The sequence below is a fragment of the Hipposideros armiger genome, unplaced genomic scaffold (genome assembly GCF_001890085.2).
Source record: "Hipposideros armiger isolate ML-2016 unplaced genomic scaffold, ASM189008v1 scaffold_134, whole genome shotgun sequence".
Taxonomy (NCBI): Eukaryota; Metazoa; Chordata; class Mammalia; order Chiroptera; family Hipposideridae; genus Hipposideros; species Hipposideros armiger.
Window position 1 is genome coordinate 1,286,298 of NW_017731484.1, and position 105,240 is coordinate 1,391,537.

At 38.7% G+C, this 105,240-nt stretch overlaps 3 protein-coding genes and 1 pseudogene across 10 annotated transcripts; 3 read left to right on the forward strand and 1 right to left on the reverse strand.

Moving 5' to 3' along the window:
- Positions 1–8,068: 8,068 nt before the first annotated feature.
- Positions 8,069–17,663, reverse strand: LOC109386458 (translationally-controlled tumor protein pseudogene; annotated as a pseudogene).
- A 6,617-nt stretch (positions 17,664–24,280) lies between these two features.
- Positions 24,281–64,272, forward strand: ZC3H11A (zinc finger CCCH-type containing 11A). Of its 8 annotated transcripts, XM_019649698.1 has the most exons (20): positions 24,281–24,511; positions 25,018–25,221; positions 30,364–30,417; positions 31,776–31,835; positions 38,307–38,504; positions 39,611–39,730; positions 47,392–47,515; positions 48,205–48,408; positions 48,534–48,650; positions 48,920–49,000; positions 49,828–49,938; positions 50,957–51,019; positions 52,371–52,463; positions 53,132–53,200; positions 58,565–59,068; positions 59,409–59,488; positions 60,416–60,743; positions 61,248–61,414; positions 61,798–61,865; positions 62,273–64,272. In XM_019649698.1, exons 5-20 carry the CDS (start codon positions 38,451–38,453, stop codon positions 62,529–62,531), a joined length of 2,442 nt encoding a protein of 813 aa, XP_019505243.1. In that variant the 5' UTR covers positions 24,281–24,511; positions 25,018–25,221; positions 30,364–30,417; positions 31,776–31,835; positions 38,307–38,450; the 3' UTR covers positions 62,532–64,272. The 8 variants fall into 8 exon arrangements, with proteins under 8 accessions (XP_019505243.1, XP_019505236.1, XP_019505242.1 ...); XM_019649697.1 differs by lacking the exon at positions 25,018–25,221 and having other exon boundaries at positions 24,424–24,511; XM_019649695.1 differs by lacking the exon at positions 25,018–25,221 and having other exon boundaries at positions 24,438–24,530.
- Positions 25,215–29,823, forward strand: ZBED6 (zinc finger BED-type containing 6). The gene has a single exon (XM_019649690.1). It carries the CDS (start codon positions 26,265–26,267, stop codon positions 29,211–29,213), a length of 2,949 nt encoding a protein of 982 aa, XP_019505235.1. The 5' UTR covers positions 25,215–26,264; the 3' UTR covers positions 29,214–29,823.
- A 6,539-nt stretch (positions 64,273–70,811) lies between the features above and the next one.
- Positions 70,812–76,305, forward strand: SNRPE (small nuclear ribonucleoprotein polypeptide E). The gene is made up of 5 exons (XM_019649596.1): positions 70,812–70,948; positions 71,455–71,481; positions 72,743–72,805; positions 73,635–73,713; positions 76,089–76,305. Exons 1-5 carry the CDS (start codon positions 70,895–70,897, stop codon positions 76,142–76,144), a joined length of 279 nt encoding a protein of 92 aa, XP_019505141.1. The 5' UTR covers positions 70,812–70,894; the 3' UTR covers positions 76,145–76,305.
- Positions 76,306–105,240: the final 28,935 nt, after the last annotated feature.

Below are 105,240 nucleotides of genomic sequence, written 5' to 3' on the forward strand. Positions count from 1 at the left end.
CTTAGCTGTAGAGGGCAGTGTCACTGGCCCTCATATGTGGGATCCGAACCGGGGCCCTCTGGCATCCCAAGCCAGTTCTTAACGATTGCGCCACTCGGTCGGCCCCATATTGTGTAACATTTTGTCAATTTTTTGTCATCAATGCCATTAGATTCTAATTTATCTATGCTTAAATCTAATTGATACCACTTATTATGTTTTGAGTATTTTTTGCTAAAATTCAATATAATGGTAAATTTATTACCATATAACAAAAATTTAAAATAAAAATAACGTCATTTATGTACAAAGCAGCTCAAAATGTTATTAAATGCATAAAACAGTCAAAATATCAAATTTTTGTGGATTTTTTAAACATTTTGAAAAAAAAACTTGAAATCAATCAACAGTGAAAGGGTTAAATCACCCAGTCTGTGGTGTTTTGTTTTGTTTTTTAAGATTTTATTGGGGAATTGGGGAAGGAGTACAGTTTTGGGGAATTGGGGAAGGGGAACAGCCAAGTTGTTGTCCTTCAATCTTAGTTGTGGAGGGGGCAGCTAGCCCAGCTCCAAGTCTAGTCGCCATTTAGCCGTTCGAGGGCAGCTCGCAGCGTCTCAGCTCAAGGTGCCGTGTTCAGTATTAGTTGCTCTTAGTTGCAGGTGGGTGTAGCCCACCATCCCATGGGGGAGTTGAACCGGAAACCTTGTTGCTAAGAGCGAAAGCTCTAACCACTGAGCAATCGACCGCCCATCAGCAGCTCAGGGCAGCTCAGTTCAAGGTGCCCGTATTCAATCTTAGTTGCGGGTGGGCGTAGCCCACCATCCCATGCGGGAGTCAAACTGGCAACCTTGTTGTTAGGAGCATGTTCTCTCACCAGCTGAGCCATCCTGCCACCTGTTGGCAGCTCAGCAGCAGCTCAGCTCGGGCACAGCTCACTGGCCCGTGTAGGAATAGAACCAGCAACCCTGTTGGTCACAGCTCGCGCTCTTAGCCAACTGAGCCACTTGGCCGGCCCCTCTGTGGTGTTTTTATTATAGCAGCCTGAAGGGAATAAAATAGTAGGATAAAGGGAAGTTATTCCAGGAGCTAGTTCTCCCATGTCTCATGACTGTATTGTGGGTAGATTTCTTCAGGGCTCTCAGATTCACTCCACAAGTGGCCAGCATTTAAATTCCTACCACACAGAGGGCACCATGTCAGTCTGGTGCTGACAGCCAGGGAAGCAACAACAAACACATAGAGAGGATGGCAATCTCACCCAGTCAAGTAAGGAGGGATTGTATCAGATGTGAGAACAAAAATTTAGCCAGAATTAATCTTAAGTACTGGCATGAGAGAATTCTCATAACCAAGAAGGGATGAAAAATTATGGCATCAAAATAAGTTAAGCAAGCTACCACCAGTAGGAAAGGGAGGTTCAACCGACCACAGTTAGGATTCAGGTCCTGGAAAAAAATAAAGCCAACTCATATTTATACCCCAGTAAGCCAGTTTCACTTATATACATTCTCGCAAATTAAGAATGATTAATAAATCATAGATTGTCTCATGTTAGATAGCAAACCTTTCTGTTTATTTCTTGTTCTGAGAATTTTTACAAATTAATGGATAAAAAACTTCCTATAAAATTATAATTTATTCTTTACAGTTTTATTTTCTCGTAATAGTTGCCAGAAATTTTTGAGTTAAACCGAATGCCCAATTGCTGTAATTATCTGATCTCATATGCCTGATAATGCTAAACACAGGAAATGTTTTCAAGATCAGGATGAGTGCGGGAGACCAGCTCCCCCAAGTCCAGGGGTTCCCTCAGGTGGAGGCGGAGTCCACGCGGAGACACAGGAGCGCTTTTTCAAGAATTAATGTCTCACTTTATTTTTACAGCATGTCCTTTTTATACTGGGCAGGTAACTATTTACATCATTGAGCTGTTTTTCCCAAAGTTGTTTTTCCAAGTTTAACCCTTTATCCATTAGGAAATTGTTTTCTACATAGTTTCAATGTTCCTTCCTTCCCAGGGTCTATTTTCCTTAGAAGTTTGTTTTTCTCAGAATTTTACTTCCTCACGATGTTTCTATTACAGGGTACGGGCGGATCAGTTCTTCACTAATGACTAACTTATCCTAACTATGTTTGAATTTCTTCCCATAATGGCCAGAGCTGAGTTCCTGCCTTGGCACTTAAAGGATGTTTACTACTTAGCAATTGTTTCAAACACTACTGGCTAAACAGGATCTTAAGAATTATAAGGTGCATAACTTGTCTATCACTAAGAACTATCACTAAGAACTAACAGTAAAACAGAATTATCGTAATATGTCTAAAACTCACTTAATTTGGTTAAAGTAAATAAAACAATCAATATAAGAAGGGGTGTCAGATCTTTATCCTACTGGGGGCATCCAAAGGGGAATTTAAATTTTCCAAAACATAAAGCAGTATCTTTCTCAGCCAGAGCTTCAGGATTTGTCACAATAGCAGTGCGATAGGCCATGTCAGACACTGAGGTGCAGCCGGCTCCCAACAGATGAGAAAATAGATATAATAATAATCCATTATAATTCCTTAATTAGATAAATCTAGTGAATTAATTATTCAAACTTAACATTATATTGATTGTGACCTCATTCAGAATACTGTTTAATATGAAATACTGAGTTTTTCTAAGTCTCCTTCTCCCTCCCTGTCACTCACACTCTGACAGCAACCACAAGACAAGATTTCACGGCCCTTCCGGCATGTCTCCTCCCTAAGTACTGCCTTAGTATCATGGAGCTTTATTATCACTTCTGGTTCCCTGTGGGCTGAGGGCCTGTTTTGACTTGCAAATACTTCTAGAAACTCTAGTCTTAAACCAGTCAATAAGCTGGTGTCACAGAAAGAAGGCACAAACCACCAAGGAAACCTGTCATATCTTTTCTTTCTTCTGTTACTTCCTTAGATTAGTTAACCACCTGCTGAAAATGACATAGCAAGAAAGGGGAAAAAAGGGTCACCTATAGTTTCCATTCCTTTTAGCCTTCCCTTACTCTCAATAAGTGGAAAGTGGAGAGTGTTGGCAGAATGTGCATGTATCAAGAAGTGGAGGTAACAATTCTGATCAACAAGTGTGACATATGGGACATTCCCACACCACCAAGCAATTCTCCAACACCAGCTACGTGTCCTACAATTCAAATTAATTCTGACGCTATCTACCCAGAGATAACATCAGATTCCACAGGTTACGGGCTCAGTCCCACAAGACTGCCCTCCACTTCAGAAGCCAAACGAAGGTCCACATTGTCACTTGTGCTCCTGACTGACTGGCTATAAATCAGAGATCCTCAGGACCCCCTCCATGGGTTTGATTAATTTGCTGGAGCAGCTCACAGGACTTAGGAAACCCATTTATTCACTAGATTACCAATTTATTGCAAAGGCTATTAAAGGATATGAAATAACAGCCAGATAAAGAGATACATTAGGGCCACCGGTTAGCTCAGTTGGTGAGAGCGTGGTGCTGATTAACACCAAGGTTACTGGTTCGACGGCCACTGTGGGCTGCACCCTCCTTCAAAGAGTCAACTATGCCAACACAGCATGAAAGCAAAGTGTAACTGGTGACCATGGCTGTTCCCCAATAAAGTTTTTTAAAAAAAATTAAAAAGAGAGAGAGAGAGCTTCACTGGGCGAGGTCCCAAACAAAGGAGATTCTATCCTCGTGGTGAAAGTACTCTGGTTTACCAAACTCGGGAGCTCTCTTTAAACCCTGTCTTTTTGCGCTTTATGGAGACTTCATTACATAAGCACGATTGATTAAATCATTGGCTATTGACAACACATTAAACCTCCAGCTCCTCTTCCCTCCTTGGGGGTGGGCAGGGGCAGGACTCTGAAATTTGCAACCCTCTAATCACGTGGTTGGCTCTCTTGGCCCTTATCCTTAGGTATGATCCAAACGTCACCATTAACATAGCAAAAGGTATCTTTGTCACTCTCATCACTTAGGAAATTCCAAGGGTTTATAAGCTCTATATCAGAAACGGGACAAAGAGCAAAAATATATTCACATTTGTTATTATAAATCATAATCACAGGAGTAAAAACTGATGAGTTATTTTGTGCAGTGTTTCCACTGTTCTGGTAAGAATGAAATACAATTAATTATTGTTATTCATGGTTATTATAATCTAGGAAGTCACTGTAAACATTGAATTAGTGAATATTTAACCTCACTGCTCCTGAGGGAAATACAGAGCTAGGTTCCTGCAAGCTTCTGGTCACATTTCATCAACCTTGTTCTATGTGTGTTTCTGTTCAAAGACACATATTTAACACATATTGTTGATTCATTAACATTGGAATTCACAGCCAACTGCACTATATAACTCATGCCTAAATGAGGCTTATTTAGCATACATCACACATCACAGCCTTCCTGACCTTCAAAAACTAGATTGCACTTCAGCACTACACTTGGAGGTCGTTTGAAACAGTGAAATCACCAACAAAAAGCACGAAAGTGTAGAAAATGTGGCACTAAATAGACCATAGAAAAGACACTTGTTCATAGTTTGAGAGCTGAGATAAGAAAGCAGAATTTTGCCTTGTTCAACCTCAGGTGGGAAGATGAGTGTTGGTTGATAGAAATTTTTCCCACTCTGTACATTTGCATGACCATGAATGACCAACAGTACCAAGTGTATTGATTTTGATGTTACAAATAAATTTTAGCAAGTAGGCAAATTTGCAAACACAGAATCTATAAATAACAAGAATCAATGTATGCATGTACCAGCTACAAAATAAAAATTGTATAATTTTGGTGATTCCACATGAGCTAAATGCATTAATATTTAATTAATATTTGCATTACATCTGGCATTGCATGATATAAAGACGAAGGGCAAACTTCATGTTAACAATTTAAAATTCTAACTTTTTTTTACTTAGAATGACTACATTTTTTTAGATTTACTTAGAATGAGGTTAAATAGAAAGTAAGAAACACCACGATAAGTCAAGAGAGACTAGAAGAAAGGAAAAAGCTTTATATTTTAGCACTTCTGACAGCACTTTTTCCTATTTTTTGAACAAGGGGCCCCACATTTTCATTTTTCACTGGGTCCCACAAATTATGTAGCTGACCCTGATTCCTCAGGCCTTCCGTCCTGCCCTTGGGTTTATATGCTTACCTGAATCTCCTCACAGGAATATGGGACATTCCACCTCCCCTTTCCAACTACAGAAAACACATCCCTTCTCACAAGAACTCTGGCTCCCTCAGTCTTCACCCTTTCCTGGCACACTATGCCCAAGTCTAAGTTTTGCAGTCTTGAGTATCAGCCGGCCAGACAGTAAGTGGCCATCCCCACCTGTGCTAATAGACTCCTGTAGGGAAAGACAAGCCCTAGTTCAAAGGTCAGATGGACAAGGCTTCTTCCATCCATGCTTCCATCTTGCTATTCTTTCAGTGCAAGATATGGACCTCTGGCTGGCCCCTTCAATTAGTCGATCTAGTAAAGTAATGAAATCTAAGACCCTGGAAGTTTCAAAAAGAGATAAGAAAAGTTTTATAATCCCAGAGTGGTAAAGGTCTTTCTAAACATGACTCCAAACCTAGGAAGCTAAAAAAACAATGATTGATAAAATTTGACTACTATTTTAGTTTTATGTTGCCACAAAATTGGTGGATTCAAACAACATAAACTTATTATCTTACAGTTCTAGAAGACAGCAATCTGAAATAGGTCTCACAGGACTGAAACCAGGTGTCAGCAGGGCTGTAATTACTTCAGGCAGTTCCAGGAAAATCTTTTTCTTTGCCTTTTCCATCTTCTAAAGGCTGCTTACATCCCATGGTTCATGGCCCGTCCTCCGTCTTCAAGGCACACACTTTAACCTCTGTTATCACACGTCCTTTTCTGACTCTCACTCTCATGAATTCTTCTTATAAAGACCCTTGTGATTACATTAGGCCTGCCCAGATAATCCAGGATAATCCTCCATCTCAAAACCTTTAATTTAATCACATTGCAAAGTCCTTTTTACCAGATAAGGTAACATATTCACAAGTTCCAGAGATTAAGACATGAACATATTGAGGGGCAGTATTTTGTCTACCACAACTACATAACAGGTTAATATCTGCGATTATAGCTGAATCTAATAATATATCAAGCCCTGTTATAAGATGTAGAGACGTAAAAAGATATGTGCACAAATAGGGTTTCAAAAGGAGAAATGAGAGACTAGGAAGAAGGCTGTTAGGCCTGACACATTTGCTGGTTTCCTGACAAACTGATTTAAACTATGTACCAGAAATGGTGTTAATTTAAGGGAGGTGCTTTCTTTCCTGGAAGTCACAGCAAGCATCAAAACAGAAGGCAGCCATAGAGAGCCACCAATGCCCTGGGAGATACCAGGCAGACACATCTAGGGAGGTCTCCAGTTGGCTACATTTACAAGATCCCTCGGTAACTTGCTTTCAGATGCTGAGAATCTCTGACAAAACTCAGGTTTTGGCTCAGGTGTCCTGGGGAACCCTAACTTTCTAGAAGAGGAGAGAACCCATACTTGACAATGCCAGATAAAGCATAATTGTCCAGGTGTGTTCTAATTTTGCAGAATCTCACATGGAAAGAATATGTGCTCAGTTGCTGCTGAGTGGAATGCTCTGAAAATGTCAGGTCAAGTTGGTTGAAGTCTTGACCACTAGAGACTGTTTCATGATGTGACCGCTGCTGGACCCTCAAGCTAGATCCAGACCAGAACAGAGAGATTGCTTCACATAAACGCCCTCAGAGACTATCTGATTGACCTCTCCCCTAACGCCCCTATGCTGGTTCCTGGAATAGGCTGTTGCACTGCCCTGGGAAAGCATGTAAGGCATTTTCCCTTTGTCTGTGGCAGGTTACAAGTACCCCTATCCATCCTGCCCTGTTCTGTATAATTCTTTAGTGCCTGCCACACAGCACCAAGGATATCCACGTCATCTTGCAGCCGCCCGAGGCACACCTTGAATGTAAGGTCCCTTCATAAACTCTTGATGTGATGCTGGAGTTGTCAGCCCTTTCTTTGGTTTCTCAGCCCCTAGGAAATTTTCCCAACAGTTGATAGTGTCGTTCAGGTCATGTATATCCTTACTGATTTTCCTTCTACTTGTTCTATCAGCTACTCAGAGAAAAGCACTGAAATCTTCAAACGTAATTGTGGATTTGCCTCTGTATCCTTTCAGTTCTACCCATTTTGTCTTCACGTATTTTGAAGCTTTATTGTTAGTTGCATGCACATTTAGGATTATAACGTCTTCTTGGTGAATTGGCTCTTTTGTCATTATTTAATATCTCTCTTTATCACTGGTAATATTCCTTGTTCTGAAGCCTGATTTATCTGACATTAATATAGCCGACACCCCTTCCTTCCTTCCTTCTCTCTTCTTTCCTTCCTTCCTTCCTTCCATCTTTCCTTCTTTCCCTTCATTTTAAAAAAAACGTTTTATTTTGAAACAATTTTAGGCTTACAGAAAAATTGCAACAATAATACAGAGATTTCCCACATACACTTCACAAAATATCCCCTAATGTTAACATCTTGCATAATTATGAAATAATGATGAAAACAAATCAACATTGGTAAAATAGTATTAACTAATCTATAGACTTTATTTGGATTTTACCAGCTTTTCACTAACGTCCTTTCTCTGTCCCAGCGTCCAATCCAGGATCCCACATAACAATTGTTGTGTGTCTTCTTAGTCTCCTCCAGTCTGTGGCAGTTCTTCATTCTGGCCTTGTCTTTCATGACTTTGACACTTTTGAATAGCACTAGTCAGTGTTTTTTTAAATTTAAATGAATTTTATTTTTAGACAACCTACATGACATGATTTTCTTAAAAACAATGCCTCTGCTCCAAATAAATCAAGGTCAAAAATAAATGAAGAGCTCAAGATAAATCAATTCCGTTTGTCCTAGACCTGGTGTGTGGATAAAAAACAGCAGCCAGTTATGATGATGACAGGTGATAGATCCAAATTGCCAAATTTACTAAAATTTTTCCATTTCTTTGCTATCCTTAAAGAAAATCATATGTAGGGTCACACCATCCTCAGTTCAGCAGAGCAACTGTGCCATCTGGATTCATGTTTTCACCAATAAAGAACTGGTAGTTTTTGAAATTAGCAAGAATGTGCTTGATTTGTTCTGCAGCTCTGTCATAAAAGGTTTTACTCTTTCTGGTCTCTGTTCTTCAAGTTTCCCTTTAACTGATTTCATGTAATCTTTGATGTACTTCTTGTAGGCTTCTTTTGTGAAGCTGGTTTCCTGCAAATGATGGTTCATGACAGCATTAACCCCAGTGGCTACTGTGCTTTTGGTACCTTCTCCCTTGGGGCCTTCAGCAGAGGCATTTGCACCAATTAGCGAGTCATCAGTGTTACCCTCTGTTCTACTGACCAATCCTCCCCTCCACCTCCAGGCACAGTGCATCTGTGATGTCTTGGGTTGTTTAGATGTCAGAGAACATCTCATCATGATTGATGAGGTCTGGGTGGATGACAGCAGATGGCAGATGGAAGGAGACCACTTGACGCTGGCCTACCAGGAGCTGGGAGCTCGGAGCAGTGAGAACAGCGCTGGGGGAGTGTAGGGAGCCGGAGGCTTGCAGCAAGGGTTAAGCCTGAGAGCTGGAGGTTTATAGTAAGGGTTAAGCCTGAAAGTTGGCAGGCTGACAGGCTCTCAGGCCCGGGTGAGCAGCGTGGGAAGGTTGGCCGCTGAAGAGAAACAGCCAACGGCCTTGAAAGCTACAGAGTGGAATGCCATCCTATTAACAGTTTCTGCTTGTTATGTTTTGCTTTAACCCTAAAAAGATTGCTTCCCTACACCTTATGGAAAGCCCGGGAGAGGTGTTCCCTGGGAGGAGGGGACTATTTCCTCAAGTTCCCAAAACCCCCTTACCTAAGGAAAGTTACTTTTGCTATAAAAGCTGTGTGTAAACAATAAACGGGGCCGCTCTCTGCTATCAGCATTAGGTGGACCTCCTGTCCCCAGCTTTCATCTCTAGTCTCTTTCTTTTCCAGTCTCCCACCCACTCCTCTCAGGTACCCTCTCGGTAGACTCCTGGCGGACGAGTGCTCATTTGATGTGCGGGTCACATAAGGGGAGGGAGGAAGCAAGACTAGTCAGTTATTCTGTAAAGTTTTCCTCAATTGATTTTTGTCTGATGTTTTCTCATGATTAGATTGAAGTTATGCATTTTTGGCATGTAAACTGCATAATGTTCCCTTCTCAGTGCATTATATATATTAGCAGGTACATAATACCAATATGTGTTATTACTAGTGATGTTTAACTTGATCACTTGGTGTCTGTAAGTTTTCTCTACTGTATGGTGACTATTTCCCCCCTTTTGTAATAAATAAATATCTGAGGGAAGATACTCTGAGACCATTCAAATACCCAGTTTCTTCTCAAATTTTATCCTCATTTTTAGCATCTATTGGTGAATCTTGCTTGCAACAATTATTACAGTGGTGGCACAATAATGATTTTCTATTTCTTTCATTACCTCTTCATTTATTAGCTGTAATTTATCTGTAAGGAAAAGCTGTCCTCTCTCCCCTACCAGCTTTCTTTTTGATTAGTGTTTGCATCGTATATCCTTTCCATCAACTTACTTTTAACCTATCTATGTCTTGTATTTAAAGTGGGTTTCTTGTATATAGCCTATGTTGTGGTATTTTTTAAAAATTCCCTATTGAAGTGAAATTCAAGTAATATAAAATTAACCTTTTTAAAGTGAACAATTAAGTAGTATTATCATAATTACAATGTGGTGCAACCATACATAGTCTATTTAAATCCAATCTGACAATCTCTGCTTTTTAATTGGTATATGTAGGTCATTTACATGTAATATAATTATTAATATGAGTGTATTTAGAGTTATCATATTATCATTTATTTTCTGCTTTTCCTTTCTGTTTTTTGTTTTGTTTTGTTTTTGTGCTACCTTTCCTGTTTTTATTATTTAATTTTTAAAATATTTGTATTAAAAATATAGCTAACATACAACATTATATCAGTTTCAGGTGTACATCACAGTTATTCAACTTCTATATACCTAAAGAAGTGATCACCATAAGTCCAGCAACCATCTGACACCACACCACCCTATCACAATATTATTGACTGTATTCCCCAAGCTGTACGTTACATCTCCATGACTTATTTGTTTTATTTTATTTATTTTTTTAAAGATTTTTATTGGGGAATTGGGGGAAGGGGAACAGACAAGTTGCTGTCCTTTTGTTCTTCAGTCTAGTTGTGGGGGACGTTGCTTCACTGGCCCAAGTTGGCACCATCATTACGCTCTTCCCAGGCAAAGCCGATCAGTCACCGGTTTCTGGACGGCTGGGCTTGGCGGCTTGAGGGCTGCTCACGCTGGCTGCTGGCTACACACGGTAGCCCATGGCAACCAACTGCAGCAGGGGCTGCAGCCTATGCTATAGCTGGTGACTCACGGCAGCCCAGCTCCAGGTTGAGCTGTTGTTCAGCATCTTAGCTGTAGAGGGCAGTGTCACTGGCCCTCATATGTGGGATCCGAACCGGGGCCCTCTGGCGTCCCAAGCCAGCTCTTAACCAATGTGCCACTCGGCCGGCCCTCCTTATTTGTTTTATACCTAGAAATTTGAACCTCTTATTCCCCTTCTCTTTTTCCCCGTTTTTAATTTTTCAATTACAGCTAACATTCATTATTATTTTATATTAATTTCAGATGTACAGCATAGTGGTTAGACATTGGTATAATTTAAGAAGTGATTCTCCCTGACTAGTCTAGTACTCACCTGGCACTATACATAGCTATTACCATATTATGGACTATATTCCTTATGCTTTACTTTACATCCCATGACTCTTTTGTAACTACCAATTTGTACTTCTTAATCTTTTCACCTTTTTCACTCACCCTCTTAACCCTCCTCCCATCTGGCAACCATCAAAATGTTCTCTGTATTTATGAGCGTATTTATGTCTGTTTTATTTGTTTGTTTGTTTGTTTTGTTCTTTTAGATTCCACATATAAGTGAAATCACATTGCATCTGTCTTTCTCTGTCTGACATACTTCACTCAGCATAATACCCTCCAGGTCTGTCCATGCTGCTGCACAGGGCAAGAACCCATTCCCTTCCATGGCCAAGCAATATTCCATTGAATATATGTACCCACTCCTCTTTATCCATTCATCCATCAGCGGACACCCAGGCTGCCTCCACATCTTGGCTGTTGTAAATAATGCTGCAATGAACATATGGATGCACACATCCCCTTGAAGTAGTGTTTTGGATCTTCAGATAAATACCCAGAAGTTGGATTACTAGGTTCTTCTTTGTCTCTTGTTATAGCCTTTGTTTTAAAGTTTATTTTTTCTGGTACGAGTATGGTTACCCCAGCTAATTTTTTTTTCATTTCCTGAAATAACTTTTCCATCCCTTTTATTTGAATATTTTTTATTATTCCATTTTAACTTAACTATTTTTTGGCTATATCTCTTTGGATTATAATTATAAGGGTTACTTTAGGAAATACAGAATATATAACTAACTTTTAACAGGTTCCTCAGAGTTAATCTTTTACTGCCTCAAGTAATATGTAGAGCTTTTAACCGTATATGCCTGTTTACCCTTCCTTTATATTATAGCTGTCATATGTATTATGTATACATTTGAAAACTTCAACAATTATGTAATTTTTGCTTTCACTTTGTTGTACATATTTAAAGGAACTTAAGAGAGAAAAAATAGACCTTTATATTTACCTAGCTATTTACCACTTTTGTTGCTATTCCTTTATTCTTAAAATTTCAAGTTTCCCTTCACCCTGAAGAATTTCCTTTAGCAATTCTCTTAAAACAGTTCTGTTCATAACAAATTCTCTTAGTTTTCTTTGATTTGAAATGCCTTTATTTAGCCTTCATTCCTGAAGAATACTTCTGCTGGATATAGAATTCTGGGTTGACAAATTTTTCTTTTAGCACTTTAAAGATTTTGTTTCACTGTTTTCTGGCCTCCATGGTTTCCGTTGAGATATCTCCTGTCATTTAAATCATTTTCACTTATGTGTCCCCTATATTTCATTTTTCTCCAGCTGCTTTCATGAATTTTTATTCATCTTTTGTTTTCAGCAGTTTAGTTATTATGATGTGTCTTCATGTAGTTTTCTTTGAGTTTATCCTGTTTGGGATTCACCAAGCTTCTTAAATCTATAAATTTATGTCTTTCATTCAATTTGGGAAGCTTTTAGCTATTATTTCTTCTAACATTTGTCTGCATCAATCTGTCTCTCCTATTCTTCAGAACTCCACTGGCATAAATGTTAAAATTTTTTATATGATTCCTCAGGTCCTTGAGATTCTGTTCATTTTTTTTCCAGTTGTTTTTCTTTTTGTTCTTCAGATTAAATACATTCTACTAATCTATTTTCATGTTCATTGGGTCTTTCTTTTTCATCTCTATTTTGCTGTTAGCCCATCAAATTAATTTTTAATTTCATATATTTTATTTTTTAGTTCTAAAATTTTTCTATTTGGCTCTTTTTTTATAATTTCTATTTCTTTGCCAAGAATTTCTATTTTTCCATTCATTTCAAGTATGTTTACCATTAGCTCATGATCCATAGTTACCATAGCAGCTTTAAAGTCTGATAATTCTAACATCTGGGTGATCTTGAGGTTGGCATTGGTTAATAGTCCCTTGAGAACTGGTTACGCTTTCTTGCTTGTGTGTTGTTAATTTCCCTTTTGTATATTGAGATATAATTGATATACATATAATATTGGGTCATCAGAAAAGTCATGATGCATTTTTGCAACAAAAAACATAGAAAAATACGTCATGACTTTTCCAACGACCCAATATTATATTAGTTTCAAGCGTACAACATAATGATTTGATTCTTTTCCTGTTCTTTTTGTTTCTTTTTTTTTTAAGATTTTTTTATTGGGGAATTGGGGAAGGGGAACAGTGTGTTTTTCCAGGACTCATCAGCTCCAAGTCAAGTTGTTGTCCTTCAATCTTAGTTATGGAGGGTGCAGCTCAGCTCCAAGTCCAGTCTCCATTTTCAATATAGTTGCGAGGGACATAGCCTACCATCCCATGTGGGAGTCGAACCGGCAACCTTGTTGTTCAGAGCATGTGCTCTAAACAATTGAGCCACCTGGCCCCCTCCTGTTCTTTTTATGTCAAGTAATTTTAGATTGTATCCTGGACAAATTTAATATTATATTATACAAGCTCTAGGTCCAATTAAAATTCTCTGAAGATTTTGTTTTCTTCATTATAGCGGCAATCAACCCAGTTGGGGTCAGACTGCTAGTTCTGCTTTACCTTCTGTGGGCAGTAGCTTCCCTTGTAGATCTGTCCTCAAAGTGTTTGCTGTGCTGGGTTTGGGTCTGTCCCATGAATACACAGTTTAAGCATAAGCCCATGATGTGTATAGACTCATGCACAGAATTAGGTGAACCCCTTCTTCAGTTTTCTTCTCCTCATGAGTCTTTTCACACTCTCTGGCCTCAGGGTCACCTTTTCTGGTTCCTCTGGCCAGACAGATAGGATTTCAGTTGGAATTTTAGTTGCTTACACTGCCACCAAATTGCAGCTCCACAACTAGGGCCCATCTTCAGACAAAAGCTGACAGAGGGGGGGGAAAGTGAAGGTTACACACACACACTTCAGTCCCCTTTTCCTGGTTCTTCTTTCCAGAAAGATGGAGTTTCTACAATAGGTTTCGCCTCTTGTTCCCTCACCATACAGTTTTACAACGGGTACCTACCCTCAGGTCAAAGCTATGAGAGCAAAGTCGGGGAAAAATAACAAGAAACTCACCTCTATGTGGCTCACTTCTTTAAATTTTGACTTCTCTCTACAATTCATCTTGTTTGGTTTACTTTCAAGATCCTCATGTAGTTGTTTTTTATGTTGTATCCAGATTTTTTGGTTGTAAACCATAGGAGACAGAGGCTGTAGTGGGCCTATTCCATTTTGGACAGAACCAGAAGCCTCACTTTTATTATTTTTAATGTTTAAATTATTTTATTAAAAAGAAGAATGTTTTCATTTATTCATCTTGATGCAGAGTCCATTTTGGAATCTCTTATATCTTCTGTCAGATATAATTTCTCCCAGGATTAAAGCAGGTAGGTAAGATTCCTTGATATGCAATGGTTAAGATGTCACATAGAAGGGTTGAGATCTATTTGTCACCAGAGGATCACGGGAATGCCCAAGAGAGGACTCAACCCAGCGCAGCAGTGACAGGGTTCTTGTTTCCATGCAGGAAAGAATTCAAGAGCAAGACATGCAGGAAAGCAAATGTGATTTATTGAAAATGAAAGTACACACTTGACAGGAAAGTGCAGCCAAACTCAGAGAAGAGTCTTGCAGAGAAGAGTCGGACCGAGGAAGTCCTGACCATGGGTATTAATGCCTCCTGGGGGCAGGTTTTGGTAATGTCCCTTTGTAGTAACCACAATGTAAATATGATTTTAATGACATTATAATTAACTAAAGGTCAGGCCCTGGTCATAGAGCTCAGCCTAACTGGGAGAAACTGGTTCTTGTTTTTCTCCAGCTACAGGTGCTAGATACATTCACTTTGTTACTGGTGTAACCAGTGAAGTACCACATGTTATAAGTCCTGACAAGTACATGAACTCATCCTAGAAAAAGTGCTACATACCTTATTGCTGAATATCACTACGGTCACCTTCAAAGTACTCCCCTTGGGAAGCTATGCGCGGACACCAGCGGCTAGTCCACACTTGAAAGCAATTTTGAAACTCTTTTTCTGGAATGACCATCAGAGCTGTCGTCATATTACCCTTGATGTCCTGAATGTCATCAAAACGTCTTCCTTTCAATATTTTATCTTCGGGTAAAGAAAGAAGTAATTGGGGCCAGGTCAGGTGAGTAGGGAGAGTGTTCCAGTACAGTTATTTGTTTACTGGCTAAAAACTCCCTCACAGACAGTACAGTGTGAGCTGGTCTTTTGTCATGATGCAAGAGCCATGAATTGTTAGCGAAAAGTTAGGTTGTCTAACTTCACGCAGCCTTTTCAGCACTCCCAAATAGTAAACTTGGTTGACTGTTTGTCCATTTGGTACAAATTCATAATGAATACTCCTTTTGATATCAAAAAAGGTTAGCAACATCGTTGCAACAAGTTCACGGTTTCCTAGACTACATATCCTGCCTCATACTGCTCTGACAAGCTATGGTTCAACTTCAGTTAGTTCTGGTCACGCTGTTAGCCAAAGGTCAACAGAAACACATTCAGCTGGCCACCTCACTGGGATTTGGGCCAGTGTTGATTTTTTTTAATGCTATTATCAGTGAGATTAGTCCCTTAATTAATTAGAGAATTTAAAATTTGTTTCCCTGTTTTTTGTATCTTAATGCCCATTAGGATGCATTGTTTGTGTGCCCGGGGATACCACACAGTTCTTAAAACAACAAAAAAATTAACTAATTTTTTTTTTTTTTAAGATTTTACTGGGGAATCAGAGGAGGGAAACAGTGTTGGGGAATTGGGGAAGGGGAACAGCCAAGTTGTTGGCCTTCCATCTTAGTTGTGGAGGGCGCAGCAAGCTCAGCTCCAAGTCCAGTAGTGCCGTTCAGCTCAAGGTGCTGTGGAATCTTTAATTGATTCCCAGAAGCCCATGTAAGGAAGACAGCCTGTTTTATGCCTTTGCACAGTTACTTTTAGCCTATGTTCAGGTCTGGGTTCTTTACCTACTCAGATGCAAGAAAGGAAGGCAGATGATGGAGGAAGAGAAGACTCGCCATATATCAGTCAATCAATCAAATTCAATCAGTAGACACCACCAGCACTGGATAAGTCATCCGATGTTCACTCTTCAGTGTGACACTTCGGCAATACATACGTGGATGGATCAGAGTGCTTAGATAGACAGTTCCTGATATATCCCTCCTGCAGCCTTGGGGTGTGGCTTAGCAGTCTCAAGCCCCCTCTATACTTTATTTCACACTTCCTCAAGCACTGTGGTAGACACTTTCATAATATTATCTTGTTTCATGGGCAAAGACTTCAGATGCCAATTTGGGGACCCTAGATGACACTGGGCCACTTCACAGTTGAAAAACCTGCTTGGTCTAAAATGAAAATTGATAGCCAGCATGTGTAGTGGTTTTGGGACAATTTTTGTTTGTTTGTTTGTTTGTTTTACCATTCTTATCACTAAAGATCCTTGAATCGCTTAATTGTGGGAAAAGGCTCCACCTCTAGCTCAAGGTTCTCCAGGAAACCTCTGCCTTTGGCAGAGTGGATATTCTCAACAGCCTTCCTAGCATTCTGATATGTTTGTTATATAAGGGAGGACCTAAAATGCAAAGTCCAGTAAAGAGTATTTCTACATCAAGTCCTGCTATAGACCGAACATCTACATCCCCTTAAAACTCATATGTTAAAAAAACAAAACATGAAAAACAGAAACAATAAAACATGTTAAAACTTAACCCCCGGGGCCAGCCGAGTGGTGCATTGGTTAAGAGTTGGCTTGGGATGCTAGTTCTGAGCAGCAGGGCTCCAATTCGGATCCCAACATGAGGGCCAGTGACACTGCGCCCTCTACAGCTAAGATGGTGAACAACAGCTCGACCTGGAGCACGGCTGCTGTGAGTAGCCGGCGACGGCTGGCGGTAGGCTGCAGTGGGGCTGGCCGGCAGCTGGCGTGCGCTTTCGTGAGCTGCCGTGAGCCACCCTGACTGGCTGTCTAATGGCCGGTGAGCAACTGCCTCACCTGGGAAGAGCGCAATGATCACAACACCAACATTGGCCAATAAAGCGACGTCCTCCACAACTAGACTGAAGAACAAAAGGACAGAAACTTGCCTGTTTCCCCTTCCCAGATTCCCCAACGCTGTTCCCCTCCCCCAATTCCCCAATAAAATCTTAAAAAAAAAAAAGAATGTACTGAAAAAGGACAAGAGCATAAGGAAGCAGGGGAACCAGTCAGGAGGCTTGAGCAACCATCCAGGAGAGACATGATGGTGGCTCAGACTGGGGTTGAGGCTGTGGATGTGGAGAGAAGTGGATATGTTTGAGATATATTTTGGAAGTAGCACTGACAAGCTTTAAAGGATGTCAGAGTCAACTCCAGGTTTGGGGCCTAAGCAAGTAGATAATGAGCAGATGGTGTGTCATTCACTGAGATGGGGAAGACTGACAAAAAATAGGTTTGGGAGTGGGGACTTATGAACTCTGCTTTTGATATACAGTAAAACCTTGGTTTGCGAGCATAATTTGTTCCAGAAACATGCTTGTAATCCAAAGCACTTGTATATCAAAGAGAATTTCCCCATAAAAAATAATGGAAACTCAGGTGATTTGTTCCACAACCCAATAATATTCATATAAAAATTATTACAATACTGTAATATAATACAAAATAATAAAGAAAATACAAAATATAAATCTTCATGGCTGGTGTGAGGGAGACAAGAGAGAGAAGGGTTGTTGTGTAGGACGGCTTTCACGATCACTGACAGAATCACTGCTCTCTATTGGCTCAATGGAATCTTTTTCTTTTCGCAGCTTTGACTAGGAACCTATCCGATGAGATTTGGTTTTGCCTCATTTTGAGGATTTCACGGAAATCTGACATTGCATTGTCGTTAAACAGATTCATCGCTCGCACTGCTGCAGCCTTATTCAGGTGGTGCTTTTCTACAAAATTTTGCATTGTTTCCCACATTTTACACATCTCCCTAATCTCATTTGAAGTGAGGAATTCCTCCGCCTTTATCTCCTCCTCCTCTGCAGATAACATCTCCTCCATAACCTCTTGCTGTTGCTCATGTTGCAGATCCATCAGTTTGTCGGTCGGTGGTCAGCTCCTGGCCATGTTCCTCCACCAGCTCTTGATTGTCGTTCTCATTCACCTTCAGTCCCATGGTCTTCCCCAAGGACACAGTTTCATCGACTGGAGGCTCCTGTTCATGAGCAAGCACCTCTAAGTCATGTCCAAGAATGCAATCAGGCCACAGTTTTCTCCAAGCAGAATTCAGGGCTCTCTTGGTGACCCCAATCCCAGGCTTTACCGATGATCTTGAGGCCATCCACGATGTGAAAATGGCTTTCCCAAAACTCTCGGAGGGTAAGGTTTGTTCCTTTGGTCACCTTGAAGCATCACTGAAATAGTGCTTTGGTGTAAAGCTTTTTTTTTTTTTTTTTTTTATTTTTAGCTGAGCCATCCTGCCACCTGTTGGCAGCTCAGCAGCAGCTCAGCTTGGGCCATGAATGGAACCGGGGACCCTGTTGCTCAGAGCTCACACTCTTGAGCGAGCTCTTAACCAACTGAGCCACTCGGCTGGCCACTTGGTGTAAAGCTTTTTAAAGTTCAAAATGACCTGCTGATCCATGGGCTGGAGGACTGGAGTGGCGTTGGGAGGAAGGAACTTGACCTTAATGAACTCGAATGTCTCCAGTAAGTCGTCCTCAAAGCCTGGAGGATGAGCAGGAGCGTTATCCATAACCAGCAAGGCTTTGAGTGACAGATTCTTTTCTTTTCTTTTTAAAATTTATTTATTTATTTATTTAGGATTTATTTTTTTTTGTGTGAAATAAGCATATTTTTAAATTAGTTTCAGCTGTACAACACAGTGCAATAGTTATACTTTTTACCCCTCAAAGTGAAAACCCCCCTCCCCCAATCTGCCACCCCACTCCCCGCCCCCAAATCATACATATCTATTACAATTCCCTTGACTCCACTCCCACACTATACTCCACGTCCCGTGATTACATATATATTCAATTATAGTTGACATACAATATTATACAACATCAGCTTGAGGTGTACAGTGCAGTGATCAAGCCTCTACCCCATCCATGAAGTGGTCTCCCTAACAAGATATTGGACCATCTGACAACCTACAAAATAATTTCAACGTTATTAATTATATTCCCTGCAGATTCTTTTCTAAAAGTATTTCTTCACTGCAGGACCGAAGACCTCATTGATCCACTCAACGAACAAGATACAAGTGACCCAAGCCTTGCTGTTGGACCTCCATATAATGGTTAACTGGCTCTTCTGTACCTTGCATTTCTTGAAGGCTCATAGATTCTCGGAATGATACACAAGCAGGGGCTTAACTTTGAAATCCTTGCTTGCAATAGCACAAAACAAGAGGGTGAGACAGTCTTTCATGGGCTTGTGACTGGGCATTGCATTCTCTTCTTCTGTAATGTAGGTCCTCTTTGGCATCTTTTTCCAAAAAAGCCCTGTCTCATTGCCGTTAAAAACTTGCTCCGACAGGTACTCTCGGAAACCATGAGCTTCTGGAACTCGGTAGCGAACACCTCAGCTGCCTTAGCGTCCGAACTCGCAGCCTCTCCATGCCTCACAACACTAGGGATGCCATTTCTCCTCTTCAAGTTATCAAACCATCCCCTGCTTGCCTTGAAGACATCTTTGTTTGCTGTTGACGTCCTGGCAGTTTACTTACAAGGTCGGTGTACAAGGCCTTTGTCTTCTCACAGATAAAGTTCTTGGTCATAATATCACCTACTAGTTGCTTCTTGTTTATCCAAACCAGAAGCAACTTTTCTACATCTTCAAAAACACGTGGCCATTGCTTTGATATTCTCGTGACTCCTTTTGCTGCATCTAGCCCCCTTATTTTTCAATTTGGTTCAATTCCTGGCCTGAGCTGAGCTGCCACTGAGCTGCCAACAGGTGGCAGGATGGCTCAGCTAAAAAAGAAAAAAAGAAAAAAGATGTGGTAACACTGGGTCTATATTCCCTCCTGGAAAGCATGGGCTGGAGTTGAGTGGTAACAGCTGGCCCTTTAGCTAGGGCATGCACTCAAGTTTTATTCTTACCTCTGGCTCACCATACTCATATACACATGTGCCTGGCTCATGTAAGCATTTGAGTTTGTAAACCCAGGTCTAAACCATGACTGGACTCTTGGTGTACGCTACCTGGTAGTTATTTATCTTTATATTTATCATGTTTTTCAGGAAAGTTCCACATGGGCATTTCCACATATTATGCCTGTTTGGGATTCCCCACAATGCCTAGCACAACCACCTAATAGGAGAATACTTAAAGTAAGGTAAATGATGATGTTGATAATGAGAACCTAGTCTGTCTTTTCTTAACTAACTCATCACCCAACAACACTACAGTTACCCCATTCCAAAATGAAATGCCAAGAAAAAATATTCTATCAGAGGAAATTCAACAGCCTAAGAAAGCATTGGGAGTAAAAAGGGGAAAGCAGTAACTAGAAGGTTACTTCAGTGATACCAGACCTGGTCTTGCAGCTAGAGCAAGAAGTTTGCAATTTATCCACTGCATTTAGTAGGCGTTTCTGACACCTATCCAGAGCTTCTTGCTGGAACACTCTCTTGGTCGCTATTTCCTCACTCATGCCAGATAGCTGAGAGCCAAAGGCTGGAAGAAAAAGAGGAAGGATGATGGATAGTTGTGATGGATATTTGGTTGGAGAAGGGGCTAGCTACTCATGTGGTAGTTACCTTTCCACAATATTCTTTAACGTGGGGCAGTACAAACAGGGGCTACTCCCAATCTGTGGAGCCCACAGAGTTAGAGCTTCAGGGTGAGAGGTCAGGATTTGAATCCAGATCATATGATTGCACAGTCAACACACCCTACCACTACACGAAGAGAGGAGGATTTACCATTAGGCTAATAAAGCTTAATCTTCAGGGCACCTTCACAAGCCTTTTTCAAGGTTTTGGACAGGGCCTTAGTAATGTGTTCATGTGTTCATTATAAAATTTCCAAAGTAGGATATTTTAATGGCAAATGCTTAAGAGCCATGTTTTGTTTGTTTGTTTGTTTGTTTTGGAGGGGCATTTTTTCCCCCCTTTTTTTTCACTCAGACTCTCTCTCTACTACCTTCCCCTTGTTGGGCATTTTTGGGATCTGGCTAAGAGGAAGTTGAGTTGGATATAATTATTTTGGGTTATATTTATGTGGTTTACAGTCACCTTCATTAGAGTTAAGTTGTTGCTAGACACAAAGGTATAGAAATGGCTTTCAAGAATACCCTGATTACCTACTGGGTAGACTCATCTGGCATTATGACCCAAAGTTGTAAGACCGGAGGTCCTATATCTTGATATAAGTGGCATGTAGATTGTGGAGCAGAAACAAGGGTTGAAATGTTTGGAGCCAGAAGCCAGTCTGTGAAAAATGCTTCCAATCATCACACCTGTAAAATTTTAAGTGGAGGATTCAGTTATCACTAACACCTGGTATGGTAGCCAGCCTAGACCTCAATGATCTCTGCCTCCTGTTATTCATGCCCTTGTTTAGTCCCCTCTCACATTATGTCAGGGGTGATCAGTAGAATTTGAAAGAATTGATGGTGTATGCCACTTCCAAGGCTTGGTCATAAAAAGCATTGCTTTTACAGCTTCTGTTCCGGACTCTCTCTCCTTCTTTCTCTCCCCCTCTGGAGGAAGCCAGCTACCTATATCCTGAGCAGCAACATGGAGAGGCCCACCTGGGGGAGAAACTGGGGTCTGTTAACAGCTATAAGAGGAAGCTTGGAAACAGATCCCCTAGTCCCAGTCTAGCCTTCAGATAACTTGCAGACCTGGCCAACAACTTGATTACAACCTCATAAGACACCCTGAGCCAGAACCACCCAGCTAAACTGCTCCTGAATTCCTGACCTGCAGAAACTATGACATAAAAAATGTTTGTTTTAAGATTTTGGGATAATTCATTATATAGCAATAGATACCTAATACATCTAGTAAAAATGGCAGTTCTCTTCTGGTCAAGAATATATTAAACAATTCAGTAGTTCTTATATATGTAAGAAACTTGATAGAAGTTTTCCTAAATTTGACAACAATCCTATCATTTTCATGACATTACCAATAAGTTGTGAAGTTGAAAGAAACTTTTCTAAACTATCATTGATAAAATTATTTCTATTAAAGATGCCAGAGGAGTGATTTATTTTTTATTCTTTTTATAGAAAATATTACAAAATTGTTGTCATAAGACGAGGCAAGGAGTATGCAGCTAAAGATATAGAAAATGTATTATAGAGGATTATGGATTTATTAGTATGACTTCTTTGGTAATGTATGTGGTACAAGTTTTGTTTTTTTTTAATGTGTTCTTTGTTGTGATTTCCTGTCTTAGTTTAACTAGATATTCACTTTTGAATCAACTTTGTCTCAGTAATTTTGCATTCTTTTTCTAGTGAGCTCTATAAAACCTTTGCTCTCACATTAGATATTGTGAAATCTTTTGTAAATTATTTACTGAAGAGGTCTAGAGATTGTTTGAAATTCATTTAGATTTAAGGTGGGGTTTGAGAAGGAGGAATCTGGCATTGTGCCCTTGGTCTAGATACCTTTAACCCCTTATAAACATACAAGGGGCAAGCCCACATCCACCCCTGAGATTTATGTTTGTATATATTGGGAGGAGGATCCCATATGGACTCTCCCCTGGCCTTCACAGGATCTCTGGACTAGTTCTCCCTCTTTTTAATAGCTCCAGGCTTTGATCTCCTGCTCTCTTCAATGTCCCTATTACTCTATTAGTTTTCTTTTCCCCTCGGGGAAACTTAATGGAAACTGAAACATGATGATTTCCATACAAAAGAAACTGGTGAAACTTACTGCAAAACAGCCTTATTGTGGTATGGGTTAAAAAGAATATGGTAGGCTTCTAAGCAGGGATGACCATTAAAAGAAATTAAAAATACATTGTAAAGTGTGGGTGTGGGTGGAGGGGGGAAAAATTACAAAGCAATATGCACAGTTTTAGCCCATTCTTATCTTAAAAATACTGCATTTCATTCATTCAAAGATGGACATTGTTTCCGAATTTACCATCTCTGATCAATGGCCTGTCAGAGTTTAACTGGTGTTATTTTTTCTTTCAGAAGTCTGTAAAATAAGATGTATCTTACAATGATACCTCAGATTTGATGAAATGTGATATAACGTAGCATACCAGTCAGACCAGGACTGCAGCTTGGGAAGCCCTAGGCTGGAAAACCCTTCAGCTGTTTGGAAAGCCCTATGTTAATATGAAAAAAAATCGAGGTGTTGCGGCACAGACAGAAATTGGTTACCAGGAGCCTGCTTGTTAGGTCTGGTTGACATGGCAATCATAGAATATTGTCATGTAAGGAAGGGACTGGGTCTAGGAATTTATGTTGTGACTTCTCACATTGAAAGAAGATACAAGTCCAAGTGTGAGGAAGCTTAGTATCCAGTCGCGGACCGGCTGACCGCCACCACGCTGGTTGCTGGCAGAACAAGCCCAACAGGAAATAAAAGGTGCCCGCAGTCCAATCTGCTTCCCCATCAAGTGTATCCTTTCTTAGTAGCAGAACGGTGTGTATCCTTTAGAGTTCAGTAAAATCCATCCTGTAACCCAGGGTGGATTTTAGGCTCCTAATTTATCAGTGTAATGTATTTAAGTACTACGTATTTATATTTGCATACAAAAAATTAGAAAGAATATATGCGAAATTAAGAGATTATTTCTCAGGAATGAGATAAAATACAGGTTAATGTTAATAATTATGTGGGGAGGCCACTGCTAATGTTCTTGTCTCATGCCCCAACCCTCACGAACGTTTTAGTGAGCATGAATTGTTTTTCCAATACAAATTTTTTTTTTTTGGAAGAACTATAACTTCCCTTAAAGCCCAACTTCACTTTTTCAAATAAAAATACATGCACAAATCCTTCAAATTGCATGGGAAATGTAGTTTATTTCTAAATCAGATGTCTACACGGCTGGGAAGATTTACTCATCAAGCAAACACTTTTGGTGAGAATAAACTGAAGTGTCTACTGTTTGGTAGACACAGTTCTTGCAGCTTTCTCACTTATTACCTCGTTTATTAAAAAACAAAAAAACAAAAAAACCCCCCAAACCTTTAAAAAAAAAAAAAAAAAGATGGGAACACGAAGGGATAACTATGTGAGGACAGCAATGAGGACATCTGTAAGTCAAGAAGAGAGGCCTCAGAAGAAACCAAACCTGACAACACCTTGACCTTGGACTTCCAGCCTCCAGAATTTTGAGAAAATAAATTTCTATCATTTAAGCTCCCCACCTCTCCCACCCCCGCTCCCCAGCCCCGCAAAAAAGAAAACAAAAGAAAATCGAGGATGGTTTCAAGTGATCAGCGACTTTCTAAAACTAGTGCCCCCCCCCCCTCGGAAAGGCCGGCCCCGGTGGCCTAGCACCTCCCCTCTCACGTGACCCTGTGAACGGGGCGCCATCTTAAGCATCGCCTCATAGAGGAAACCACATCCCCCAGAATCCTCATGCTTGCGTCGTGCTGGCACTTTTACCGCCCCAGCCTTAGAGCTGAGCCTGTAGCCGGGCGCCATCTTTGACGCTGGCAGTATTGGATTTCTGCTGGTGTTGCTGCTGTGAAGACGGCGTACGGCAGCGACTGAGAAAGAAGAAAGACGTGGCAGCCAGCGGGAGTCGGGGATAGTGTCGTCGGTTCGGTAAAGTTTCTGTTTTCTGGTAACTAGAACCGTTTTTTGATTCCCGGGTGGCCTGGAGCCGGGGAGGTGGGGGATAGGGCGAGGGGAGTGGCCGCGGCCTCCCCTCGCCCCCCGGGTCGCGGCCTAGCCCGGGAAGTCAGAGCGGGTCTTTCGGCCCCGCGGTAACGACACCCCTCTCCCCCGCCGCAGCCCTCGCCGGGGCGGGCCGGAGCCCCAGTTTCCCGCGCACTGTTGCCATCCACCCTACCCCACCCCCAGCGCACCTCTCCCGACTCCCACGGCGCCTGCTCCCTTCCCAGCCAACCTTGCTCCCCTCCCCCCACATCCGGCGTTGGCGAAACTAGAGTCCGGAGCAGCCCCAGAAAGCGGAATTGTGCGCCGACTCCTGAAGTCGGAACTGACACTAGACTGCCTTCTTCGGGGCCACAAGTTTCCTTAGTTTAGCCGGACCCCCACTGCCGAAATTAACCTGAGTGCCGAATTTACCTACTCTCATTCCTCTCCAGGGTCCCACTACTTTGGAGGTTTTCTCAAACTCCACATACAGAAAGCCACCGATCTTATTCCGGTATCCTACGCCCCTTCCTACCTTAATTACAGTCCCATCCCCGGCCCTCAGCATCGGAGTCAAGAGCGACAGGGACACTTCCGTTCTCCTTGTAGGATTGATGAAACCGTAATGAAGAGCACCCCCTAAACGCCCATAATCGGTGCGGATTCCTATGGGGAAGGCCCATATTGTTGACATCTTCCAGGCTTTGGTTCTGGACCTTGAGAAGGAGGCTGTGGAACTAGTGATAGCGATGCTTTTTAGGATAAATGTATGTAGGTATTGGGGGGAAGCGGGGGATCAACCGAGAAGGAATGAAAGTGGTTTAAAGCTCATGTTTTAGTTTTTGCTGCGTATATAGAGTCCAACCTATGAGTTATTCATTTACAGACCGTAAAGCTTCTCCAGTCTAAAAAAATGACTGAAAGCTAGCTAAACTTGGATTAATTCTCAATACAAACAATAGATTGAAAATGCATATTGTGACCTTGTTTTTTAATTTTACTCTCAAAGCACTTTTTTTTTTATTAGCCACCCACATTTTAAAAAATTGTATTACTTTTAGTTAGAACTGAAAGGGGTCAGCTACCATTTGTTAATGACCAGTATGTGGAGTCTGATTTAGCTTTACAGAATTTACTTTTTGGATTGTATTGGCAAATCACAGTCCTAAGTGATCAATGTTAAATGATGCACTATGTTTTTGTTTAAATTAAATTTCCTGAAAATAATTAATTTCAGAATTAAGGGAAATTGATGTTGCTATCGTGAGGCATCATAAAAATACATGTGTTAAAAGCTGAAAGCATTTCAAGCAGATTCAGTTCTTGATGAAGCAGAAAGAACACGGGCCTGGGATTTGGAAAACCTGGCTTCTAGCTGCTACAGACCAACTCTGTGACTCTGGGAAACTGGGCCTCAGTTCTTTTTTCTATAACATGAGGAAATTGGACAATTTGAATTCAGAACACAGAAAGTTGGAAGGGAACTTAAAGCCCTCTGAGAAAGAGTTTGGGAATGTTATCCATTGCTATTACTTTTCCTCCAAAAGTAACCTGGTTTGGGAGTCATTGGCCCAAAGGGAATTTGACTCCCCATAGAAACTGGAGAAAAGATAATGCAAGTAAAGAGGAACAGCTGCATTTCGCTTGAATAATAAACCCACTAACAAATTCCGGTACAAATTTTGGAGATCTAAAGAGAATGAGTGTATGTGCCCTAAGTGTACCAGTTTCATCACTCTCGTCTGGCAGAAGATGCAGTACTTTTAGTGGTGCTGGGATTCTGGGATGTGTTCCTAATAATTCTAATACAGATAAAGAAGATGTGGTAGAGAGAAAAATGGTGGCAGAAGGAATGGATAAAGAGGCAAAATTGCCTGCCAAAAAGAAAAGAAAGAAGGGTTTGCGAATTAAGGGGAAGAGACGAAGAAAGAAACTGATCCTTGTGAAAAAGTTTAGTAAGGATTTGGGATCTGGGAGGCCTGTTGCAGATGCCCCCGCGTTGTTAGCTTCCAGTGCTCCTGAGCAGGATGAAGAACATCTTTTTGAGAGCAATATAGAAAAACAGATCTACCTACCTAGTACCAGAGCCAAGACCTCCATTGTGTGGCATTTCTTTCATGTTGACCCCCAGTACACCTGGCGGGCTATTTGTAACCTCTGTGAAAAAAGTGTTAGCAGGGGTAAACCAGGCAGCCATCTTGGGACATCTACTCTTCAGCGACATCTGCAGGCAAGGCATTCACCTCACTGGACCAGGGCCAACAAATTTGGAGTCGCTAGTGGGGAGGAGGATTTTACTTTGGATGTACCTTTATCTCCCTCTTCTGCTGGAAGCAGTGGAAGCTTTGAGTATATTTCTACTGATCCATTAGATGATAGTAGAATGGGTAAGAAACGTGATAAATCGGTATCTGATGCCCTGAGAGCGGAAAGGGGGAGGTTTCTCATCAAAAGTAACATTGTCAAGCATGCCTTAATTCCTGGAACAAGAGCCAAGACATCTGCAGTTTGGAATTTTTTTTATACTGATCCTCAGCACATCTCAAGAGCTGTGTGTAACATATGTAAAAGAAGTGTGAGCCGAGGTAGGCCAGGTTCTCACTTAGGAACTTCAACACTTCAGCGACACCTGCAGGCCACACATCCCATCCATTGGGCTGTTGCCAACAAAGACAGTGGTGCAGTTGGAAATGGATTAGATGAGGCCGAGACTGAAAGAGATGATCTCTTGAGCGATGCTTTGCATGGAGAGAAGTCTACAGGCAGCCAAGATTTAACAGCTGAGGACCTTAGTGACTCTGATTCAGATGAACCTCCTGTTTTAGAGGTTGAAAATAGGAAATCTGAGAGTCCTGTTTCTGTTGCAGAGCAAGATACTCTGATGCATGCTCAAGAGAAAGAAACGACATATTGTGAAAATTCAGTCTCAAGTCAAATAAGTCAGGCAATTATTCAAGTGATTGTGGAGGATATGCATCCTTACAACTACTTCTCAACCCCAGCCTTTCAGAGGTTCATGCAGATTGTAGCCCCTGACTATAGGTTACCATCTGAGTCTTACTTCTTCACTAAGGCTGTACCTCAATTATATGATTGGGTCAGAGAAAAAATTTTCTTAACTTTGGAGAACGTTCAAAGCCAAAAGATCCACCTGACTGTGGACATATGGACCCATGACCCATCCACTGACTATTTTATTGTGACTGTACACTGGGTCTCCTTGGAAACTGAACCTTCTTCCTCCAATAATGGCAGGATCCCCAATTTTAGAAAATGGGCGGTGCTTTGTGTAACAGGTTTGGCCAAAGACTGTTTGGTAACCAACATTTTACAAGAATTAAATGACCAGATTGGTCTGTGGCTTTCTCCTAATTTCCTCATCCCTAGCTTCATTGTTTCTGACAACTCCTCTAGTGTGGTACATGCAATCAAAGATGGTGGTTTTACCCATGTGCCATGCTTCCTGCATTGTTTAAATATTGTCATTCAGGATTTTTTCTGTGAGCACAAAAGCATTGAGAATATGTTAGTGGCTGCTAGGAAAACCTGTCATCATTTTAGTCATTCAGTCAAGGCCCGTCAGATACTGCAAGAGTTCCAAAATGATCGACAACTTCCATGGAAGAATTTGAAGCAAGATGAAACTGGCCATTGGATTTCTACCTTTTATATGTTAAAATGGCTCTTGGAGCATTGCTACTCAGTTCATCATAGTCTTGGTAGAGCCAGTGGAGTTGTACTCACCTCCCTTCAGTGGACTCTAATGACTTATGTTTGTGATATTCTTAAACCATTTGAGGAAGCCACCCAGAAAGTGAGTGTGAAGGCCACAGGATTGAATCAGGTGCTACCCTTAATCCATCATCTACTTCTTTCCCTACAGAAACTCAGAGAAGATTTTCAAGTCAGAGGTATTACACAGGCGCTCAATTTGGTGGACAGTTTATCTCTGAAACTTGAAACTGACACCCTACTAAGTGCCATGCTTAAATCTAAGCCCTGTATCTTGGCTGCTTTGTTAGATCCTTGCTTTAAAAACAATTTGGAAGACTTTTTCCCTCAAGGTGCTGATTTAGAAACTTATAAGCAGATCCTTGCAGAAGAAGTTTGTAATTATATGGAATCTTCACCAGAGGTCTGCCATATTGCAACTTCAGAAGCTCCTGGTCCCTCAGCTATAGTAGAAGCTGATTCGTTTACCTCATCTGTAAGAGAAGGCACCTCCAATTCAGGGTCTATTGATAGCTCAGCTGCAGATAATGTTGCCATTGGAGGCAGAAGCTTCATGTTTCCTTCTGCTGTAGCAGTAGTGGATGAATACTTCAAAGAGAAGTATTCAGAGATCTCAGGAGGTGATGACCCTTTGATTTACTGGCAGAGGAAGGTGAGCATATGGCCAGCTTTGACCCAAGTTGCCATTCAGTATCTGAGCTGCCCCATGTGTAGTTGGCAATCTGAATGTATCTTTACTGCAAATAGCCACTTTCATCCAAAGCAGATCATGAGCCTGGACTTTGACAATATAGAACAGCTGATGTTTCTGAAAATGAACTTGAAAAATGTTAACTATGATTATTCTACATTGGTTCTGAGCTGGGATCCTGAGAATGCAGTTGTTCAAAACAATGAAAAAGAAATATTATCTTAATTTCTTTTTCCTTTCTCCATTTAAAATGGACAACTTATTGCTATGTTACTGTATCCTAACTGCTACAGTTGTTGCATATATTATTCTTTATACATGAATCTGGGGAAACCTGAAAACACAAAAAAGATTAAAAATTCCTCAGAGGCAATATAATGTTGAAAAGTAAAGAGTAACTTGAATGATTTCATAGTAGTAACAATGTCACTGTCACTTGAAATTCTGTTTATACCAGTTGAGAGAAAAGATATTTTTTAATTAAAAAAAATATAGTGCAGCATTGAAAGGTCTTAGGCTATTTCTGACTGGTAGACTGAACTAGCAATTGGTTTTAACTAAAAATTTCTCCAAACATGGATATTTTGATTGCTCTGAAACCAGTGATAGAAAAAAACACACTAAGCTGGTGTTTCTCCCCCAACTCCCACTTTTGTATTTCTTTAAAAGCTCTGATTCATACTTACAGCGTGGCAAAAACAAAACTTGCAAAATTGTTTTATATTTGGACATTTCTAATTGCCTCCTCATACTGGTCAGCTTTATAATTTCAGTTTACTTAGTGTTATAGAGTTAACCCTTTATTTAGGGTTGGATCTATAGAAAAGGGGAACATTAAAAAACAATTAGGAAAAGATTACTTTTAATTGACTTTTTTTAACCTTATAAAATAGTATTTAGAAAAGATTATGTAGGTACTTTAGCCTAATTATGGGTAAATGACATAATAAAAGTTTGCAAAATTCAAAAAGATTGAGTGGTAATTGAAATGAAAGCCCCATCCATGAGCATACTTTGACAAACTTAGTATCCATTTTCCAAAGAATGTTTTTCTATATTAAGTATTCTTAAATGCCTTTTAAAAATATACCGAATGAATGATTCATAATATTGTATTCTTAACTAGGAGATTGTTTTGGACTCTATTCGTAACTGAAAACAAGCAATCAATATTTTCATGTGTTAGGAATCATTTCCTCACTAGTAAAATTAGAGAATTGACCTCAGTGATCTTTAAAATCCCTTTCCACTCTGAAAGTATGTTTCTGTGATTGAGTGGGAGGCCAGAAATTGATGACTTTTAGTAAAAGTCTATTAAAAGTTTCAGACTGAATAACTAATGTAAGATCCCAATTTTTCCTTTTTTTCATTTTAGATTTGGGGATATTCCCTGCCCAAAAATTTCCTGGAAAATTGACTAGTATTAAGTGTGAGTAAAAGGTGTCCACTTTTTTTTAAGTTTTGATTTTAGTTTTGTCTTGGATAGTATTTGGCAAGATTTAGCCTAGAAATAATGTAGTATTTCTTAAATAAGAATCAAAATTGCTTTGTTACTGGGCTGGTTTCAAAATTTAGAATTCATTTCTATGTATCAAAATCGTTTTTGGGTTTTTTTTTGGTTTTTTGGGTTTTTTTTTTTTCCTTTTTGTTTTTGAAATTCTTAAATGGTAAATGTACCATTGTGGAATGAAATTTCAGCTTCAAAAGTTTACCCTTTTACTAACTGGAGTAAATGGATAATTACCACAACTTTAGCTGTAGTCATCACTAGTAAAGAATTTGAAACTAGGCTGCAGAAGCAAGCCTTTGCAGGGCCAATATTGAATTTCATGCCAGTTGACACTGGTGCTACTATAAAACAAAAAATCTTCCTTTAGATAGAAACTTTCAGTATTTTGACAGTGCCAGTTCAGTATGGCTATAATGCTGCTCTGCCTTCTACAGCTTGCTGCACCACTCTGTAGTTACTCTGTAACTATGCATTTCTATCTTTTTTGGTTAAACACTCCCTGAAGATGATAAAGATGATATACATAACATCCATATTATACATATTGATAATATGTGTTAGGACTTCCCTTCATCTTTATTTTGTGGGTTGGGCAAAATTTTGTGTAACATATTAATATACTTCATGATACTTTGGTATAAGTTCACTACTTTTATAATGAACCCAAATCTAAAGGCTTTTGTAGTGTGTTTTAAAAGGGGAAACTTACCCAAATGTTTTATTTCTACACATTTGTGTATGTGTGCGTGTGTGTATAAGCCAGTTAGTATAAATGTATATTATATACATAAAACACTTATATTTTTACATACAAGTATGCTTTTATTATACAGATAATAAAGATGGGGGAAGGTTTCTGTTTTTTTCTTAATAGGTGAAGAAATCTTGAAGACCAGAAATTGGATCTTATTGAATTTTGATGTTCTTTTTAATTTTTAATTTTTTATTTTTTTCTTTTTAAATTCTATTGTTCGGCTATGGAAGATGGATTTTTAAAAAAATAATTCTTTGACTCCCAAGTTCATCTTTAAATGAACTCTTTTTTTCTTTGTTTTTTTGTTTTTGTTTTTGTTTTTGAGGAGATAACTAGCCCTAGCTGTCTCCAGTCTGACAAAGGTTATTCGAATGGACTTAATCTCCCAGTAGTTGGGAGATGTTTTAAAAACACGTCCTGTGTTTGAATTGTGGCTGAGAGGTTTCCTTGGCAATGTGAGGAGGAAAATTCTTTCTGCCTCATTATTATTAATTCATGGATTGAGTGTTGGTTCGACCTACAGGCGTGATAGATTGGAACTCAGTGAAGACACAGACGTCCCAGTTGAGAGCAACCAGCTAATGTAAGTGTGGAAATGGGCTTTTCCTCATTAAGGGAGTGAACATCTTTGTAATTTAAGACATTTTTTCCTGTAATTGTTTACAAGCATTTGGTTTTGGGATGGAGACATCCCTCCTTTTTTTTGAAAATACATGCACATTATAAAAAAGGTAAAAATGTAGCCAAGGTGAAATCTCCCTGTAATTCCACCTCCTCTGAGAGAAGCACTATTCATAGTTTATCACCCATAGTTCCATGTCCATACACATAGCCCTGCCTCATCTTTTTTTAATCATTATGCAGTGTGCCTTCACATGGCAGTGCCATAATTTAACATCCCTCATTGATAGACATTTGGGTTTTGCCATTAAAAATAGCCCCACATCCAATAACAACCCTATACACACATCTATGTGCATCTATGTATACATCTATGTGCACTGTTCCTTAGAACCAGTTCTCAGATGTGAATTTGTAGAATTGTTAGAATTCATTCTAAAGAGGTTGTACCAATTTACTGAATAATCAATGAGGTCTTTTTGATTTGTAAAAGTTCTTGACACTTTTATTAAAGATACTAATCTTTGGCCATGTTACTGATAGATCTTTTGCTATATAAATGTTTTTCATTTTATGGAGTCAAATCTACCAATTTTATTAACTGGTATCATGCTAGGAAAGGTTTTTTTACTCCGATCTTATAAAAAAAATACCATACATATTTTCCGAGTGCTTGTATAGTTATATTTTTTATATTAAAAATGTAATCTAGGGATTGTATTGTATGACATTGCCTCTCTTCCTCACATAAGCATAGTAGACATTGTGAAATACTGCTTGTTCTTTTGCTGAGTGTAGTTATGAATTCACAATCTTAGTATAGCGCTTTAATTAGTGAGCTAAAACCGATTTGTAGTCCTTGCTTTTATTCCCCTGGAATGTTTTTGTATGGAGTAGAATTTTTTTTTTCAAATGGGTGGTCAGTTTTTTTGTTAATTTCAAATGCCACTTCTTCATGAATCACATTTATTCATAGACTTGCTTGAATTCTTGATCTTGTCCTCATTTGTTGCCAATATTATATTTAAATGTTATATTTCACATCTATAATATCAGGTAGTGTAAGGCCCTTATTCTTTTTTAAATTTACTTTGTTTTTCTCAGTTACATATTCTAGATGATTTTGCAGTCTGTCAAGTTCCAATAATAAACTCATTGGGATTTTGACTTGAGTTGCATGATTGTATACATTATTTGGGAGAAAAGTAAACTTCTTTAAGCCATTACTCTCCATTATCCTGATCTTCTGTATGTAGTTTTGTAGTTTTTTTGGTTTTCTTTTTAATTTAATGTGAGTCTTGTATACCTCTTCATTTTCTTCCTATATATTTTATAGCTTTATCGTGAATGGGACTCTGTTATTTACTGAATGGTTGTTGCTGGCATCTAGAAAGTTTACTGATTTTATAATCTTAAACATTTTTTAGTTGCTTGTTAGAGTTTCTAGTTTGCAAGCATATAACCTGCAGATACTAAAATTTTTGCCTCATCCTGTCGCCATTATTCATTTTTTTCCTAATTTATGCTAGAGTCTTGCAACAGTGTTGAATGATAGTGCAGACAGTGTTCTTTTTTTCTTTTCCTTGAATGAGCATACCGCTAGTGTTTGATCATGTTGCATGTGCTGGTGGTTAAGTGCATTTATTCTAAGAGGATTACTTATAACTTACTAAGTTTTTATCAGGAGTAGATGTTAGATTTTAGCTTTTTTTTTTTTTTAAGCTATTTTAATTTTTTAAAAAAATATCACTTTAAGTGCTTTTTTCTTTCTTACCATTTTTTTCTTTTTGAAATCTTAAGATACCACTGTTTTTCTTTTTACCCCCCTTTACTCTATTAATGTAATGAATTTCCTAATGTTAAGCCATTCTTAGCCCCGGAATAAACCTTTTTTTTTTTTTTTGATCATGTGATGTTACTCTTTTAATATACTGTGGTTCAATTTGCTTTAAGATTTATCAGCTGTATCATAAATCAGATATCCAAAGCAGTTTTAAATATTTTTAAAAATCAGTGAAATAGTGCCTGTGACATGGTTTTATTCTTTTTGTTTTATTGAGTTTTTTTCTAAATTCTCTCTTAGATTAAAATAGGTCCTTAAGTTAATTTGTTCAAGAATATATGGAGTACATAGATCATATACTTTTTTTTTAAAAGATTTTTTATTGGGGAATTGGGGGGATGGGAACAGTGCTGGGGAATTGGGGGAAGGGGAACAGACAAGTTGCTGTTGTTCAGCATTTTAGCTGTAGAGGGCAGTGTCACTGGCCCTCATATGTGGGATCCGAACCGGGGCCCTCTGGTATCCCAAGCCAGTTCTTAACCATCGCGCCACTCGGCCGACCCGATCATATACTTTTTGAGACTTACATGTCAAAAAACTTGTTCCGAGTCCTGAAATCTTGAAATATAGTTTGAAAGGCTAAATCTAAAGTCATAATCTCTCCCTTAAATTCTGGATGCTTAGCAGTTTGTCTTTTGACATTTTTTTTTTTTAGCTGAGCCATCCTGCCACCTGTTGGCAGCTGAGCTCAGGCCGGGACTCGAACTGCTGTTGCTCAGAGCTTGCACTCTTGAGCGAGCTCTTAACCAACTGAGCCACTTTACCAGCCCTGTCTTTTGACATTTAGAGATTCTGATAAGAAGTCAAATGTTAAGTCTGATTATTTTCCCCATTGTCATCAGTCTGCTTTTTTCCTAGAAGTCTGTATGATTCTGTTTTTACCATTGGAACTCAAAATTTTTACCGTACCTTTGGTATAGAGATGTCTTTAAAGAAAATTCCTGCCTGGCATTCGATGAGCGCCTTTTCTAAAAGTTTCAAGTTCATCCAGTTTAGGGGAATTTTCTTGTATTGTTTTTTTGTTTTTGTTTTAATTTTATTATAGTCATTATTATATCATTTAATATTATATCATTGGCTGTACCTTATTTTATTTTTTTTAAAGATTTTTATTGGGGAATTGGGGGATGGGAACAGTGCTGGGGAATTGGGGAAAGGGGAACAGACAAGTTGTTGTCCTTTTGTTCTTCAGTCTAGTTGTGGAGGACGTCGCTTCACTGGCCCAAGTTGGCACCATCATTGCGCTCTTCCCGTGCAAGGCAGATGAGTTGCCAGCTTCTGGATGGCCACTAATGGCGGCTGCTTGGCCGCTCACGCTGGCTGCTGGCTACACACAGTAGCCCATGGCAACCCACTGCCACAGGGGCTGCAGCCTACGCTGTCGCCAGCGACTCACAGCAGCCCAGCTCCAGGTTGAGCTGTTGTTCAGCATCTTAGCTGTGGAGGGCAGTGTCACTGGCCCTCATATGTGGGATCCAAACTGGGGCCCTCTGGCTTAACCATCGCGCCACTCGGCCGGCCCATTGTATTGTTAATCTCTACCAATTCCTTTTGTTCCTTTTAGAATTTCCATTGTATAGAAATTGAATCTTCTGGAATTATTTTTATGTTAATATACCTTTTGTCTCATATTGACATCTCTTTGCATTTTGGGAGATGTCCCCAGAATGATACTTTATAATTCATTTATTGTGGGGTTTTTTTTAATCAATGTTTATCCTTCTAGATTTCAAAAGAGATTTCAAAACTTTTTGAATGTCAAAATCTTTGAAAGAGGCTAGAAATTTGAGTTTTCTTATTTTTTAAGTTTTCTCTTGTTCCCACTCTTGCCTTCATAGTGATGTGTTCATTTGTGTCAAACTATATTTTTTAAAACTTGCTGAGAGCTTGAGGATTTTAAAAGAATTTCTTTTTTCCTACATTAATAGAGGGGTAGGGTGGGAGAGGACCAGTTAGTCATCTTGGCCTCCCACTTTCAGACAGCTCTTTTCTGTTGAAAAGTAATCAGGTTTTTCTTGGCATCTTTGATACTTATGTATTTTTCCTTTTAAAACTTAAGAAATATATCAGTATGCATCTTGGTTTGGGATTTTATTTGTGGTAGTAGTGATTACTGTCAATTTTTATTCTCTAGATTTTGTTTTGCCATTTTCTTGCAAAGCAATTATATTCCTTCTTTACCCCTACTGAAAGTTGTTTAAATGTGTAAAACAGATATATGAAGGAACTGTTAAAACATTAGAAAGGGAGTGCCCATACACTCAGGATTCAATCTCTCTGTGCCTTGCTTATCTCTGAGGGAGTTTTGCAGAGCCTAGTTTGTAAAAATTGCAAAAAAAGAATAAAAACCCAAATGTGCTTTCGTGCTGTTTTGTTGCTATTTTGTAAGTGCCATTTTGTTTGATTAGTGTGTTGGGAAGAGGGTCTTTCTTAAACCGGCAGCAGTTTCATGTATCTTCTTTGGAATGTTGATTTCAGGAATGAAATTGACCTCTAAGCCTTTTCTTTTTGCTTTCTAAAAAGTTTTTCTGTTGTAAAACTTTTTCTTTTTCATCTAATACTTTTCCTTTTTACATATGTGTCACTCTACTATCTCTTAGAGACTTGATACCTTTTGGTGTACCCAAGAATGTAAAATGCACTCCCTGGAGTTTGGGGCCAGGGGAATCCTGCTAATAGATCATTGAGGTGCTATTAAAGGTTCAACCCATGTCCCATTCTGTAGTGGATCAGTGTTGGTCAGACTAGTAAGGGCAGACTTAATTTTTTTATTATGTGTATGTTGTATTATATTTAAAAATTTAATGTTATTCTGAGCATTAAACAAAATAATAAATAGCTACCTATAATTCTACCACCCTGGCAGTAACTACTGTGTATGTTCTTCCAGATTTCTTCTCTGTTATTTCGCATCCTCACCAGCATTTGCTGGTGTCAGCTTTGAATTTTAGCTATTCTAAAAGGAATTTTTGATCCCCAGTAACATGCAATGTTGACAAGCATATGATCTCTTAATATGCTTATGTGTCATCTATCTGTATATCTCCCTTGCTGAGGTGTCTGTTTAGATCTTTTGCCCATTTTTTTATTGTTAAAAATTAACAATTACTGTTGAGTTTTAAGTGTTCTTTGTATATTTTGGATACCAGTCCTTTATCAGTTACCTGTTTCCAGAAACCTTGTTGCTAAGAGTGCACGCTCTTAACTACTGAGCTATCCAGCTGCCCGTTGGCAGCTCAGGGCAGCTCAGCTCAAGGTGTCGTGTTCAATCTTAGTTGTGGGTGGGCATAGCCCACCATCTCATGTGGGAGTCAAACCAGCAACCTTGTTAGGAGCACGTGCTCTCACCAGCTGAGCTATCCTGCCACCGGTTGGCAGCTCAGCTCCGGCTCAGCTCCGGCTCAGCTCACTGGCCCATGTGGGAATCGAACTGGCGACCCTGTTGCTCAGAGTTCACACTCTTAACCAACTGAGCCACCCAACCGGCCCTCTTTTCATCGTTTTAATGGCGCTTTTGCAGAGTGGAAGTTTCTGATTTTTATGAAGTCCAACTTAGTGTTTTCTTTCATGGGTTGTGCATTTGGCGTATCTAAAAAGTTATTGCCAAGCCCAAGGTTACCTGGGTTTTTTCCTGTGTTATCTTCTAAGAGTTTTATATTTTTGCACCTGATATTTAGGTCTATGATCCATTTTAATTTTTGTAACAGGTGTAAGGTCTGTGTCTAGTTATATTTTTTTCATGCAGATGTCCAGTGGTTCCAGCATTGTTTATTGAAAAGACTATCCTTTCTCCATTGAAATTGCTGTGTAGTCCAAAATCAGCTTGTAACTACAGTCGGCCCTCTGCATACATGGTGTCCCAGCCTAGGAATTTACCCTTGAACAATGCGAATTTGAACTGTGAGGGTCAATTGAAAATATCCACCTATAAGTGGACCTGCACAGTTCATCCTACATTGTTCAAGGGCCAAATATATTTATGGGAAGAACTCCAAGGACCTCTTTTGCTCATTTGTAAACGGAGTGCCACTCTTTGGCCATCTTCATTATATAAGCTAGCTCTACAGATATTTTCAGGGGTAATTGTTTCACCAGTTATTCTAGAGGTTTCATCCACCTACTTATAATTATATCCACCTACTTATAATTATATATTTTTGAAATAACAAAAATGCTTGTAAAAATACTGAAACTTTTGTGAGATAAAAAAATTACCAAGTCAGAAATGTAGATTTAGCAAGTATTTTGTGTAAAATAATATGTCCCATTATAATCTGAAATATAGATCATTTGTTGAGTCAGCAATGCTTATTTAATTTTATGCTGAAGTAATGTAAAAAGCACCACAGAGACTACAAAAGATTGAAGGGCATGGCTATTCTTAACAAAAATTTTACAGTGTAGATGAGAATGTACAGTATCACATAAGAGTAAACTATGAACCTGTTCACAAGGTTTTGTGTAGACAAGTACATACTAATACTGTTAAAATTTGGTTTTAACAATGTGATTCATTTTTCTGGTGATTTGGAGGAGGAAATTGGAAGAAATTTACCTGAAATGTTTTAATTCATTATCTCCTCATTTTAGGATTACATTTTAAAGACGATTTCTGTGATTGAGTTGTCTTTTGGAAGATTAACCGGTTTCAAGAGGACTTGAAGCTGGTCCTCGCCTTGTGGAAGCAGTGGCTTGTTTTCAAGAAGCCACTTTTGATCTAAGGACCTACCCAGCATGCCTAATCAAGGAGAAGACTGCTATTTTTTTTTCTATTCCACATGCACCAAAGTAAGAATTGGAATCTCTAAATCAGTTCTTTCTATGATTGCCCTAATAAAATTGGATAAGATTTTCCCAACATATTAGGTTTTATGTTTTGGTTTTCTGAACTATTTATTATCTGTAGTCAGTTTTTTTAGTAAAGGATAGCATTCCTAGGATAATTCATTCTTCTTTTTTTTTTTCCCTCTTCATTTTATGTTCTTCATGTTCAACAAAAGTGAAACGGTCCATAGCATTTAGTCATCATTCAGTGGTCTCTTACCTGTAATTAATCTGTTCAGGGTGATTTTAGAATTAGGAGCACTTTGGCCTGTGGCTTCCAACTTTGCTTTTATTTGTATTAAATGAATGGGTGGGTTGTGTTCTACCTCTAGAAACTGTCATGGATTGAATTTGACTTCTTCAGATTTCCTGCTGAATACTTAAAGCCATCTTCTAAATACACTTTTGTAGTTATTTTGCTTTTTCTTTGTCAAAACTTTCTAGTTTTCTGCTTGATTCTACTGTAGCTCCATTTAGATTTATCTGCTGTTTTCTGTTGTTCCTTTATGACTAATTCTATAAGTGTACATGATAACAAAAACTTTTCTTAAATCATCTTGGTGCTATGTTTAAAATTACTAGTTTTGAGCAAAGCTTTGATCTTATATAGCATTTTACACAACAGTAGCATTTTGTTTCAGACAGTACCATTGTATAAAGTATGTAATGAACCATGAGATTATACTTAAATCCTAATCTGTTAACCTCCTTCCTTATTTTCCGTCAAAAGCTAATTGCACAAGTTGGAATGTATGAAACGGTGTTGAAGATGAACTGTAAAATATATTTATAAAGCGTATCCAATACTCCCATTTGTCTTTTTCAACCCTGTCTCTCAGCTTGTGTCATTCTCGTCAGATCAGATGAAGGGTGCTGTCAGGAAATAGGTTGTAGGAAATTATAAATTTGTTGATCCCTGATTGTTTTTGTTATCACATCTCAGTTGTCCTCTCCCTTGCTCTCCTTACTCCTTTGTGTTTGTCTAGATGACAAGAAATTATTATAATGAACATTTTACTTGGGTTCTGTTTCGGTACCACAGTTCTTTTCTGTGTTCTCTTTGATTACAGGGTGACAGCTGTCCATTCCGTCACTGTGAAGCTGCACTAGGAAATGAAACTGTTTGCACATTATGGCAAGAAGGGCGCTGTTTTCGACAGGTGTGCAGGTTTCGGCACATGGAGATTGATGTAAGTTTTGAATTTGTATTATGATAAGTAGTCTGGTGCCATGGTGCAATAAAAAATATTGGGGAAATGACATATAACATGTGAGTTAAATTTTTAAAAATGATCTAGTGAAACTTATGTCATTATTATAATGCTCACTTAATACCTAGATGTTAGAGAGTATGAATTGGTATCATTTTTCTGGAAGGCAGCTTGGTAAAAATGACATATTTGGGGAGTATTTGCATTTCTATGTTTATTTTCAAACAATCTCAAACTTAGAGAAAAGTTGCAAGTATAATATAAAACTTTTTTTCTAAGCCATTTGCGAGTAGATTACTGACATTCCCTGTCACCTCCAAATATTTTCATGAGTATTTCCTACAAACAAGAATGACATTGTATTATAACTAAATACAACCTTCAAAATTAGAAAATTAACATTGGTGTGTTACCTTCATTTAATCCTTAGATCTTACTCAAGTTTTGCCATTGTACTAATAATGTCCTTTATCGATAGGTTCAGTTTCCTTCAATCTAGAATAGTTGCTCGGTCTTTCCTTGCCTTTCATTGGCGTTGACACTTTTGGTAGTTAGAGGAGAGTTTATCTTGTAGAATGTCCCTCAAATTGGGGTTAATCTGATATTTCCTCATTACTAAATTCAGGTTTTGTATCTTTGGCAGGAATATCACACAGGCGATATTCTTCGCATTATGTACTATTAGGTGGCATATAATTTTAATTATCCTGTCACTGGTGGTGGTTAACTTTGATTACTTCATTAAGGTGGTATCTACTAGACTGCCTCATTATGAGTTTTTCTTTTTGTAATAAGTATTTTGTAGAGAGGTACTTTGAGACCCTGTAATTATCCCATTTCTTATCAAACTTTCATTTTATTTTTTTCAGTGATTTATTTATATTTGTGCAAACTCATGGTTTCCTAGCTTATTGAATGTGTTGTATTCCATTACTATCATTTTTTATCCTCAAGTACACCCAGATTTGCCCAGTAAGAGCCCTTCAAGCTGCTTTTGTGTCCTTTTGGTGCTTCATCATTCTTTGAATACCTCTTTTCTTTCTGACTTGAACAAGATTTTCTAGGCTCACCCTGTACTTTTCTTCCTTTAGCCCTGGATCAGCCAAATCTCCAAGGAGCTCTGGTTCCTTTTAGTGAAAAATGGTGTATAGAAATAAGATTTGATTGTGTTTTATAATTATTTGTTACATAAAGTTTCTTATACCATAATATGTTAAAAAGTAAATGCTGAAATTCCTTTATAATACAAAAAAACAGTACCTAAGTGTAAACAAATAAAAATTTGAATTAAAAAATTTTAAAAAAAAAGGTTTGAGCTGCTCCTGCTCCTGGAGTGTTACTGCTTCCAGGCCTACAGTGAACAGAAGACGGGAATATATAAATGTATATATACACTCATTTACATAATTCTTTATAACTTTATGTTTATTACTTTATAAAACAATTATTTACATAATTGTTTATTACTTTATGTTAATAAACTTTATTAATTAAAAATCATAAGTTCACATAGATGCCCCCAATTCACCAAAACTGCAAGGTTTAGTCTAGGCTTCTCCTTTTCCATACTTGTAACTCCTCCAAAAGTGAGAAACTTGGTTCCCATTGTTCTTAGTATTATTTATTCGATGTTCTCTAGTTACGTAAACCAGCCTTTTCCTTGTTCTCAGGCTCTGACGTCACACATGAGGTTGCTCCTCCACGAGGACATCTTTCTCACCTTGTTGTCATGCCAACCCTGTACCAGGCCTCCCTCCTCGCGCCACTGTGAGGGCTCCTTCCGCACTCTGCTTGGCTCCTAACATCCTACTCTGGAGCCCTTTGCCCCCCCGTGGATGCCCTTTTCATGCTCTTGGGCTCTGATACTCTGTTGGGCAGCCCTCCCAAGTGAGGTGCTTACTCTCCTCACCCTGTTCAGTCTCTGACTCTGTACCAGGCCCCCACTCAGGAACGCCCTGCCTTCCTCACCCTGCTTGGTCTCGGAGCTCATTCTGGGCAGACCTTCCATGAGTACACCCGCCTCCCCTGCTTTGAGATCCCTTCTGCACAGAGGTCTCGCTCACCTTGCTTACCCTGCTCAGGCTCCAGCTCTGTGCCAAACCATCCTCCCATGCAAATCTCATACCAACCCCTATGTCAGCCCCTCCTTGTCAAGTGAACACCTTCCTCACCTGAGTTAGGCTCTCACACCCTGTTCTGGGCCACATACCTTTCCCTTTCCCAGCATGAAAGCCTGCCTCTCTCAGCCTCACCTAATGACTTTGGACTGAATTGTTTGAGGGGTTGGGGAAGGAAGGAGACTAAATATGTAGTTCACCTGCCTGGTGTCATAGAGCTGCTCTAGTTTGGTTCCAGATTTATTCATAACTGTATTCTGTGCTGCCTGTCTTCCAAATAGTAGGAAATTCACTAAAATCCAGGGAAAGGAATATTCTATCTAACTTTTTAAAAATCATGCTGTAACACTGCTGGCAGAGTGTAAATTGGCACAACTCCTAGGAAAGATGTGTCAGGGTCTCTAAGAACATCTACATTTAAAGGGTCTCTTAAAAGAACTCTTGGGACTTGGCATATAGTTGTATTCCTGGCTAAGGTTTATTACAGTGATATAGCAAGGCTACGCCTTCTGAACATAAGAGAAAATGACACAGGCAGAGTCTGGAGGAGTCCATGTCTGGGTTTCTTTGTGATCTCTCCCTCCCATGAGAGGCCACACAGCAAACACTTCCCCTAGCCATGAAAATGCAGCAATGTGTGGGACATTTCTGCCCAGGGAAGCCCATGAGAGTCAGCAGCTAAGGTTTTTATTGGGACCAGTCACGTAGGCACCCTCTACCTAATACATAACCAAACTCCAGAAGGATGGCAGGATGGCAGTGTTCAGCATAAGGCATATGGTTTATACAAACAGTCTAGGGACATTTTAGGTGCCAAATTCCTACATGCCAGCCAGGGGCCTACCTTGCAAGTACACTAAGGAAAGCAATTTTAGGGCTGCTCTGTTAACTTGTCTGCACAGAGGCTTATTTGGCTGCATTTTACAAAACTATTATACCTGTGTCTCAAGTGTACTCGTGCAAAATGAGATAGATGCAGAATTTCCCTTCGTAGCATAATTTGTAATAGTAAAATGTATGAAACAACCTAACCATTTAAAATAAATTTTACTACATTCATGCAGTGGCGTACTGGGCAGCTATTGACAAAAAATTTTTTAAATGGAAACGGCTTAAATTGATATGGAAAGATCAGGGTATATTGTTAGTGAAAAAGTAAGGGGCAGAATAAGTGTGTAATATGCTTCTATTTGTGTAGAAAAAGAGGGGGGAAAAGAATTTATATTTATTTTTCACTTGCATATGCATTTTAAAAATCTCTAGAAGAATAATGGAGAAACTTAACAACAACGGCTATGGAGGTGGGACACAAATGGGAATGAGCATTTTTACTGTAAGACCCCTTCTATACGCAGTCAGTTTTCATTGTTTGTGGGTTCCATACTTGCAAATTTACCTACTCGCTAAAATTTATTTGTAAACCCCAAATCAATACTTGCTTTCATGGTCAGTCATTTACAAATGTGCTGAGCATCAAAAAATTTGAGTTACCTGATGTAAGCACTTCCAGCTGAGATTGAATAAGGCTATACTTTGCCTTCTTGTTACAGTTCTCATACTATAAACAGGTATCCTTTTCATGGCCTATTTAGTGCCTCGTGTGTGTGTGTGTGCTTTTTTTACTGGTGATTTTCCTGTTTGAAATGGCCTCCAAGGATAGTGCTACAGTGCTGTGTAATGTTCCTAAACACAGGAAAGAAAATACATGTAATAGATAAAGCTTCATTCAGGTGTGAGTTATAGGTCCACTGGACTTGAGTTCAGTATGTTTTTTTTACCTCTGAAAGATTACATTTATTTAATTTTTTTTTTCAAGATTTCATTGGGGAATTAGGAAAGGAGAACAGCCAAGTTGTTGTCCTTCAGTCTTAGTTGTGGAGGTGCAGCTAGCTCAGCTCCAAGTCCAGTTGCCATCCGGCTGCCTGTGGGCAGCTCACACTTGCTCAGTTCAAGGTGCTGTGTTCAATCTTAGTTGCAGGTGGCATAACCCAGCAGCCATCCCATGGAGGGAGTGGAACTGGCAACCTTGTTGTTAGGAGCACATGCTCTCACCAGCTGAGCTATATATTCAATTATAGTTGAAATACAAATATTATACAACATCAGCTTCAGATGTACAGTGCAGTGATCTAGCCCCTACCCCATCCATGAAGTGATCTCTCTAACAAGACGTGACCATCTGACACTCTACAAAATATTTACATTATTAATTATGTTCCCTGAACTCTCTTTCATATCCCTGTGGCAGTATTGTAGTTACCTATTTATGTTGTCTAATCCCTTGCCCGTCTCCCTCATCCCCACCCACCTCCCAACTAGCAACCATCAGTTTTTCCTCTATATCTTGAGTTCAGTATTAATGAATCAACGATATATATTAAATAAGGTGTCTTTAAACATAAGCACACAGAAAACAAGGTTATGTATTGATCAGTTGATAAAAATGTTGTGACCAGAAGCTTGCAGGAACCTAACTCTATACCTTTGGACCAGGTGCTATATTTTACCTATTAAAAACTTAAAGAAATAATCATGTTGAAGAATGTTACTATTTAGGATGTGTTGCTAAATGAAAAATGTATAGAATTATATGGAATATCTTTAAGTGTGCATCTATACATTTACAATTTTTTTAAAAAGTAAAAGAATTCTATACCAGAGTATGTGATTTTCTCTTTTTTTTTAATTGGGGAATTTCGGGGAGGAGAACAGTGTTGGGGAATTGGGGAGGGGGACCAGCCAAGTCATGTTCTTCAGTCTTAGTTGTGGAGGGCACCAGTTGCCATCTAGCTGCCTGACAGCAGCTCGTGGCCTCTAAGCTCAAGGTGCTGTGTTCAATCTTAGTTGCGGGTGCGCATAGCCACCATCCCATGCAGGAGTCAAACCAGCAGCCTTGTTATTAACAGCGCACGCTCTATCCGCTGAGCCATCCGGGTGGCAGCTCAGCTCAAGGCGCCGAGTTCAGTCTTAGTCGCAGGCGAGTGTAGCCCACCATCAAACAGGCAGTCTTGTTGTTAGGATCATGTGCTCTCACCAGCTGAGCCATCCTGCCACCTTTTGGCAGCTCAGCTCGGGCGAAGCTTCACTGGCCCATGTAGGAATCGAACTGGTGGCCCTGTTGCTCAGAGCTCACACTTTTTTTTTTTTTCTTTTAAGGATTTTTATTGGGGAATTGGGGGATGAGAACAGCGCTGGGGAATTGGGGGAAGGGGAACAGACAAGTTGCTGTTCTTTTGTTCTTCAGTCTAGTTGTGGAGGACGTTGCTTCACTGGCCCAAGTTGGCACCATCATTGCGCTCTTCCCGGGTGAGGCAGGTCAGTCTCCAGCTTCTGGACGGCCACTCACTGCGGCTGCTGGCCGCTCACGCTGGCTGCTGGCCCCTCACGCTGGTTGCTGGCAACTCACGTCAGCCCATCTCCAGGTTGAGCTGTTGTTCAGCATCTTAGCTGTAGAGGGCAGTGTCACTGGCCCTCATGTAGGATCTGAACCAGTGCCCTCTGGCATCCCGAGCCAGCTCTTAAACAACACACCACTCGGCCGGCCCAGAGCTCACACTATTAAGCTAACTCTTAAACCAACTGAACGAGCCACTTGGCTGGCCCCAGTATGTGATTCTCTTTGGGGAATAGCATAACAGGCCTTTATTTCTATTTTTCAAGTCATCTTCATTGCATGTGTATTACTTTTCATTTAGAAACAAAAATCCATTAAGGATATTAAACAGACCAAGTAAATGTCATATGACTCATATATATGGAGGAGGCTGTTATAGAAGTCATCCAGTCATTTGAAAATTGCTTCCCAGAAAGGAGTAAGCACTTAGGCAAAGATAAACTTAGGGGTAAGGAAGATTGGCATTAGGTTCTGCCTTGTTGGAGGAGGAATCGAGTAATTGTTGTTATTCCTATCTAAAATATAATGGTAGCTATTATACCTATTTGAGGGGTATGACAGGAAACTAATAAATTTTACCCAATTCTTTGAAAGGTAAAGGTACTTGCTTACTTTTTAAAAGTAGTAATCATACATGTGGCAGTAAACTCAGGACATACATTTTTAAAATAGTATTTGCCAAATTGCCTTTCAAAGCTGTTGAGCTACGTTACATTTCCATTATCAGCATATCCCTACCAACATAGTGTATTATCAAATTACCAGTCTCTCAGTATAGTAGACTTTGATCTTAGCCCCTTTTTATACATTTAAGGGTCTTCTTGGAATGGCCATTGTTTCTCTCCATAGTTAAAATTTTCTGAAGTAATGCTGCTCTTTCCTGGAATTTTAAACCCTAGGCTGCTTATTATGTTGAGAGATCCAACTTAAGGCAGGTTATAATCAGAGGAATAGTCCTTTTCAGAAGTGCTTATCAGGTCTTTTTTTTTTCTTTGTTGAGCTATTTGTTAAATATGTATAGAAATGAGCACAAGTCATAATCATACAACTTGAAGAATTTTCACCAAGTGAATAGTATACTTACTTGACCTAGATCAAGAAATAGAACATTTCCAACACGCTGTCTTCCCCCTTCATCTTCACTAACCGAACCCCCAGAACTAATCACCATCCTGACTACTCTACCACAGAGTAGAGAAGTTTTGCCTGTTTTGATCTTTGTGTGAATAGAATCATACAGTATATGCTCTTTTGTGTCTGGCTTCTTTGACTCTACAGCTGTGGTGTTAAGTGTAGCAAAGCTCCAGATAACATTCTATTGTATAAAGTTATTACAATGTATTTATCCATTCAGCTGTTGGTGTACATTAGGGTTTCCATTTTGGAGCTATTCAAATAGTATTGCTTTGAATATTTTTATACATATTTAGTGTATATATTAGAACTAATGTATGTATTTCTGTTGGACATATATCCTGTGATGTAGCAGTTTATTCTAGATGTGCAGGTATTCTTTTTTTTTGTTTTTTCCCCTCATTCTCCTTCATAAGAATGAGGTAGCTTGGGAAGGAAAAATACCATCCTCAGTGTGTTACATGTGCCTTGCTGTGGGAAGTCACAAATGGGAAAGTTTTTCTCAAATCCTTGAACTCTCAACTTCAAATAATAACTGGTTTATTTAGTCCTTTCTATGTACTAAGTGTTTTATGTATATTATTTCATTTAATACTTATAAGAAATCAATAGAGAGCCACTGTTATTCCCATTTTATAGTTGTAGAAAGTGAGACTCAGAGACATTAAATTGTCCAACATTACGTGGCCAGTAAGTAGCATAATAGAGATTTAAACCCTGTTATCTTTGATTCATGATCTTAACTACTGTAGTATCCTGCATCTCTAAATTAAGTGTAGGCATTTAGAGGGCAAGGAAGAAAGAATAGTAGATAAACTGCTTCCCAGCTCCCTTCATCTCTCCGGCACGCTTAGAGCTTGTGAATTTCAGCAACCCCTCTTCCTCCTGCTCAAAATTATCTCATGTTTCGGATTTTCGAACACCATGTATGAACTTTGTCCAGAAAACAACACTTCGTTTTTTAATTTGAAAACAATGTGTTTTTCCCCTTACAGAAAAAACGCAGTGAGATTCCTTGTTATTGGGAAAATCAACCAATGGGATGTCAGAAACTAAACTGTGCTTTCCATCATAACAGAGGACGTTATGTTGATGGTCTTTTCCTACCTCCAAGCAAAAGTGAGATATTTTTAATTTTAAAAGAATAATTACTATATAATGAACATCTACTATGTATACTATTCAAAGTACTTTATATACGTTGCTTTCTTATACTCTTGTGAGAGAGTGGTATTTGCATTTACAGATGAAGGAGCTGAACTTTATTAAGGTTAAATGACTTGTACATATTCATAAACTGATAAGTCACAATCCGAACTGTCACCAAAAGCCACGCAGCCTCACAAGTGTTTCCTGCATGACAGTTTAGATTACTGTAGCTTACTTCATTCCCATTTTCTTTTCAGACCCATAGAGGTTTTTGAAAGAAATGGATTCTCTGGGCCAAGATTCTTCTGGTTTGGTTCAAAAGTGTTACCTACTGTCTCTTAAAAGCTACTTCTTACTGAGCAAAAAGCCTAGAATTTCAATATTAAAATTACATGTCTAGAATTTGCAGTCACTATGCATCTAGCTAGCCTCCTGTTTATTCTGTGTTTTGAGTGCCCACTTTGAGTGTGTTTACGTAAAGTGAATAGTATTAACTAAATGCCACATTTTCCCTTCCTGGAAGTTTAGAGCCTAACTGGGAGATTAGGTAAAAAGACATAAATGCTGGTAAGGAAAATGCACCAAACTTATCATAGATGGTCATATTTTTGATGAATTGAGATTATAATTTTAATTTATGACTGATTTTGTATGTCTAGCTGTGTTGCCCACTGTGCCTGAGTCACCAGAAGAGGAAGTGAAGGCTTGCCAGCTCACGGTTCAACAGAACAAATTGTCTGTCCAGTCTAATCCCTCCCCTCAGCTGCGAAGTGTGATGAAAGTAGAAAGTTCAGAAAATGTTCCTAGCCCCACACATCCACCAGTTGTAATCAATGCTGCAGATGATGATGAAGATGATGATGGTAAGCTTTAGCTCTTTCTTTAAGGCAAATAAGTGATCAGGTCACTTAGTGAATTAGACAGAATCAGGATTAAAGCTCTAGGCCTGTTTTTAATTGTAAATTTGCCTTAAATGTTGATAATATAGATCAGTTTTCTGAGGAAGGTGATGAAACCAAAACACCTACCCTGCAACCAACTCCCGAAGTTCATAATGGATTACGAATGGCTTCTGCCCGGAAACCTGGAGTCAATTTAAAACAAGGTAAGAAGAGGCTGTATTGATTAAGGTTCCCACTTATAAATCTTACAGCAGTATTGAATGTGTTCAAACTATTTTAAATACCTTTGAAATTTTGTTCACGATTACCACCACCTCCCTGTTCCTTGCCCCCATTACACACATAACCCCTACACACACTTAACACAATGTCTTACCCATTTAGAAAACATCAGAATGCCTGCCATGTACAAATAAAACACAAAGGTGGAAAGGTGCTAGTTCCTCATATGATTCCTGTTTGCATTTATCAGGTGAATGTTTGAATTTTGGAATAAAAACTCTTGAGGAAATAAAGTCAAAGAAAATGAAGGAAAAATCCAAGAAGCAAGGTGGTAAGTCATCAGTTTTGACACAGATCATTGAATGTTGCTAGAAAAAAATACTTAGGACACTTTCAATAATAAGAACCATTGACAACAGCCAAAATGACTTCTGTGGCTGGTTTGAAGAAAAAAACGGACTTAAAATCATGGTTGCTCTTTCAATTCATTAAAGCTGTGTTTCAGTCCCTAGCTATCCAGAGCTAAGCAATAAAGAATCCGAAGGAACTTCTTTATCTTGAGAAATATAACTAAAGAGCAGTATATAAACCATATTAAAAGAGGAAAAACTTTATTTTGTAGTAGATGAATTAGTCTCAAGAGCTGCTAGGATTTTCTTCTGGAGCTTGCCTCAGCTTGGTTGATTTATATATTTACAACCCTAAAAGTTATAGTGTGAAAGTAGTATTTAGAGAGAATCAAGTGGTTGGTTCTAAGTACTCTCTTGGTAAAGTGTGTTGTATAGGAGTTGTGTTTTGCAAATGATTGAATTTAGATGAAAAAGGTTGAATTGACACACCTGATACCTGGTATGCTTCTGAGGTTAACTTTAGAATGTTAGACTTGTTGCTACATGAAAGTAGATTGAGTGCCTGAGTCACTCAAAACAATTTAATGTTTTATTTACACCATACCCTGGGAAGATAAGAAATAAGGATTATCTCCCCTTCTCCCACCACCACCCCATGTCACTGGGCAAACAGGAACAGAGAGACTGATTGACCTGTAGTTGTCTAGTGGTCTGTGTTGGACTGCCTGGTCACAATTAAATATTTCTTGATATGTGATAGCTTTATTTCCCATACATTATACTCTGTTTTTTGACCTGCTTTATTTAGAAGGTTCTTCGGGAGTTTCCAGTCTTTTACTCCAACCTCAGCCCATACCAGGTCTTGAAAAAGAGAATGTCCGGACTGTGGTGAGGACAGTAACTCTGTCCAACAAACAAGGTGAGGTATAGGTAGGTCTTCAGAGTTGTCAGGCTACCTCTTTGGAATAACTGGGAGAGCAAAATCCTTGTGTCTATTTTACCTTTGATGGATTTGCAGTAAGAGTTCAGTATGTTGGTCAGATAGAAAGATGAAAAGAAGTTAGTGCGTTTGACTCTATTTAAAAGGTTGAAATTCTTACTCATGCAATTCTCACATATATGTATCTTTAACTTTTATATTTACTGTTTATTTTTATCCACTCAACAAATTTTTTGACTGCTATTATGGATAAAGAACTGTAATAAATCCTTCAAGTTATAGAAATATTTCCCTTAATAGTTTTAAATCTAGTGAGGAATATGACGCAAGTAATTGTAGTATGCAGGTACAGGTAAATGTTTGTGCCATTCACACAACAAAGAATCAGGAAAGAGCTCACTTCTGGAGTGATCAAAGAAAGTTATATAACAGAGTTAGCTAGCAGTGGAGAGTAAGATTTTACTTAATATTATCGAAGTGCACAAGCAAAAGTATAGGTTGAGTTTATAACCAATTGATTAGAAGAATCAATTTTATGTTCTATTTACACATCATACCCAAGGTAGATAAGAAATAAGGATTATCTCCCCTTCCACCACCACCAAGTCACTAGGCAAACAGGAAGAGAGAGACTGATTGGCCTGTAGTTGTCCAGTGGTCTGTGTATACTTGTGTTTGTATACTTGGCTACTGTTGGGTTGTCGGAAAAGTTATGGCGCATTTTTGCAATGAAAAACAGAAAAAATACGTCATGACTTTTCCAACAACCGAATATTAATAATTAGTGCTGTGTTATTGCTTCCCTTTGGGCTGTGTATTTGGCTATTTAAATTATTATTTAATAGGTTAAATATTTTTGTTTTTAATGTAATAATATGCCTTAAGACTGAGATCTGATTTTCAAGAGACTGCCTGAGTGGATTTATGTTACTATCAGTATGTACTGAATACAGAAAAATGGGCTAATGGTAGAGAAATTCTTTTTTTGCCATTTCAGGAGAAGAACCCATGGTAAGATTGAACCTCACTGAGAGATTGGGGAAACGAAAATTTTCAGTAGGTAAGTTTTGTGCATTACCTTTGTTTTCTGCTTGTTTGTGTATTAACATGATACCTCCTCCAAAATCCTCTTGATACAAATGCCCTGAATTCTTGGCTGAAAGCACTTATAAAGTTTCCTCATGTTTTTAACATATGCATTATTACACCTTATATTGAAGTCATAAAAATTAAGTGTTATAATTTAATTTGAGTATGGCCAACTCTTTAGAAAGTACTAGGTTTAAACAACAGTAAAGAATATCTTTCTATGGACAAATTGAAATTTGAGTTTTTAGAGAGGAAAGGAGTATCCAATTAACAAAAATTCAGTCGCCGAATTTATTAGTGCTAGTTCATACTTAGGGAAGTATTTTATCCTATTAACTGAATAGTTTTGTATGTCTCAAAAGAATTACTTTGAAAATCTTCTCTGGCATCATAGGTTCCTTTATACTCTTTTAAAATGTAAATATGAAATCTTACATTTTGTGTGTTCTTTTGACACTATTCTCACTGCCTGAGAAATTTTAAGTAAAAAAATATATAGAAATAAGCTATTTTAATATCAGTATACATATAAACTTTGTGATTTGGGGTTTCATATTTAAATTATAAATGAGAAGAGTGAGAAAATTATACTCTGTGTAGCGTCTTTCACGTTTTTAATGGGACCCTGCAAAGTTTATATCTTTAGTCAAGCAATCCAAAAAAGTTCTACCGACTTGTCCAACAAACACAAGTTTTAACAACTCATGACATTTAAACAGCTTGTATTGAGCAGTGTAATGTAAGAACCCAGGAGTCTGGAAACTTGACTCAGGACTTGGCTCCATCACTAATTGGTTACTTGGATATGATACAGAATCTTTCATAACTTTAAATTTCTTATCTGGAATTGAAGAGATGGGCTATTTGGCCTTCAGAGTCTTCATGTCACACAAAAATTTTAAATTTTGTGATTCTTTTGCTGTCCTCTTAATCATCCCTGGTACATTAAAACATAAATTTAACTAGAATTCAGCAATTGGCCTATTAAGATTTTTTTGTACATGAAGATTTTTTTTTCCATGAATTCCTAGTTCTGAATTTTAGCCCTAACCAGCACTTATAAATCTTTTGTAATTTTAGTCAATTATTAGGTAAGTGTTAATTTATGCATTCTAATTTTTGTCCCTTTCTTTACCACTTTGTTTTTGGGACATTTTTATTCCTTCTCTAACACTGAGTACTAAGGAAGCTAGTGAATGAACACACCGTATAAATGCAGAAAACTTAAAGAAGTATTTTACTTTGTAGGTTTTTGCTTATATTTCTTGACCTGGCTGAAGATTGACTTGAACTCCTAAACTAAGTTAACCCTCTGTTTGTAGGTGGTGACAGTGATCCTCCACTAAAGCGTAGCCTTGCGCAGAGGCTAGGGAAGAAAGTAGATGCTCCAGAAGCTGACAAAACACCCAAAAAAGGTACCTTTGTTGCAGTGCGTTTCGTGTGTGAGTGTGTAGTCCTGACACTTGTGTCCTGTAGTGTTAATGGGTATGGTTTGTTACTCTTTTTGTTCAGATAAATTAGATTATTTTTGTTATTCATTTTATTCATTCAAACATTTGAGTGTTTGATAGATTCTAGGTAGACATCATTGGATAAAATAAACACCATCACAATCCTCAGGAGCTTCTAGTATAATGGCAGCTAGGAATACTTTTTATATATTGTGAATAATCCTGTGACAGGAAAAGTACAGTGTTATGGAAGCACAAGATTTGCAGCCAATTTGCCCTTCTCTTTGCCTATCAATTATATTGAAGACGTATAACTAACGAGCATATTCAAATTTCAGGGGGGAAAAAACCTTTCGATGCCAATAAGATTTTAGAAGGTTGTATGATAAAATTATATTATTAAATTCAGAGTTTTTGCTTTTCATATCTAAAGAAAGATAAACCTTTAAGCTCTCCAGAGTGCTTAAGGAGTCCATAATTCCCGTAGATCTGTACTGTAGAAAGAAAAGTTTAAGACCTGGAGACATTTTTAAAAAGCATTTGCATTAGAAGACTAATTAGTCTTGTGATATTTGACCTATAAAAAGCCTCTGTTCAACTTTTGGTTCAATATTTAAATTTTTTTTTAATAGCTCAAGTTTCCAAGTCTCTGAAGGAACGATTAGGCACCTCAGCTGGTCCAGACAGTGAGGAGGCAGCAGGTAGGTCAACCCGAAGACCAGCTTTTGATATTGTTTTCCTTGCTATAAAATCTTTACTATTTCTTCTGTTTACCTTTTGAGTTAAGTTAGGGCTTGTGATTTTCGTTTTTTTGTGGGGTTTTTTTTTTGGTTTTTTTTTAAGTAATTGATTACTTTCTGGCATGAATTCTCTTTTTGTACTTAAAAATGGCATAATGGATTGTTCATCATAGCATTGATAATAGGAAATTAGAAATAACATAAATATCCAACAAAAAGGAGTTAGATTAAGTTAGGGCAGTTGTATACTAAAATAATTGCTGTCATTAAAAGTCATGTTCTGAACAGTAATGAAAAAGGGTTGTAAAAGAACACATCACCTTAGGGTAAAATGAAGAGGTTTTGGTTTTTTTGTTTGTTTTAAGATTTTACTGGGGAATTGGGGAAGGGGAACAGTTAGGGAATTGGAGAAGGGGGACAGTTAGGGAATTGGAGAAGGGGGACAGCCAAATTGTTGTCCTTCAGTCTTAGTTGTGGAGGGCGCAGCTAGCTCAGCTCCAAGTCCAGTCGCCATCCGGCCGCCTGTCGACAGCTCAGGGCAGCTCAGCTCAAGGTGCCGTGTTCAATCTTAGTTGTGGGTGGGCGTAGTCCACCACTTCATGCGTGAGTCAAACTGGCATCCTTGTTGTTAGGAACATGTGCACTCACCAGCTGAGCCATTCTGCCACCTGTTAGCAGCTCGGGTGCAGCTCACTGGCCCATGTGGCAATTGAACCGGCGACCTTGTTGCTCAGAGCTCGTGCTCTTAACCATCTGAGTCATTTGGCTGGCCCCGTTTTGTTTCTGTTTTTGTTGATGAAATTGCTTTTTCTTTTTTTCTTTTTTAAGATTTTATTGGGGAATTGAGGAGGGGAACAGTGTTGGGGAATTGGGGAAGGGGAACATTGTGTTTTTCCAGGACCCATCAGCTCCAAGTCAAGTTGTTGTCCTTCAATCTTAGTTGTGACGGGGCACAAGCTCAGCTCTAAGTCCAGTCACTGCTTTCAATCTAGTTGCAGGGGAGGGAGGGGCAGGGTGTAGTCCACCATCCCGTGCAGGAGTCAAACTGGCAACCTTGTTAAGAGCACACGCTCTCACCAACTCAGTGGCAGCTCACTGGCCCATGTGGGAATCGAACCGGCAACCCTACTGCTCAGAGCTTGTGCTCTAACCAACTGAGCCGCTCAGCCAGCCTGGAAATTTATTTTCTTATAATAGAAATTTATTCTCAGGAAGAAGTCCACATGTATGAGATGATTTCAATTTTATAAAGATAAAAATATATCCCTAAATAAAAGACTGCAAAAAAAATACACCAGAATATTAACATTGGTTTTATCTGGGTATTGAGGTTTTAAGTAATAATTTCCTTCTTCAGATTCTTCCTGTACTGTAATTTTTAAGCTGTTTAAATTGCTAGACATAACTACGTAAGTGTATATATGTGTACAATTTAAAAAATAAAATGAACATCCATGTACTCAACTACTTAGCATATTTATACATTACTGGTTTTGGTTTGATGCTTTTTAATTTTTATATTTATATTTATGAATGGTGTTAGTCTGTGCTTTTCCTTTTTTTTTTTTTTTTTTTTAGCTGAGCCATCCTGCTACCTGTTGGCAGCTCAGCGGCTGCTCAGCTTGGGCTGGACTCGAACCGCTGTTGCTCAGAGCTCAAACTCTTGAGCAAGCTCTTAACCAACTGAGCCACTCGGCCGGCCCCTGTGCTTTTCCTTTTTTATTTGATCTTTATCTGATTTGGATATTAAGATTTTACCAACACTTACGAAAAGGGAATCTGATGTCTAGTATTCTTATTCTTTTGTAAAAAATATTTTTGTTTTCTCTTTATGGAATTCTTGTTAGACGGCGTTTTGGACATGCTCCACCAGTCTTTTAACCATGCCCTTATACATAATATCCCTTTGGGTTTTTTTGTCTCACCTTTTATGATCTTTGCTTGGCTTTATTTTCTAGATTAGGAATTGACAAATTTTTTCTATAAAGGTTCAGATAGTAAATATTTTAAGCTTTGCAGTCCACAGTCTCAGTCACAACTACTCAACTCTGCCATTACAGTGTGAAAGCAGCCATATGCAATATGTAAATGAATAACTGTGTCTGTGTTTGAATAAAGCTCTATTTATAAAATTTAGACCATGGCCAGGTTTGTCCCATGGACTTCAGTTTGCCATCCCTGTTCTAGATGGCTGATTTTCGACCAGCCTTGTCTTTTTAAATTATTCAGTCCTTTTTTACACCCTGATTTCTGGCTGTTCTGGGGTTTCTAATTTGAATTTTAAAAAAATGCTTGTATGTATTAGTTTGTCTACTTCATCACACTATTTATTTTGGTTTACTTTTAATGTTGTTGCTTTTCCATAATTATAAGTACCTGGCCTAGGTTTCCTCTGTGATTCTAAAGGTCTGTTTTCCAAGTAGTCCTCTCTCCGGGCTGAGAGACCTGACTTAAAATGTTTGCCTAAATGGAGAGGGTTATTAAAAGGCAGCTTGCAGGCTGGAAGGCTGAGGGGCTGATACGATTACTACAATAAGAAAGACTTTCTTTCAGAGTGCTACTGCTTTCTAAACTTTTCTAGCTTTGCTTTTTACTTTCTTCTCCCTCCCTCTTCCTTTTTTTGCTAGGCATTTGTGAAAGCCTAAAATTTTTCATGCTCTCCTTTTCTCCAGCCCCAGCATCCTCATAATGTGCTCCCTTCCCCAGTATACTCTCTTTTTAGGGAGCAGTTTTCAGTAGAAGGTCATGACTGGCCCAACTGTTCTATAGGGGTCTATAGGCCATCCTTAAATTTCTACCCACTATTGCTTTTCATACTAGTCTGGCAGTTTTCTTTGACTCTGTTGGAAGAACATCTCACTCCTACAGTTTATCTATTTCTGTTTTTCTATAAATTCAACATCTGCTTACTGTCTCAGAAATTGCTGAAGATTTATGTTCTGCCAGTGGAATCCTTGTTTTCCATTGTTGTGGATTTATTCTGCTTTTAATATCTTCTCTAAAGTTTTGATAAAATTTTGGTAGGGTAGGGAAACGGGCTCCATATCACCATTCATGTTGTACCCTCTTGGAATGGTAATTTTGAGATCAATCTACCATCTTGAAATGGAAGAATTTTTATTTTAAAAACCTAAGGAAATCAATCAGTAAATAAGTGCTTCCTATCTAACAGGTACTGTACTTAAATATGGCAGATAACTAAATGTAGTCACTGTTCTCATGAAACGTCTAGTATCGTTGGAAATACAGTCAATTATGGCACTGCACGATGAGTGCCGTGATTAGAGAAGCAGACTAGATTTGGAGGGTGTCAGGTTCTAAGGTAAATTCAATTAAAACTAACTGGGAAGCAACAGAAGTGAGACTAGTAGGGACTATTCCACGTAGAAGCAACAGCATATTCAAAGGTTCAGAAGGTGAGACAACATGATGTGTTTAAGATTGTAAAAGAATATTTTTTGTTTTCGATCTTTCATTAAAAGCTGTTACTTAGTGATTAAATATGTGTGTTTATAATCTCCAAATTCTTGTTTTTTCCACATCACTTCACCACATCACTTCATTATTTCTTTCTTTAGCCCTCTAGTAATGAGGATATTGCATATCTGCCAAGTGTGAAGTTTGATCTTTAAACAGATGTAGAATGATTAATGTGTCATTAAAAATAGCTCGTCAGGGCCAGCCGAGTGGCTCAGTTGGTTAAGAGCTCAAGTTCTGAGCAACAACAGAATCGCTGGCTCGATTCCCACATGGGTCAGTGAGCTGCACCTGAGCTGAGCTGCTGCTGAGTGGCCGACAGGTAGCTGGATGGCTCAGTGGTTAGAATGTGCACCCTTAGCAACAAGGTTTCTGGTTCAACTCTCGCATGGGATGGTGGGCCATGCCCACCCACAACTAAGATTGAACATGGCACCTTGAGCTGAGTGGCTGTGAGCTGCCGACGGGCAGCCAGATGGTGACTGGCGCCTCCACAACTAAGATTGAAGGACAACAACTTGGCTGTTCCCCTTCCCCAATTCCCCAATAAAAAAAAAATCTTTAAAAATAAATAAATAAATAAAAGCTCGTCGGTGGCCTGCCGATCTCTGGGCCTTTCCCATTTTTCTTCTGTTTTGTCACCTATTTTACCTTTTCTTAATCCTTTAAAAATCACTTAAATATTACTTTCTCTGAAAAGCTTCCTTTAAACAGTTCCTAGTCAAAGATTGGTGTTCTTGCTTACATGCACCTATATAGCCTTATACTTACTTTTTTAAAGCTGTTATCATTATCATACTTTGTTGATTCATTATTGGTCTGTTAGACTGTAAACTGCATGTGGGTAGAGATTGTATTTTGCATTTTGCTTGCCATTACATTTCTAGCAGTGTCAGCATGTGTTTATGAGTGAATGGAAAAATTAATTCGTTGCTTTTTTTTTTAGATTTTTTTTTTTAAGTTGGAGAATTGGGGGAGGGGAACAGCGCTGGGGAATTGGGGGAAGGGGGACAGACAAGTTGCTGTCCTTCTGTTCTTCAGTCCAGTTGTGGAGGACATTGCCTCACTGGCCCAAGTTGGCACCATCATTGCACTCCTCCCGGGCGAGGCAGATCAGTTGCCAGCCTCTGGACGGCCGCTCACAGTGGCTGCTGATGGCTCATGCTGGCTGCTGGCTACACATGGTAGCCCATGGCAACCCACTGCAGCAGGGGCTGCATCCTACGCCGTCGCCGGCGACCCACGGCAGCCCAGCTCCAGGTTGAGCTGTTGTTCAGCATCTTAGCTATAGAGGGCAGTGTCACTGGCCCTCATATGTGGGATCCGAACCGGGGCCCTCTGGCATCCCAAGCCAGTTCTTAACCAACGCGCCACTCAGCTGACCCTAATCGTTGCTGTTTTTATTGGTAAGATTTATAATAACAAATTTCTCCAACTGATAAATGGCTTTCAGGTTCCTCAAAAATAAATTTCTGAATGGAAAGCCAAATCAGAAATTTTGGCCTCCCTATGAGTTTTCCTTGAGGGCCACTACCTGAAACATGCAGTATTCTAAAATTGAGATGGGGCCGGCCGAGTGGCGCGATGGTTAAGAACTGGCTTGGGACGCCAGAGGGCCCCGGTTCGGATCCCACATATGAGGGCCAGTGACACTGCCCTCTACAAAAAAAAAATAATAATAAAAAAATAAAATTGAGATGGAAACTAATGTACTTTTGATCATTTTAATTGCCTACATAAATGATACCACTCTGTTGCACTCTGTCCTGATGCAAGAATAGAGAGACCATAAGTCATTGAAAGATGAATTCCAAGTACAGTGACTTGTTTTTTCCCCCATGAAAACAGAGAGAGTTACTAAAGCTGGTGAGATCCACGTTAAGACATTGGAAGAAATTCTTCTTGAAAGAGCGAGTCAGAAACGTGGAGAACTGCAAACTAAACTCAAAACAGAAGGACCTTCAAAAGTTGATGATTCTACTTCAGGGACAAGAAGCTCCTCCAGTACTCGAATCAAAACCTTCTCTGAGGTCCTGGCTGAGAAGAAACATCGGCAGCAGGAAGCAGAGAGACAAAAATGCAAAAAGGATGTAACCTGCATCAAGTTAAAGACTGATAATGAAATGAAAAAACCAGTGGTTTTACCACCCATAGTTGCCAGCAAAGGACAATCAGAGGAACCTGCAGGTAGAACAAAGTCTATGCAGGAGGTGCATATCAAGACACTGGAGGAGATTAAACTAGAGAAGGCACTGAGGATACAGCAGTCTTCCGAGAGCAGCACCAGCTCCCAGCCTCAGCCTGAGGCCACCCCGGCAGCAAGGCGGCTTCTCCGAATCACCAAAAAATCAGGTAAAAGCTTGATCTGTAGTGCCACTTGTCCAAATAATATTTCGCAGGGCAGTGTTCCATAGGATATTTATAGGAATTCTGTGAGAACTTTTCTTCACTCAGATAACTTTTGAAAACCACTGGATTAAATGAAATTAAGCTGTTTCTGGACAGCAGCACTACATACACCTTTGATATTTTAATGCACATTTTGAAACTTGGGAGGATTAATTGGCTTTATGTACAATTTTATTTGTCCTATCTTAACATTACTTTCATTCAGAAAAGTTTGTTTAACTTCATCTGTCATATAGTCTCTGCCTAAATGAAATAATTAATGATGTGCTCAATGTGAATATAGGTATAAAAGAGGAAAAGAAACTTCAAGAAGGAAGTGAAGTTGCTTCTCAGAGTAGTGTTACTAGAACAGAGGCTAAAGAGGTGAGTAAAAATTATTTTATAATTTTGTTCATGGCAAGTGAAGGCTAGATGAAAGGAAAAATGTGCTTTTTAGTATTAGCTTATAATAAATTTCTGTTTAACACTTCACTGATATATTAGGTAAACAGTCTTTCACTATGCTTATAATTTTCTGTTGTGGGGGGGAAGTTTTTTTTCTATGGGAGTTCTCTGTACTTTTCTGTATATCAACAGTGTTCTCTTGTCCTTTTAAAGTTGTTTTTAATTGGCCATTAATATTTTTTAAACTTAAGGTTTTTTTCCTGCCTTTGAGAGTAATGCCAATGCATTGTACAAAACTTGGGAAATTTTATTTTTATAAGAATGAGACACTCTGTAATTCCACAGCCTATGTGTAACAACGATTCATTTTTTTAATGGATTTCCTTCAAGCCTTTTGTTTATATACACATTTATGTGAACTTGTTTAATGTTGGATTCATGTTTAGAATATAATTGAAATTTTACAGTACATAAACTTGCTGTGTGCTGTAACTTCACCATGTTAATAATTTTTCAAGACATTTGCTTTTATTGGCCACATAGTGTTCTATTTTACAAATGTAGTCTGTTTCTGGACATTTAGGTTTTGTTTTACACAATTAAGATAATGAACATCTTTGTACAGAAACTTTTGTGCAAATATCTGATTATTTAGAAATCATTTGTATTAGACTTACGGTCATGATTGTGTAGCCTGTAGAATTTGGGTTTTTATTGTTCCACACATTTTTCACCTTTCATTTTTACCTGGTGTTTTTTATTTAATATCAAATGAAGAGCAAAAGCTCTTGTGTTCTGGATCATGTGACATTGCTTGACCTAGATGTTAGCCTTGTAACTTAGTAACTATCATACAGGTTGTTAGAGGGACTAGATTTTAATTTTGTCATTTAAATTTATCCATAGGCTTCAGATGAGACAACAGGAGTTGGCATCACTAAAATTCAAGTCAAGAGATGTGAGACCATGAGAGAAAAGCACATCCAGAAAGAGACAGAGAGGGGAACCTCACAGAAGGAAAAATCAGTTTTGACACCTGTTTGGGGAGATGTAGACTCTTGCAATATCCACATAGAGAAGCCGGTGCCCACCAATGTGCCAGGCATCACACGGCCCCTGACAAGGCGGCTTCCCATAAAGCCATCTCAGAAGGCAGAGGTAGAAACCTCAGGGATTGGGGACTCAGTATTGAATGTGAAATGTGCAGCACAGACCTTGGAAAAAAGGGGGAAAGGTGAGTGTTTTTTCTAGTGTGTTGCTTTAGGATCTCAGAATTAACAAGTTTCAGTAATTCCCTGGCAACAATTGGGTTGCATTTCATTTGCTTTGTATCCTGGTCACACAGGTGGATAGTAACAATTCTTATAATTCTATTTAAAAAGACAAAACTGGAAGAGTTTCTTTCTCAATTTAAAATTATTATTTAAAAATATTTGCCTTAAACTTTTCTGTGGTGTATCTTTCCTCTGGTTTTGAAGAAAAAAAAACAAGGAATAGAAAAGCAGTAGCGAATTCAAGACCCACTGAAAAGGAACCATTTGAATATATATCTATATTGTGGCCGCATGTAGTGCAGATTGCTTGTGGATCACTTTCAGTCTGGATTTGTTGTTGCTTGTTTTGTTTTTAATTATTTGTCGTATATTTAATACTGTGAAGGAATTTTTATATTTTGAGTCACTCACTATGTAAAAGGGATTTTTCTAGCTGTTAATCAAACATTTTCTGTTGCTTGTAGCTAAACCCAAAGTGAATGTGAAGCCATCTGTGGTTAAAGTTGTCTCATCCCCCAAATTGGCCCCCAAACGCAAGGCAATGGAGGTACACCCTGCTGCCATTGCAGCTGTGAAGCCACTCAGCTCCAGCAGTGTCCTGCAGGAAAGCCCAACTAGAAAAGCAGCTGTGGTAAGCAGCAAACCCAACTCAGTGATGCTTTGTCTATCTGTTAGGAAAATGCAGATTAACACTCTGTTAGCTCTCTATCTACATTGGTGTGTAGTATTTCCTGCCATTTTGTAAGCAATTTAGTTGTTTAGGTTGTTACTGTATTTTACATTTACAGCTAGACATTTGTGGAGTGGTGGCAAGATAGGATTTTTAAAAACGAATTTTGGGGTGCTTAAAATATTTTGCTTATTTGTACAGTCAACCTTTGGATTATTTATTCTTGGATTCCCAGGCTTAAAGAATAATAGCCCTGATTCTAAATGGGTAGCAAAAGAAAGTGAATATGCTCAAATAAAAAAGCCTGACTCTCCCACTGAATTACCTTACTTTTACTTTTGTAGGCTGTTGTCCCACTCCTTTCTGAGGACAAATCAGTCACTGTGCCTGAGACAGAGAAACCTAGAGACAGGTAATACCTTGCAATTCTTTTAAATCAAACTTTAGACCACTATTGTCAATGCTCTCTAGGGTATAACATAAACATTTACAATTTAGCCACTTCTAAATAAATCTGCTAAATTTTAAATTAATTGCAATAAAACATGATGCTCAGGGTTGCTGTTTTCTTCAGATGCCTTTCTTTCTATTTTGCCTGTATTACTTAAAAAATGTTTTAAACACCTATCTGAATTCTGCTTTAAAAGGATGAAAAGTACTAATTTTGTCTCAAATTAGTAAAACAATTCCTTTTGTGTGTCTTCAGAAACAACTCTTTGCTAATAACTGTTTGTGTCCCTGAGACTAGGTGGTCCAGCCAACAGTTGACACAGGGCAGTTTTCTAATAATCTTTTGGGTTTGTTTGTTTTTCCTTACAGTCTTGTGCTGCCTCCAACCCAGTCTTCTTCAGATCCCTCCCCACCAGAAGTATCTGGCCCTTCCTCATCCCAAATGGCCACAAAAACTCGCCGACTCAGCTCTGCCTCAACAGGAAAGCCCCCACTGTCTGTGGAGGATGATTTTGAGAAACTAATATGGGAGATTTCAGGAGGCAAATTAGAAGCTGAGATCGACCTGGATCCTGGGAAGGATGAAGATGACCTTCTGCTTGAGCTGTCAGAAATGATTGATAGCTGAAGGTGGTAGTGGAACATTTGCCGGGGGGAGGGAGGAAAAAAAAAAAAAACTCGCCAAAACCTGGACTTAGTTTCATCTATTATAACATTTACCCAAGATGGTCATTTCTTTAGTCTAGAATTTGCCCCAAATCAGAAGTGTACCTCTGAATTATCTGTATGTGTCCTGGATTCCTTGGGGTCAGATTTTTAAAGTCCCTTTGATAACCATTTTGTCCATTTGATGCCATTGTTTAGCATCTTCAAGAAAAAATTTTGTCTTACCCCTCTCTCCACAAAAAGACTGAGGGAGATCCAAGTGAAGGGTGCAAGAGAATTAGTGACTGACTCCTTGAGGTGTTCGTCAGTTTTGGCTTTTTTTCCCCTTTGTTTTATTATTTCTTTTATGTATTGTCTTAATGTGCTCAATGTTACCTGAATTTTAAAAAGACGAAGACAGCTGCTACCATTAAGGACCAAATTTCATGCTACCACTGAACAACAAATCACTCAGTCTGTTAAATTGTATGTCTTTTTAAAGGTATTTGGAGATTAAACTAAGCTTTAGAGCTGAGCAGCTCAGGAAGCCTGTAATCTGGACATAACTTTTTAGACCTGATTTTCATGTTTCTGCTGCTGTGTAAGCCTCTGAAGAGCAATAGCTAATTTATTATTACTGTAATTTTTTAAGGCTTTAAAGTGCCTCAGGGGTCCTCTGAAACTAATTTTCTATTTCTGGGATTCCCTGGATTCTTAATAAGAGATGGTGACATAATGATTAAGGAATTCTTTTTATTTGGTATGAAAGTTGTCCCTTCTCTTCTTTAGTACTTGCCTCCTACTAGCGTTGAATTGTCACAGGGATGAAAATTGGTTTAATTTTCTATTTCTGACTCTCCTAGCAAACTCCTCTTGCCCAGTATTTATTTGGTGTTCTTTAACTGCCTGAGGGGGAAAAAAAGAATTCATTCAAGCTGCCAGTGTTTATCTATGGACTGTAGCAGTACAAAGAATTGTACTGAAGAAGAGATTATTTGATATGTTCTGGGGGTGTATTGCATACCTTCCAGTTTTCTTCATTTCTGAATTGAATTTTTTTTCCTTGATGTTGGCCTCCTTCATATCGCCTCAAGGTTTAGACCGAAGGAACAAGTATGTTGGGGATAATAGTCTTGAAAGGAGACATTTGTACATAATCGAAAGGAAGCAGAAAGAAGGACTTGTCCGTTTTTATATTTTGCTGTTAGGTGGCCAGTTGTGTTTCTCACAGGGAAATCTGACCCACCTGTCATGTTGGCTCCTAAGGAACTGCTGTTATAAGCGGCTCATCCAGAGTTGAACGTCATGTCGCCTTGTTGGGAATATGGAAAAGGAAGAAAGCCACAGGACTGCCCATTTGGTCTTGGGAAGATCTCATGATTCTGCACAAGCAAAAATGACTTGAAATTTATGTATAGACACCTCTCTACCAATCCATCTTCACCTGACTGAATGTTGTATAATAGCCCGTCTCCAAAGCAGGGGTGGAATGTTCTGGTTTCACCACAGATTTTCTATTCATTTCATTTTTGGAATCAGCTTATAGATTCCAGGTTTCATTTGTATATAACCTTATTTTGCTTTTTAAAAAATAATTTTGTTTCATATTTAAAGCCCTTGTATTCATCAATGATTCATGCTCAGCATTATTTGAACCATTTGCCATTACACAAAAAGAAATACTTATTTGTGTTTTAAATAAAACTGGTGTAGGAAAGTCTTGACATTGTGAGTTAAGTGGTCGTACATCACTTCAGCCTAGGATCTGCCTCAATAGAGGCCGCATTCAGAATGTTGGTCTTTTGTGCTCCAATACCACAGATACTATTTGGCTTTAGAAACCTTTTGCAAGGCATATTTCCAAACTTATCCACAAGTATGCTCAGTTTTAGCCACATATGCTTTAGGTAAGAATGAATATTATTATTTGTGAGGATTTTTTTTCTGACACTTAGCCATTACCAATGTAACTCAAGGAGTGCCATTAATTTTTTTAAAAGAGGAGTTAGAAGTGATCTTAGATGGATACAACAATTCGGGATTTTCAAGCATGAAGGCATAGAAATTTGTTTTTTAAGATTTATTGCGGAATTGGGGGAGAACAGTGTTGGGGAATTGGGGAAGGGGAACAGCCAAGTTGTCCTTCAGTCTTAGTTGTGGAGGGCGCAGCTAGCTCAGCTCAAAGTCCAGTTGCCATCTGGCCACCTGTCAGCAGCTCGCCACTGTTCAATCTTAGTTGCGGGTGGGCGTAGCCCACCATCCCATGCAGGAGTGGAACCAGTAACCTTAGGAGCATGTGCTCTCACCAGCTGAGCCATCTGCCACCTGTTGGCAGCGCAGCGGCAGCTCAGCTCAGGTGCAGCTCACTGGCCCATGTGGAAATCGAACTGGCGACCCTGTTGCTCAGCGCTTGTGCTCTTAACCAACTGAGCCCCTGAGCAGGACCCTGAAAACTTTAATTTAGGAAAGTCCAGGTTTTTTTCAGTAGTGTGCCATTTTTTGTTATGGGAGTACATATAAATTTGTTAGCCACCAAAGAACGTAACTTTAATAATTACAGCTTCACAAATAAAGCTCATTCTATATTGGTTAAAGTTTTCTGATCCTTTTCTAAAATTGGCTTTATTTTGCCAATATTTCTCCAGTCTTTAAAATATTTGCTTTGAATTTGTCAGTTTAGCAACAAGAACTGTGTGATCTCCAGTTGCTACTTCCATAAGTAATGCTTTTAAACTAACATTTATTGAGTACTTAGTATGTACTTGTAATTCAGTAACCATTTTGACACTATAAACACTGCATTAAAGATCACTGTTTTTTCATTGTAGTGTCAGTGTGTTCAGATTTAACAATAAGAAAGTAAAGGTATATGCACTTGATTTTGATTCATTGAAACTTTGAAGAGCTTTTTCTTAAATCTTTAGAAGCTGCTCAATCTATGCAAGTTTCTATATACAACCCACAGATCTGATGGCATTAACAATTTATTTGAACTCTGCTTCAATTTATTTGAATTGACAAAATGGTATTAGTTAAGGGCATGAGCACAAAATACTTGACCATTTTCTTAATATTGTAAAATAAAATAGGCAAAGAATAGCAGTGACAATAAGAACAGCAATCCAGGTTTTAACTTTATATTTTTAAAAATCAGAAAGTCACAAGATTTACTGAGTGGGCCTATTAAAGTATGGACTGTATTTGGATTTGGTTGGGTTTAACTGCTAAGGTATTTACTGAGTTTGAATCTCTGGTGATGAGCAAAACACTGTAGTAAAACTTGGTATTGCCTGTCCCTACGGGTTTTTCATCTTTAGACTGACAGGTTTGTCCTCAGGAGTAAAATAACATCCTGTAGAGTTAAGAATAAGAGTAAACAGCCAAGATTCAGACAGAAAAAGGCAGAGAAGGAAAAATGCTCAAATAAAAGACTCCTCTTGTTGAATAAGTACAAGTGAAATAGGAAATTGGATGGATCAAGAACACTCAAACAGGAGGAGAAGTTTCAAGACCAAGGTTTTGGCAAGTTTGGTCTCTCGCTTTGGCTTGCATATGGCCATCTTATTATACCCTTACATGGTCTTTCCTCTGCATGCACATATCTGTGTTTTAATCTCATAAAGACACCAGTTACCTTGGATTAGGGCCCACCCACATGACCTCATTTAATCTTAACTACCTCTTTAAGGGCCTATCTCCAAATACAATCACATACTGAGGTACTGGAGGTTAGAGCTTCAACATACAAGCTTCGTGGGGGCACACTTCACCCATAAGGCATTCAGTAAATATTTGCTGAGTGGCGTGTTGGTTGAGTTGGCTTGGAACGCCAGCTCTGAGCATCAGGGCCCTGGCTTGGATCTCATATGAGGGCCAGTGACGCTGCGCCCTCTATAGCTAAGATGGTGAACAACAGCTCAACCTGCAGCTGGGCTGCTGTGAGTCGCTGTCGCTGGCGTAGGCTGCAGTGGGGCTGACCAGCAGCGGGTGTGAGCTGCCATCCAATGGCTGGCGAGCAACTGCCTCACCAGGGAAGAGCACAATGATAATACCAATATGGGCCAGTGAAGCGACGTCCTCCACAACTAGACTGAAGAACAAACCAACAGCAACTTGTCTGTTCCCTTTCCCCGATTCACCAACTCTACCCCTCCCCAAATTCCCCAATAAAATCTTTAAAAAAAAAAATTTGCCGAATAAATGAAAACGTTCTTGACCCGCTTAGGGACTGTTGATCTTTGCTAGACTGCCCCTGTCTTTTCTCATCCCCATTCTTTGGCATGCTTCTAATTAATCCCAGCCATTTAGCAAGTTATAAGGCTTCTGGTTGAGATGGAAGGCACTGCAAGCTGAGAGGAAGGAGTTTCTTCAATGTTTGAGAAGCCTGGAGGTGCCCCTTCTCAGGGTATGTCTCTGGACTAGTAATTCTCAAGCTTATTTTGCAGATACCTTGGGAGTGACATGAAAATCTCAAATTTTACAAGAACATTAAGATTAGTTGCAGTAAAAAAGAAATGTTTCATAGTACTTTCCACTATCAATTAATTCATTGAATTAGTGATATATTCATTGCAAAGCTTCAAGATTCAAAATGTATATAATGATATTCATCCTCCCTCCTACTACTACCCCAGCTACCCAGCTCTCCAAAACCAATGTTATCAGTTTCCCATATATTCCACAGATATTTTAGGCATATACAATAAGTCCTTATTTAACATCATCAATAGGTTCTGCACTTCAAACAATGTATAATGAAACCAATTTTACCATAGGCTAGTTGATATAAACAATAATTAAGTTTCTAGGCATCTCATCAATGTTAAAACGAAATGATGCTGAATGAAATGTTATCTGAGGACCTGATATATAAGCAAATATACTTCCATACAATATCATGTATAAAACACGATATTCTGCACCTTATTTTATTATGAATGTTTATATTTTTATTCTGAGTAGTTTTAAATTGTGAATTACAAATTCATTACAAATCCTGTTTCATTTATACCCTTACCAAATTATCCATTCCTTTTTCTGGCCCCTAGGGCTGAGACTAGGGTGAGGTAAGCAAGGTACCTGGGCATAATTCAAGGAGGTACTCACTCTTGGGGTTATACTCGCATATAGGAGTGTGACTCCTTAAATTTTGCTCCTTAGGCTTGTCCCACTTGAGATCCAGCCCTGCTGGGTCCACTAGATTATTTTGAAGTAAATCTCAGATATGTCATAGCTTGGTTTTTGTCTTGCTGTATATTGGGTATCATTTCATATCAGGACACAAAGAGCTTCTTCAGTCTTGACTATAGTTGTCTATAGTACTACACTCTGTGAATATGCAATAATTGAGCAAGTCCCTATTGATGGACATTTAGGTTGTTTCCTGTCTTGGTGTTTTAAAACAATAAGTATTAAATTATACCGCACATGTAAGTTTATCTGTAGAATTAAATACCTACAAATGGAGTTTAATCATTGACATTACCACTACTTTTTGATCTTTGCCAGTCTAGTGGGGGAAAATGCTGTCTCGGTGTAGTATAGTTTGCATTTGTCTTATGAGTGAAGCTGGGCAACTTTTCATGTTTGAAGACCATTTGTATTTTCTTTGCTGTCAACTGATTGTTCACATCCATTGCCAATTTTTATTTTGGGTCTTTGTGTCAGATTAAAAATAGCTGCAAATTGTTTAACACATGTCCTGTCCAGGGGTGGGCTCTGTTTTTCCAGCCCTTGAACCTGGGGTGTGAATACTATACTAGTTCTAGGCTTGGCCTTTAAGGGTAACTTCAGCCTTGGTTTCTTAGAGCCCTGGGCCCCCGTATGAGAAAGCATACTACTCTGCCAGAGAGGCCAGGTGGTGAGGCCCAGAGGCTACACAGACATGGAGAAGGACCCACCTGAGGCCAGCCTTCCAAATACATATACCAAGGCCTTAGATATGTCTTCTGGAGCAGAAAAATCACCCAGCTGAGCCCTACCCAAATTCTTGACTCACAAAATCATGAATTATAACAAAACAGTTGTTTTAAACTACTAAATTTTGGAATATTTCTTACACAGCAATAGAGAACCAGAACAGCGTTTTTTAAAAGCTTTTTTATATATTAGCCATTTGTTTGATATAAAATTAGCCATTTGTTTGATATAGTGCAAATATATTTTATACAGTGCAAATATGTTTTTCCTAGATCTTTTGACTTTGCCTATTATGGTGGCTTTTTAGACATGTAAAACTATAATTTTTATGTAATTGAATTTATCATTTTCTTCTAAAAACCAACTAAAGCTTAAAATTGAGGAAAAGATAACTTTTAAGAACAAGAGATATAAAATATCTATGATTAAACTAGATAAATGAGAAAAAAGAAACTAAAAAAACCCAAAAATTTCTCAAAGACTCAAAGGAAAATTTGAACAAGTAGAAAGACATCATGTATTTAGATTTTTAAAAATTAATTCTAAGGTTCTAGAATTTAATGTAACCACAGTAAAAATACCAAAAGAATTTTTTTAATTAGATAAGCTAATTCTAAAGTTTGTAAGAAAAATAACCAAGAATAGCTAGGAAAATTCTACATACTTCTAGTCATATCAAATAAAACATTATAAATCTACAATACTTATAACAGTGATACACAAAGATCAATTGAACAAAATATGCACTGTATACATACATATATGCGTACATATACTTGGTATATTTATAAATGTAGCATTTTAAATTGAATGGGGACAATGGGGTTTTTTTGTGGGGGGTTTTTTTTTTGTAATGATGTTAAACTGGGCAGCCATCTAGAAATTAAAAGCTGTATCAGTTCTAGCATACACTGGGATAAATTCTAGACTAAATGTCATTAAAAGATTTCAATGTAAAAAAGCAAAATAATTTTTTTAAAAAGCAAATCACTTCTGATGAGTTGTATAATCAGTCAAATGACTGGTTATAGAGATCAATCCCCCAAAGTTTAGAAATCATTTCAGAAACAGGAAAATGCCAAAAGCAAGTAGCTAAGCATCTCTGCCTCTATATATGCTGTCTTTAAATTTAGCAGATGTTGGGCTGGCCAAGTGGCTCAGTTGATTAAGAGCTCACTCAAGAGTTTGAGCTCTGAGCAACAGCGAGTTCGAGTCCTGGCCTGAGCTGAGCAGCCACTGAGCTGCCAACAGGTGGCAGGATGGCTCAGCTAAAATAAATAAATAAATAAATAAATACAGCAAATCTAACGAGTTTCCTCTGTGCACAACATGATGCTCTATTAGGTTTGGCAGGGAAATTTCTTAAAAGAAATAATTATCCCATGCATTTTCTAGCTCTCTATAGTTTAAAAATCACTTTCATATTCTTCGTTCTCAACACCTTTATGAGGTTGGTATTAGTATTATTCTCCTTAAACAGAAGACCTCAGTTAAGCAAGTTATGTTTCTGCCACTTGCCACTTGTCCCCTTAGACAAGTTGCTTCAACTCTGAGCTTCAGTTTCCTCAATCTATAAAACGGGTATTTCAATTAAATGAAATTTCTGCGAGGCCCCCATGACATAACCTAACAAATTCCAGCTCCTCCCCTTCCAGCTGTATTACCCACAAAACGATTTGTTAAAACACTCCGGCCTTAATGTGTACACACACAGTACTACTTTACTGAAACTTCAGGCCAATGAGGGAGGAATGTTTTTATCTCCATTTTGGTAACTGAGCCGAGACGTAGCAAGGCTTAGGAACTTATCCTTGATACACTCCATGCGAGCTGGATTTGAGCCCAGCAATCAGATTTCGGGGCTTTCACGCTGAATAGCCAAGCTCTGTCGCCACCTTACAGTAACTTCCACAAAGATGAGCGATGAATTGGTAACGGAGCAAACCACAGAGGCTGGCTTTTTCAGATAGTTTGTGGGTGACAGTGCCAGGTGTACGAGTCCTGCGTTTGGGCTTCTTGCCGCCCTATTCTCCACCACAACGCTGCCATCAAGCCTAAATTCCAGGAACGCAAGCCTTACAAAAGCATTAAAACACCCCACCTAACAGACAGAGGTACGCAACGGGACGACTTGGCGCTTAAAGCCGGCTCAGGAAACGGAGACTCAAAGATGCCGGCGTATCCGCCGCCTCCCTCCAGGTGGCGTTGTAGGACCGACCCCGTCCTAAAGTGCAGGCACCACGATTTGGCCTCCCCCGGAGGCTACAGAGCACCAAGAAAAGTTGTACCCCCGTGGCTAGAGAAGCATTTCCCCGGAGGCTCCCAGGCCGCCGCGCGAGCACCGTACACTTCCGCTTCCGTTTCTCTTTCCGGAAGTAGCTTTCTGAGGCAGCGTGCGGGTTTGTGTGGTCTTTGTCAGCTTCCATCATGGCGTACCGTGGTCAGGGCCAAAAGGTGCAGAAGGTGATGGTGCAGCCTATCGTATCCTACGCGTGATGTCAGGACCGGGAGATTCGGGCTAGAAAAGGGGGGCTAAGGAGCAAACAGGGAGCAGGCCTGAGGGAGCCGAGTGCGGACCCACATCCCGTGAGCCCCCGGGGCACCCACGGCCGGGACAAAACGCGGGCCGTTGAGGAAGCGGGATGGGTGGGAGGCGGGCTTGGGCCTCCTGCCGGGGGAATGCGGGAAGGGCGGTGAGGGGGTGGGGAGCGAAGGGGCACCACCTTAATTAGATACTGAGTGCAAGCGGGAGGTATCGGCCTCGGGAAGGAGCAAATGGTGACGCCAAGGAAACTCCCAAGAGAAATACAGTGAGAGGGAATTTCTCCAGATTATTTAGGGGACCCCTGATGAGTCCATACTTAGGCCCTTTTCTTGGTGTAGGCGCCAGACTTTGCGTTCCGAAAACAAAGGTGCGATGGGGATAGGGTTGCCCAGTTTCAGGGAGCAGTTTATGCCTGTATTTTTTTCCTTAACCGTTGGCGCAGAACCTCATCTTCCGATATTTGCAAAATGTACGTAAGTTATTTGTTGTTGTTTCGTACTTTTTAAGTGAAAGGTTAATTTGTTTCGCTGTTTTGTCGTCCTGTGTGATCACTGTGTTCCAGAGTTAAGAGTAGATGAAATAGTGGAAAGGGTACAAGGAAAGCTCTAACATAATAAAATGGTGTGTAGCCATGCCAGCTGCAAGCATGTAAAGAATCGTGTTGTAACTTTGCAAAACCAAAACTAGTAATTTCAAAAAGTAATGATTGGCAGACATGACTGGTGTTTGGGTGTTGGTACTTTTGTTAGTAGTGATTATGGCCAGAACATTGGAACCGTTCCGTCTTCTTACCCCTACGATAAGACATTGGAAGAAAAATCCAATTAGCTTTAAACCACGTACTAAAGTGGTAGGTTTAGTACTTGGGAGAAAACTTAAATATAGAAAAGACACTAAAGAAATAGGGGAGGGATAGGTTCAGAGGATTTAGTGGCAGCCTGCTTTCCTAGGGAGGGGATTTTTGGCAACTGAAATTCTGAGTTAGCAGGGCACAGTGTTTAAATTATCTCTGGAAAAAAATGTAGTTCTTGTTCTGACAAATTTTAGCGTGTGACAACACAATTGTAAACAGATTAATCTCAAGCCATTGTAATTTTTATTATTTAAAAAAATTTTCTTGAGGGGGAACAGTTGCGTTTTCCAGAACCTATCAGCTCCTACTCAAGTAGTCTTCAATCTAGTTGTGGAGGGCACATCTCAGTTCCCCAGGTGGGGATCGAACCGGCAACCTTGGTGTTATGAGCCTGCGTGCTAACCGGCAGCCCCTCAAGCCGTTGTAATTTTTAATCATCAGAATTGAGGATCTCTCCCTGGTTGTTAGGTGTGAGATATGGAAAACTGAGAAACCAGAGAAAGCTGTTTTAGAGCTGAATTTTGCTATAGCAGATAAGAAAGAAGCCTTTGGTTTTCAGAAATTACTGCTTTGTGCTATATGTCACCAATTTTCACTCTAAATGATTGAAACTAGAAGCAACAAGAAATACGATTGAGGCCCAAGGTCACAGGAAGATCAAATTAGACAGTCTCAATGTAGCATTTATTAAATGAGAGTGATTCTTGGCAAGTAACTAGTCTTGGTTATTCTGAGATATAAGTCAAATGGTTAAAACTCGTGGCTTTTATTTTTTAAGTGTGTTTTTTTTTCCCCTTAGGAGTCATATTTTTCTGTTTGACCAAAGTGATTGGATTTTGTGTAATTTTTAACGTTTCTATTTTTATGATTATTTCAGCGATCTCGGATTCAGGTGTGGCTTTACGAGCAAGTGAATATGCGGATAGAGGGCTGTATCATTGTGAGTACCCAGGATATTTTATCTCAAAGCAGTTTCTTAAAAAAAAATATCTCACAAAAAATAACCAGCCAGAGCAGTGTACAAAAAGTCAAAGACCCCAACCCAGGGAAAGTGTTTCCGGGCCCACTGCCTTTGCCTCATTGTTCCACTTGATAGGAACTGGATAATTCCTAAAATAGAGGGGAAATTAATTTTTAAAAATTACTTAACAATGTTAGTATTAGAAGGAGGGGACAAAAAATACAAAATTAGAATGTGGTGAGGAGTAATGGATTCTTAGTTTTGGGTTGATACCTAATAGAACTAGGAGGGGTTAGTGAAATAAGACTTCCAGGATGGCAGAATACTCTAAATAATGTTTTAAAGAAAGATGAAATATGGCCGAATGTTAGGATACTTCGGTATGCCTTCAGACATAATAGATTTCCTCAGTAATGTCACCTTCCCTGTTTACTAGCTGGAAAACAAGAGTGATGGTTAGTGGTGATAGTATTTTGTGAGGAACATGGGACAAGTGGTAGCAGAAGTTAATTCATGTATCTACACACATATATCTACATTGGCAGGTTATAAACGATAGGGAGAGCGGCTCTTTGGCATAGCTAATAAAATCTTAAGTCCAAAGGGTCCAGAAGTAATTTGGAGTAAATTTTGGCTTTCTTTGTTATTTAAAAAGAGGCTTAGGGTGGAAGGTGGTTTCGCTGGAAGATCAGTGGAGGGGTGAATCTCTGAAGTTAGCTGGCATTTCTGTATCTAGATAGGTATATTTATTTAGAATGGTTTGGATGTGATCTTATTGAAGATGACAGTCAATGGCTTGTTTTTCTAGGGTTTTGATGAGTATATGAACCTCGTATTAGATGATGCAGAAGAGATTCATTCTAAAACAAAGTCACGAAAACAGCTGGGTAAGGAAATAGATGGTCTTACAGACTTGTAGAAATTTATTTACTTTATGTTTAAATTTAGTTTGCCCTTGAGAAGCTATTTTTTGGGGGGTTATACTCGTGAAATCATCCTCTGCCACTTAACTCCTTACCTACTTCTGTGTCTCCACTCAGACAGCTCACACTAAGGTTACCAAAGACTAAAGGTATTACATCTAGTGGTCAGTATTAGTCTCACTTTACTGAACTCTCAGCTGCGTTTGGGAATGCTGGCCACTCCTGCCTTAAGACACTTGGTTCCTTTCACTCTGTGATACCATACACAGGTTTTCAGTTTTCATTTCCAATTACTCCTTTTCAGACTTTTTTTCATATATTTATTCTTTGGGACCCAACCATTAAATGTTTGAATTGCTCAAGGCTTGGTTGTAGACCCCGCTGTCACTCAGTATTATTAGGCACTCAAGACTATACCTTCAGTTACCGTCTATATGCAGTCATGTGCCTCATAATGACATTTCAGTTTACAACAGACCGCATATACCATGATGGCATACCTACAGCCTAGGTGTGTAGTAGGCTATACTGTCTAGGTTTGTGGAAGTGTACTTTATGTTTGCACAACTATGAAATCACATAATTGATGGATGTCTCAGTGTATCCCCATTGTTAAGTGGTGCATGACTATATTGACTCCCAAATTTGCATCTAGCCCTAGACCTCTCTGAGCTTATTCAGCATTTCTACTTGAATGTCTCAATGGTTCTTCAAAAGTTAGCATATCTGAAATCAGACTCCGTCTCCACCCCTCACACACTTTTAGAGCTATTTTAGTGTTCTTGCCTTACTGGATGGCACAAATTTCTATTCAGTTGACTAGTTGATTTCTCTGCCAACTACCTCACTCCCCTCCAGTTTGATCTGTAGGCTGCAGTCATCTTTTAAAAACACCAGTCTGACCTTGTTACCCCTTTGCTTGACATCCTTCAGTGACTTCCTGCTGCTTGTAGGATAAAATCTTTAATGCATTCTGCAAGGTGCTTCATGATCTGGTCTCCATCTGTTTTGTGTCATGCCCTGCTGCATTTTCTGAACTTCATCCACATTTGTCTTTTCAGTTCTTTGAATCGGCACATTTGCCCCACCGTAAATCTTTGTATACCCTGTTCCCTGGATCTTTAGAACTCAGATCACTTCCTGGAGTTTGATTTTGTTTTGCTTGGGGTGGGAATAGAGAGAAGCAGAGTGTACTGAGCTCTCTTTGAGTTTTTAGTAAAACATTCATTAGTGGGACTATTATATTAGTTTCTCTCCCACTGGACCAGATGCTCCGTAAGTGCATGAGTCCCATCTTTTTTGCTCCCTAATATGCTCAGTGCCTACCATGTAGTCAAAACTCCAAAACATTTGATCAATAAACAATTTCTTAACCCAGTTAATAGAGGGTCTTCAGGATTCATGGCTTCATCAAGACAAAGACAAGAATCATTTTTGTTAAAATGGCATTAACTTAGGTTTATTTAGACATTTTGTCTTTAATTGTTTAATGCCCAGTTCACAGCTCACTAGTACTTTTATCAGTGGTGGGCTTCAGGTGTGTCTTTTTTCCAGGCCCTGATGCTTCTCTTGAGCCTGTACTAGATTTGTAGAAAGTAGATTCTGAGAATTGGTATGTGTTGCTATGTGTCGTCCTGCTTAGGCTATTTTTTTGAAAGGCTAGATTTAAAAATTTAAACATGTCTTGCCAGGGAGGGCAAGCTAGCCTTATTGACATTATTTATAAATTATTTGCAAAGCGTTGAATTCCTGTACTAGTAGTAGTATTTTGTAGATGCTATAGAGAAGATTAGTATTACCTGTTGTAGAAGCCTAAGTGAAACAACTTAATCACTACTGGGGTTGATCAGCATTTCTCAAACAGTTTTACTGACCACCAGTGTTCCTGAAGATATTTATAGATATTTCTCAGGAAAAATGTATTCTCTGCTCAAATTTAGGAAATGTTGGGTAAAACTTAAACAGGTCTCTTTATTGAAGGATGAAATCTTTAACATACTGAGAGCTCTTAAGAATGGGGTTATAGGATGCCGCATTCCCTAAACTTGACATACAACTCATTTCCCAACTTCTATAAACTCAGAGCATCGGGAAATGTTGGGGTAGACCTACTTAGTTGACTTCGTCTACAGAAACTGTACTTTTTATACAATATAACATTTCTCTATCTTCATTAGGTTATTGTTTTAAAAGTGTGTATGCTTAATATATGGATATTTGAAAACGTTCACATACAAGAGAAAGTATTTTCAAAATTGCGAAAGAATGATTCAGAATTCTGAGGCTAAAAAAGGTCTGAATGGCTATTAATAGCTTTTTTTTTTAATTTTGTATTGCAGGTCGGATCATGCTAAAAGGAGATAATATTACTCTGCTTCAAAGTGTCTCCAACTAGAAATGACTAATGAAGTGAGAAATTGTTGAGATGGCAGTACATTTTGTGTTTTTTAGTTGTCCTTTGTTGGGAGTGTATTAAACGTTTATTCATATTGCTTTGATTACCCTTATGTTATTACCAGATGACAATAAATGCTGAGGGATTGTTTTTATTAAAAATATCTACATTGTTTCATTCTACCCAGTGATAGAGACCTTTTCTACAGTGGCACCATTAGCTGTTGATATTTTAAAAGTATTCTGGGTCGTGGCAGTTGGCCTTGGGCATTTGCTTTTCACGGAGCCTGATCTGTAGATTCTTAAGGCAAAGAGTAGGAATTTTACCTGACAGGTAAGCTTCTGATAACTGAGTGGTGGATAAGGGGGCGGCTCACAAAATAAAGGCTGTTATGCTAATATATGTCATCCTTATCAGTTCTAATTCTGGGTGCTGGGACACTATAGAGTTTCTAACTGCAATAGGGGATATTATAACAGCTTCATTATTTGCTTAGCACTTTCATAGAGTTCTGTGTGATGTCTTTGTGAACTCTTTTATCACTAAGATCAGAATGTGAAAAGTATTTGGGTATAGGCAAAGAATGAAATGCCTTAAAAGTACATTAAAAAGAACTCTTAAGACTTAATAGGGGGACTGTGAGATTAGTAACCTGAAAAAAGACTACAAGCAGCACTGGTAAGTTAGGCAGAATAATGATATGTTAGTTGGAGAAACACCTGTCTCTTATTCTTATCTCTAAGAATTTTCATTCCTCCCCCAGTAATTGCTTATTTCCTAATTGAATTGTGTAGACAAATCTCTCCTCCAGTATCTCAGGGTGGTTCTAGTTAGAATTCTGTTAAATCGTTATTGGTTAGTCACAAATTTGAATAAATAACTGTGAAACAGACTGGCAAATATCTTCAATACCATGTCCTAAGTGCTGTTTAAATTGGATGTTGAAAGATGAGAAAGGCCTACCTTCTATTCTGGTAATGGGCAGTATTAAGTGCAGGTGAGGAGGGACCACGAAGTCCAATTTCTGCTTTTCCAAGTGCCTATGAGGGAGATACAGAACTTTTCTTTAAACAGAGTAAAAAAACCCTTTGTGAAAGAGATTTGTAGGTGAGTATAGAAATTAGTCCAGCTTAGAACTTGGCATTTGAGCTGTTCCGCTCCTATTTGAACTTGTGCATTTTTGGTAATATTTTGAAATAAAGGGCTGCTTTAGCTTTTTTAACATTTGAGTTTGAAATATATTGAACCTGCTAAAACATGCACAGAAAACATTGGGCAGCAGAGGGAGTTGGAGCCCTGAGACTGCTTCAGCCTTTCTGGTGAAAAGCTTTTTCAGAGCAAAGACTGCAGCTTTCTTGGCACCAAAATAGATGGGAAGGATAAAAGCTGGAGCAGTATAATCCCTAAGAAAACCTGCTGGCTGCTTCCTCCATTTCCCTGTGCGGCCTTTCTGACCTGGCTGCTTTATGTAAGCAAAACTGCCTGCTGTGGCTTATTCTGAATGGATCAAGACATGGAAGGTTCTATTTTTAACAGAGCAAATGATAATAGTGAGAAATAAGGTACAGTTGAACTCTTACAATTGAGCTTTGTGTTTAGAAATCTCTGCTTGCTTTTGTGCTCTACCAAAGCCTGCAGTGTTTGCTTTTTAAGTTGTACTTTTCCACAATCTAGATTTATTTTCTTCCAATCAGAATTTGTGTTACAGGAGGCTTCATTAGCATTATTAAAACATGCTGCAGCTGCTCTTGTTGGCAGTCCTTGGCATGTGAGCAATTTCTTTTCTGGAATGGCTGTTGGTTTCTGAGAGGGTCTTGCTAACCACCCACTAACTCTCTTGTAACATTCTTGAAGGGGGGAGGGGAGGAAAATCAGACTGAAAAAGTCCTAAGTGCTTGGTGTTCTATTAGTAGGTAGGGAGAAAGGATAAGAATAGTTTGAAAACCCTAGGATTTTGTGTTTGCAGGCAATAGCTATTATCATTGTATCCTATTTGTCAGTTTGAGGATTAGAGAGGATCTCTAATTTGGATATGGTATTACTGGCCAGGAAGTATCATAGGCAGTTCCTGGGGTGAGCCTAACAGGCAGCATCTCATGTTCACTGAGTGACACAGGAGCTTTTCCTTAATTATTCCTTCTAGAACTAATCATAACCACCTACTCATGGCATGCTTTTGGGAAGAGATGAGATGCTAGGTAAAACTTACGGTGGCATAAGAACTTAAGTCTATTAGTACCTAGAGTTTAATTTAGAAGTTATGTCAATGGAATTTTTAAAAATTGAATTTAAAAATATTAGCATAGGGGCAGCTGGTTAGCTCAGTTGTTTAGAGCACAGTGCTCATAACACCAAGGTTGCCGGTTCGATCCCCACATGGGCCACTCAGCTGCGCCCACCACAACTAAATTGAAATAATTACTTGACTTGGAACTGATGGGTCCTGGAAAAACACTGTTCTCCGCCCCCCCCCCCCAAAAAAAAAGAAAATATGTATGTGTTAGCTTAGTACATGTTATCAAAATTCAAACAGTATGGAAGGATACAAAGTAGAAAATAAAAGTGCTTCCTTTTCCTATCAGTATTCTCCTTAGGTAATCACTATTAAGAGTTAGATGCTTATCCTTTTAAACTCTTTACAAATATGTATAGTTTCATTTGTTTGCCATTTTGGTATTTTTACTTTAAAAAATTTTTTTAATTTTTATTTTTAATTTTGGTAAAATACACATTTATTTACTGTCTTAACCATATTTAACTAAGTATATTCACGTTGTGCAACCAGTCTCTAGAACTTTTTCATCTTGCAAAACAAACTATACCCATTAAAACCAACTTCCTGGGCCGGCTGAGTGGCTCAGTTGGTTAGGAGCTCGCTCAAGAGTGTGAGCTCTGAGCAACAGCGGTTCGAGTCCTGGCCCGAGCTGAGCAGCCACTGAGCTGCCAACAGGTGGCAGGATGGCTCAGCTAGAAAGAAAAAAAGGAAAACCAACTTACCATTCCTCCCTCCCTCAGCCCCTGGCAACCACTATACTTTCTGTTCTGAGTTTACGTACTTTAGATACCTCATAAAAGTGGAATCACACAATGTTTGCCTTTGTGACTGGCTTATTTCACTTCACATAATGTCCTCAAGTTTCATCCATGTTGTAGAATGTCAGAATTTAATTCCTTTTTAAGGCTAAATAATATTCTATTGTATATGTATATACCACATTTTGTTTATACATTTCAACTTGTCAATAGAAATGGGTTACTTCCACCTTTTGGCTATTGTGAATAATACTCCTATGAACAGGGGTGTGCAAATATCTCTTTGAGACCCTGCTTTCAATTCTTTTGAGTATATGCCCGGAAGATTTTTTTTTTGAGGAAGCATCATACTGTTTTCTGCAACAACTTCAACATTTTACATTCTTACCAACAGGGCACAAGGGTTCCAGTTTCTCCATATCCTCAGCAAAACTTAGTTTGCAGCTGTCCTAGTGATTGAGAGGCGATATCTCATTGTGGTTTTGATTTGCTTTCCCATAACAATTAGTGATGTTGAGCATATTTTCATATGTTTATTGGTCATTTGTGTATCTTTGGAGATGTGTCTATTTAAGATCTTTGCTCATTTTTTTAATGGCTTTTTTTTATTAGTTTCAGGTGTACAAAACAATGATGAGACATTTACACCCCTCACAAAGTGATAATTCCCCCTGACATTGTGCATAGCTATTATACCATTGACTATATTCCCTATACTGTACTTTACATCCTGTGACCATATATATAATATTTAATTATAGTTGACATTCAATATTTTACTTCAACTTCAGGTGTACAACACAGTGGTCAGGTATTTATCTACACAATCTGTGAAATGATCCCCCCGATAAGTCCAGCATCCATCTGTCACCCTATATAATCTTTACAACATTATTGATTATAGTCCCCATACTGTATTTCACATCCCCATGACTATTTTGTGACTACCAGTTTGTACTTTCTAATCCCTTTGCCTTCTCCCCTATCCCCCAAACCCCTCTCCATTTTTAAACATATTTATGTTGTTGAGTTGAAGGAATTCTTAACATATTCTGGATATTAACCTTATTAGATATGATTTGCAAATATTTTCTCCCACTTTGTGGGTTACCTTTTCACTCTGTTGATTGTCTTTTGATGCACAGGAGTTTTTAATTTTGATGTAATTCAGTATCTATTTTTACTTTTGTTGCCTGTGCCTTTGGTATCAGCTGTTTTTATTTATGCTCACATACTCTGCAGTTTCACTCTTATCAACAAAACTTGGGCATATTTTCATGTTAAACAGCTGAGACATATTCCATTGTATGAGTATTATTTATTTTAAGATTTTATTGGGGAATTGGGGGAGGGGAACAGACAAGTTGCTGTCCTTTTGTTCTTCAATCTAGTTGTGGAGGACGTCGCTTCACTGGCCCATGTTGGTATTATTGGGCTCTTGCAGGGTGAGGCAGTTGCTCGCTGACTGTTGGACGGCGGCTCACAGCAACTCACGCCGCCGGCCACTCACGGTAACTCACGGCAGCCCACTGCAACCTACCAGGTCCTGCTGCTCAGAGCTGGCATCCCAAGCCAACTTTTTTTTTTTTTTAAGATTTTTATTTGGGAATTGGGATGATGGGAACAGACAAGTTGCTGTTGTTTTGTTCTTCAATCCAGTGGAGGACGTTGCTTCACTGGCCCAAGTTGGCACCATCATTGTGCTCTTCCCGCGTGAGGCAGATTAGTTACCGGCTTCTGGATGGCCGCCGCTCACGCTGGCTGCTGGCTACACATGGTAGCCCATGGCAACCCACTGCCACAGGGGCTGCAGCCTACACCATCGCAGGCGACTCGGCAGCCCAGCTCCACGTTGAGCTGTTGTTCAGCATCTTAGCTGTGGAGGGCAGTGTCACTGGCCCTCATATGTGGGATCCAAACCGGGGCACCTGGCATCCCAAGCCAGTTCTTAACCATCGCGCCACTCGGCCAGCCCCCAAGCCAACTTTTAACCAACGCGCCACCTTAAGTCTCTTAATTTAAATAGTTACCCTCTATTGATGGATATTTTAGGCTATTTCCAGTTCTTAAAAGTTTTGTAATAACATTATACTTGTTTTTGTCCACTTAAATTTTCTGTGAGATGAATTCTAAGAAGTGGAATTGCTATATCAAAGGATATGCACATTAAAAAAAATTCCGTAGGTACTTTTTAAATTGCCTTCCAAAGTACACGTGAGAAAATTGTTTTCCTTATACAGGCCAACCATCAGGTATCAATTTTAATGAAACTCACAGGCTTATTGTGAGGCTACTATGAAATAATCACTGCCAACATCCTAAGCATGCCAGAGTAGAAAAATGGGAAAAATTTCATCTTTGATGACTTTTGAACCACTGAATCAACTCTGGAATTTCTGTACCACCAAACATGTTATGTGAGAGAATAAATTTCCTGGTTGGGGTTTTTGTTACAACTAAAGCATTGTAACTGAGAACAATGTCAGAACAGGAGTACCTGTCTTCAATACTTCTTAAGCTTTGGTAGGGGACTAGTTGTTCAGTGAAGAATTATTAAAGGCCATCGTTGAGAAAGTTGGCAATTGATAACCTTGGAATATATGGGGGAATACAAATGATGTGACTGATTTTATTCAGTAAAACATACCTAGTTAAGAAAAGAATTCCTGAGAGAGATGATCTTGGATTATTTCTATTATGTCCATAGAAACTGTTGTCTCTCGAGTATTAACAGATTAGCCTGGTCCCCAGGGCTGTCAATGAGTTAGAGATGTTTTGCTAGACTAGGAAGCTGCAGAGGGGAACTGGGAGAATAAACAAAATAAATGCCTTTTCCTGGTGGACGGTGGAAGTAGAGTGGGGAACGGAGTCTTTTCCCCAGAAAAGCAGCCTTCAGATCCTATACTGATAAGTTACTTAGTTTGGGAAGGTATTTCTTACTTTTCACCAGTGCCAGCTTTTACTGGATGATGATATATGCTAAACATAAGAATATCAAATTTAGTCCTTGTCTTTAGAGAGTGGGGGAAGCAGTGAGGTATGGAGGGAAAGATGACCTTGGGAGTTCACATACGTGGGTTTAAATCCCAACTATAGAATTACCCAAACCTCTCAGCCTCACTTTCATGAAGTTGGAATAATTTAATGAGACAATACATATAAAGGACCTTATTAGGCCTCAGGACTGCCAAGAAGTAGTATTTGTTCACTTACAAATGAGGTAATTTGTAGTTTAAAAAAGACCTGTCTAGGAATATGTGTGGGAGAAAGCAAACATTCAACCATAAAGCAAGACAATTTTGGGAATCTGTTTTGTTTTTTTAGTCAAGTTTACTGAGGCATAAATTACAGTTACTAAAATTCACACTTTACACATGTATACTTTGATGACATTTGACAAATGTTTGCAGTCATGTAACCACTACCACAGTCAAAACATTTCTATGACCCAAAATGTTTCCTCAAGCCCCTTCGCATTCAGGCCTCCCAGTCGCACCGTAGATCCTGGCAACCATTGATTTGGTTTCTGACCTTTTGGTTCTGTCTTTTTCAAAATATCATATAAATGGACTCTTACAGTATATAGCATTTTGTGTCTGGCTTCCTTCATATAATATAATGCTTTTGAGATTGATTCATGTTCCATATATCAGTAGTTTGTTTCTTTTTATTGCTGAGTAGTATTCCATCGTATGGATATACCACATTTTGTTTATCCATTAACTAGTTAATGAACATTTGGGTTGTTTGCAATTTGGGGCAGCTATACATCAACTGCTATAAAGTTCATGTATAGGCCTTTATGCAGACATAATTTAACTTTTTTGGATAAATATCTAGGAATGGGATGGCTAAGTCAAATGATAAGTGTATGTTTAACTTTGTAAGAGACTGTCAGACTTCAAAGTGACTGTGCCATTTTCTATTCCCGTTAGTATATGAGAGCTCCAGTTGTTTGCATCCTCACCAGCAATTGGATTGTCAGAATTTTTTTCTCCTTTCTAATAGTTGTGTAATGGTATCTCATTGTTTTTGCATTTTCCTAATAAACAATTTTTATGTCATTTCATGTGCTTATTTGGAATCTATATCTCTTCTTTAGTGAAGTGTCTCCTCATATCTTTTGCCATTTTCTTTTTAAATTTTTTTTTAGATTTTATTGGGGAGTTGGGGGAGGGGAACAGTGTTGGAGAATTGGGGAAGGGGACCAGCCAAGTTGTTGTTCTTCAGTCTTAGTTGTGGAGGGTGCCAGTTGCCATCAGACTGCTCATCGGCAGCTCATGGCCTCTAAGCTCAAGGTGCTGTGTTCAATCTTAGTTGCGGGTGGGCATAGCCACTATCCCATGCAGGAGTCAAACAAGCAGCCTTGTTAAGAGTGCACACCCTAAACACTGAGCCACCCGGACGGCAGCTCAGCTCAAGGTGCCAAGTTCAGTCTTAGTTGCGGGTGGGCATAGCCCACCATTGAACAGGCAATCTTGTTACACCAGCTGAGCCATCCTGCCACCTGTTGGCAGCTCAGCAACAGCTCAGCTCGGGTGCAGCATCACTGGCCCATGTGGGAATCAAACCGGGACCCTGTTGCTCAGAGCTCGCACTCTTAAGCCAACTGTTAACTAACTGATCCAAGTGGCTGGCCCATCTTTTGCCATTTTAAAATTTTGGTTGACTGTTTTCCTCTTTTAGTGTTGGGAGAGTTCTTTATATAGTCTGCATAAAAAAATTCCTTATGAGATAGGGATTTTGTGAATATTTTCTCCCAGTCAGTGGCTTGTCTTTTCATTTGTCTACATTGTCTTTAAAGAACACAAGTTTTTCATTTTTTCAATTTTAAAGTTTTTTAATTTATCAAAATTTTTTCTTTTATGGTTAAGGCTTTTTTTTTTTGAAGATTTTTATTGGGGAATTGGGGGAAGGGGAACAGACAAGTTGCTGTTGTTTTGTTCTTCAGTCTAGTTGTAGAGGATGTTGCTTCACTGGCCCAAGTTGGCACCATCATTGCGCTTTTCCCGGGTGAGGCAGATCAGTCACCAGCTTCTGGACGGCTGCTCACGGCGGCTGCTGGCCGCTCGTGCTGACTGCTGGCTACGCCGTCACCAGCGACTCAAGGCAGCCCAGCTCCAGGTTGAGCTGTTGTTCAGCGTCTTAGCTGTAGAGGGCAGTGTCACTGGCCCTCATATGTGGGATCCGAACCGGGGCCCTCTGGCATCCCAAGCCAGCTCTTAACCATCGCGCCACTTGGCCAGCCCTGGTTCAGGCTTTTTGTGTCCTAAGAATTCTTTGCCATATACCAAAGGTCACAAAGATTTTCTGATTCTTTCTTCTAGAATGCCTAGGTATTACATTTAGATGAATGATACATTTTGAGTTAATTTTATAATATGATGTGAGGTATAGATTTTCTTTTTTTCTTCTTTTTTTATTTGTGGATGGATGACCATTACTTCAGGACCATTTGTTCAAACGACTTATTTTGTATTGATTTACCTTAGTACCTTTGTTGAAAATCAATTGACCATATGCGTGGCTCATTTTTTCTGCACTCTGTTTTGTTCCATTTCTCTGTAAAACTATCTTTTCACCAGTACCACATTGTTTTCGTTACTATAACTTTACAAGTATATAGTAAATTTTGAAATCAGGCAGTGTGAATTCTCCAGCTTTGTTCTTTCTTTCAAAGTAGTTTGTCTTTTCTAGGGCCTTTGCTTTTCCATGTAGATGTTAGAATCAGCTTGTCAGTTTCTACCAAATAGCCTACCGGGATTTTGGTTAAGATTGCTTGACTCTGTACATCTATCATTTTGGGAAGAATTGACATCTTAATATTATCTTCCATTGATGAACACAGTTTATCTCTACATGTGTTTAGGTTTTATTTCTCTCATCAGTGTTTTGCAGTTTTCAGCATATATTTCTTACACATATTTTGTTAGATATAGCCCTTCCTAAGTATATTATGTTTTTATGCTATTATAAATTGCACTGTTTTTCTAATTTGATTTCCAGTTGTTTGTATTTAGTATATAGAAATACAACTGAGTTTTATAAATTGACCATATATCTTGTGACCTTGCTAAAGTCAATTATTAATTTTTGTAGTTTTTCTGTGGATTACTAGGGGTTTTCAATATAGATTGATCATTTTGTCTGTGAATGAAAATTCAAGAAATTTAAAAAATTTGAAATAAAAAGTTTTATTTCTTCCTTTCCAGACCAAACCTTTTCTTTTCTTTCCCTTTCTTTTCTTAGTGGCTAGGACCACTCTAGTATGAGTGGTAGGAGTAGACATCCTTGTCATGTTCCTTATCTTAGGTAGAAAGTATACCATTAGGGACATGTGTTATTAAGTGATATAGTTGTAGGTTTTTGTACATGTTCCTTTATCAGGTTAAGTTTCCTTCAAGTCTAATTTCCTTAGAATTTTCATCATGAATGTATGTTGAATTTTGTCACCCTTTTTTCTGTATCTGTTGAGATGATCATACTGTTTTTCTGTTGTAATCTGATAAGGTAAATTGCATTAACTGATTTTCACTGTAAGCTTGCATTTCTGAGATAAACACCACTTACTGATGGTGTATTATGCATTTTTATATATTGCTGAATTCATGTACCTATTTAAGGACTTTTCTGTGTCTGTTCATGAGGAATGTTGGTCTATAGTTTTCTTGTAATGTTTTTATCTGGTTTTAGGTTAATAGTTTCATAGAAATTAGGAAATGTTCCCACATCTTTTATTTTGTGGAAGAGTTTTATAGGATTGATATCATTCCTTCTTTAAATGTTTGGTATATTTCACCTATGAGGCCATCTGACTCAGAAGGTTTCCATAATTTTTCCCCCAATTTGGAAATCTTCGTTATGTGACCTATCCTAAGGAAGTTAGAGACTTGATTAGGCCACTATACTACACATATATCCAACAGAGAAAATAGTAGAAGGCAATATATAAATACTAAAGAGTAAGTAGCATAAGAAATGCAGAGGATGGAGCACTGAAAAAGACATTATTTATACTATACAAGTTGAAGTCCTTAGCCTGACTCAGTGCTTTCTACAGTCTAGCTCATCTCCCAGGACTTCAGCTTTATGTCCCAGGACTCCTCTATATGAATACTTCTCCCCTAAGTTCACCTATCTCTACAGCTTGTTTTTGTGGTGGAAGGTTTTTACTGCTAATTCAATTGCTTTAATAGATCTAGGAAATTTATTGAGTGACCTTTGGGGTTTCTTTTTTCTTTTTTTTTTTTTTAGCATATTTTCTTTTTAAAAGATTTTTATTAAAAAATATACCTAACATACAACATTATATCAGTTTCAGGTATACATCATAGTTGTTCAACGTTTATGTACCTAAAGAACTGATCACCATAAGTCCAGCAACCATCTGACACCTTACGATGCTATCACAATATTATTAATTATATTCGCCATGCTGTACGTTACATCCCCACGACATATTTGTTTTTGTTTTGTTTTTTAAAGATTTTGGGGAATTGGAGGGAGACAGACAAGTTGCTGTCCTTTTGTTCTTCAGTCTAGTTGTGGAGGACATTGCTTCACTTGGCCCATGTTGGTATTATCATTGTGCTCTTCCCAGGTGAGGCAGATTGGTTGCCCGCCACTGGACGGCTCTTGGCAGCTCATGCTGGCTGACGGCCGTTCACGGTAGCTTCTGGGAGCCCACCGCAGCTCCACTGCAGCCTACGCCGTTGCTGGCAACTCATGGCAGCCCAGCTCCAGGTCAAGCGTTTGTTCACCATCTTAGCTGTAGAGGGTGCAGCGTCACTGGCCTGAATGTGAGATCTGAACCGGGGCCCTGCTGCTTTGAGCTGGCGTCCCAAGTCAATTCTTAACCAATGCACCACTCAGCCAGCCCAATTTGTACTTCTTAATAACTTCCCATTATTCACCCACTCCCTTCACCCCTCTCCCATCTGACAACCATCAAAATGTTCTCTGTATCTATGAGTGTGTTTCTGTTTTATTTGTTTGTTTTTTCAATTCCACATATAAGCAGAATCACATTGCATCTGTCTTTCACTGTCTGATATACCCCACTCAGCACTATACCCTCTAGGTGCATCCATGCTGCCGCAGATGGCAAGAACCCATTCCCTTCCATGGCTGAGCAATATTCCATTGTGTGTGTGTGTGTATATATATATATATATATATATATATATATATATATATATATATGCCACCTCCTGTTTATACATTCATCCATCGATGGACACCCAGGTTGCTTCAGTATCTTGGCTATTGTAAAGAATGCTACAATGAACATATGGATGCACACGTCCCCTCGAAATAGCATTTTCGGTTTCTTCAGATAAATATGCAGAAGTGGGATTACTAAGTCCTTTGTCTCTTGTTATAGCCTTTGTTTTTTCAAAGTCTATTTTGTCTGGTATAAGTTTTGCTACTCCAGTTTTTTTCTTTTTTTCCATTTCCATTTTCAGGAAATAACTTTCCATCCCTTTACATTTATTTATTTAATTATTATTATTTTAAACTTTATTGGGAAACTGTGTGTTTTCCAGGACCCATTGGCTCCAAGTCAAGTTGTTGTCCTTCAGTCTTAGTTGTGGAGGGCGCAGCTCAGCTCCAAGTCCAGTTGCCATTTTCAATCTAGTTGCGGGGGGCACAGCCCACATTCCATGTGGGAGTCAAACCAGCTGCCCACCAGCAAAAGAGGGCTTCCAGAACAGCTTCAGAAAGTGGCAAGAATGATAGGATAAGTGTGTTCTAAGCGAGGGGGAGTATTTTGAGGGGGGTTGCAATGTGTCTTCTGTAATTATTTTTTTTAATTTAAACATTCACTGTACTTTTTGATCGCACCTCGTATTTGTGGATTATCCAGCCATATTTATTATTGCTTTCTGGTTTAATTCTGTTGTGTTTAGATAATATATATGATTTCAGTTATTTTAAATTTGTTAGGTTTGCTTGATAACCCACAACATGACCTGTCTTGGGAGTATTCTATATGCAGCTTAAATTAGTATGTGTTCTATTTTTGGAGGAAATGTTCTGTAAATATCAGGTCAAATTGGTTAATAGTGTTGTTCAAGCCTTCTATATCCTTTTTAATTTTCTGTCTACTCATTCTCTCCATTAATTGAACAAAGTGGGTTTATTATAGATATTATGTAGTTGGGGTCCAATCAGACAATTTGTTTTTTTTAATTTTTTTAAAATTTATTGGGGAATTGGGGAAGGGAACAGTGTTGGGGAATTGGGGAAGGGGAATATTGTGTTTTTCCAGGATCCATCAGCTCCAAGTCAAGTTGTTGTCCTTCAGTCTTAGTTTTGGAGGGTGCAGCTCAGCTCCAAGTCCAGTCACCGCTTTCAATCTAGTTGCAGGCGGAAGTGGGGGGGTGGGGATGGGGGGGCACAGCCCACCATCCCCTGCAGGAGTCCAGCTGGCAACCTTGTTGTTAAGAGCACATGCTCATCAGCTGAGCCATCCGGCCACCCCCAGTTGACAGTTCAGCTCGGGCACAGCTCACTGGCCCATGTGGGATTCAAACCGGCGACCTTGTTGCTCAGAGCTCATACTCTAACCGACTGTGCCACCCAGCCAGCCCCGACAATTTACATATTAATTGTATTTAGATCATTTACCCTTAATGTAATTATTGATATGGTTGGTATAAATCTGCCATCTGGTGGGAAACAATTCTTCATAGTCTCTTGCATTTCAGTATGTCTACCAAACAAGGTACTGACTGCCCTTTGTAACTATCTTTTCAACGATGTTTACTAGGCAAACCGCCTCGGAAGATATGTAATATCTTCCTCTAGAGTAAGGAGCAGACACTGCCCACATAAAAATTTTAGTTCCCCAAATTCAGGGTTTTCTGCTGTAACAACACACTGCAAGTGTGAGTATCATGTGGTCCTAGTTGCATTGCTCTGTGAGAACTGGGATCTGATGAACTGGTACAAAAATGCTGATACTCTGGTTAGTTCCATTGATGTGATTAATAAACTGCCCTTCTGTGACCCAAATGTCTCATGTTTTATACAAATATCCATGAAACTGTGGCAAGCCAACTTCTTAGCTTGCAATTAGGGTGAGATTTCAGATACTTCCCAGTTTTTGAGTTCATCTTATATTTTGTACCATCTCTTCTTTCTTTTAAATCTATTTTTTTGTCTTCTTTTGTATTATTTTTATTATGATTCCATTTTATTTCTACTGTTGGCTTATTAGCTGTAGTGCATTTAAAAATTTCTTTACATAATTCCCTTGGGAATACAACATACATCTTTAACTTAATACAGTTACCTTCCATAGTATTTCACCATTTCCTGTATGATGTAAGCACCTTAGGCCTCCTTTTTGTCTTTTTTGTCATACTTTCAGATGTATTATAAACACCATAATTGTTAATATCTTTGCTTTAGACATTTATCAAGATTAATATTGTGTACCTGCATGTCTGGTTGGGAAGTCCCATCTTTTCTGTGTTAGGAATAAAAAAAAAATTTTAACATAAATTTTCGGATCTTTTTCTAGTTTTTCTTTTTTGAAGAGGTTGTGGGTATTTTTGTGTTTTATTTTGTTTTGTTTTATCAAATGGATTTTTTTCTTGGCTTCTACTTGAGAGATTTCCATACATAACCTCCCCACCTCTTCTTTGAGGAAACATGAGTGCTGCTTCCATTTCTGTATAGGCTGCCCTTTAAAGTGTTGGCTAGGATTCAGTGTTAGGGAATTAGCAGCAGGAAAGGCTGACAGGAAGGTCAATAAGGACATTTCCTTCTCGCTTACTCTTAATTTCCTTCAGGCAGCTAAAGAAAAAGTACTTTCTGCTGCAGTCTTTTATACCTTGTTTCAAGTCTACTGTGTTCCTTTTTTCCAGATTTCATTGCTAAAAACAGATTATGACATTCAGGGATTTTAAAATATCACCCATAATCATGCTTCCATTTTCTGCCCTCTGTTAGGCTATATGCATATGATTCGATTGAGCTGACAAATCATAATTTATAAGACATTTTTTAATTTAGTTTCAGCTTTTCATTATTATAAATTATGCTGCAGTGAACATCTTTCTGCATATCTTTTGCGCCTCATAAGGTATATTTCCACGAATTGGCTTCTGTATTTTAAAACTATCAGCATTTTTATAGTTCCTGTTCATGAGTATATTATAGAAAGAAGAAAGAGGATGAAATTTGGAACATATATACCCAGGGTGATTGAGAAGGAATTTTATAACTTTGCCTAGAGAAAAGAGGGTGAATCAAATTAATTGGAGACAGGCTATTGCAAGGAATTTTTCAAAAGTTTGCTTGGATCTCTTCTGTTCTCCTTGCAGAGATTAGTCTCTGAGATTTCAATACTCCTTGATTGTTTTTTTAAAATTTTATTGCGGCAAAATACACCTAACAAGATTTACTATATTAACCATTTTTTAAAGTTTATAGTTCAGTGATATTAAATACATTTGTAATATTGTACAGCCATCCTCACCATCATTCTCTGTAACTCTTTTCATCTTGTTAATTCAAAACTCCATACCCATTAAACAATAAACAATCCCCCACCTCCCCGCCCAAGTCCTTGCCAGCCCCTGGCAATCACAGTTTTACTTTTTGTCTCTGATTTTTTACTATTTTAAGTATCTCATATACGTGGAATCATATATTATTTGTTTTTTGTGTTTTTTTGTGATTGGTTTATTTCACTTAGCAGCATGTTCTCAAGCTTCATTCATATTGTAGCATATATTAACATATATTTTGCTTATCCATTCATTCATCAATGGACATTTAGGTTACTTGCATGTTTTAGCTATTGTAAATAGCTCTGAACATGAGTATATAAATATCTCTTTGAGACCCTGCTTTGAATTCTTTTGAGGATATATCTAGACGTGGAATTGCTGGGTTATATGGTAAATCTATTTTTGATTTTTTGAGAAACTGCCATATTGTTTTCCACTGTGACTGTACTCTTTTACATTCTGACCAACAGTACACAAGATTTCCAGTTTCTCCACATCTTCTTCAACATTTGTTATTTTTGTCTTTTTGATAGCAGCCATTCTAAAGGGTGTGAGTTAGTATCATATTGTAGTTTTGATTTGCATTTCCCTAATGATTAATTTTAGGTCTTACACATTTAAGTCTTCTATCCATTGTGAGTTAATTTTTGTGTATCATGTTAGATAAGGGTCCAGCTTAATTCTTTTGCACGTGGATATCCAGTTTTTCCAGTACTATTTGTTGAAAAGACTGCCCTTTCTCCATTGAATGGTCTTGGCACTCTTGTCAAAAATCATTTGACCATACATTACCATTTCTTTTTCTTTTTTCTTTTTTTAAATTTTATTGAGGAACAGTCATGGTCATTGGTTACACATTGCTTTCATGCTACAATGGCATAGTTGACTTTTTTTTTTTTTTCAGATTTTATTGGGGAATTGGGGATGGGTAACAATGTTAGGTAATTGGGGAAGGGGAACAGCCAAGTTGTTATCCTTCAATCTTAGTTGACGAGGGTGCAGCTAGCTCAGCTCCAAGTCCAGTCACCATCTGGCCACCCGTTGGCAACTCTTGGCCGATCAGCTCAAGGTGCCATGTTCAATTTTAGTTGCGGGGGCGGAGCCCACCATCCTGTGCAAGAGCCGAACTGCAGCTTTGTTGTTAGGAGCACATACTCTCACCAGCTGAGCCATCCTGCCACCTGGCTAATGTGGGAATAGAACTGGTGACCCTGTTGCTCAGAGCTCGCACTCTTAACCAACTGAGCCACTCGGCCGGCCCTAATTCTTAAGTATTATACGAAGTGTGATAAAAAAAATATGGTGAATATTTAAATAAAAAAATACTACAGTAAAAGACGCACTGCCATTAATCCCCCTCAAAATACTTCCCCTTGCTTTGAACACTTATCCCATCATTCTTGCCACTTTCTGAAGCAGTTTGGAAGTCCTCTTTCATGAGTGTTTCTAGTTGCACTATTGTGGCTGCCTTGATGTCCTGAATCGTTTCAGTACATTCACTTTTCATGGTCATTTTGACTGGGAAAAAGCTAGAAGTGCACAGTGCCAGATCTGGTGAGTAAGGTGGATGGGGACACACTGTAATGTTTTTTGTTTGTTTATTTTCATTGTGGAACTATGTTTTTCCAGGACCCATCAGCTCCAAGTCAAGTAGTTGTTTCAATCTAGTTGTGGAGGGTGCAGCTCAGTGGCCATGTGAGGATTGAACTAGCAACCTTGGTATTGTGAGCACTGCGCTCAGTTAACCAACTGAGCTAACCAGTGGTCCCATAATGTTTTCATTTGACAGAAATTTCTGTACCAGAAGCAATATGTGACATGGAGCCTTTTGTTATGATCACAAATATGGTGAATGCTGCTGCCGAGTGTCATCCAACTGAAAGGCAGGGATTTTCAATATGGGAAGGGAGGCATTGAACCTTAGTAGCAGTGTGTGACAAGTTTCAACTTGTTTGGTGCAGTCAGTCAGATGTGAGCTACGGTTGAGAGAAGGTGTGTTTTAAAGTGTGCTGTAAATCATCCATCATGACAACCCTCCGTGTCACACATTGGTTCTGGTATACGGCAATTTCTGTCAAATAAAAACATTACAGTGTGTCCTTATCCATCTTATTCACCGGATCTGGCACCATGCAACTTCTAGCTCTTCCCCAAAGTCAAAATGATGCAGGACATCAAGGCAGCTATGACAGCGCAACTAAAGACATGAAAGAGGACTTCCAGAACTGCTTCAGAAAGTGACAAGAATGATGGGATAAGTGTTTGAAGCGAGGAAGAGTATTTTGAGGGGGATTCATGGAAATGTGTCTTTTACTGTAATACATTTTTATTTAAATATTCACTATTGTTTGATCACACCTCATACTTTTTGATGCTATTGTAAATAGAATTGCTTTTATAATTTTCTTTTCAGATTGTTCATTATTAGTGTATAGAAATACAAATGATTTTTGTGTTGACTTTATCTGTTGCCACTTTGCTGAATTAACATATTGGTTGTAACAGGTATTTTTGTAGAATCATTAGTGTTTTCTATATGAAAGATCATATCTGTGAACAGAGATAATTTTACTTCTTCCTTTCCAGTTTGGATGCCTTTTATTTTTCTTGTCTAATTTCTCTGCTTAGAACTACCAGTGCTATGTTGAGTAAAAATGAGGAAGGTGGCCATCCTTGCTTTGTACCTTATCTAGAGGAAAAGCTTTCAGTCTTTCATCATTGAGTATGATGTTTGCTGTGGGTTTATCATAGATGATTTTTGTTATGTTGAGGTGGTTTCCTGCTTTTTTTAGTTTGTTAAGTGTTTTTTATAATAAAAGGGTGTTAAATTTTGTCAAATACTTTTTCTGTATTAATTGAGATGATCATGTGGGGTTTTTTCCCCTTCATTTCGTTAATGAGGCATATTACATTAATCCATTTTTTATATGTTGAACTATCCTTGCATTCTAGGAATAAACTCCTCACTTGGTCATTTTGTATAATCCTTTTGATATGCTTTTGAATTCAGTTTGCTAGTATTTTGTTGGGAATTTTTGCATCAGTGTTCATAAGGGATAATCTTCTGTAGTTTTCTCATGTCTTTGTCTGGGTTTGGTGTCAGGATTATGCTGGCCTCAGGATGAGTTAGGAAATATTCCCTGCCTTCTCATTTTTGGGGAAAGTCTGAGAAGGGTGGTATTAGTTCTTTAAATATTTGGTAGATTTTACCAATAAAGCCATGAGGTCCAGGGGTTTTCTTTGTTGGGAGATTTTTCAGTCTCCTTATGCCTATTCAGGATTTTTTATTTCTTCATAATTTAATCTTGGTAGATTTTGTGTTTCTAGGAATTTGTCTATTTCATATAGGTTATCCAATTTGTTGGCATATTGTTGTTCATACTACTCTCTTACAATCTTTATTTCTGTGGAACCAGTAGTAATGTCCCCACTTTCATTTTTGTTTTCAGTGATTTGAGTCTTATTTTTTTTCTTAATCCATCCAGATAAAGGTTTGTCAATTTTGTTGATCTTTACTAAGAACCAACTTTTGATTTCATTGATTCTTCTCTATTGTTTTTCTGTTCATTATTGCATTGATCTTTGCTCTAATCTTTATTATTTCCTTCTTTCTACTAGCTTTGGGTTTAGTTTGAGATTTTTTTTTTAATGTAAACATTTATAGCTATAAATTTCACTCTGAACACTGCTTTAACCATATCCCACAAATTTTGGAATGCTGTGTTTTTTATTTCATTTGTCTCTAAGTATTGTCTAACTTTCTTTGTGATTTTTTCTTTGATCCATTGGTTTAAGAGTATGTTTGATTTCCACAAATTTGTGAATTTCTCAATTTTATTTCTGTTGTTGATGTCTAATTTCATCCTATTGTGGTCAGAGAAGATACTTTGTATATTTAAATCTATTGATACTTAATTTGTGACCTAACATATGGTCTATCCTGTGAACTGTGCTACGTGCACTTGAGAATATGTATGCTGCTGTTGTTGGGTAGAGTGTTCTATGTGTCTATTAGATCTAATAGTTCTTTGTGTTAAGCTCCTTATTTATATTCTCTCTGGTTGTTCTGTTCATTATTGAGAGTGGGATATTAAGTCTCCAATTATTATAGAGGTGTCTAGTTTTCTCTTCAGTTCTGTCTGATTTTGCTTAATATATTTTGCTAGTATTGTGCCTAAATGTTTATAATTGTTATATCTTCTTGCTGTATTATACCTTTCACTAATATATAATATCCGGGCTGGCCAAGTGGCTCGTTGGTTAAGAGTTGGCTTGGGAGCGCAAGCTCTGAGCAACAGGGCTGCTGGTTCAGATCCCACATGGGCCAGTGACACTGCCCTCTACAGCTAAGATGGTGAACAACAGCTCGACCTGGAGCTGGGCTGCCGTGAGTCGCCAATGATGGCGTAGGCTGCAGTGAGGCTGCAGTGGGCTGCCTTAAACTACCATGAGTGGTTGGCAGCCAGTGTGAGTGGCCGGCAGCTGGTGTGAGCTGCCGTGAGCTGCCATGAGCGGCGGTCCAATGGCCAGTGACCTATCTGCCTCAGCTGGGAAGAGCGCCATGATCACAATACCAACTTGGGCCAGTGAAGCGACGTCCTCCACAACTAGATTGAAGAACAAAAGAACAGCAACTTATCTGTTCCACTTCCCCGATTCCAATGCTATTCCCCCAAATCCCCCAATAAAATGTTTTTAAAAATCATATATATATATATATATATATATATATATATACATGATATCCTTCATTATCTCTTGTAACATTTTTCAATTTAAAGTCTGTTTTTCTGTTTTAGTATAGCCATCCCTACTCTCTTTTCATTACTATTTGCGTGGAATATCTTTTTTTCATTCTTTTACTTTCAATCTATTTGAGTTTTTTTATCTCAGTTGATTCTCATAGAAAGCATATATTTTGGATCATGTGTTTTTTATCCATTCTGCCAATCTTTGCCTTTTAATTGGAGAGTTTAATCTATTTGCATTTAAAATAATTTCTGATAAGAAGGAACAGACATATCATTTTGCTACTTGTTTTCTACATATTACATAGCTTTTTCTGTTCCTCATTTTCTCCATTCCTGTCTTTTGTAGCTGGTTGATTTTTTTATCACAAAATGTTTGAATCTCTTTTTATTTTTTTGTATGTATATTCTATATTTTCTTTGTGGTTACCATGGGATTACATTTAACATCCTATAGTTACAATACTCCAATTTAAATTTATACCAGCTTAATTTCAATAGCATACAAAAATTCTGCTCCTTTACAGCTCTATCCCCACCCTTTTCAGTTGCCACTTTGTTGCCACAAAGATTCAGTTGAATCTTTGTATACAGTGTGCCCCAGAACAAATGAACAATAATTTTAAATACATCAGTCTCTTAAACTATGTAGAAAATATGTGGAGTTACAAACAAAAGTTATAATAATACTAGACTAATAAGTTTTTTAGCCTCTACTTTGTTATCTGTCTAGACAAATAATTTTTTTAAATATATTAATCTCTTAAAGCATGTAGTAAACAAATAGTGGGGTTACAAACTTGTTAAAATAATACTGCTTTCATACTTTCCTATGTACATATAATGTTATATGCTTCATAACAATGTTTTGGTCAATGATGGACGCATATACGATGGTGGTATACAATATAGCCTAGATGTGTAGTAGGTGATAGCATCTTGGTTTGTGTAAGCACACTCTGTGCTGTTCGTACAATGATGAAATCGCCTAATGATGCTTTTCTCAGAATGTATCCTGATCAAGTGGTGCATGACTGTATTTAACTTTGTTGAGATTTTTATTTCTTCATATGGCTTTGAGTTACTGTCCCGTGTCTTTTCATTTCACCCTTGAGCAGTTCTTGCATGGCAGACCTAGTGGTAACAAACTCTCTGATTGTGTTTATCTGGGAATGTCTTAATTTCTCCCTCACTCTTGAAGGATAGTTTTACCAGGTATAGGATTCTCATTTGATGGTTGTTTTCTAAGTACTTTGAATGTATCAGCACACTACTTTCTGGACTCCACAAAGTTTCTGGTAAGAAATCTAATTATCTTATTGAGGACCCCTTGTATGTATGTGACCAGTTTTCTCTTGCTGCTTTCAAGATTCTCTCTTTATCTTTGGCTTTTGAACATCTCATTATAATGTATCTTGGGGTTGGTCTCTTTGAGTTCTTTTTACTTGGAGTTCATTGAGCTTATTGGATGCTTATTTTCATGTCTTTCATCAAATTTGGTAAGTTTTAAGTTATTATTTCTTCAAATCTTGTCTCTGTCCCCTTTTTCCTCTGGGAGTAACACAGTGTGTATGTCGGTCTATTTGACAGTGTCCCACAGACCTCTTAAGCTCTGTTTACTTTTCTTCAATCTTTTTTTCTTTCTGTTCCTTAGACTGTATAATTCCCATTGTCCTGTCTTCTTCAAGTTCACTGATTCTGCTGCCTACTCAAATCTGCTTTTGAATCCATCTAGTGAATTTTCTTTTAGTTGTACATTTTAGCTCCAGAATTTCTTTTTTATTCTTTTTAGGTCTCATCTCTTTTTTGATATTTCCATTTTGTTAATATATCATTTTCCTGACTTTCCTCATGTCTTTAGTTGTTTGAGCATCATTAAGATGATTGTTTTAGTCTTTATCTAGTATATCTGCAGTCAGGCCTTTTACAGCAACAGTTTCTGTTGATTTACTTTTTTCCTTTGAATGGACCATACTTTTCTGGGGGGTTTTTGTGTGCCTTATGATTTCTTTGTTGTTGAAAACTGGACACTTGAATCTAATGTTATCTCTGCAAATCAGATTCTCCCCCTTCCCCAGGGTTTGCTCGTTGTTACTGTTGTTATTGTTATGGGCTGTTTCTGTACCAAGGATCAGCCTGAGGTATAAACTTAAGGTCTTCTCAGGTCTTTTTTTTGGGCCTGTGCCTTTCCCTGGGCATGTGTGGTCACTGTCTAATTTTTCCCATATGTTCGTTTTTGAATGTCCTAGTCTTTTAATGTCTGGTTCCTAAGAGGGGGTAATAGAGAAAAATGAAAGGGAGGGAGAAAAGGGTACTGGCACTTTAAATTCCCTGGACGTCACTTCAGCTGGAGGGGAATGACCATGCAACAATGGTTGGAGGTGCAGCAACAATGGCCACCTTCCTCTTTGCACCTCTGTGATGAGAAGCAGCAATCACTGATCAGAGCACAACTCTCCAATATTTGCCCAACCTGAATGTGTGCAAGCTATTCCAGGAACATGTGCACAGCTGCCTGCCATGGGGATGGCGATGGGGGGGTGGTACTGTGCTAAGAGATGAAACCGACCAAAATTAACTGCAATTTACCTTCCAAAGTTTCTTCTGGAGGTTGCAAGCCTTCACTAGACTACAGAGTTACAAAATAGTTACTTTAGAGGGACTTTGCCAGTATGGTTGTTGTCTAGGTGGGGGGACATTCCTGGTGCTTCCTACTCTGCAGGTAGCTGTGCACATGTTCCTGGAGTAGCTTGCACACTTTCAAGACACATCATAATTAAAATGACAAAGATTAAAGACAAAGAGAGGATCCTAAAAGCAGCAAGAGAAAGACAACCAGTTACTCACAAGGGAGCTCCCATAAGACCATCAGTTGATTTCTCAAGAGAAACTTTGCAGGCCAGAAGGGAGTAGCAGGAAATATTCAAAATGATGAAAAACTAGGGCCTACAATCAAGACTACTCTACCCAGCAAGGCTATCGTTTAAAATTGAAGGAGAGATAAAGAGCTTCCCAGACAAGAAGCTAAAGGAATTCATTACCACCAAATCAGTATTACAAGAAATGTTAAAAGGATTTCTTTAAGCAGAAGAAAGGAAAAAACAAACTAACAAAGATAAAAAATATGAATAATAAAATGACAATAACTAAGTACCTACTAATAATCACTTTAAATGTAAATGAATTAAGTGCTCCAATCAAAAGACATAGGGTAGGGCCACAAAGAAAGCAGTCCTAAGAGGAAAATTCATAGCAATGCAGCCTACCTAAAGAAACAAGAAAAATCTGAAATCAACAGTCTATCTTTATACCTAAGGGAACCAGAAAAAGAACAGCCAACAAAGCCCAATGTGAGTACAAGGAAGGAAATTACAAAGATCAGAGTGGAAAGAAGCAAAATAGAGACTCAAAAACAACACAAAAGATTAATTAAACCAAGAGCTGATTTTGAAAAGATAAACAAAATTGACAAAACTTTAACCAGACTCATCAAGAGAAAAAGAGAAGGGACCCAAATAAATAAAATCAGAAATGAAACAGAAGTGACAACCAACACCACAAAAATACAAAATAATTCAAGAAAATACTACAAGCAACTGTATGCCAACAAATTAGACAATCTGGAAGAAATGGATAAATTCCTAGAAGCACACAATCTTCCAAGGCATACAATCAAGAAGAAACAGAAAATCTGAACAGTCCAATTACTACCAATGAAATTGAATCAGTAATCAACAAGCTCCCTACAAACAAAAGTCCTGGACCAGATCGCCTCACAGGTCCAAACTATTCTAAAAAATGCAGGAGGAGGGAAGGCTCCCAAGCTCCCTGTATGAGGCCACCATTATCCTGATTCCAAAACCAGACAAAGACATTACAAAGAGAAAACTATAGGCTGATATCCTTAATGAACACATTGGGTTGTTGGAAAAGTCATGACGCATTTTTGCAATGAAAAACGTAGAAAAAATACGTCATGACTTTTCCGACAACTCAATAGATGAAAAAATCCTCAACAATATATTAGCAAAACAAATTCAGCAATACATTAAAAAGATCATACACCACTATCAAGTGGGATTCATTCCTGGTATGCAAGTCTGGTTCAATATTTGCAAATCAATTAAAGTGATACGCCACATAAACAAAATGAAAAATCTATGGTCATATTGGTAGATGCAGAAAAAGCATTTAACAAAATCCAGCATCCATTTATGATAAAGTAAACTGGGAGTAGAGATAACATCTCTCAACATAATAAAGGCCATGTATGACAAACCCTAACATCAACTCAATGGGGAAAAGCTAAAAGCATTCCCCTTAAGATCAGAAATAAGAAAAGGTGCCCACTTTCACCACTTTTACTCAAGCATAGTACTGGAAGTTCTAGACACTGCCCTCTACAGCTAAGATGCTGAACAACAGCTCAACCTGGAGCAGGGGTGCCGTGAGTCGCCGGTGTCGGCATAGGCTGCAGCCCCTGCTGCAGTGGGTTGCCATGGACTGCCGTGTGTAGCCAGCAGCCAGCGTGAGCAGCCAAGCAGCCACTGTGAGCAGCTGTCCAGAAGCCGGCGACTGATCTGCCTCACCCGGGAAGAGCGCAATGATGGTGCCAACTTGGGCCAGTGAAGCAACATCCTCCACAACTAGACTGAAGAACAAAAGGACAGCAACTTGTCTGTTCCCCTTCCCCCAATTCCCCAGCGCTGTTCCCATCCCCCACTTCCCCAATAAAAATCTTAAAAAAAACAAAAACAATGAAAATCACTTAGGAATAAATTTAACCAAGGAAATAAAAGACCTATACTCAGAAAATTATAAGACATTGACAAGAGAAAATAAAGAAAATACAAATAAATGGAAACATATACCATGCTCATGAATAGGAAGAATTAATTAATATAGTTAAAATGTCCATACTACCCAAAGCAATATATAATGTCAGTGCAGTCCCTATCAAAATGGAATTTTTCACCAAACTAGAACAAATAATCCTAAAATTTATACAGAACTATAAAAGACCCCAAATAGCTACAGCAATTGTGAGAAATAAGAGTAAAGCTGGAGGTATCACTCTGCCTAATATCAAATTATACTAGAAGGCTATAGTAATCAAAACAGCATGGTACTGGCATAAAAATAGACACATAGATCAATGGAACAGAATAGATAGCCCAGAAATAAGTGGTCATTTAATCTCTGACAAAGGAGGCAAGAATATACAATGGGGTAAACACAGTCTATTTAATAAATGGAACTAAGAAAACTGGACAGATACATTCAAAAAAATGAAACTGGACCACTCTCTTATGCCATATAGAAGAATAAACTCAAAATGGGTTAAAGACTTAAATGTGAGACCTGAAACCACAAAACTCCTAGAAGAAAATATAAGAAGTAAACTCTCAGATATTATCGTTAGTAATATTTGTACTGATATATCTCCTCAGGGAAACAAAAGAAAAAATAAATTGCACTACATCAAACTAAAAAGTTTTTTCAGAAAACCATCAACAAAACAAAAAATATCCTACTGAATGGGAGAATGCATTTGCCAATGATATACCTGATAAGGAGTTAATATCCAAATTTTATTTAAAAAAAAACAAACAAACTCATACAACTCAACACCAAGAAGGCCAAATAATTCAATTTGAAAAATGGGCAGAGGACATGAATAGACATTTTTCCAGAAACGACATACAGATGGCCAATAGAAATGAAAAGATGCTCAGTGTCACTGTCATCAGAGAAATGCAAATAAAAACCATAATGAGATATCACCTTACACCTGTCAGAATGGTTATCATCAACAAACAAGTGCTGGTGAGGATGTGAAGAATAGGGAATTCTTGTGCACTGTTGGTGGGATTGCAAATTGGTGCAGCCACTATAGAAAACAGTATGGAGGTCCCTCAAAAAATAAAAAGTAGAACTAGCTTATGACTCAGTAATTCCACTCCAGGGCATTTATTCAAAGAAATCCAAAAGACTAATTCGAAAAAAATACATGCACCCCTATGTTTACTGCAGGGCTATTCACAGTAGCCAAGACATGGAAACAACTGAAATGCCCATCATAGATGATTGGATAAAGAAATTGTGGTACATTTATACAATGGAGTATTACTCTGCCATAAAAAAGAATGAAATCTTCGGGCTGGCCAAGTGGCTCGTTGGTTAAGAGTTGGCTTGGGAGTGCGAGCTCTTAGCAGCAGGGCCACCAGTTCAGATTCCACATGGGCCAGTGACGCTGTGCCCTCTACAGCTAAGATGGTGAACAACAGCTAGACCTGGAGCTGGGCTGCTGTGAGTGGCTGGCGACAGCGTAGGCTGCAGTGGGACTGCAGTGGGCTGCCTTAAGCTGCTATGAGTGGCTGGCAGCCAGCGTGAGCTGCTGTGAGCCACCATGAGTGGCCGTCCAATGGCCTGCGAGAGACTGCCTCACCCTGGAAGAGTGCAATGATAATACCAACATGGGCCAGTGAAGCGACGTCCTCCACAACTAGATTGAAGAACAAAGGACAGCAACTTGTCTGTTCCCCTTTTCCGATTCCCCAATGCTGTTCCCTCCCCCAATTCTCCAAGAAAATCTTTTAAAAAAAAAAGAATGAAATCTTACCATTTGCAACAACATGGATGGACCTAGAGGATATTATGCTAATTGAAGTAAGTCAAATTGAGAAAGACAAATACCATATGATCTCACTATATGTGGCATCTAAAGAACAGAATAAATGAGCAAACAAAACAGAAACAGACTCATAGATACAGAAAATAATGTATACAGGTGGACACTTTGGTCATCGTTGCTCAAGCAGTAGTTCACCGTAATCAGAAGTGTCTGGATGCTGATGGGAACCACTTTGAGCAGCTCGTGTAATTGCAGAAGTCAACCGTGACTTGTATTCATCTTGTTATCTGTCTATATTGAATATTACAATATAAAACAGCTTTTCTTTCTTAAAATGTGTATACATTTTTTGGCACTATATATACATATATTTCTTGTATAAACATTAAGTTTCTTGTATATATATAAATTTATATATATATATTTTTTTTCATGGGATGTAAAGTACAGCATAGGGAATATAGTCAATGATATTGTAATAGCTCTGTTTACGATGTCAGAGGGGTAGTAGACTTGGTGGGGTTATCACTTTGTGAGGGGTGTTAATGCCTAATCATTATGTTGTTTTGTACACCTAAAACTAATAATTAAGTTAAAAAAAAAAGACATAGGGCCGGCCGAGTGGCGCGATGGTTAAGAACTCGCTTGGGATGCCAGAGGGCCCCGGTTCGGATCCCACATATGAGGGCCAGTGACACTGCCCTCCACAGCTAAGATGCTGAACAACAAACAGCTCAACCTGGAGCTGGGCTGCCGTGAGTTGCCGGCGACGGCGTAGGCTGCAGCCCCTGCTGCAGTGGGTTGCCATGGGCTACCGTGTGTAGCCAGCAGCCAGCGTGAGCGGCCAGCAGCCGCAGTGAGCGGCCGTCCAGAAGCCGGCGCCTGATTTGCCTCACCCGGGAAGAGCGCAATGATGGTGCCAACTTGGGCCAGTGAAGCAACGTCCTCCACAACTAGACTGAAGAACAAAAATGACAGCAACTTGTCTGTTCCCCTTCCCCCAGTTCCCCAGCACTGTTCCCATCCCCCCAATTCCCCAATAAAAATCTTAAAAAAAAAAAAAGACATAGCAAGCCAAGGGAGAGCAATAAGAAATGGATTTACCCTCCTGCATGTAACAACTGGAAAACTAGACTGAATATTTGAGACAATGGTTTTCAAAACATTGGACATTGACAACTAAGTATAGCAATGCTTGATTAATGAGAAACAAATACATCCCTATAGATGGCCCAGCTTACTGCCTGAAAATAGTTGCCAGGATGAAGGGAGTTTGGACCCAGGTATAGTCCAGATATCTCTCTGCATTAAAGAGGGTATTGGGTAACTGGGAGGCCAAGGCAGTTAGTATCAGGGCAAATTATCAAGTAGTAAAGAGATACTCTGAAGCTGCAGTTTCCAGTTTTCAAATGAGCACATGCATCTAGAGAAAAAGAAAAAAATAAAAAACTTGGAAAGAAGCAAAAGAAAGTGCAGCCTGTCTTTTCAATGCCTTACTGGAGCATTGTTTAACAGACCCACCCAAGGACTATTGACTTCTTTAGGAAGCCTGTACCTGTGTCTGACTTGACTCTTTTTATTAAGAATTGTGTAGTGTAGAGCCCAAACTCTGTGAAGTTGCATGTTAACTTGCAATTTCTGTCCAATAGAAAAGATAACCCAAAGGTTGTAGTTTGATTGTTCTGAAACTCATTTACCAATGTTTTATCTAGCCTAACAATCTTAATCTAGCTATATATACAGAGGGTGCCAAAAAAAAGTACACATTTTAAGAAAATTGTATTAAAATTGTAATACTCGATATATATCTATAACAAAAGATGAATACAAATCACGTTTGACTTCTGCAATTACAAGAGGTGCTCCTAGTGGTTACCATCAGCATCCAGACACTTCTGATTATGGCGAACTACTGCTTGAGCAACGTGACCCAAGTGTCCACTTGTATACATTTTTTTGGCACCCCGGTACACACACGCGCACACACACGAGATCTGACATTAAGTTCATGAACTGTTCACTGTGTGCTTACTTTGGCAGCACTGTACAAACAGCTCGGTAAGGTTTCATAATGTTGGTATATCAATGTCTCACAGCTGTGCTCATGTCTACATGTGGCGGTGTCTTGCTAAGTGGTGCTCATTATTGTTGCATGTTTTTGTGTGCTGTTGCAAGAATGTCTGAGCTTGAATTAAAGCAACAAACAAACATTAAATTTCTTGTTAAACTTGGCAAGAGTGGAAGTGAAATCAGGGACATGTTAGTACAAATTATGGGGATAATGCCATGAAGAAAACGGCAATGTGCAAATGGATTAAACATTTTTCTGAGGGGAGAGAATGTGTCACTGATGAAGAGAGGTCAGGGTGGCCAGTAACGAGCAGAACTGATGGAAACATTGCAAAAATTTGTTGAGTTGTGCGTCAAAATTCTTGGCTGACTGTGAGAAGCATAGCAGACCAAGTAAACATCGATAGAGAAACAGTTAGGAAAATCTTAACTGAAAATCTTGGTATGAGAAAGGTATGTGCAAAAATGGTCCTGAAGGAACTCACCAATGAACAAAAGCAAAGGAGAGTCGGAGTTTGCCAAGACCTTTTGGAGAGGCAAGACGATGTTTTGGGCCATGTTATCACTGGTGATGAAACATGGGTGTACCAATACGACCCTGAAACAAAGTGTCAAAGTGCACAATGGAAGTCAGCCAATCCTCCACGACCAAAAAACGTCCATCAGTCCAAATCAAGATTCAGAACGATGTTGCTAACCTTTTTTGATATCAGGGGATTATTTATTATGAATTCGTACCAACTAGTACAAACAAAATTTGTACCAACTTGTAACCAAGTTGGCTATTTGGAAGTGCTGAAAAGGCTGCATGAAAAAGTTAGATGAAAACAACCTGATCTTTCGCTAACAATTCATGGCTCTTGCATCACAACAATGCACCAGCTCACACTACACTGTCTGTGAGGGAGTTTTTAGACAGTGAACAAATAAGTGTATTGGAACACCCTCCTTACTCACCTGATCTGGCCCCCTATGACTTCTTTCTTTCTTCCTTTCTTCCTTTCTTCCTTTCTTCCTTTCTTCCTTCCTTCCTTCCTTCCTTCCTTCCTTCCTTCCTTCCTTCCTTCCTTCCTTCCTTCCTTCCTTCAT

Coding starts and splice junctions, on each gene's coding strand:
- ZBED6 (XM_019649690.1), top strand. CDS start 26,265: ATGAGTGTATGTGCCCTAAGTGTACCAGTTTCATCACTCTCGTCTGGC.
- ZC3H11A (XM_019649698.1), top strand. CDS start 38,451: ATGCCTAATCAAGGAGAAGACTGCTATTTTTTTTTCTATTCCACATGC. Junction 39,731..47,391: donor TTCGGCACATGGAGATTGAT/GTAAGTTTTGAA, acceptor TTCCCCTTACAG/AAAAAACGCAGTGAGATTCC. Junction 49,001..49,827: donor AAAATCCAAGAAGCAAGGTG/GTAAGTCATCAG, acceptor TGCTTTATTTAG/AAGGTTCTTCGGGAGTTTCC.
- SNRPE (XM_019649596.1), top strand. CDS start 70,895: ATGGCGTACCGTGGTCAGGGCCAAAAGGTGCAGAAGGTGATGGTGCAG. Junction 70,949..71,454: donor AGGTGATGGTGCAGCCTATC/GTATCCTACGCG, acceptor CCGTTGGCGCAG/AACCTCATCTTCCGATATTT. Junction 72,806..73,634: donor GGATAGAGGGCTGTATCATT/GTGAGTACCCAG, acceptor TTGTTTTTCTAG/GGTTTTGATGAGTATATGAA.